The sequence below is a fragment of the Phaethon aethereus genome (genome assembly GCF_964289735.1).
Source record: "Phaethon aethereus genome assembly, chromosome: Z".
In the NCBI taxonomy this organism is placed as follows: Eukaryota; Metazoa; Chordata; class Aves; order Phaethontiformes; family Phaethontidae; genus Phaethon; species Phaethon aethereus.
This window is the reverse complement of record NC_138577.1, coordinates 89,258,696-89,394,676: the sequence shown is the minus strand read 5'-3', so window position 1 is coordinate 89,394,676 and position 135,981 is coordinate 89,258,696. Positions and strand designations below refer to the sequence as shown.

At 45.1% G+C, this 135,981-nt stretch overlaps 2 protein-coding genes across 3 annotated transcripts; one reads left to right on the top strand and one right to left on the bottom strand.

The window, feature by feature from the left end:
• Positions 1-15,989: 15,989 nt before the first annotated feature.
• On the top strand, positions 15,990-30,301 carry ERAP1 (endoplasmic reticulum aminopeptidase 1; the record flags this gene model as incomplete). The annotated part of the gene is made up of 18 exons (XM_082012844.1): positions 15,990-16,492; positions 17,225-17,363; positions 18,624-18,758; positions 19,013-19,133; positions 19,497-19,651; positions 20,219-20,332; positions 21,227-21,358; positions 21,890-22,021; positions 22,165-22,239; positions 22,687-22,844; positions 23,305-23,384; positions 23,660-23,843; positions 25,255-25,411; positions 25,502-25,686; positions 26,835-26,996; positions 27,916-28,056; positions 28,167-28,248; positions 30,155-30,301. 18 exons carry the CDS (start codon positions 15,990-15,992, stop codon positions 30,299-30,301), a joined length of 2,802 nt encoding a protein of 933 aa, XP_081868970.1.
• Positions 30,302-34,717: 4,416 nt separating this feature from the next.
• On the bottom strand, positions 34,718-97,597 carry CAST (calpastatin; the record flags this gene model as incomplete). Of its 2 annotated transcripts, XM_082013674.1 has the most annotated exons (29): positions 34,718-35,297; positions 38,070-38,149; positions 40,052-40,141; positions 40,552-40,605; positions 41,274-41,366; positions 43,054-43,155; positions 44,555-44,653; positions 45,092-45,187; positions 45,358-45,405; positions 46,177-46,260; positions 47,308-47,409; positions 48,099-48,200; positions 48,487-48,591; positions 51,048-51,095; positions 51,986-52,069; positions 53,220-53,318; positions 54,008-54,103; positions 54,245-54,334; positions 54,916-54,969; positions 55,064-55,144; positions 55,934-56,035; positions 56,540-56,635; positions 58,203-58,319; positions 58,486-58,542; positions 58,871-58,921; positions 62,726-62,785; positions 81,249-81,320; positions 92,289-92,354; positions 97,556-97,597. In XM_082013674.1, the coding sequence occupies 29 exons, from the start codon at positions 97,595-97,597 to the stop codon at positions 35,240-35,242; spliced, it is 2,328 nt and encodes a 775-aa protein (XP_081869800.1). In that variant the 3' UTR covers positions 34,718-35,239. The 2 variants fall into 2 exon arrangements, with proteins under 2 accessions (XP_081869800.1, XP_081869801.1); XM_082013675.1 differs by lacking the exon at positions 81,249-81,320 and having other exon boundaries at positions 62,726-62,782.
• Positions 97,598-135,981: the final 38,384 nt, after the last annotated feature.

Below are 135,981 nucleotides of genomic sequence, written 5' to 3'. Positions count from 1 at the left end.
GATAATGGATCTCCCTTTGAGAAGCTGAATCTGTTGGGAGCTGATGGGATTCACCTGACCAAGTGGGGCAAGAGGGTCTTCACCACTAAGCTGGACAGACTGATAAGGAGAGCTTTAAACTAGATTTAGCAGGGCAAGGGGATGGAGTTTTGAGCAGCAAAGAAGAGCCAGGGGCTGCTGATGTATTAGGAGCCAGCGGGGAAGGACCTGCGAAATGCCTCCAAGGAATCTGAGTGCATTCCTCCTAAAAAAGTGGCATGGCCCACAGTCCAGTAGAAGTGCCTCTGTACTGATGCACGCAGCACGGGCAACGAACAGGAGGCGCTGGAAGCCACGGTGCAGTGAGCAAGCTACGATCTAACCACTGTCACTGAAATGTGGTCGGAGGAATCACACGACTGGAGCACTGCAATCGATGGCTATAAACTGTATGAGGGTGGTAAGGCACTGGAACAGGTTGCCAAGAGGAGCTGCGGATGCCCCCTCACTGGAAGACTTCAAAGTCAGGTTGGATGGGTCTTTGAACATCCTAGTCTAGGTGAAGGTGCCCCTTCCCATAGCAGCGGGGTGGAACTAGATGATCGTTAAGGTCCCTTCCAACGCAGACCACGCCATGATTCTGTGATTCCGTGGCAGGCAAGGAAGGAGGGACGGGAGGGTTGCCCTCTGTGTCAAAAAAGAAGATTGACTGCACAGAGTTGCCTTTGGAAAACAGCAATGAACAGCTTTAGAGCTTATGGGTAAAAATTAGGGGACAAGCCAACAAAGGAAACCTCGTGGCTGGTGCTTCCCTCAGGCTGCCTGATCAAGGGCAGCCTGTTGACGAAGCCTTCTTACTTCAGCTACAGCAAGCACCACGCTCACAGGCTCTGCTCCTGCTAGAGGACTTCAGTTTTCCTTATGTCTGCTGTAAAAGCAGCACAACAAACTGTAAGCAGTCCAGGAGACTCTTGGAGAGCATTAAGGGTAATATCATAATCCAGGTGATGGACAGCCTGACTGGAGGGGAAGCATTACTGGACCTGTGGCTCACCAGCATGGATGAACTAATTAGAGATGTCAAGATTGGCTGCAGTGATCATGCCCTCGTGGAATCCACAATCTTGAGGGATGTGGGCCAGGTGAAGAGCAGAGTCAGGACGTGGAATTTTAGGAGAGCAAGCTTTCAGTTGTTTAAGGAATTGGTGGATGGGACCCCCAGGGAAACTGCCCTCAGAGACAAAAGAGCTCAACAGGGCTGGCAGCTCTTTAAGACATTCCTCCTCAAGGACCTTCTTCTTGGAGCACCAGAGCCCTCGATTCCCATGTGTAGGAAACTGGGCAAGGAAGGCAGGAGACCAGCATGGCCCAGTAAGGACCTCCTGGTCCAACTAAAGGAGGAGATGCACAGGCAGTGGAAGCAAGGACAGGTATCCTGGGAAGAGTCCAGGGACGCTGCCCAGTTGTGTAGGGGTGGGCTCAGGGAAGCTAAGGCACACTTGAAGCTGAATTTGGCAAGGGATGCGAAGACCAATAAGAAGGGCTTTTACAGGCATGTTGGCCAGAAAAGGAAGATTGAAGAACACGTACACCCACCCCCCCTGCACCCCCGCCCCGTGAGAAATAAGACAGGAGAACTGGTGACAACCGACATGGAGAAGGCTGAGGTGCTGAAGAACTTTTTTTTGCCTCTGTTTTCACAGAATCGCAGAATCATTAAGGTTGGAAAAGACTTTTAAGATCATCAAGTCCAACCATCAACCCAACACCACCATGCCCACAAAAGCATATCCTGAAGTGGCACGTCTACATGTTTTTTGAATACTTCCAGTGATGGTGACTCCACCACCTCCCTGGGCAGCCTGTTCCGATGCTTGACCACTCTCTCAGTAAAGACATTCTTCCTAATATCTAGTCTAAACCTCCCCTGGTGCAACTTGAGGCTGTTTCCTCTCGTTCTGTCGCTAGTTACCTGGGAGACAAGACCAACACCCACCTCACCACAACCCCTGTTCAGGTAGTTGTAGAGAGCGATGAGGTCTCCCCTCAGCCTCCTCTTCTCCATACTGAACAAGCCCAGTTCCCTCAGCCATTCCTCGTCAGACTTCTTCTCCAGACCCCTCCCCAGCTCCGTTGCCCTTCTCTGGACACTCTCCAGCACCTCAACATCCTTCTTGCAGTGAGGGACCCAACACTGAACACAGTATTCAAGGTGTGGCCTCACCAGTGCCGAGTACAGGGTGACACAATCCCTGCCCTGCTCCTGCTGGCCACACTATTTCTGATACAGGCCAGGATGCTGTTGGCCTTCTTGGCCACCTGGGCACGCTGCCATCTCATGTTCAGCCGGCTGTCAACCAGCACCCCCAGGCCCTTTTCTGCTGGGCAGCTATCCAGCCACTCCTGCCCAAGCCTGTAGTATTGCAGGGAGTTGTTGTGACTCAAGTGCAGGATCACAGAATCACAGAAACACAGAATCACTAGGTTGGAAAGGACCTTTAAGATCATCAAGTCCAACCAATAATCCAGCACCACCATGTCCCCTAAACCATGTCCTGAAGCGCCACATCCACACGTTTTTTGAACACTTCCAGAGATGGCGACTCCACCACCTCCCTGGGCAGCCTGTTCCAATGCCTGACCACCCTCTCAGTGAAGAAATTTTTCCTAATATCCAATCTAAGCCTCCCCTGGCGCAACTTGAGGCCATTTCCTCTTGTCCTATCACTGGTTACTTGGGAGAAGAGACCAACACCCTCGTCGCCACAACCCCCTTTCAGGTAGTTGTAGAGAGCGGTAAGGTCTCCTCTCAGCCTCCTCTTCTCCAGACTAAACAAGCCCAGTTCCCTCAGCCGCTCCTCATAAGACTTGTGCTCCAGACCCCTCACCAGCTTTGTTGCCCTTCTCTGGACACGCTTCAGCACCTCAACATCCTTCTTGTAGTGAGGGGCCCAAAACTGAACACAGTATTCAAGGTGCGGCCTCACCAGTGCCGAGTCCAGGGGCACAATCACTTCCCTACTCCTGCTGGCCACACTATTCCTGATACAGGCCAGGACGCTGTTGGCCTTCTTGGCCACCTGGGCACACTGCCGGCTCATGTTCAGCCGGCTGTCAACCAGCACCCCCAGGTCCCTTTCTGCCGGGCTGCTCTCCAGCCACTCCTCCCCAAGCCTGTAGCATTGCATGGGGTTGTTGTGGCCAAAGTGCAGGACCCTGCACTTGGCCTTATTAAACCTCATACAGTTGGCCTCAGCCCATCGATCCAGCCTGTGCAGATCCCTCTGCAGTGCCCTCCTGCCCTCCAGCAGATCAACACTCCCACCCAACTTGGTGTCATCTGCAAACTTACTGAGGGAGCACTCAATTCCTTCATCCAGATCATCAATAAAGATATTGAATAAGACCGGCCCCAGAACCGAGCCCTGGGCAACACCGCTTGTGACCGGCCGCCAGCCGGATTTAACGCCGTTCACCACAACTCTCTGGGCTCAGCCATCCAGCCAGTTCCTCACCCAGCGAAGAGTAAACCCGTCTAAGCCATGAGCCGCCAGTTTCTCCAGGAGAATGCTGTGGGAGACGCTGTCAAAGGCTTTACTAAAGTCCAGGTAGACAATGTCCACAGTCTTTCCCTCATCCACTAGGCGGGTCACCTGGTCATAGAAGGAGATCAGGTTGGTCAAGCAGGACCTGCCTTTCATGAACCCATGCTGGCTGGGCCTGATCCCTTGGTTGTCCTGCAGATGCCCTGTGAGCACTCTCAAGACCAACCGCTCCATAATCTTCCCTGGTAAAGAGGTCAGGCTGACAGGCCTGTACTTCCCAGGATCCTCCTTCCGGACTTTCTTGTAGACGGGCGTCACATTGGCAAGCCTCCAGTCTTCTGGGACCTCCCCTGTTAACCAGGACTGCTGATAAACGATGGAGAGTGGCTTGGCAAGCTCCTCCGCCAGCTCTCTCAGTACTCTCGGGTGGATCTCATCAGGCCCCATAGACTTGTAGGTGTCCAGGTGGTTTAGCATGTCCTTGACTGCTTCCTCCTGGATATGAGGAGTACATTGTGCTCTCCATCCCCATCTTCCAGCTCAGGGGGCTGAATACCCTGTGGATACCTGGACTGGCTATTAAAGACTGAGGCGAAGAAGGCATTAAGTACCTCAGCCTTGTCCTCGTCCTTGGAGACAATGTTCCCCGCCATATCCAGTAGGGGATGGAGATTCTCCTTGCCTCTCTTTTTGTTGTTAATGTATTTGTAAAAACATTTTTTATTATCCTTTACGACTGCAGCCAGACTGAGCTCTAGCTGGGCTTTTGCCTTTCTAATTTTGTCCCTGCTTGACCTAACAAGATCCTTGTACTCTTCGCGAGTTGCCTGCCCCTTCTTCTAGAGGTGATAAACTCTCCTCTTTTCCCTGAGTCCCAGCAAAATCTCCCTGTTCAGCCAGGCCGGTCGCCTTCCCCGCCAGCTCTTCTTACAGCACATGGGGACCGCCTGCTCCTGCGCCTTTAAGATTTCCTTCTTGAAGACTGTCCAACCTTCCTGGACCCCTTGGTCCTTCAGGACTGTCTCCCAAGGGGCTCTCTCAACCAGTGACCTGAACAGGCCAAAGTCTGCCCTCCGCAAGTCCATGATAGCAGTTTTGCTGACCCCTCTCCTTACTTCCCTCACAACCGAGAATTCTATCATGTCGTGGTCGCTAAGCCCAAGACAGCCTCCGACCACCACATCTCTCACCAGTCCGGCTCTGTTTGTAAACAGCAGGTCCAGTAAGGCACCTCCCCTGGTGGGCTCACTCACCAGCTGCATCAGGAAGTTATCCTCCACACACTCCAGGAACCTCCTCGACTGTTTCCTCTCTGCCGTGTTATACTTCCAGCAGATGTCCGGTAGGTTGAAGTCCCCCACAAGAACAAGGGCCAGCGAATGCGAGACCTCCGCCAGTCGCTTATAGAATGTCTCATCCGTCTCTTCATCCTGGTTGGGTGGCCTGTAACAGACTCCCAGCAGGATGTCTGCCTCATTGGCCTTCCCCCTCATCCTTACCCACAAGCACTCTACTTGGTCTTCACACTCTTCGATTTCTATGCAATCAAAACACTTCCTAACATACAGAGCCACCCCACCGCCTCTCCTTCCCTGCCTATCCCTTCGGAAGAGCTTATAGCCATCCATTGCAGCACTCCAGTCATGAGAAGCAGCCCACCATGTTTCTGTGATGGCAACTACGTCATAGCTGTCGCGCTGCACAATGGCTTCCAGCTCCTCCTGTTTGGTGCCCATGCTGCGTGCATTGGTGTAGATGCACCTGAGCTGGGCTATCGATTTCAACTCTGGCACGTTGAACCTATCCCTAGGTTCAACTCTAGTGAGCCCAGTTTTATCCCCTCCCCCCTCCGAATCTAGTTTAAAGCCCTCTCGATGAGGCCTGCCAGCTCATGAGCAAGAATCCTTTTGCCCCTCGGCGTCAGTTGCACTCCATCAGCTGCGAGGAGGCCCGGTGCCGTGTAAACCGCCTCGTGGTCAAAAAACCCAAAATTCTGACGACGGCACCAGCCCCTGAGCCACGTGTTGATCAGGTGTGCTTTCCTGTTCCTTTCAGTGTTCTTCCCCGTCACTGAAGGGATTGACGAAAACACTACCTGTGTTCCCGCTCCATTGACCAGTCGCCCCAGTGCTCTCAAGTCCTTTTTGACTGCCTTTGGGCTTCTTAGTGCAACCTCGTCATTGCCAACCTGCATGACCAACAGTGGGTAGTAATCAGTGGGCCGAACCAGACCAGGGAGTTTCCTGGTGACGTCTCTCACCCAGGCCCCAGGGAGGCAGCAGACTTTCCTGTGAGTTGGGTCTGGTCGACATATTGGGCCCTCTGTATCCCTTAGAAGGGAGTCACCTACAACAATCACCCTCCTCTTTTTCTTAACACAGGACGTCTTGATGCGTGGGGCTCGTTGACTCACCCTAGGCACCCCCTCGGACGGACCTTCGTCAGGGTCCTCATGTTCCTGTCCCTCACGTTCCAGAGCCCCATACCTGTTGTGTAAGGGCAGCTGGGACGATGAGGGAGGCCGGGAGGGAATTCGCCGACCTCTCTGAGGAGGGACTTGCTTCCATTTCCCCTCATCTCTTAGGTCCTCTCCTTCTGCCCGGCAGCAAGGGGACAGGGGATCTCCTGTTGCTTGTGGAGCCTCCACCAGCTGCCCCTGCTTCAGGGGTGGCCGGGTGCGGCTCCACCGATCTATCTCCCTCTCACACTCCCTAATGCTCCTCAGCCTCTCCACTTCCTCTTTCAGCTCTGCCACCAGGCTAAGCAGGTCGCTCACCTGGTCGCACCGCACGCAGGTAGTGTCCCCGTCGGTCTCTGGAACAACCGACAGGCTCAGGCACTCTTTGCAGCCGGATACTTGGACAGCCGCGTGCCTGAGCGGGAGCTCCGTCTGTGTCGCCACAGTCTTTCTGGCCCCGGTTTTCAGCCGAGTGGCGACCATGGCTGCGCCTCCTCTGGGAGGACGATGGCCACTTGTACTGTACCCTGCCTGCACGCCTTCCCTGCACGCCCTGCCCGCGCGAACTGCCGCGCAAACTGACGCGCTACGCCCTCCTGACGCGCCACGCCCTGTTTGCCCGCCCTGTTTGCCGCGCTCTGGGTCACTCGCGCTCCCGGGGGCTGCTCTTGTAGGCGAGGGACTTTGGCCGCCGCCGCCCTGGGCCCCGCCCACGCTGAGTCAGAGCTGCCGCTCGTTAGGAGCCCGCTCCGCCGGCCGGGAGTCGGGGGGGGAAGCTGGGGCACTCTCTCGCTCCCTGTGCTGCATGATCCGGCACTTGGCCTTATTAAACCTCATACAGTTGACCTCAGCCCATCGATCCAGCCTGTGCAGATCCCTCTGCAGAGCCCTCCTACCCTCCAGCAGATCTATACTCTCACCTAACTTGGTATCATCTGCAAATTCACTGAGGGAGCCCCTCATCCAGATCATTGATAAAGATACTGAACAAGACTGGCCCCAGAACCAAGCCCTGGGGAACACCGCTTGTGACCGGCCACCAACTGGATTCATCTCTGTTCACCACAATTCTCTGGGCTCGGCCGTCCAGCCAGTTCTTTATCCAGTGAAGAGTAAACCCGTCCAAGCCACTCCTTCTCTCCAGGAGAATGCTGTGGGAGACCGTGTCAAAGGCTTTACTAAAGTCCAGGTAGACAACGTCCACAGCCTTTCCCTCATCTGCTAGACCAGTCACCTGGTCATAGAACGAGATCAGGTTGGTTCAGCAGGACCTGCCTTTCATGAACCCATGCTGGCTGGGACTGATCCCTTGGTTGTCCTGCACATGCCCTGTGAGTGCCCTCAAGATGAACCTCTCTATAATCTTCCCCAGTACAGAGGTCAGGTTGACAGGCCTGTAGTTCCCGGGATCCTCCTCTGGCCCTTCTTGTAGATGGGTGTTACATTGGCAAGCCTCCAGTCTTCTGGGACCTCCCCTGTTAACCAGGACTGCTGATAAACGATGGAGAGTGGCTTGGCAAGCTCCTCCGCCAGCTCCCTCAGTACTCTCGGGTGGATCCCATCAGGCCTCATAGACTTGTGGGTGCCCAGGTGGCATAGCAGGTCCTTCACTGCTTCCTCCTGGATTATGAGGAGTTTATTCTGCTCTCCATCCCTGTCTTCCAGCTCAGGGAGCTGAATACCCCGAGGATACTTAGTCTGGCTCTTAAAGGCTGAGGTAACGAAGGCATTAAGTACCTCAGCCTTGTCCTCATCCTGGGTGACAGTGTTCCCCCCACATCCATTAAGGGATGGAGATTCTTCCTGGTTCTCTTGTTGTTAATGTGTTTGTAAAAACATTTTTTGTTGTCCCTTATGACTGTGACCAGATTGAGTTCCAGTTGGGCTTTTGCTTTTCTACTTTTGTCTCTGCTTGACCTAACAAGATCCTTGTGCTCCTCTGGAGTTGCCTACCCCATCTTCCAAAGGTGATAAACTCTTCTTCTTTTCCTGACTCCCAGCAAAAGCTCCCTGTTCAGCCAGGGTGTTCGTCTTGCCCACCAGCTCGTCTTGGGCACATGGGGACCGTCTGCTCCTGTGCCTTCAAGATTTCCTTCTTGAAGACTGTCCAGCCTTCGTGGACCCCTTTGCCCTTCAGGACTGTCTCCCAAGGGACTCTCTCAGCCAGTGACCTGAACAGGCCCAAGTCTGCCCTCCGGAAGTCCACGGTAGTGGTTTTGCTGTCCCCCCTCCTTACTTCACTCAGAATTGAGAATTCTGTCATTTCATGGTCGCTAATCCGAAGATGGTCTCCGACCACCACATCCTCCACCAGTCCTTCTCTGTTTGTAAACAGCAGGTCAGGCAGGGCACCTCCCCTGGTAGGCTCACTCACCAGCTGTGTCAGGGAGTTCTCTTCCACACACCCGAGGAACCTCTAGACTGTTTCCACTCTGCTGTGTTAAACTTCCAGCAGATGTCCACTAAGTTGAAGTCCTCTACAAGAGCAAGGGATAGCAATATTGATACTTCTGCCAGCCGCTTATGGAACGCTTCATCTGCCTCTTCGTCCTGGTTGGGTGGTCTATAACAGACTGCCAGAAGGGTATCTGCCTTGTTTGCTTCTCCCCTCTTTCTTACCCACAAGCACTCAACTTGGTCATCACAATTGTTGAGCTCTATACAGTCAAAACACTCCCTAACATACAGAGCCACCCCACCAGCTCTCCTTCCATGCCTATCCCTTCTGAAGAGCTTATAGCCATCCATTGCAGCACTCCAGTCATGAGAGTCATCCCACCATGTTTCTGTGATTGTGACTAAGTCATAGCTGTCCTGCTGGACAATGGCTTCCAGTTCCTCCTGTTTGCTGCCCATGCTGCATGCATTGGTGTAGATACACTTGAGCTGGGCTATTGATGTCACTCCCAACACTGGCATGCCACCCCTAGGCTCATCTCTAGTGAGCCTGGCTTTATCCCCTTCTCCCTTTGAATCTAGTATAAAGCCCTCTCGATGAGCCCTACCAACTCATAAGCGAGTTTTCCCCTTGGAGACAGTTGCACGCCATCTGCTGCCAGCAGGCCTGGTGCTGTGTAAACTGCCCCATGGTCCAAAAACCCCAAATTCTGCCAACGGCACCAGCCTCTGAGCCATGTGTTAACAAGGTGTGTTTTCCTGTTCCTTTCAGTGTTCCCCCCTGACACTGACAGGATTGATGAAAACACTACCTGTGCTCCTGCTCCATTGACCGGTCGCCCCAGTGCTCTGAAATGCCTTTTAATCGCTTTTAGACTTCTTTGCGCAACCTCATCTTTGCCAACCTGCATGACCAGCAGTGGGTAGTATTCAATGGGTCAAACCAGACCAGGGAGTTTCCTGGTAAAATATCTCACCCGGGCCCCAGGCAGCAGACCTTGCCTTGCCTTGCCCTGCACTCTTCTTGTTCTTTTCTTTTTCTTTTCACTGGCAATGTCTCTTCCCACGTCTCTCAAGACTGGGGGAATGAAGTTCCTTCCATTGTAGGACTAGGTCAGGTTTGAGACCACCTGAGGAACCTGAACATATGCAGATGTTTACCTACATTTCTGACAGTGGCTTGTCCTGACAGCACTTGTGTTTAGTTGGGGCAGGAAAAGAGCAGGTCAGGTCTCAAGTCCCCTGCCTGTCCTCTCACACCATGCAAATCCCACAGGACGGTCCTTGTGGCTGTGAGAATGGCTTCCCTGGAGATTTTCTGATGAAACTGTAAAGTGTAGGTTTTGTTACTGAGCTTGTTTACAATAAAATGTACTAAGCGCATGTAAAGGTCCTGCCTTACATCTGATGAGGTATTCCACCAAATCCCACAATGTTCAAAGCCTTTTCAGACACTGTGCTTGGCGTGGCATTCTTCGGTATCAAAGTCTTAACAGGAACAATGGTGCATGTTAAGAACAAGACTGAGGAAAAAACTGTGTGTAAAAGTCTCTGTGATACACTAGAATTGAATGTTACAAGCCTCTCAGAGCAGCAAGTAACGTGCTCCTGAGTTACTGTTACAGCCCTGAAAAAAACGAAGCGGTGACACTTGGGGGATTTTTGACACCTCCTGCACTTCTCCAGAGGTAGGTTCTTATCCACACTTGAGACTCTAGTTTCTCGATTACTATGATATTTGGAATGCTGGCTCCTAGAACGCAAGTTCCGAACCAGTTTGGTGGCAGGGCCTTACGGGCTTTATTTCCACAAATGCAACACCAACCTGCCCCATCCGGTGTGTTCCAGTAATGGTCTTCCTTCCAGTTATCTACAACTATTCTCTTTTCCTTACAGTATGGGTATGTCCCCACCGAAGGTTTACCTCTGGGATATAGCATTGGACAACTTGCATAATCTTTTGTAGAATTTGTAATTTCAATTTCCCATTCCTGATTTTCAGAGTTGTTGGCACTGCGAGTTATATTTTTCTACAAATTGCTCCATAATAGATATCAATCGGTGCCGGGATTCTGATTAGCCAGGATGCCATTGTGTGAATGTTCTGGAAAATGAGTACAAACCCAGCAACTCGACTTACTTGCAATCGGAACAGGTTTTTGTAATCACTCAAAATGCATATTCTTCTGCCACAGATTTCCTGGTTTCCCATTGTTTAACTTCAGCCACAGGCAACAGAGGAATATCACCCCGCTTAGTCCCTTCATTCCTTGTCCAAAAATCTGGATATTCACACAAACGTACTAGCAAAGGTATAAAAGAAATTATTAAAACACAATACAAAGATACAAGGCTTTATGTACAGTCTAGTGCAATATAGGACTTTTCAGAGTTCCAGCCACAGCTCAATGAGGCCAAGAGAGCTTCAGCTTCAGCAGGCCTGTTTCTTCACAGATGCAGTCCTTCTGTGGAGCTTTCTTCATGCGGGTGTAAAGTATCCATGAATCTATACTGTTCACCTTTACAGCTGTATAAGTAATTAAGTAGTACCAGGTAGAGGTCCTGCCCACTTTTCCTTCAGGGGCTCATCCTTCCAGGTGCGGGTATAAATGTCATCTCCAGATTGAAATTCACGCACTGGCAAGTCTGAAGGCAAAGGAGTTCACTGGTTAAGGTACCTGTGCAAGGAGGATAACATCTGCAACAAGGATAATAAAGAATTGATTAGCATTTCCTCTCCCTTTCTGTGCATTTGGTCCCCTCTCCCTGTCATCGAGTTCACAGGATATCGTTTCCCATCCCAAATTTCAAACGGACTTACTCTTTCTCTTACTCCTGGAGTAATTCGAACTCTCATTAATGCTATAGGCAGGACATTTACCCACTTCATTTGTGTTTCCTGACATGATTTCAAGACCGGTCTCTTTCAGCTCTGATTCATCCTTTCTACCTTCCCACTTGATTGAGGTCTCCAAGGTGTAGGCAGACCCCGTTGTATATGTAGAAACGTAGTGACCTCCCAAACTACTTTCACTATAAAGTGAGGCCCACTATCCAATGACATCCATTCTGGGATGCCGAACCTTGGAATCACTACTTTCAGTAAGATCCTAACTAATTCTCCAGACTTGTTGGTACAGCACGGGGAGGCTTCAGGCCACCCGGAAAAAGTACCTACCAAAACCAAAAGATACTTAAATCAGTTACGTTTTGGTAATTCAGAAAAATCTATTTGCCAGCATTCTGCCAGGGTTTGGCCTCATCTCACTTCTCCCAAAGGAGGCTTTCTTTAGATTTTTGGATTATTCTTGCAACACTGCTGGCATTGCCGTACAATTATATCAGCTAACTTTTGCATTTTTGAACCTACAGCGTGTCTTTGAACACTCGCAACCAAAGCATCTGCTCCCATATGGGATTCACTATGGGTTTTCGTCAATATTTCTTTTACCATTGGGGTGGTGATCAATGCCCATCCATCTTTACCTACCCAGCAACCTTCCTCTTGATTCGGTACACTCTAAGTGTTTGGCAAGCCAAGCTTCTTCTTCGGAATATTTTGGAGGTTCCCAGTGAACTTACCTTAGTGGGATCAGTGCTTCCATCAATGATCCCTTTTCTGCAACTCTTTTAGCCGTTTCATCTGCCTTTTGATCTCCTTTGATTATCTCAGTTTGCCCTTCTTGGTGAGCTTTGCAGTGTATGACTGCAACTTCTTTTGGTCCCAGAACAGCTTGCAGTAGTTTTAAAATCTCTGGGCCATATTTGATAGGGGTTCCATGACAGGATAACAGTCCACGCTCTTTCCAAATGGCTCCATGTGTGACTACGACTCCAAATGCATATTTGGAGTCTGTGTATTCTTTTATCTTTTGATTCGCGGCTAATTCTAAAGCTCCAATTAGAGCTATGACTTCTGCTTTCTGAGCAGAGGTGTTGGGTGGCGATGCTAGTGCTTCAGCCTCCTCTTGTAGGGTTACCACAGCATACTCAGCTCTCTGTTCTCCATTCACCATAAGGCTGCTTCCATCTGTAAAACGTTCCACTTCTGGATCGACTAACAGTGTATCTTTCAAATCAGGTCGGCTGGAGTATACCTGTTCTATAACATGTAGGCAGTCATGCTCTAGCTCTTCCTTCTCCTCTATTGGCATTCAAGTGGCAGGATTCAAGGTCAAAGTCAATTTTAAAGTGACATTGTCTTGTTCGCTCAGCACCACCTGGTATTGGGCTAACCTGCTAGGAGAAATCCAATGGTGCCCTCTTTGTTCAAGCACAGCTATCACTGCATGTGGTGCAAAAACTGTGATAGGTTGCCCCAAGGCTGCCGCTCTCAAACACGCAGGCCATCCTTGGCTCACTTCATGTAACTGGTTGGAGAAACAGGCTACCAGTCTTTTCCAGTCTCCCACAGTCTGAGTCAGGACTCCCAACACCACACCTCTTCTCTCATGCACACGTAACATAAAAGTCTCCTTCAAGTTTGGCAGACCCAGAGCGGGAGCTCTCATTAGTTCCGTCTTGGTGGAATCAAATCCTTTCCTACACTCTGGTGTCCATTCCCAAGTTTCTCCAGGCCCCTCGATAGCCACAAATAATGGTCTGGTGATCAGGCTGAAATTTGGTCTCCAGAGTCTGCACCATCCAGCCGTTCCCAAGAACCCTCGTGGCTCCTTCTCAGGTCAAGGGGGAGCTATTTGACAAATAGCTTCCTTTCTCTCTGCTCCTAGTTTTCTTTCTCCCTGAGATAGCTCAAATCCCTGGTAAGTTACAGTGGTCTGTATTATTTGGGCCTTTTTCTGAGATACCTGATATCCAGCCAGTCCCAGGAAACTCAGCAAACCTATGGTTGCAATCTCACATTCCTGTGCAGTTCCTGCTCCTACAAGTCTGTCATCTACATACTGCAACAAGGTAGTGGAAGGATTCTTACCTTGCCATTCTTCCAATTCTTTGGCAAGAACGTTACCAGACAAGGTTGCACTGCTTTTAAATCCTTGGGGCAGCACGGTGCAGCAGAGTTGTACTTTCCTACTGGAAAGTGGTGGGACTTGCCCATTTGAAGGCAAAAACCTTCTGGCTTTCTTCTTCCAAGGGGATGCAGAAGGCAGCATCTTTCAAATCTAGTACAGTAAAATACATGCTGTCCTCAGGTATAGCAGACAACAAAGTATAGGGATTAGCTACCACTGAGTGTACTTCTACTGTAATCTTACTAACTTCCCTCAAGTCCTGTACCAAGCGATGCTCTTGAGTTCGGGGTTTCTTGAACTGGTAAGATTGGAACGTTGGATTCTGATTGGCATTCTCGTAACAAACCATACTGTATAAAAGCATTAATCAATGGTTCCAAACCTATTTTAGCTTCCGGTTTTATAGGATATTGCTTTCTTCTTACCAGTTGAGATCCCGGTTTTAATTCAGCCTTTACCGGGGCTGTGTTCTTGGCTCATCCATCTTTCTTGGAGGCCCATACCAGAGGTATCACAGTGTTCACAAGTTCTTCCGGGATCCTGGTATCCTCTTCTTTCTTTACAGCCAGTGGACATAACTGAGCTCTCCACGCCGTCTCCACAGGCACGTGTAGCTGAACAGACTTCTCAGAGAATGCTTATTGTGCTTTCAACTTACATAACAGATATCGTCCCAGCAGTGGGAGGGGGCATTCTGGCATATATAGGAACTCATGAGACAATGTATGATTTCTAATTGTACATTCCACAGGTTTTAGAAATGGCCTGAGAGCTCGCTTTCCCGTGACCCCAACTATTAGCATGTATGTTTTACTTAAAGGCCCCTTAAAACTAGTTACAACTGAATGGGTTGCCCCACTATCTATCGGAAAATGTCTAACTTTGTTCCCCAGCTTTACAGGAACCAGGGGATCGGCTGGGGAAATCCCAGTCCCCTTCATTTGGTATCACATGTCCCTAGCATAATCAGGTTAGCATCTGGTTCTGGCCCCCTGCTTCCTGAGGATTCAATAAACAATTTTTCTCACTGTGCGCATTCACTTTTCCAGTGCCCTTCTTTTCTGCAATAATCCCACTGATTAGGACCCCAAGGGGTATGGTTCGAGGAGTTCACTCCCTGTCCTTGTCCTACTCCATTCCACCCACCTCTTCCTCTACCTCTACTTTGGCCCCTTCCTTTACCTCTACCACGGCTCCCAGCAATCACCTCCGCCAGCAGCAAAACAATTCTCTAAGCGGCTACTTACCTCCGTAATGCCCTGCCTCCTTCTAAGTATCTCGTATTGGTGTTGCACTGTTGATCTGCCTGTTGCCCATCCATACAGAGGAACCGGTGGATTCCCTGATCAAGAGGTTGGTGCAAGCTGGAGTTTTTCCTGATCCCATCTCCCACCCGGAGCAGCAGGACAATCCGGCCAAGGCTTATGGCTGTCCCACCTGGGTGGCCGGAAACTGTTGTCCCACAACCGGCGTCTGGCACCTGGTGTGCAATAGGCCGATCTTACACACACACAGAGCTGATATATTTCTTTACTTACAAACATAGCGTTTGCGCAAAAATGGGTGCTAGGTGGTAATTCCACAAAGCTAGCATGCCACACGAAGGAATTACAACGTATTTATCCTGTTATATGAGTAGCAAAAACAGTGGAAAACCTGCCCGAATTTACGTCCATTGGCTAGTGATTCCCATACCGCTTGCTACTGGTTTGCTATATTTAAAGTAGCTTCACCTGCCATGCAAAGCAGCATGCATGCTCTTGGCAGGTGTGAGGGGCGCAATTTGCATAGACCCTCAATTGAGTTGGTGGCCATGATGTGCCCCTGCCCCCAGTTACCGTGGATTTTGCTGACTTCATGCCAGTGGCATTCTTCGATCCTTGTTATCTTCCTTGTACCAAGATGTCTCCTTGAAGCCCCTCTTACCAATCCCTCCTCTGCAGGTAAGTGGTGAGTAAGGCATACAAAGTCATCAGACCTAAATTGAACAGCATCACCATTATCGAGGCATCAACCCAAACACGGCTGTAGGCAGTCTGTAACACTGAGAGCTAAAACATGCTATGGGCTTACCTGCCTTTTATTCCCCTATTAAGAGCAAGGCATTGCACTCCAGCATGGAAGGTTTAATCAGCCCACTCGTATCTCACGGCTGGCCAATCCGTAGAGTTATCACCCCGAACCCACGTACGCATGGATGCCGCCGCGGCCAGCGCCTCTCAGCGCCTCCGCGGCTGGCTCCGGTTCAGTAACCGCGCCAGCAGTGCTGGAAAGGCCCTCCACGGGGCCGCACCGGGGCCGGGGCCGGGGCCACCCGCCCGCCGAGGGGGAGGCCCGGGCCTGCCGGCCTGGGGGACGCCGGTCCGCAGCGCCCCGCGCGCCGCCCCCAGCCCGGGGGCCGCCCCTCCGCGGGGTCAGGGCGCGGCCGGCGAGGGAACGGCTTTCGCTTTCGCTCTCGCGCTCGGCGGCGGCGGCGGCAGCGCTGGGGCCTGCGGGGCGGCGGCAGGTGCCGGGCGGGCTGGGGGCGGCCGGTGGGCTGGGCGCGGTACCGCCTGCCTCGGGGCTGCGCCCGGCGGGAGAACTCCTGCCGTTTCTTCCAGTCACCGTCAGGCAGGTGCCGGCGGCCGCCTGTCGAAAATGGCAGCGCTGCGCCGGGCCGGGCCGTTTCCCAGCCCGTCTCCGGCCGCGGCGGCCGGGCTGCTGGGGCTGCTGAGCGTAGCCTTGGCTCTCGGCGGTGACCGGGGCGGTGGCAGCACGCGGTTTCCCTGGGACGCGGTAAGGCTCCCCAAGCACGTCATCCCGCTGCATTACCACCTCCTCGTCCATCCAAACCTCACCACCCTGACCTTTGCTGGGACCGCCACCATAGAGGTCACGGTCACCCGGCAGACCAGCGCAGTCATCCTGCACAGCAAGCGCCTGCGCATCGCCAGGGCTGCTGTCGAGGCTGGGAGCGCCTGCGCGCCACGGGATGCGCAGGTGCTGGAGCACCGGCCCTTCGAGCAGGTGGCACTCCTCATCACCGAGCCACTGCAGGCTGGGCACAACTACACACTCAGCATCCAGTACTCCACAGATCTCTCAGAGTCCTTCCAAGGCTTTTATAAAAGCACCTACAGGACCCCAGAAGGAGAACTCAGGTGATTCTTTCTGAGGTGCTGTCCTGGTTTCAGCTGGGATAGAGTTAATTATCTTCACAGAAGCCAGTGTGAGTGTTTTGAATTTGGGAAGAGAAAATGTTGATAACTTACTGGTGTTTTGGGTTGTTGCTGAGCAGTCAGGGACAGTCCAGCTTCTCGTGCTGGTCTGGCAGCGAGGGGGCTGGGGGTGCACGGGGAGCTGGGAGGGGGCACAGCCGGGACAGCTGACCCAGGCTGGCCAGAGGGGTATTCCAGACCATACGACGTCATGCTCAGCATATAAAGCTGGGGGAAGAAGTGTGTGGGGGAGACATTCAGAGTGATGGCGTCTGTCTTCCCAAGTCACCGTTAGGCGTGATGGTGCTTCCCTGGAGATGGCTGAACCCCTGCCTGCCCGTGGGGAGTAGTGAATGAATTCCTTGTTCTGCTCTGCTCGTGTGCGCGGCTTTTGCTTCACCTGTTAAACTGTCTTTATCTCAATCACGAGTGTTCTCACTTTTACTCTTCCAGTCCTCTCCCCTCTCCCACTGTGAGGGAGTGAGTGAGAAGCTGTGTGGGGCTCAGTTGCGGGCTCGGGTTAAAGCACAAGTGCAAAAGTTTTTGCTAGTACCTGTAGTTCTTTTGTAAATGTGGAATTACTATGTTTGCACGCATCGGGGGTGGGGGGTGTGTGTGTGAACACTGTGTGTATAAAGGTGTGTGACCAAAGCCCTTTCTTCTCCCCCCGCTTAGGGTGCTTGCAGCCACCCAGTTTGAGCCGACAGCTGCACGAATGGCCTTCCCGTGTTTCGATGAACCAGCCTTCAAAGCCAGGTTTTCAATAAAGATTCGGAGGGAACCAAAGCACCTTGCACTGTCCAATATGCCAACTGTAGGTGGATACTTCTAACGATGTGTTGTTGACTGATGGCCTTTGAAACAAGACAGCAAAAGGAGAACAGAATATCCAGGCAGTTGCTGTTACATGAAATAGTGACCTGACCATTACCTCAGTTCTTTCATGAGAGTGTGTGGTGCTACTGCTGGTAGTCTTGACACAAGGTTAAAAAGGAATGAAGAAAAGTGCATTGTGTGGGTTCCTGCTTCTCAGCAGAGGTGTGAGAATGATCAGCAGAGTATAGTCTCCCTAATCTTTATTTTACTCACAAAATGCTTACCATGTTGATCTTAGATTTTGAGATTAATGATGAAATCTATATGAATAAATACATGGTTCATGTCTATTACTTAATTGTCAGATAAGCAGGACCATTTCTGTGTAAAAAACAAACAAACTTTGGACTTCCAAAAAACATCTTGGAGTGAAAGTGCCATACATGTAGTAGCTAGAAATATTGTTTACAGTTATAAATGCGTATGCACATACTGGATTAACTACGTTTTGTACATTTGATCTTACTTTGGGTGTAATAGACTCTTCCTAAGTTCTTCTTCACTGTTACTTGCTGCTTGGCAAGGAAACCAGCCCTTGTAAATGAGGGAAGACCACCCTTCCCCCCCTCCACCAAGTACCTTTCAAAAATGAAACATCCTGAAAGGTGGTATAAAAAACCAGTTCCTTTATAGAGAAATGGATGAAATAATGAATAAGGAGTGGGTGCCAGTGTTACAGTTCAGCGTGGCTAAACATGTTCCAGGTCTAGGTTAGTTTCACATGGATACCTCCAACACGTGATTCATTTTGTGCTGAACTAGAGATCTGAGGTAACTGAATCACAGTTTGGAGGAGTTCACTTCTCTCATCTGTAACAACGGCTGCTGAGATTTATACAGCTTCTAATGAGCTAAAGTTGTATGAAATTGATTTGATCAGTGTGCTGGCAGACACTGAGGAAAACTGAAGCAATAAACAGTGTTTTCATTTTTCTAGTTTTACCAATGTAGTAGTAAGTAACACTTGCGAATGAAAGTGCCCATATACCTACATATGTGTGTTTTCCTTCTCTGTGCGGAAGAGTGGGCATGGAGATGACTTCTTTCCAGGGTGTCTTTGAAATACAGTATCTTTGAAATGTAATGTAGTATTTTAAAATGTAATGTAATCTTTAAACTGAGAAGAAACACAACAGTTGTTGGTGCCAAGGTCCTCACAGGTGGTGCTGCTGGGTGATGACCTGTGCTCTTTTTTTAGGTGAAGTCTGTGGCTCTAAGTCCCTGGCTTGTTGAGGACAATTTTGATACCACTGTGAAGATGAGTACATACCTCGTGGCCTTTATTGTTTCAGATTTTAAATCCATCAGCAAAATAACCCGTCATGGAGTTAAGGTAACTCTGTCTCATTTTCTAAGAGCTTTTTTGTATTTAAATCTGTATGAATACATACTAGTTTACTTTTCAGTTAAATCATTGGATTTATATTTCTCAATGTTTTATGAGACTGAAAGGAGAGGAAGAAACTGTTTTTGTAACTGGGTGGTTAGTTTGCATTCTGGGCTTTATTAGTTTCAAAAATAATGGGCTTGTAATCTGTTAAGCTTTTGATGCTGCTATTGAAGTGCTGCCTGCTCATCTGTACACAGATTTCCGTGTACACGGTGCCAGACAAGATCAACCAAGCTGACTATGCGTTGGATGCAGCGGTGAAACTTCTAGACTTCTATGAGGATTATTTCAGCATTCCGTATCCTCTACCTAAACAAGGTAGATGTTAGATAATTTAATGTATTTGAGAACATTATTAAGCACAGAGAGTAAAATAGCACAGAATCAGAAATTTAGAGTATTAGGGCAGGGCCAGGTTTGTCTCACAGGCCTCTAAACTGGCTGCCTCACAGAACTTAAAGACAAATTAAAAAGCTCCACTGGGAACTGAAGATCCTTCTGGATAGAGCTTTTTTTTAAAGTACGTTTTTATGATTACATTTAAGAGAGCCCTTAGAAGTATGTGTGACTATGTGCACCTGTGTGGGCGCTGTCATGAATGGGATGAGCGGGATGAGCGGGTGAGCAAGTTTTCTTTATTGAGTAAAATGACACTAGTACTATTTTAATGTTTTTTTCTAGATTTAGCAGCTATTCCTGATTTTCAGTCCGGTGCTATGGAAAACTGGGGACTGACCACATACCGGGAATCTGCATTGCTGTACGACCCTGAAAAGTCCTCAGCGTCTTCCAAACTTTGGACTACTATGGTGATAGCCCATGAGCTGGCTCATCAGGTGAGATTTGGGGAAGAATAAAGAGTTTGAATGGGCCTGCAGAGGGGTCAGGCCTGATGGATCCTGTGTGGGTAAGGGGATCTTGGAGCTATAAGTTGAAAATAGTTGCTTTGGCTTGAGGGTGCTCATCTGTGAATCAGGAGAACTGTTTCTGCTGAAAGAGTCCCGGCAGGCTGCGTAGACGCGGAGGGCTGTAAACATAAATGTGTTCAGTTCAGCAGCTCTGGTGCTGCGCAGCTTTTGCACATTTTCAGCCCTTGAAATGAATTGCAGGCCACCAAAATAGGAACATAAAAGTTTGGAAAGCTAACTGTTTCATATATGGCTCTCCTGCCAAGCGTGGTTTCATTACAGGGTTTCCTGGAATGTGAGTGGAAGCCAGTGTTTTAGCATATTACCATTAAAATGAGAAATGCAATGGGAAGAGGCCAGAGCAAGCTCTGTCACTGAAAAAAGGTTCCTTAAAGGTCAATAACATACTATAAATGCAGTTTTATACAGGTCACTAGCAGCTTTTGTGATAAATTGTGTATTTAATTTCAGAAGCTTTTTTTTTTTTTTCCCCAGTGGTTTGGCAACCTCGTTACCATGGAGTGGTGGAATGATCTGTGGTTAAATGAAGGGTTTGCAAAGTTCATGGAGTTTGTGTCAGTCAGTGTTACCCATCCTGAACTGAGAGTTGTAAGCAGCAGTTAATATGTTTTTATTTCATAACTAACTGCCTTCTAAGTCCACTCATTAGTAAGGATAAAGATCAAGCAGATTTGTACTGTGAACCACTTTTACATTTCCATTTGAGAGGATTATCTGATGTTAACTCTGAAGGGTAGGAATGTTGATTTAACTATATGTAAATATTTTCAGGAACTTATGATGGAAGTTAAATGATTGCAGTGAAAATCATTTCATTTGAGTGAAAATATATTTCATTTGAGTGAAAATATATTCTTTTTTTAAAATATTTAGATGCCCAAAAATGTAAAGAAATTATTTAATTTCATGAAATAGGATCAGACTTGAAAACACTAAAATCCTTCCACTAGCTTTAGCAGACGCCTGATATATGAAATTTTCTACCAAAGTGAGATGAACAATGCATCTGAGCACAATTTTGCCATAGTGCTACAGTGGCATGGTAATAGGGAAATCCACCTTTTTTTTTTTTTTAATTTGTTTTATGGTTGCTGACCAATCAAACTGTTGGAATGTGCGGGTGTCTTTTTGGAATTGTTTTTAAGTCTTACTAGCTTGACTATTTAGAATCATAAAATCGAATCACAGAATGGTTTGTGCTGGAAGGGACCTTGTAAGGTCATGTAGTCCAACCCCCCTGCAATGAGCAGGGACATCTTCAGCTAGATCAACTATTTAAGTTAGCTTAGAACACTAAAACTCGTTTGACTGTGTGTATTACTGTTTTGGGTCTCTTTATGCTCTGGAGTAAAAATAAAAATATGTTTTGCTTTCTTTGTATGATTTAAAGATCATGTGGAATGGACTGAAAAGTGAATGAATAGGGATTCAGTGGTCACTGAGCAAAATTTAGTGGTAATATTTTATTTTGCCTCCTATTAGGAAGATTATGTCTTAAGGAGATGTTTTGATGCCATGGCAGTGGATGCATTAAATTCATCACATCCTATATCTAATCCTGTGGAACATCCAGCTCAAATTTTAGAAATGTTTGATAATGTTTCTTATGAGAAGGTAAAATGTGTAACTGCTATTGATTTCAGTTGTACTGCTTGTACTATACGATTGTATCTTACTGATTTCACCCCTCCGTATAAAACATCTCTGATACATGGTGTTAATGGTTTTATGACTTGAATAGTTCCTTGTTCAAAACACGTGGGTGGATTGAAATGGCAGTTGCCTTTTCCATTTATAAAATGAGGAAGCCTTTACTTCTTCAGTCTGTTCTGTATCAATTTAGTCTTAAGCCATTTTGGGGGATTTTTAACCTGAGGAGCGTTTTTCACTGGAGCATTATGTGGCTTGTATAGTAATACAGAAATAATAATATAACTTAACTCCATCAGTGATATTTTTAAATATAATGATCACAAAAAACAAAGTACTGTTCTGATATACATAGAACCCAATTATTTTTTAATCAGAGAGACATACAAAAGCAAACTGTGATGTAGATCAGCGGCATGCTGAAATTTTTCTGAAACAAGCATCGTGCCAGCTAAGGAGTAGCTTTGTAAACATTCTTGTCACTCTTTTTTTCAGGGATCTTGTTTATTAAATATGCTGAGGGACTACCTGACTGCTGATGTGTTTAAAGCTGGAGTTGTGCAGTACCTGCAGAAATACAGCTATCAGAATACAAAAAATGAAGATTTGTGGAACAGCATCACAAATGCAAGTATTCCTTATTCTCTTATTTTTTTCAAATGTCTTAACTTGTCATGAATAATGTGTCTGTAATACATTACTGAAGACTGTGACAAGTACTTATGATTATGACCTCGGAGAGGTGACCAAAACATTTTTTTTCCTTTCAGATTTGCCCTACAGTCACTGACAAAAGTGACCTACAAGGTTTTTGCAGAAGAAGCCAACAGTCATCTTCAAATGCAGTAAGCATGTAGTTTTTTACCCGTCAGGATTTGATGTATTGACATGTATCTGTGCCCTCTCACATTACTGTTCTGTGCTGTGGCATTGAGACATGCACCTTCCAAAAGCATTCTCTGCCACTTGAGCACGGTTCTAGGGAGCGTGTAAGTTTCTTCAGTTCCATTGGAAATCTGTTTTTTCTGAGATTGGACAGAAGTCCTACTCCTGTGCCCTGGGCTGACTGAAAAACAGCAGTACTTCAACAGTTGTCATTAACTATGTGAAAATGTCCACAAGAAAACCAGCTGGAGATGTCGTGATACCCAGTCTAAACATACCCATGTACAGCTTACAAATACCCAGCAGCTTGTACAGAATTCTTACATACCCGTTTCTGTTTCACTGTTGGTGTACTCCCATCTTCCTCCTCTTCTTACATGTTGTCTTTTTCCCTCACTAAAAACAAGCACTGGACTAACGGAAAGACTCTTGATGTGAGAGCAATGATGGACACTTGGACACTGCAGAAAGGTTTTCCCATGGTAACTGTCACAGTGAGAGGGAAGAACATCCACCTGCAGCAGGAGCGCTACGTGAAGGGAGTATACTCTTCTTCATCCACAGGGTAAATAAAATGGGGAATTCAGTCTGACTGAAATACTCTCCTATGGCAAACAGTGATGTAAGAGCTTTTGCTGTTGTTTCTTAAGGAACGCTCCCTGAACTGTTTGGTTGTGAGTCTTGCCCTGTGCAGCTCAGGATCAGTAGTACCCGCGGGCACCGCTGGCCCCTTGCGTGCCTGTCCAAGGTCCCAGTAGCTGCAGCGCTGCGGTGGCGGGGTGAGCGGGGTGAGGGGGGTGAGCCTGTGCTGGAGACGTGCTGCTGGAACTAGGCTGGAAGGTTCATGTCGTTGCGGCTCCAGTGTCAGTGGTCCCCTGACACGCAGCCTGAGAGTGTGAGTGTGAGTGCAGCCTGTTGCTGTTACTGTGCCGGCAAAAGATACGACTCAGCGGTGAGACTGGGACAAGCTGGAGAAGCTTTTGCAAAGTTCTTTCATTAAATAAAGCGATTCTGTTTTGCAACAGGTACTTGTGGCACATTCCACTAACCTATATTACCAGTAAATCTGACACTGTTCAGAGATTTCTGATGACAACTAAGGCAGGTAATTTCTTTGACTAATTAGACAATTAATTTATTTGATGTTTGTTTGCAGGCCTTTTGGTTTTGCAGGTGTTTTTCAGAATGGGGAGCTGGAACTACTAGTACCAGAGAAGCAAATTTTTGTCAGCTCAATAATATCACTGTAATGATCTCTTAATATAGTCAGAACCTGTGTTAGTGCATTCTTTAAATCACTGAAATGAGAGAATTATTTGGTATAGTACTAGGATGTGTTTGAATCACTGAGAAAAAAAGGACTTACCTTTGTGTTTCCAGATGTCATTATCCTTCCAGAAGAGGTGGAGTGGGTTAAATTCAATGTGGACATGAATGGATATTACATTGTGCACTACGAAGATGATGGATGGGATCGCCTTATTAACCTTTTGAAAGAGAACCATACAGTGATTAGCAGCAATGACAGGGCAAGTCTCATTAACAACATATTCCAGCTCGTGAGGTAAGGCCACCTGTCCAAGTCTGAAAAAAATACAAAGTCTGTATTTATGAGTACATACCACTGAGGAAGGAAGTGTTGATGATGTGTATAGTATGCATTAGATCTGTTAAATAGGCTGGGAGCATATTCTTTTCTTGCTTACAGCAGTGTAAATGCAGGATTTCTCTTGATTGCAGTGGATTTATCTAAGCCTATTTAGTGAAACATGTCATGTCATGTTCAATATACATGCTAGTGGAAGGATGCCAGTGTGCAGTGGTGGACTAGGATGATGTTTTTGCCGCTGGGAAGATACTGGTGCCATTTGTCAATTAGAAACAAGGCTGTTATGGTCATGAAGATGTGACATGATTATGATCATGATTCGTCTTAGTTCTGTGGATGGGTTAGAAAAGGCTGTGTCTTAGGCTGTGTGCTTTCCACACCATTGTGCATAGCCTGGCACAGAGAAGTAAAGAACTGACAAAAGTAAGTACTGGTTTGAGTGTACGGTGTTCAGGAAAGAAGGTACTGGGGAGAGCTGGAAGATAATTAAGATCATAGAAATTTGGGATGACATCTCACAAGGCGATGTCAGCAGAGATAGTAAAAATTTTTGTTTGGACAGCAGAAGAAAGGACTTTCTAGTTTGAAAAGAGGAGAGTGAAGAAAGATTGCTCAGCATGTTCAAGGAGTATAGAGAGGAGAGGGAGAAGGGTTCATTTTATGGTGGGTGACCAGAACATACTTGTATTTTGAGGCAGAAGTGTCAGGTGAATAAGGACAAGATGAGAGTGTGTGCAGGGAGCTGACGTGGAAAGGATGCAGAAAAAAGGTTTTGCAGAAGGGTGAAAAAATGAACAGGGAGAGTGAGAAAAGAAGTCTTGCATTTTCTCTGCTTGGTTTTGGAAGAAACCATTGAGATGTATCCCGGCAGAGGTAGACAACAGTTTGCAAAGTCAGGTGATATGAGTGAAGAATTGGTTTTGATTGTAGCTTTGAGGTTTACTGCAGGCTAAATACCTGCATGTTGAGCTAGAAAGGTGTTGCTGAGGAAATGATCTCAGTCATTGGATTCCTTCTGTGCGTATGTGGTTTATAGTGCAAAAGCAGTAGTGGGGAGAGAGCAAGAGGGAGAGGCCATGCTGGGATAACCTTAGCATGTGAGAGATGAGGGGAAAAGTCAGTCTTTGTAAATCATTCTCTTGCAATCCATTCCTTTGTTCAAAGATTAAATATTAGGCTTCATAGCTCATGTAGCTGCTCAGACACATTTCACTTCAAAAAGCAAAGTTAAAAGGGATTTCAAAATAACTTTAATGCTTTCCTATTTGTATAGTTTTCTGAAAAACATTTGTCTTGGATTTTGCTTTTAAGTTTGTCTTTTAAGTTAGTTATAACTTGTTTTATTGCATCTTTTCTAATTCCTTAGAATAAAAAAAACGTCCATTTCCAAAGCTTTTGATTTGACTTTGTACCTGAAACATGAAAGACAAATCATGCCTGTACTCCAGGGTATGAATGAGCTGATTCCTATATACAGGCTCGTGGAGAGGAGTGATATGGATGGAACAGAAAAACAGTTAAAGGTAACTTTCTCAGTATCTAGAACTTTCTAACTTTGCCTGTACCCTGCCAAATGCACTTTAAAATATATTTTTACTGTTACCTTATTTTAGGAGTATATAGTCAATCTTTTTAAAGACCTGATTGACAAGCAGTCTTGGAGTGATGAAGGGTCAGTGTCTGAGAGACTGCTTAGGCAGTCGCTCCTGCTGTTTGCGTGCGTGCACAGGTACCAGCCATGTGTGGACAAAGCCAGAGATTATTTTACAGAATGGCAGAAATCCAATGGAACCTTGAGGTTTGTTCTGTAACTATTGCTGTTTTTTTTCTGATACTCTGTTTAATTGCCCTAGACTTAATTGACAAAAAGAGCTAAACTTCAGTCCTTTCCGCACTCTGAAGTGGAGACTTCTTAGTTTTGTAACTTATGCTTTAGTTTCCCCACACCTTCACAGTTTGGTGCATAATATGTGCCCAAACTAGCGCATACATCATGTAGTACTCCACAGCTTGGGTTGTTAAAGATGTTCTGAAAAGTGAAAATAACATATGTTCCCTCATTTATGTGTCTGAAGATTAACCTATACCCATTGTAATAACAGATAACTACTGTTCGTGAGCTTCACCTTATGTTTTGTTTCTTTTCATGACATAAGAACTCCCTAAAACACCCTCGAAAATGTCTCTGAGAGATTGTTCTGGGCACGCCAAAGACCATATCAGTATCTGACTGAGCACAGCTGGTGAGGGGTCTGGAGCACAAGTCTGATGAGGAGCGGCTGAGGGAACTGGGGGTGTTCAGGCTGGAGAAGAGGAGGCTGAGGGGAGCCCTCATCGCTCTCTGCAACTTCCTGAAAGGGGGTTGTGGTGAGGTGGGAGTTGGTCTCTGCTCCCAAGTAACCAGCAATAGGACGAGAGGAAATGGCCTCAAGTTGTACCAGGGGAGGTTTAGATTGGATATTAGGAAAAATGTCTTTACGGAGAGAGTGGTCAAGCATTGGAACAGGCTGCCCAGGGAGGTGGTGGAGTCACCATCAGTGGAAGTGTTCAGAAAACGTGTGGACGTGGCACTTTAGGACATGGTTTTGTGGGCGTAGTGATGTTTAGGTTGATGGTTGGACTTGATGATCTTAAAGATCTTTTCCAACCTTAATGATTCTGTGATTCTGTGAAAGGAATATACAAAAATAAAGAAGAAAAAAAAAAGAATGATGAGTCCAGAATTTCTGGAAGTCATTTCCAAGGGCAGGAACAATACTGAGATGCAGACTCAGATATTGAAGTGTTTCTTAGCCACAGGGATCACTTTCTAATACCCCTGAGGGACCAGTATTTTTTAATAAACTGTCTGCTACGCCATTTAATGTGTGATGGTGACATGGTCGTGTTTCTACATGTATTCCTAAATATCACATGGAGAGTAACTCAGTATTCAATTTGTTGTAGCTTGCCAGCAGATGTGAAGACAGCAGTGTATGCTGTTGGAGCACAAACGTCCGAAGGTTGGGATTTCCTCCTTAGTAAGTACAGACTGCACTCATTCAATGTAGAGAGAGAGAAGATTGAATTAGCTCTCAGCCTCAGCAGGAGTAAGGACAAACTTCAGTGGTAAGTACTGACAAGGGAACAGAAGTGTGTTTGGGGAAAATCTGCAAACATTGAAACAGGAATTCAGAGTCTTGTTTCATAGCTTTTGAATTTCGTGACGTATAAAATGCTTGACAAAGCTAATACGGTGGGAGGAAGTGGCTGCACCTTTTCATTTCTGTGTTTTGGTGCCAGGAGTCAAGGTGCTCAGAAAATTTCCAATAGCAAATTGGGACAAAAGACAATAAAACAACTACTCAGATACCTTGTCTTTGTTTGACAGACACTTCTTTATTTACCTTCGTAGTTACTTTGATTATAGGTACATATGCTGTACATTTCTTATAAAAATCTGAGGTTTCCTGCTTTTAAGAGAGCTGAGCACCATGGAGGTTTTCAGGTGTTCCCTTCAAACCATGCATTCTGTGAACCTGATTTTTGCCATTTGATGAGGGTGACAGCATGGGACACTGATTTAACTGTGTTCAGATATCACTGGAGACACTGGAGCTGTTTCATTATGTCATTATTTATTCTTTGCATTGCAGTGCTACTTGGACACCTTAGTCATGAGCAGCACTTGCAGGTGTGAATTTTCCACTGACAGTGTAGAACAAAGACCTTTCCTACAAAGGGAGGAGTGAGGTTCCTATTAATTTGGAAATTCTGAGTAGGAGGCAAAACGTAGCCTCATTTTTATCCTTAATATTCTGAACACAGGTCTACCAAGTAACTGTAGTTGTGAAAGTAACAGAAATGGAAAAGATGTATGTGGCTGAGGAGTACTTCGTGAAAAGCTGGAAGTAACCCAGCAGAAATGATGTCTCAGGACCTTCAGAAGTGTGAACTCTCAACCGTAGTACCAAATACTAAGGGAATAGTAATTTGTCAGCTTTATGTACTGGGCTAAACAACTTCCATTTCTGTTATTAATTCTCAGGTTAATGGATCAAGGTCTGCGTGGTGACATCATAAGAACTCAGGATCTTCCACATATTATTGTATTTGTTGCCAAAAACCCATCTGGCTATCATCTAGCTTGGAATTTTTTAAAAGAAAATTGGGAGAAAGTTGTAGAAAAGTAAGGAACATAAGCTGTTTTACTGCTCTCTCTACCCAATTGTATTTTAAAACTCTACCTTCTATAAAAAAATAGACATTTTCTGAGTACAGGTGATTTCTTTTTGCCAGATTTGAACTCGGTTCGAATTCCATAGCAGGCATTGTCACTGGTGTGACAAGTCAGTACTCGACAAGGTCACAGCTTGCACAGGTAAGTCTTTCAGATCCTGGTTTTAAAAAATAGTTGTAGTATAACTGACATGAAAATCTGGGTTAAATCTTAGCATGGTAAAAGCATGGCCAGTTATGAAGCATCAGGGTAATAGCCTGCCTTTTCGTTGAAAAAGATTATAGTGGCGATGAGTTGGATTACTTAAGGGAGAGCACTGAGTCAATCGCAAGGAGAAAGATGTTCTTTGTTTAAGCAGTGAGCTTGGAGGCAGAGTAAGGATCTTTGTCTGCCAAAGCGCTCATGGTTTACCTGCCTCTATTGATATTTTCTATCCACTCTGCAAAGTGGTGAGAAAAAGAGTAGGTCTTTTCACAGAGCAGACAGAAGAAAAATGCTGAAGCACTGTGAGAAATCATCTCACTGCTCTACATCTGGTGTTCCAGGGAGGATTCTCTGTGCTCCTGGATGTCTTATCTGATAATAAGTTTGTCTACTTACTTCACAGTCTCTGCCTATGGTAAAAACCCACACTGGTCAATGTGGAGATTTGATGGCATTCCTGACAATATCTTCTTAGAAGCTGCTACTTTTCTTGCCAGTTTAAAATTCTCTGCTTTAGGGCAAAACACAGGCATAAGTAATGCAGCTGTATTAAATATAAAATGAAATACTACAGACTATGGCTCTCAATCTTCATTTTAAACCTGAGTGGGCTCTCACAGTGTGTCAGTAGCCAGTGTGTCTTGGCCAGTGGCAGGGAGTGCAGGGACATTTCTGTGTCCTACCCAGAAATGAGGCTGCATCTCCCATAGGGATCTGTGGGACTCCCGTAAGAGTTTCTGAATGCAAAGTCAGTATAAAGTTGAGACAGAAAATCCAGCAACTCTCTTTGTTGTATCCTATTTGTATCTTTCTTGTACTTTGTACATGTATTTGCATCTCGTGTCATACTTATAAAAGTAAATGGTGAGAAAATTATGTATTTAATTTATAGAATAGGTACAGTCACTGTATCTTTTGAAAGTATCTGTCTACCACTAACACCAGCTCAGGTCTGAGGTTGTATTAAGTTTGCACAATAAGCCTTGTGATCAGGAGTGTGTCCTTTAACAAAATGAAACAAAAAAAAAAAAACCCCAAAAAAAAAGAAGGAAAAAAATGAGGAAGGCAGCTGCCAACACTTCAATCGGCCACAGGGAATGCAGTGAATTCTAGGAGCAGAAGGTTTCTGGTGGCTGCATTCCCAAGTGCTTCAAGGATGAGACTAGTGATTTCCCAAGCACTGGGGAAGTTGGAAGCATTTTATTTTTGTAGAAAACCAAAAGGAGGCACAGACTTGCCCGTATAGGGAAAACTTTATATTTTACCATCAACACTTACACCACTGCTGTTCCTCCGAATGGGCTGAACGAGTGGCTCACAGGCAAACGTAGCAGACTGTCACCAAGTCAGTCTACCAACAGGTGCAAGGTCTGGTGCCTGTCCCACCCTGTCGCCTGTATAGGCAGGAACACCCGCTCAGCTGGCAGTCTGGGATGTTAGCCGAACTCCAGGTGAAGGTGTGTTACGAAGCAGAGCAGCCGTGGGGCAGAGCGGGGCGGCTCGTTCTCCCTGGCGATACCCACACTGAAACGCTGCTGTCCTGCCTGCAGCGGCTGCCGTGGCTTGCAAGGGGTTGTTGGATGAGCAGGAACCAGACGGATCCCCCACACGACATGGCAGCTCTTTCAGCTGTCTTTTTTTATCATGTAATTTGAACTGTAATCTTCTGTGGCTTGTGAAATCCAGCCACTATGAAGCCTTTTCAAAACACTGTTCTTGGGGTGGGGGCTGTGAGGGAAAGGGGGTAGAAGACCCAAGGCCAGGTTCCAGTCTTGCTGGCCTTCCTGTGCACCCGAGACATTGCTGCCTCTTCATCAACCTTCTGTCACATTTTTGTCAACAGGTGAAAGAATTCTTCAGTTCTCTGGAGGAAAAAAGTGCACAGCTTCGCTGTGTCCAGCAAGCTATCGAAACCATTGAAGACAATATACAATGGATGGCTAGAAATTTTGAGAAAGTCAAAACTTGGTTGCAAAACAACCATCTGTAAGTTAAGGCATCTTGCTTATATTTGTCAAAAATAACTGAAAAGCATTGAAAAATCTGAAAATCAGGGGCTGGAGGGACAGCTCAATTGTGTAAGTTGGTTTCTTTAGAAGGCGCTGTAAGCCAGTCTTAACGCTGCTGCTCAGGATTCTTCTCTCTCATGGTTGTAGTTTGCTGGGAGCAGAACTACACCATTCATTGATCTCTTTCACCAGGTAACACTTTCAAGACAAAAGGAGTGTTGTACAGTGAACTAAGGCGTAGGGGAAGCTGACTACTAGAGATCTGGAATACATTGCTTCTGAAAAAGCAGAAGTTACTGGGAGACAACCAACCAAGAGAAACTGCACCTGCAAATGCTGACCCTTCCAGTACCTTTAATGCTGAAGCGCACTGAATCTCTGGTGCAAAGCCATCTTTGCAGCTGTCTCTGTCCTTATGGTTTACGCTTCCGGGAGATAATTTTTATAAGCATTTATGTTAGATCAAGCACCACATGATCAAAAAGAGCCCCAAATATCAGCTGTAAGTGCATCTGTCAAAGTAAATATGGTAGGGACTATGTCTCTGCCAGCTTTATCTCGGGGCTGGAGGTTGTTGCGGTGGTGTGGGTGCTGCGCAGTGGTGACTCCCTGCTGCCCCTCCATCCCCTTAATGCCACCCTCTCCCACGAGTTCTGCCCGACCCCTTCTGCTGCTGAGCTAAATACTGCACTGGAATTTTCTTCCTCTTTTAGGTAACATTCAGGAAAAGAGTTTACATACATTTTGTGTGGGGGAAAAAAAAAAAAGCTAGTGAATTTTACTTTAGGTAATAAACTATCAGTTTGTTTTAGCAGGAATTTTTGCTTTTAATTATCCCTTTTTCACTTAATTGAAACGCAGCTGTTGTCACATGTAGTCATTGATATTTGAAAGGACTATGTCATTCATAATGGTCTTTCTATCTTACAATACTTATCATTACCCTACAGGTAAGCTAATTGCTCTAAGGAGAGAGGTTACTAGTATCACGTACTCAGAAAGGACAGTTACTGAAGAAAGCGAAGTTTAAATCTTGGGAGGTGAAATTTTTTTGAGGAAGGCTAGGGTTTTTTTAATAGGCAGTTGTGAATGACCTCTGTTTACCTGCAGAAGACTTTTATTTCTGTACTAAACTTAAAAAAAAAAATAAAATCCAACTAATTACCACATGCTTAAACGCACTTCATTTCTTTGCTCTTACAACCATGCCCTTTCCATGATTCCATAGTGTTTATTTCCTCTGCGCTTCTGGCCTGTCTCAGTTTCCTCACTGATATGCTGAAGTGGCCAGACACTTTCAACAAAGACTTCAGGAAAAATGCACAATCTGGAACTAATCATAAGCTCTTGACTATGCCTCTCATGCTCTTCTCTCAGCTAGAAATGATACCTGCCCAAGAAGTGGAAACCTACTTCATTAGAGTTCAGAAAGGCTGTTGAGGCCGAAAAGCTCTGCCACAATGTAGAAAATAACCGTTTCCTTTTACTCACTGTATCTGTTCATAGATGACGCATCTTGTACCTCTTACCTCATTAAGGGAAATGGGAATTCTGAGGAGGCTGTGCATCCTGTGTAAAACGTTCTCTGGTATTTCAGGTATTGCTGACTGTTGGTTGCTTTGAAATGTTTTCAGAGTTGAAAAGGCAATTTAATAAAAAATAGAATTTGTTTACATGATTCCAGATAAAGTACTTAATTTGTGTTATTTTGCACATTCATTTCTTTTGCTGTTATAAGCAGTAATTTGCATTGCTGTTCTCAGCTTTAACTGCTTCATCTTCAGTTTCTCAACTTTGGGGAAAATTAAGTAATATTCCTAGTATATCACAGCCCGCCTTTTGCTCTACTCCCTGCCCCCCTTTTTTCTTTTAATTGAGGAAGCATCAATTAGCCAGTGCATATGCAGATGCATTGCAGCCCTTTCTACAGAACAAAGGGAGCATCGCAGATGGGTATGTTGATATGTCATTTATCTATCCCAACACAGTAAATTTCAGGATTGAGCTGTATGAGCTGACACTGTTAAACATTTGCGAGTTTTGTGTGCTGTGGCAGAAGTGTGCTCACAAAATCAGAAGCTCACAAGCTTGTCTGCACAGTCCAGAGAGAATCCAAACAGGCACAGGGGTGCTGGGCAGGGCATACACACATCACTAAAACACAGTCTTTCTTCTGTTGCATAAGAATGACTTTATCAATCATCTGTATATTGTACATTCCAACAAAAAGTCTAACTGCAATTTTTCAGCAAAATAACTTCATTTCTCAAAACCCTTGTGCTTATGTCTTCATCTTTTCGCTGCTTCCCTACACAATGGCAGTCCACAAGTTAAACTTGGTCCTAGTTGATAGAGCTTTGAAAACCAAAAGAAAGGGGAAAAAGCTGTAGCTGGATCTTGATCAGATTGTGAGGGCCTTCATGAAGCAACCCTGAGAATTATTTTACAGGGTTTTTTTTTAAACACATTGTATTAATTTTTAACGTTCCAGTGTTTGTTTTTTTAAATTATTTCTAGGGTTTCTTTTGTCTTTCAATACCTATTCAGATAACAGCAGCAATAAATGAGAAGTTATGAACATCAAAATGCATTCTTAAAAACTTTATTAGTGTGACACAGGTTCTCAGTACAGACTGTGAAGTACAGTCAGAAGTCTAAATATCCCCAACTTAAATCTCCGGGCTGTCTCTGTCTGCAAGGCTACATACTAGAGTCTGACTTACTTTGGTATCGGTACAACTGTCAGTATGGCTCTCCTCTGCAAGCTAATGGTGAAGCAGTACATGTGTAAGGATGTGCAAAAAGATGTTCTGCAGGTTCTGAAGACAGAGGAAAACACACAGAGGCACTTGGCACAGCTCCGTCACGACAGCCCTGTCTGCAGCAGACTTAGGAGAGGTGCCTACCTGTGCCTCTTGCAGAGCAGCTGAATATGACATTGTTCCTTGCAGCATTAACTTCTGCCCTACTTGTGCATTCCTTTCGGGAGTGCAAGGAACAGAAGCAAGGACCAGAAACAGTGCAAAATTAAAAAAAAAAAAAGGTCCACCTGTTGACCTGAACTTCTCTTTGATCCCTGCTAAGGCTCATGTACCTTCCTTATTTCCTCTTCTGTGATGGTAACGGTGTCATTGTTACACCAGGATTTGTATTTGTTCAGTCCAGGAGACTCCTGAAATTACGAGATAACAGTACAGATAGGATTGGAAAAAAAAACCCGAAACACTAAAATCCTTATCTGGTGTGTTTTTGTTGTTTTAACTACAAAAATACCTGTTTTATTACTAGATGCGCTTGATGAAGCGGTTAATCCCCAGTTTCTCATTCTTTAGTTACCCACAGCTTACCTACAGTTTCCTACCAGGAACTGGCTTGAGGAAAGACTGCACAGCCAGGCTGAGGTGGGCTGAGGATAACTAAAGCTCATTATATTCCAGAACACTTAATGCATTCACTGCAATGTTAAAAATGCTAGCACATACAAATTCTTCCGAGATTTACAGGCACTATGTGGAGATTATGTGCAAAAGTCTGCAGATATTTTTTTTGGCATTGCTATTCATTTATGAAATATATTTCTTGCAAATATAAAGCATTCTTTCCCTCTGAAAACAAGAAAATTACAAAAAAGTCAAAATATAGGAGAATAATAAAATGAGTATCTAGGGGGAAAAAAAAACAAGCCACCTTAGTCTACTGCTGTGAAAAAAGAAAATATGAAAAAAGTCCAGCAAGTATCACCATACAAAAAACCACCCAGAATAACCACATGCTTTTTGCATCAGCTTTTGTTCTTCAGAGATAATTATCCTCCAACATAAAGATGTTTTACATGATGCGCCAAGATCCTGGGAGGACGAAAAAGAAAAAAACGTTAAGAGTGCTTATCTTCCTTAACTTGGAAAAAAATTTCACAAACTAACCTGGGAAGGATTATGGGAAACATAAGTCTCTTGTGACAGAAAGAAATTCAGGAACGCTTAGTATCACAAGAGATGGGGTATTGTTTGAAAGTGGTACTGCAGCGAGTAGCAGTCCACTCCAGATATGCAGTAACGATGCATCTTTGTCTTGCCCATTTGAAGTCGGTTGCCAAACCTTTACACAGGATTTTGCTGCATATAATTACTCATACTGTCTGAGGAGCCAGGGCTGCCTCTGCTGTCACAGGACAGAGGCTCCTCCACAGCTTCTTCAGAAAGCCAGAACACAGACCCTCCTGGCTGGCATGCGAGTGGACAGAGCCTGGCGCTGGATGTGCCCTTGCCTCTCCCCTCTACACCCCCGGAGTGTAGTTATGTGAATACTTCCATGAACTAATGATGATGATGAAAGACTCCAATTCCTTACTCTTATGTCAAAGGTGTGATCAAGCTAAGTACAAATAAGGGCACGGTAGCAGTGGAACATGTGCATGGAACGAGGCTGTATTTGCACCAGGAAAGCTGAGAGCAGAACTCTGAAACCTCCTATACCTGCCAGCTTAGTTGTGGGGCTTTTTTGTATCTGTTCTGGACACTGTTCCAAAATTGGCCTGATGCCGAAATAAGGACATAAACTCACTGTTCTAAAGATAAAAACAGTGACTTGAGATCTGCTTGGTCTTCATTACTTGGTAAAAAGGTCTTACGAGGGCAACAGTATGTCATGCCTTGGAATCCTCAGTTACACAAACCTAAGGGAATTTAGCTACATGAAGTAATTCTGCACAAACTGTACAGACAAAGGGTTTGAAAAAAAAAAAAAAGGCCTTCCCTACCTAGGAACTCCGAAGTTCAAAGTCATTCCAAGTGTTGTGTCTAACAGCATCTCTAACCATGTCAATTAAAACAGTCAACAAAATGTAACTTCAATAACACTAGCATCAGTTGTTCTTGTGGTAGTTCAGAGTATAGAGGAAGAAATCTCACCGAATGATGTTAGCGTTTAGCTTGTTTTCTGCTTCTCAGATTTGCTGCTGGAGGACTGTCCCTTTGCCTAAAGAGCAAGAGAAGCATGAGATAGTAAGAAACTGTGAACTAAGCTAAAATCTGAAATAAAACAGTGACAGATACTCATCAGAAGTCATTGTTCAGCTGTAAATAGGATCTGCACTTGAAATACAGAAAGTTTAGCAACAGTATTTAGAAATTCTGTTGGTATATATATATTTTTGTTTTTCCACCATGACTTATTTTGTTTCAGATAAAGACGGCCTCTTCATATCCTATTTCTCAACATCCTTTTGCCCATGTTAGTGATCCAGTCAAAACTCAGAACATTAAAAAATACATCCTTCTGAAGAAGTACTAAAGACACACCCCCCAATTTTACATTAAAAATTGTAAAACAGTTCTCTTGTTATACAAAAGGCATGTGTGACAATTCCATAATGAAGAAAAATCCCACAACTTGAAATATGAAACATGAAGTTTCCAGAGCAGATGTTACCATCTGATTCAGCCATCTACCTGCATGTATCCTGTGACAGAACAACGTGATGGGAAAAGTTTCACCCTCACCTAAACCCATTTTCTGTATTTCTGGATGACAAAAGTCAAGCAACGGGGATTTAATTTTTTTTTTTAAATGTAGAAACAACTACTTTCCTTTTCCCAGCATATACATTCTACATACTTATTTATGAATATATGTAGGTTGTCATTCTTTTTTTTTTAAAGTAAATTATGATAATAACTTGAGAAACAGACGTGTGGTTGAAGGAGTACATTCTAATCACTTTTAGAATGCTGTTATTTAAAACTATCAATAAAAGAGAGAAGCGATGGGAATTTCAAGGCAGCCACAGGCATGTGAAGTTTGACTCTCTGATCAGCAACTATGGGAATAAGGAGCCTGTGGAGCATGCACTGAGCCCCTGCAGAAGACCATCCTCTCTTAAATATTTTAGACCCCATTTATTGAAAATTTCCATTGAAATAGACATGTGCTTTTCTCCTATGTACATGCTTACAAAAATGAATCCAGTTCAACCTATTGAATTGGGTAAATGTAAAATTCTCCCCAAAATAATATCCATGTAATATGAACCCCAAATCAGTTGCCCATTGTCCTGGTTTCAGCTGGGATGGAGTAGATTTTTCTTCCCAATAGCTGGTACAGTGCTGTGCTTTGGAGTTGGTATGAGAATAATGTTGATAACACACTGAAGTTTTAGTTGTGGCTAAGTAGTTGTCGTGGTTATACTAAGTCAGGGACTTTTGAGATTCTCATGCTCTGCCTGTGAGGAGGTGCAGAAGTTGGGAGGGGCACGGCCAGGACAGCTGACCTGGACTGGCCAAAGAGATATTCCCTACCATATAATGTCATGCCCAGTACATAAACTGGAGTTAGCTGGGGGGCCAGAATCGCTGCTCGTGGCTTAGACGGGTTTACTCTTCGCTGGGTGAGGAACTGGCTGGATGGCCGAGCCCAGAGAGTTGTGGTGAACGGCGTTAAATCCGGCTGGCGGCCGGTCACAAGCGGTGTTCCCCAGGGCTCGGTTCTGGGACCAGTCTTGTTCAATATCTTTATAGATGATCTGGATGAGGGAATTGAGTGCTCCCTCAGTAAGTTTGCAGATGACACCAAGCTGGGTGGGAGTGTTGATCTGCTGGAGGGTAGGAGGGCTCTGCAGAGGGATCTGGACAGGCTGGATCAATGGGCAGAGGCCAACTGTATGAGGTTTAATAAGGCCAAGTGCAGGGTCCTGCACTTTGGCCACAACAACCCCATGCAATGCTACAGGCTTGGGGAGGAGTGGCTGGAGAGCAGCCCGGCGGAAAGGGACCTGGGGGTGCTGGTTGACAGCCGGCTGAATATGAGCCGGCAGTGTGCCCAGGTGGCCAAGAAGGCCAACAGCGTCCTGGCCTGTATCAGGAATAGTGTGGCCAGCAGGAGTAGGGAAGTGATTGTGCCCCTGTACTCGGCACTGGTGAGGCCGCACCTTGAATACTGTGTTCAGTTTTGGGCCCCTCACTACAAGAAGGATGTTGAGGTGCTGGAGCGTGTCCAGAGAAGGGCAACGAAGCTGGTGAGGGGTCTGGAGCACATGTCTTATGAGGAGCGGCTGAGGGAACTGGGCTTGTTCAGTCTGGAGAAGAGGAGGCTGAGGGGAGACCTTATCGCTCTCTACAACTACCTGAAAGGGGGTTGTGGCGATGAGGGTGTTGGTCTCTTCTCCCAAGTAACTAGTGATAGGACAAGAGGAAATGGCCTCAAGTTGCGCCAGGGGAGGTTTAGATTGGATATTAGGAAAAATTTCTTCACTGAGAGGGTGGTCAGGCATTGGAACAGGCTGCCCAGGGAGGTGGTGGAGTCGCCATCCCTGGAAGTGTTCAAAAAACGTGTGGATGTGGTGTTTCAGGACATGGTTTAGGGGACATGGTGGTTCTGGATTAATGGTTGGACTTGATGATCTTAAAGGTCCTTTCCAACCTAGTGATTCTGTGATTCTGTGATTCGATTGGGCTGTCAATCACTGGGTGGTAAGCAATTGCTGTATTGGACATCACTGGTTCTTGTACATTCCTTTGTCAGTATCATCATCATCATCATCATTTCCTTCTCTCTTGCTGTCCTATTAAACTGTTTTTATCTCAACCCATGAGTTTTTCCCAATTCTCTCCCCCTTCCTACTGGAGGCAGGGGTGGTAGAGTGAGTGAGCGGCTGCATGGTGCTTAATTGCTGGCTAAACCATGACACCCGTCTTTCGTGTTTATAGTGTATGGTAACCATGACTGTCCATATTATAATATGTATGTTTCTACCGTTTTAGGGTCTTTGGGTTTTCCTTTATCCTTTGGGGTTGGTTTAGTGGTGATGGTTTCCTTTCCACTTTTGTCCTACACTCCAAAGAAAAAAAAAGAATTACAGTTACAAACAGTATAGAGAACTGATGGCTCCTAATTTGACATCTGCCGTAACACATTATTTTCTATGTGGTGGGAGAGCGCTCAATGCAGGACACATGCATGTAATTACTGCCCTTAGTCCACAGCAAGCTGGAATCTGGAGCTTTGTTTAATACTAGGGAGACTGGGGCACCAGAAAGCATACGCAGACAAAAAAGTTGGCATATATGGGCAGATTTTGTATTTACTACAAAGCAATAATGTTGCAGCAGCAGATTTAGCTCCGAAGTTCATAATCAAATAGAACAGCACTTGAAACACCAATAGTTTGTCTTAAACCACCTGAGGATTCGGTATCAAGGTAAGCACTTGGGGAAGCACTGCAGTGGTCAGAAGAGCTATTTGGAAACGCAGCTATTTCCTTGCAGGAATTACATCTGATTTGAACTTCAGTTTCAAAGCTGCTTCTTCTCTGCCCCCCAGGACCAGAACAAACACAGCATAAAAGCACAGATAATAATAATCAACATTTTAAGTATGGACAAACGTAATTCATTCTTGGTAACTGGGTGCCTTGTAGTATTACGCTTAAGGAAGCTAATGCAGAACGTCACTTGGGAACTGGTTATGCTTACACAGCTGTGTCCGTCCAAGGGGTTTAATTTTGACTACTAATATACTGGTTTGGTCAAAGATGAAAGATGTAGTAAATTCAAGCTCTGTTTTTTCTTTCTCCTTGCAGGAAGCAGGCAGGTCACTACCGCAGGAAAAAGGCAGGGATGGGCTGCCAGGAGTCCGTAGCAGATGAGAGACAATGGCACCTGCTTTAACCAGTTGAGTACAAAAAATGTTGACCATTCAAAAAGCGTGTACCATTCCCTCTGTCTGCAGATGAGGGACCAGGGCACAGGGCAGGACATGTCACACACAGGATAGGAGAGCAAGCAGGTAACTAGAGGGAGTTACTGGTTCTTAACCAGTTTGAGCACTGTAGAAAACAAAAGGAGTCCAGGGTTTTTGCACTGATATCCCACCAGCTGCCCCAGATTCCCCTTGGGCTCCTCTGCCAAGGAAGCACATATTGCGACTGTAGTGGCACAGTGGATGTCTCAAAGCCATACAAGTCCTCTCCGTCTGTCCAAGCTCAAGGTAACAAACACCAGGTTAAGAGCAAGCAGAAAGCACGTCTGGCATGTGGACCAAATCTCAGTCTCCTTCTTAACACTTTTCCAGCACAACCATCCTCTCTCAAACACCATCCTCATGCTGGTGACCTCCAGATTTATGCAGCTTCCATTGCTAGTTCATTTCATATAGACTCGCGTGTCTGGCACTTTGCTGGGAAAAGTCTGACAGCTGTTTGTCAGCTGTGTTTAAGTTGATTATGTGACAAATAAATGCTCTATTTCTCATTACAAGACCTCTCCTGTCCCCTCCTCCTTCATGTCTCATCAGCTCTAATATTTTCCCTAACAGATCTAAAACTCTTTTCTACTCCTAGCATCTCTCTCTGCAAAACCCTCTTGAACTGTTTCTCAGTTCCAGTCTAGTAGTGCATGCAGTCATTGAAGAAAGATTTCCCTGCCTCTCTACATTTTTTGGACACTCTAATCTGTACAAAAACTGTTTACCACAATTCTCTGCTCAACTTACTTTGCCAAGCCTGTCTTAGCTCTCTAAAAGACCCTGAATACCACAAATCTTCCTTCTTCCAAATATTTAATACACAGCAAGACACATCAAAGTTCCATTATAGTAGTAGAGCAATCACTACGTCTGGACAGCATCTTTCCAAGTGCCTAGGTCTAAGCTGAAACTGAGCTACTGAAAAGTGAGGAACTTTCAGAGAGTAGTGAAAAACTATTTATTTTGCAAGTTATTAGCAGAAAATGTCCTACCTTTGAGTGCTGTGGTGTGGCAGGGGCCTTTGCACAAGTATCAAAGTCACCTGATAGGGCATCAATAGCTGCAGACTCATCCGTAGACTTCTGCAATAATTTTAATTCTGAAGTCACACAATATGCAATACTTCCCACAGACAAATTAGTATTTCAGGAATTTATGTCTGCTTTAATTAGCCCTTTCTTAAAAAAAACATACCTGAGCTCTAGACGTATGTTAGAATAGAGATGTCTATTTGAGGTTTTCAAGATACACAATTTCTTTGAATAGTGGACCTGAACATTCACAGTGTAGTTGCATAAAAACTGTATTTATTATGAAGAGTTACTCTTCACAAGTTTTACTGTCCACACTTGTTATTATCTACTGCATTCACTAGCATTTATGAGAACTTGTAATGAATCATGCCTTGAGCTACAATGACACTACTTTGAAAAAAAAAGATCAGAGCACACAGCATGAAACAAACACAGAAGAAAAATACCATAAATGTTACCTTTTGCTCTTTGTGTTTCACATCATCCTTTGCTGTTGGCTTTACTGGTTTACCCTTGGGAAGAAGAAAGATTACATCCTCATTTTGAACTGGTCAGATTAGTTTTAAGATACAGCTACTTAGGAATGACATTGGGAGTTTACCAAGAAAGTCACACCATTCTAAACAGATTTCTTTATTCCTCATGCTATGTACTCAAAGTCAGTTCATGATGTGTTTTCATGGTCTGTTTCTTTGACTATGTCTGCAATAACGTATTTCTACCCTTGTAGTCTACTGGAAAAACAGTTTCCTGAGCCACAAAAGATCATATCCCTGTCAGAGCAGTCATGTGCTCCAGTGGATGACAGTTTTACAGTGCTTTAGGTATACCACAAAGGTAATACCCATACATGCACTTTGTGCCCAAACTTGGAATGAAACTACTTGGAATGAATAAAAATTATTACCCCACCATTTGCAAGTATCTCCTGTTTAAAAGCAGACTATAAAGCCAAGCTGTTTAAAGGGAGACACCCTATTTTTTCACCTGGTTTTCTGGATTATATGTGTATGTAAGTATAGGATAATTACATGTTTAACCCTAAAACATAAATACAGTACACACACATACTCATTTATTCAGTGTTCCTGTTCTCCTTGTAGTTCCAAAGAGGACAGACTTGCTCATATGCACAAAATTTCTGATGTTGCAAATAAAAACTAATAAAGCTTTTCCTTACCTGCTCATCTGACTCCAGAAGTTTTCGGTAGTCAGGTGGGATAGTATCGTCTCTTTCTCCAAGTTTGTCTCTGTGTTCAGATTCAGCCTTTTCCTGAAAGCATTTAATTTTTTAACAACTTTGATACTTAAGTTAGAGATAGTAACAAACAGTAAACCAGAGTGCTCATTAAACTTAGGACAGATGCCTTTTTTAATTTAGAATTTTAAAACTACCAAAAAAATCCTATATTTTATTTCGCTATGAAGTGTGTTTCATGCCTAAAAGTTTTAAAACTATTAGCTCTCAATAAGCGTACATATTTAGTAAGTTAAACATGTATATACACAGCACCACCCCAACATAAAAAAAAAAGTCAACTTTCAGTTCTGCTTTTCAACAATACGACTGAAAGAAGTCATTCCATACTTCCGCATCGAATCTCATCCATGCACTATAGCTTTAACACAAAACTGATGTTCCTGCAATGTCTTACCTGTGAATGCATCTGAGCACCTGTAGCGGAACCCAGGGCACCTACCCAGCTCACACCCAAACTGATCAAGAGTGGCCTACACTTCTCATCAGACTTAGGTGCCAGAGTCAGTTTCAAACCCAACACAGCTAGAAGGCAGAGCGCCACAAGCTCCTGAAAACTGCATCAAGGAGGGAAGCGTTCCTTCCACTACATTTATTTTTCAATTTATGCTGCTTTCATTTCAGGCAAACGTACCAGAAACATGCCATACAAAACACCTGGTTTAGATACAAGGAGGTTTTTAAGCATATTGTTGAATAATGTTTTTGTGTTTGTTAATGCAGACATTTTAAGGATCTCTTCTTTATAATTTTTTTTTAATATAAGCATTTTCCATGCCTTTGTAAAGAACAACACATGAAGAAAGCCGGCCTCCTACAGGTCTGCTGAAGCACAGGATTTGCTGAGATCTTGCACATCAAGTGTTCACTCCTTCCTATGGCAAGGGACAACGCTACCCAGACTGTACAAACCTGCTCCTAACGCAGTGGAGCCTAGTTTTAAGATTAGAAAGCCCCTTCTAGATTCCAGCCTAAATTTATTCATGGGAGCTTATGTTGTTTTTTTCCCTCAGTAATTTTCTTTACCTTAAGTATTTCAGTTTACAATTTACTATTACTACTACTAATATGCAGAAATGCATCTGATTTTCTTATTAGCAGAAAGGTCTTTATAGAATTACATGAAGAAAGACTGAATGAAGACAAAACAAGCAGAAACAAACAAGTTAAGAAATATGACTGATGAAATGAATGTGTCCGTTGATGACCTTGGTATTTCTGGGGTTGTAAAAGTCAAAGTTTGACAAAAAGAGGGTCACAAAATTAATGTGAGAAATGGAGGCCAGAGAAGACACCTGAAAAATAATTAGAATAACAGAAGGCACTGAATCAAATTATTGCAAATTTCCTGTAATATTTCAACACTCACCTCCAAGTGGCTAAAGTATATTAACTAATTCAACGCTTTTCACAAAAAACACAAGTAATCCAGCTGATTGAAAAGTGCATGCTTAGAGGAAAAAAAACAGTGAAGTGGTTGATATACCTATATATAGGACAACATAAGAGTATGTTGTTTTTTTTCTAGTAACCTTGCTCCTACATCTGAAAATCACATGCCATGTAATCCTATGAGTATGTAAGAAATATTACAGTATACCATTAAAAAAAAAATTCAAGAAACCAGGTAAGTATCTCAGGGGTTTTTTTGTTTGTTTATTTGTTCCCCAGACTGCATAATTTTCAGAATTTTTTTTTTTACCTTTACTTTATCCACAACTGGTTTGTTCTCATCAGGGTCAGGTTCTCTCTGTCCCAGGGAATCAGACAGGAGATCCAAGGCTTCATCCATCTCTTTTCCTCCCTATCAAAGCATAAACACACTCGTGAATGCAAATCAGCTGTAAAAATAATTTAATTAATCCAGCTAATGTAAGTACTGACTAATAAACCGTCAACTTCAGTGAACAATGAGCAATCATGTCTCCCTTTGTAATTACAACGTAATGCAATAGCTGGGGAAAACAATTACAGAATATTTAGTCTTACAGAAAACATCATTTCAAGAGGGGTAATGGAAGTTATTTTAATGGCCTTTGTTACACATAAGCCTAACTGATCTAATGAGAACAGTTCTTTGAAAATATTGTGTTTTGGTAATTGCCATTCAGTTTGCAAACACCATTAGCACTGCAGATTAGCTTCTCAGGAAGTGTCAATCTGAATTAAAACTTATTAACATTTTATCTTTACAATATATATGGTCTTTTGGTAATTCACACCAGTTTTACTCAAACGCTGGTTAGAAAAAAAGCCCTCAAGACCAACTAAAAGCCAAGGGGGAGGAGCTTTATATTCCACGTTCAAATTTGGCTGGAAACACTAGAGGGAGCTCCCACTGCACGTACCAGAATGGAGAAAGGCGGCAGCGTGCAACACTACCACTAAATGCAACGAAGGGAAGTTCTCCTCGTCTTGGCGCTCGCTGTCCCTCCGTTAACCTTGAACTCCTCCTTTTATAGGCTTAACAGATGATATTGCCACTGCAATGACTACACTATCATTATTTTAAATGTTCTCATTACCTAACCAGGTAAAGAAAGGTGTGGTTCGGTTAACAGCCCAAGACTAAAAATGAACCCATTTGCACAAAGGTACTACCTGCGTTGCCCCACAGAAAGGAAATACACACATCCTCTGATGTCCTCAGTAACTCTGGAGGAATCAGCACAGGACTAGGCACTTCCTTTTCGAAGTGCAGGTGGGGAGGTTTCAAAGGCAGGCTGAAATACAACAGTGAGTGGAACTCGACAAAACAGGCAGACCAGTCTTTGCAGTAAGTTGAACACAATGTGTCCAGAAACTCACACTTTTTTTTTTTCCCCAGAAAGAACTTTTTTTTACCCTCCATGGCAATAAATTATTTAACTTTGCAAAAGACTATACTGGTAAAACGGGCCAGATCATGCTGCCATCTCTCTCCGTTAGTCAGTTCTTAGTTTGAGATAGAATCGAATCGAATCAAATCGAATAATAGTTCAGCTGGAAGGGACCCGCAACAATCATCTAGTCCAACTGCCTGACCAGTGAAGGGCTGACCAAAAGTTAAAGCATATCATTAAGGGCATTGTTCAAAGGCCTCTTAAACACTGACAGGCTTGGGGCATTGACCACCTCTCTAGGAAGCCTGTTCCAGTGTTTGACCACACGCTCCATAAAGAAAGGTAGATACTAGATGAGGATCTACAGGAGAGGTTGCTTACTGAGGTAGAAGAGAGTGGAGCTGCTGAGTGCACTGAAGAAACTGTAGCAGCAGAGATAACATCTGAGGAATCTGCAGGCTTTTTATCCTCCCTGGTTTTCTGAAACAAGACACAGCATCATTACTAACATAGAGGCCTAAGAGAAAAACATGCATTGAATTCCACGCATCTAAATTCAAATGCCTATACGGTTTATTTCTAGGACTTTATTTTTCTTAGAAGCTCTAATTATTTCAGATTTCCCTTCCTGAGAAGCATTTTGCAACTGGTTTGCATCTCAGTTTGCTCAAGTTCAATCTTCCATTTCAACTACTGGGTTAAACCCTGGCACAGCTTAAGTGAGAGGCAGGGTTTATGTTACTTCAGAGGAGCTAAGATTTCCTCAACTCCATTTATACTCCTAAGTAACATTTTTAAAAGTCCCAACTGCAAAGCATTACTTATGCAAGCAACTGGTAAAAAGATATGACAACTAAATTATCTATTTGTTGCTAATTATTGAAGTCCTGCTCTCTCTTCTGTATCAAATTTACTCACCTTTATTACAGTTGGCTTAGGTAATGGTGCAGATGGAGATGGAGAACAGGAAAATCCTTCTGTCAAACCCTCTAAAAGATCGTTTTCACTCATAGGCTATCATTGAAAAAAAGAGAGGCTTTCAAAACTTTTCATCTATTAAAAAGTGAACAGGTAACACAGCCTATCCCCATTTTTAAACTGAAGACTGAGAAACCTTACTCACATTTGAGTAAGTAATTAATGAATGAAATATTAATGAAATGAATGAATATTCAATTTTTTACCTGGGACTTTTCTTCAAGTTTTGGTAAGAGTGGTTTTCCATCTTTATCCTACAAAAAAAAAAAAAAAAAAAGGCCCTTACATTAAACCAAGCAGTCCTTAAACAACCATGCCATTACAAATACTCTGAAAGCATTCATGGAATGACAGAAAGCATTACACAAGAAAATGATCCAAGTAGTATCCTCTAGCACCTACTGCTGTTACTCAAGGAGTCATTTAAAAAATCCAGGTCCTGTAACTTTGAAAACTCTGAGTGCTGAAAAGGGATTCAGGATTCTGAGCCTCCCTACGTAATTGTGCTATTTCCATGGAAATAGCACAATTAATAAATAAAACCACAACTTCCAGATTGGTGACAATACTCCTGGATGCAGAGTCCAGAAAGACTGTATCTTTTCACACCAGCAGCTGTGACAGGTGGTGTGCAAGTCTTGGCTATATGTAAGCATGTTATGTTAAATGAGTCATGTGGTGATATTCATAAAAATAGCAGCTTGAAGCGTTGGTTTTTTTAACAGTTTTGACCAAACACAATTTATTAAGTTCTAAAACACAAAAAGCTAATCAAAGACTCCAGTGCACTAATCTCAGACAAAATTATTCATGTGTAGGTACTTGCATCTAAACCACTTGGGTGCCTATACAGGCATCTAATGACAGATGTCAGATATTCAGGAACTAGAAACTGCAATTTTTATATACTATAAAAATGGCTGAACTAAACATCAACATTTCAAAATTAAGTAAGAGTTTCAGTTTCATCCATATATTCTGAGGAATGAAACAAAAGTAAGACTACAGCACATGAAATAAATTACTTTTGCTTCTGTTAATCTGTACTCTGGAGGAATTGTTCCTTCATCTTCACCCAGTTTTTTGCATTCTTCCTGTTTGGTTTTCTCCTATGAAGGCAAAATAAAAATAGTATTAATAAAACGAAGTAACTACATCCCAACAGAAAGGCATATGAGCAAGCTTTCAAAGTCTCCAGTCTACTAATTCAAATTAGTCTTTAAATCCAACTACCAGATAAAAATCTCATGCAAATTAGAAGAAACCCTTTTCTCTTGAGAAAGCCTTCATTTCTCTGCCTGTTTCCTCCTGTGTGTATCAGGAGTAGCTCTACCTATTTCAATAAAAATCAACAGTTAAGTAAATAGACAAGCATGGACCAATAACTAGCATTATACCTCTGAGTCTTAATTCTTGACTTTTTTTTTAAATCCACTCAACAGCTACCTGGCCTGCATGCAAAGGAACGCTGATCAGAGAAATTGGTAGCCAACTTCAAAAAGGACTACACATCATGCAAGTTATTTTGGAAGATGACAACTAAGAAAAGGTAGTAAAGCCAACTTTGGAAACTTCTCGTTGATAAGAGTTCCAGCCCACCAGAAGAGCTGTCCTCTATTTTTGCCTCCAGTCAATACCACATGGCCCATGGTTTGAGGAGGCAAATGGGGGCATTCAGACTGTGACTGTGAACAGCATTCCCTTAAGACAGAATACACACATTTCAGTGACTTACTTAAGGCTCCCTGTTAAAATAACAAGATCAGTGAAAAACCCAAAGTGTTATGTATCATTCCTAATTTAAATACCTCATCATAAAGTTGGTTCCTTTTGCAAAAGGACCACACTGTATGCCACCTCTGACATGCATGCTAATTCTGCTTTGGTTCAGCAGTAAGACACTAAGCAAATGCAGTTTTCAGAAGCTGAGGGAACTACTGCACTGTAATAGGCAAAATGATTAAGAAAATGTAATCACTGTGTTGAAATCCCACTAGTACTTCCTAAGCAAAACACAAATGGTGTCACAAGTAAATTTTGTTTTTAAAAAAACCTGCAAGTATTATCTCTAAATTGTTTCTAGCCTGAGGAAATACAGTAACATCAAAGATAATTACATCAAAAGTCTATTTTTTAAGGTCTGATTGTTTCTCTACCTTAACTTTGTCCACAGTAGGTTTCTTTTCATCTGGGTCAGGCTCCCTCTTTCCTAGGCTACTGGACAAGGCTTCCAGTGCTTCATCTGCAACGTTACCAACCTGTAAGGGTATTGATATAGTAAAAAACAATTCTTAGTTTGGAGCTCAGCTGCACCTGAAGAAACCTGTACGTATACTACCACTGCCAGCTACTACCGCCAGCCACACATTACTTAAGGTAAAAATTGAGAAGTAAACTAAAAAACTGTAATGCTTCTCTCCTTAGTTGTCTTTACAAACTTGGGATCTGCTGAGTTCAAGGCATAACAAAACTTTGACAGGGGTTGCTCTGTAAACAGGCTTCACCTTTCTGAAGACTTACAGCTAAAATGTTCAGCGGGGTATGGGGGGGCTGTTCATTTTTTTCTTTTTTAATAGAAGCATATATATTCTGAGGAGAGATGCAAGAATGTCAGCCTTTAATGCAATCTTCCAAAATACTTAGTAGGAAAATTATGATTTTTTTGTAGAGTTTGTCTTTTCCTTCAGTATCTATTAAGTTCACAAACAGCATCCCTTTTAGAGTAGACCACAAGAACTGTCAGTTTCACTTCCTCTATTAAGAAGGTCACTGACTTTCCCTATTCAGTTTGTGCTTGACTTAATTGTTCTGGAAAACCGTCGGCCTTTGTGGCTTACCTCTAGGGAGGAAGAATATGCAATCCCGAAATAAACATCTTGACAATACGCTATACCATTGCATAAATGAAGCACTGAGTTTTGCATTAGCTCCAGCTAAGACTACTCACTGAAGACACAGCTGATGGAGCTGCAGACTGCACAGCGCAAGCTGTGGCACGAGGGACTACTTCATCCTCAGTAGCTTTTGCAGACACAGGATCTGAAGGCTTCTGAAACAGAACAATTACACTACATTTTACTGAATATGCTCAGAAACCCAAAATGTACCTGTTAAGTGTCCTTTTTTTAATACAATACAAAACAAGAAAGAAAAGTCTCAGCTTAAAGGTAGCAGCCCCTCAATTAAGGACTAAATGTCAATACTGCATGTTCCACTGAAGGCAACGGGGGGGGAGGGAAACAGAAACAGAAGAAAGTATTTTTCTTGATAGTAGCATTACCCAGTCTTAGCAAAACTACCAGTGTCAGTGTCTTCAGTGAACTAGAAAGACATACTTTGGATGTGCTGCTGGGCTTTGATGGTTTGGATTCTACTGCAGGCTGTGCAGGGCAGGCGAAGTCTTTTGAAAATTCATCAACAAGATCACATTCACTCAAAGGCTGCAAAAAAAGACGTATGTGGTATGGGTGACTCACTGCCTGTTTTTAATTTATTTTTTCAAGAATTATATTTGAATTTTTCAGAAAGCAGAAAAACTTCTTGTAGCCTACACCAAAATAACCTTTCACATTTACATGCAACAAAACAGCATGAATTTCGCAGTACATAAAATTATGAAAACCACTTTTCAGAATGAGTCAGTTGCTTTGTTATCAACAGTCGATATAATGTACAGAACATTATGTTCAATACTTTTACAGGGCTAATGAAAAGGAAAATGCAACCTCTTCATTAGAAAAAAATTGCTAATATTTACCAGATAGTATTTACTGTAATAGCACCATGTTGTTATAATACTTCAAGTAAAAATTACATATAGGTAGTGGAAAGCAGCACTATCAGATTATGATTCTGCCATTTTTATGGGTTTTTTTCTTTTCTTCCAGCAGAACTAGAGTTCCTTCAGAGGCAGTGTCAGCTGGAGCACTGACTGCCGACAGCAGTTTTCTGCACGTTTTAGGTAAAAGTGAATAAACTGCAATTTTAGTTCCCTACTCTGTGATTTATTACAATCTGTTGATCCTATGTGATCTATGTACTTCCATGATCTACAACTAATGTTCCTGGGATCCTTCAAACTACTATTTACACCTAAATGTTCAAGTCTTTGCTAGCAGTGATCACCAGTCACTTGCTACGTGGAACTTAATTTGTTAGGGTTCATTTGGTCAAATTCATAACATATAAAATGACATTTCTAAAGAAAAGTCTCTTATTTTCCCTCCCACTTGCCTTCCTTTAGCAATCAGTGCCCCTAAGTCTTTAAAAATTTTGCATCATGTAAGGCCGACACCACTTTTCATAGTGACTGAATTCCTCTTTCAACCACTAAATCAAAAAAGCCTAACAACTTATTTTCACAAAAGTAATGCCACTGCATGTGCTTAAAGGTATGCAGAATGGAGGCCCAAAGTAATAGAAGCCTTAGGTGAACTCATGAAGGAAGAACTACTTTGTATTCATCAGAAATCAAGGAAGAACGGTAAGCGATTGAAGGTTTTTCAGCTATTGACATAATTTTTTTTGTTTTGCTGGTTTTGGTTTCACAGATCTACATTACTGATGATACCACAGGAGGTATGGGCAAACACATCTGGCTCAATATCACTTTCTTCAAATTATAAACAGTGAAGTAGTGCTGAGAAAAATACTGTAACATAGGACTTCAATAGCCCTGTGATTCACTTACAGAATAACTATTAAATTTTATCCGTGTGTCTGACTGATGAGGGTGGAAAAGCATACGAATACTTATTCTTATACTAAGCACTTAATTCTTTTGGCATAAGGCCTCATAATTCTGACCTCATCTTCTGCTTTGTTTTTTTACTGGACTTCAGTCAAACTATGAACCAACCACCCTTAACTCATGCCATGTTCCTCTTCTGGAGCTTTTCTTTTTTGTGTGTGCCATCTCTGTTGCGCTCCCTGTGAAACAGGAAGGCTTGTCTTCTAGCATTAGTGCCTGGTTCTCTCAGAGCACAGCTGCTCTTTTTTCCTTATGACATGCTTGGCAGGCATTCCTTCTGTGCAGCTCTTATGCATCACCCACTCAATACGATTGCACATCTAGGACCTGACACAAAAATTTTAGAGATGTAAAGTCTATTCATCCTGCCTTTGCATTCCTCCAGATTTCTAGCTTGAATAACAGAAATTACTTCATATTTCTGCTAAAAAAGCACAGTGTTATTCTCACTCCAATTGGTCCTGACCTTCACACTCATTTCAGAATAATGGAGGTTTATGTGTACTTTTCCAATTTCAGCAGCACTCCTCAACCCACAGTATTTCCAAAGTGAAGCCCTCAGTTTCTTCAGTGCACAGTTCCTTTGCTTTTCCTATTTTTGCTTGCTTCCTGTGCATTTTCAATTAACTTTTCTAACTTTCTCTTTCAATCTACCCTGTAGTTGCTACACCACGATGGATACTTTTTGCAAAGTTCAAGTTGTTCTTTTGCATTAGGAGAATGTCCATAGCAGCTTTTTCCTTCTTTTCAGTCATATTCCTTTATATTTGATGACTAATGAGAGAAAACTGTCAAGACAAAAGGATTTTCCTGCCTTGCCCCTCTGTGTCCTTCAACAGCTCCAACAGGCTTCTACCTTACAGTAACTCCCCATACAGCTTTCCTTTCTGTCAGCAGTCATTTCTGTAACTCTCTCCTATCTTTGTGATCTGTAAACCTTTTTCTTACCATGAGCTCTTCATTCACAGCCAGTGAATTTCAATAAAACTAACTTTCACTTGACACTTCAGATCAGCAGGTTTTGTGCAAGGACATAAACACACAAGCAGACCAAAAGACTTACATAATGGCACAGAGAGAAGTGATGACAGAGAAGGAGAAACAGGGTAGCTATTCACACTCCTACAACATTGTCAGTTTTCTAACCTTAGGTTTTTCTTCAGGCTTTGGCAATATTGGTTTTCCATCTTTATCCTAAAAATAAAGTAAATAGTATTGGCATTTTTCCACTGTTATAAGAAGTGCCACACTCTTATAAACACCAGCAAAACAATACAAAATAAATGATACACACAAGATTACATCAGTGACACAGTAACAGCACTGAGGGAATACTTACTTGGCCAGGTTAAGTGGATAAAAAAAAGAAATGTGATGTTAGCACAATATAAATGGGCCATGAGACCAAAAAGTGTTCACTCCTATCTGTATCAACATGCAGCAGGAATTAATTCCATAGTAAAACAGCAGGAATTCATCCAGTAGTAAAGAAGCTTTGAGTGCAAAAAACAACTGCACTTGAACAAATAGAGGATAAAATCCCAGGTCTGTAGTCAGGCAGTCTTGAAAGCTCTAAAACAAGGGGTAAAACAACTTCTTTCAACACAGAATGTTAACATTCAGTTCCAGCAAGGCCAGTTTATATAGCAATCTTGTTAACAGCTGTTATAACCATCACAAAAACTTTCAATTCTGAACTTCATGGAAAACACATCTCAGTTCTATTGTTTTGCTTAACTTTGAACAAATCTGCATTGCTTGAAGTGACAATATGAAAAAATGAGTGTAATTTTCACACCATTTTACCACACTGAGGTTTAATATCAGAAACAAGTAACACTACTCTTGGAGAAGGAATGTGTGACCTGGGAAGATGAGATCTTTGCTCAGAATGCCTGAAAAACCCAGTCATGCCCACAAATGAAGGGAAGGAAATTAGAGATATAGAAATCACCAACTGGAGAAAGCCACTGATTAAATAGCAGTTTTGCTTGTTTTCTGCATGTTCTTTCCCTCTCCTTGACAAAATAAAGTGTCAGATAAAGTGCCCTATTTACAAAACAATGGACATACGAAAAACTTACCAACTCTGGTGTTAACCTGTATTCTGGAGGTATTGTATCATCATGTTCTCCAGCCTTTTTTTCTTTCTTCTCTTTAGCTTTTGCCTTTAAAAGAAAGAACAAAAAAATCACTTAGAGAAATCAAAATAAAAATTGAAAAGTACACTCAACTTCACAATCAAGATTCTTCAGCCTACTGTTTGAAGAAGTACTAGCACCAGACAAAATCATTCCATATATGAAGATACTAAAACTCCTCAATCTATTCCTATCAAATTTCTGTGGTAAAATTGCCATGGCTTAGGAATTAATGCCATATGTGAATACCGCTATATAATTTTAAATTCTAATAAACTTCAGACACTATTCAGAGCCACGACTTTGTGGCAGGTAATGTTAGAATTTTTGGGGTGTACAAAATCCTCAGGTTTGCTTGGATTTCATCATTCCAGTTATACAAGCTTTATTTCTGTATCTTTTTCCATCAGTCCTATTGAAACACAGCTTTTAATTCTCTGGACCTCCTTCATGAAGCAATGCACCCACTAAGTTATCTGAAGGCCCAGACTGACTGAATCTGCAATACAATTTGTCAAAATTGAGCTCCAACATCTTCTCTCAGCAACAAAGTATTTTCTACTATTTCCATCATTTGTTTGCTCTGAGCTTTAAGTGAAGACAGGGGAAAATAACTGATACTAGTAGGGTTATAGGCAGAGTTTGCAAAACTAAACAAAAAAGTCAAAGTTTAACATGCAAACACAAGGCTGCTGTTAAAATCTAGCTGTTGAAGAAAACCAAAGTCTTAGAAGACACAGCAGAAGGCAAGACCCAAATCAGAAACATAATGGGGTCTGACAAATAAAGGAGTAAGTGCACTAAAACCCCCAAAATTAATTAAAAAACGAACAGCAAATACATGCAAAACAGAAGCTTGCTGTAAATTGTACGCAGTCCTTGCAGAAAAAAAGAGAGCAGCTATAGCTAACACAGGGAAAGTGTATGTATGTATGCTTGTATAGCCAATGAAATGCTTATCATTCTCCAGGCCATCCTACTATATTCTATTCCACCTGTACCCACTCAGGATTTTGTCATTTCTTAATTTTCTTCATCATGTAAGACTCAGACATTCCTTAGGTTTTTGATAATAAAGTTGCTTTGTTATTATTTTACACATTTGTACACTAACAAAGAGGACTCAGGATTCCATGGGAGAGTCTGAAAGCTGCTGTAAACAGGAATAAGATTATACCTCTGACACCTCTACAACTGGGCTAAGATCTTCTTCAGGTTCAGGTTCAGGTCCACCAAGAGTATCAAGAAGAGCTTCCACTGCATCATCTTTAATTTCCTGTATTTAAGAAAATATGCAAATCATTTTATTATTTCTTTAAGTTGACACAGGTACTACCTTACATATCTTTTATGCTGTCTATTAAGCAAACAGCCAGCTCCAGACTGGTCATTTCTGTTTGGCTTTACCTGATTTCCTTAACATCACATTGCACAACATGGCAAATTATGTGGTAAGATTAGCACAGTCTCATCAAGGCATATCTCCTCTTAAAAAGAGGGGAAAAGACAAAGGAAAAAAAAAAGTGAAGCAACATGTAACAGAAGTGCTATATGCATAGAAATGGCAAACACAGAAAGTGTTAGGTCACACTTGCTTTCTACAGAGGAAAAAAGAAAGGCTTGTAAAACATGAGAAAATTACCTCATATCCAAGTTTTAAACATGCCTCACATAGATAACACATTCACTTTTATACCCTATTGCCTCTAGTCAGAAGACCTAGTTATTCTGCAGAAGAATCCAGAAGGAAAAATCATCTGACCCATCAAGGCCGGATGTTTAAAGTACAGTTAAAAGTCTGAGCAATGGCAATTCCTATTATTCCTGTACTTTCTATGATAAACAGGATTTGCAACTGAAACTGAGGACGATGAGCATCTTTACAGAATCAGGCACATATAAAATACAACACATACTTGTAAATTCTAATTAGAAGTTAACCAGTCAAAAAACGGCTATGCATACCTCTTTTGACTTTGTTTTCTTCTCCTTAGGAGGAACTGAGGTCTTCACTGAACTTGCTGCTTGTGCTTGCACGATTTCTCTTTCCTTGCTTGGTTTCTTTTACATAAGGGCAAAATGAGAGATACAAAATCAGAGGCAAATTTGCAAAAATAAAAAGAAGGGGAAAATTGTCAAGATAATTTTAAAGCAAAATATTAAGACAATAATGGCATGCAATGGTAAGAAAAATATCAATACCTCTGTCAGACTCTTTTCTTCAGCAGAAGCAGTACTACAGGTAAAGTCAGATGACAGGGCCTCTGCAAGTTCATCATCTGTCATTGGTTTCTGAGCAAGACATTGCAAACTAGGTTATGATTATTAAAAGTTCAAATACCAGTGCTGTCAAACGTGGTTTAAAATCAGGATGTGCTCCATGCTTACTCACACAATGACCTCATAAGCATATGTTGCTGTCACAGAAAAAAGAAAGATATTTCCCCCCACTGGTTGATTTCAGATAAGCTTTTATTTTTAGATGTTAAACTTATAAACAGTAAAATTGAGCTGGGTTACAGAATTCTCTTGCCAAGTATAGAAATTAAAGAAATCTTTGCTAAAGACGTTACAAAGAGACTCCTGCATGCACAGCTACTATTTCTTCCCTTTGTTATTATTACACCCAATATCTCTATGACCATTTATTTGACTTGTTTGGGCTTCAGTCAGTGTCCTGAAAATTCCTACTTCTTTATTAAAAACATCTGTGCCAAATTCTATTTAGTTTTATCCCTATCTATGTTATCTGGCACCTCACAGCCCTCTCCCACTTCCTGGAATCTTTGGAAGACAGGCAACATTTAAATTTTCCTAGGAATCCAATGATAATTGGGTTATTTTCACCTTCCAATGTAAACAAAAAGTCTTACTTCATCTTGTTCATCTACTTTTGGTGGGACTCCATCTTTGCCATCCCCTTTGCTCTAAAATGAGAATTAATTTTGTAATAAATTCAAAGCAAAAACATACAATATGAAAGAAAACACACATCAAGAATATTTCTTTAAACTCACTAACCTTCAACAACTTAACATACTCTGGAGGGAGACTACCTTCCCGTTTACCCATTTCTTCCAAGTATCTTGAATATACATCTTCCTATGAAAAGAACGCACACGTTAATGTTTTTGTGCTCTTGTTTATTGAAATACATTTCTAATGTAGAGCTATCTACAACAAAACTTCTGGAAGGAAAATATGAGGGTTGGCTAGGTCAGAGGGCCAATCCTGAACCATGACTATATAGTGCCTTTCAGAACCTAGTGTCATGGACATACATCTGGACTAGCTCCAACAGTACAAGTCATGTAGCAAAACTCTGCGTCTCCATTGCCAGACTCCTTCTGCATTAACATAAGCCATTTCAGTGTCTCAGGCCATAGAATGTATTGCGGTACCTAGATTGCATTTTAAATATTTATAAATTCCAAAATTTTTATCATGTCCAAGTACTGCACTGAGCCATTGAGCTTGTAATCTTAATCCTTCTTACGTTACTCTCTCATTCTAACTCAGAAAAAGTATGCATTCTTCCCCAGATTCTCAATAGTTTACTCTTTCTCAGGTAGAAATGAGATCTCCTAGGTTGTTTACTCTCTCTTACATCTTCATCACTGTCTTTTTTTAAATCCACTGGAGACCATGTTTGGAAGTCACTTCAAAAAGCAACAAAACTTCTTTGTTGACACTTTACTGTTTTCTACTGCAGTACATCCGTAACTATCATTTCTGTATTACTGAAAACAACACTGAAATGCAACTGTGCAAACTGTTTTACCTCTTAGCAGATCAAAGTGAGAATACTGGATCAACGTAGTAGTGAGCAACTACAAACATAATTTAGAGATTAATTTTCTAAAAAAAAAAAAAATAAAAAATGTAAAATACCGTAACTTCCGGACCAGTGTAAACAGGACTAGTAGGCACATCATCTTCAGGTCCACCTAGGGTATCTATTAGGCTATCTAGTGCCGACTCATCCATACCAGGCTAAAAAATAAGGAGACCATTATGAAGTTACCATGCTGTACAAAGGAACACAAAAATATGAATCATATGGTGAATCTGTAGAAAACTCCTGGAAACTAAAGCAAAAGCTTTCCTTCAGTAGGTCCTGCACTTGCCAAATTTTTCAGTGAGAACTGTTCTTAAACTCATTCTACAATGTCAGTAACAAGACTGTATTTATATACAAGCTGATATACATGCATACATATACAAACATAACTGAAGATAAAGAATAATTAATTTTATGCTAGTTATGGTAGAAGTGATTCTAAATAAGTCCGATTTGACAAAACACAAATGACATGCCACTAGTTTATTACCTACTCTTTCAGACAGTCCTTCACCACCACCATACATAACTACTACACAGCAATGCTTCAGCAGTTACTAATTTATTTTTTCTGAAACTGAAGCGTTTCAGAGAGAGAAGCACTCTCCAAGACATTTTTACAAGGGAAGCATTTGCCTGGGACTGTGTTTACCAACCTCGGTACTTGACTTATCAGCTGCAGTAACCACACTTGCACTGGCTGCCTCTGCACCAGCTGTGCCAGCCGCTATGGACATCTTCTCAGACTTAGGCTGGAGAAATGAGAGAAAAATTAAGAGACAGCCTTATTATATGGCCCTATGTTAAAAAAGCTAGAGACAAAACAAAGTAAAACAAAGATGTTCTATTCAGGCATGCCTATGTATTGTCCCTCTTCATCTACATTTTGAATAAAAAAGATAAGCTGGCTCTACCTAGTGGCTGAGTGGTCTAGAAGTGGAGTAGCTGCAGCTTGCATGATAGTGAGCCCAGCCTAAAACATCCAACTCAAGCCACGTATATGTTTTTGGACTCAGCAGCTGGCTAATACACCTGCACAGCATCCAGATGCTTGGGCAGAGTAAGCTACCATCTATGTGCAATCCCAGAGAGACATACTCTGCTTCCAGTGTGATTTTGCTGCAACAAGGAAAGCATATAATTTTAAGTACTCTACCTCTTTCTTTTACTTCTCCAGTAAAAGAAATCTGCAATGCAGAAAGACTAGGAGGCCACTTCCAAGTCTCTTTTGAAAGCTTTCATTTACACCTGATAGCTCTCAATACACCAATACACCAGCAGCAAACACCACTCAAACAGGCAAGGTGAAAACTGCTTCAGAGAGTTAGGTGCAGGAGCAACACCAATACAAAATGCAGACTTTTGCATTACTGACATTCTCATTTATGGCAAAAAAAGTGGGTTGTAGTAGAGGTGCAGGAGGCCTTCATGTTACTCTGGCCTTGTTACCCAGACACCTGCAGACCAGAAGACCTAAAGATCTAGATCCTGACTCTACTACACACTTTTGCTCCAGTTTCCTCTCCACTTGCCCCTCTGAAATGACCCCTCCCCAACTTTTTCCCCAACCCTTCTCTCCATAGTTTTTTTTCCCAGAGTCTTGCAGTCAGGGCATATGGGCTGCCCTACTGTAAATGGATAACCTGCTGACCCGCTGCATTTGGAGCCAACACTGCTACTACAAAAATGCCACACGTGAAGGAGCTCCACGATGGCAATGCTTCACCTTCAGTAGTGAAGGGGCAAGGGAAGAGACTGGCAATGAACCAACTACAGCCACGTATCTGCAAGGAACCATCAAAAAGCTTGCATGAATGACAGAGGAGCCCCAAACATGTACCACTCAGGAACAAGCCTAGAATTGTAATAATCTTAATGTCGCTTGCTTGGCTGACAGCCAGAGTGTGTTGGACAATGAAGACAGATGTATGAAGAGGACAACAAAAGGTGGGTGCACAACAGGATCATCAAACAACCTACAAAAACTACCAGTACCATCTGGCTGGGCAGCTCTATCCGCAGGTGATGCTCATCCATTAATGCTGCCATGGGATAGCTGGAGTTGGTATATTAAGGATGTTGTTTAAGTTAATTAGTGGGTAAAGCATGAAGTTTCAAGTCCCAGACTTTAAAGTGGCAAAAGGAGGTTTGTCATACACACCTTTAAACACAAGATAGCTTTTGAGCTTTTCTACATTGTGACTTTTGGGGGTCCAGTTTCACTTTACAGTATTCAGCATAAGAATCCATCTTCATGTGGATTTCTAACCCCTACAGTAACACAAATAATAAAAAAATGGACAGCTACTTCTACTGTACCTTTGCTGTGTCTGTGGAGGTTGCTTGTGGAGGCTGGTCAGCTTGAGTTGTAGTTACTTTTCCTGTATTATTTGGTTTAGAAGGTGTTGTCACAGAAGGTGAGGTTTGTTTTTTTGCCTGTGTAGAAAGAAACTATTATCATTAGATATGGAAATACTTACAGGCTGGCTTTGTTTGGTTTGGTTTTTTAATGTGGTTTTTTTTTTAAACTGAAGAAAGAAAGAAGAAAAATACCCAAAAAAACTCTCATTAGAGAGGGAGAGAGAGAAATTATACAACTTACACCACTGGTTTCCTTTTGCTTCTCTTCAGATGGCTGTTTACCTTGAGAGTCTGTTGGCTGTCATAAAATAAAAAATTTACATCATTTATTCTTGCCACCATTCAGTGCTATGGAACACTAGTTCAAATCAGCACAAGACAGATTTAAAGATGGTTAACAGAACACTTCTTAAGCTGCTGTGAAGCAATACAGCATCCTGATTGTTCTCCCCAAACATTTAATTTCCACACCTGTCAGCTCCTAGCTCTTTTTCACACAGGTATTTTACTAATCGCATGGCAGTTTCACGTGGCACAATAGTAGCAAAGAGTTTAGCCTCTTTTTTCCAAAGTTAGTCAAAGACCAAAGTACAACAACTTGCCAAAGGTGAAAGATAAGCATTTACCTTGGTTGACTGTGTGTTTTTTCCAGATTCTGTTTCAGTTGTTGGTGCAGACTGAAATATAAGCAACATATATTCAGACAGAGATTAATATGCTTGGTTATTTCTAAGGGGCTGGCTTATATAAAGAAGAGTATCAGACAGGCTCACACTCGTGAGCACAACATGCTATGCAACTAATATACAGTGCTTTGATCTTGCAGTTTACAACATCCTGGCACAAATCTCCATTCCAGCAACCTAAGAGCACTCAAATGTGTGCCCCCCTCCATGAAGGATCAAAAAGAGAGGGAAGGAAGATATTAAACAAATATAATTAACAGTTTGATTTACATCTCAACATTTTCTGCACCCATGCCACAAAAGCAATTCCTGTAATTCAACTCAAGTCAAAGTACAGTAAGTAATGAAATACTACTAGTAGAAACACGTAAGAACAAACACTGAAAAAAATAGAGAGCAGTTATATCTCATAAGAAGAAAGAAAAATGAAAATGCCAGCTTCCTCACCAGATTTTTCTCACTATTTTTTCTTCTCTTGCTACTTCAGCTGTGCTACGCTTCACACAAAAAGAGCCAGCATGGCTACTGGAAAGTCATCCAGAGACAGCAAAGAGAAGCCTGTTGCCTACTGCGTGAGCCTCGGAAGCTGTGGCCGCTGAACAGCCAGGGGAGCCCGTGCACCCAGGGGAGCGGGATCTATCTGCTAGCACAGCACTGGGTGCGCGGAGCACACAGCGGCAGATGCAGACCCTGAAGCCTGGGCCCTTTCCCCCGTTGGGGCTGGCATCTCTTTGCTTCCTCCGGAGCCGGCGGGGGACACCAGTACTGTGTCTCGTTGCACTGTGTCCACCCGCAGCAGGGAAGTTTTGAAGGCTACCTAGGAAATAAGGCGCCACAGAAGCCTTCCATATCCCCTCTATCCTACTAATACACTGAGTATATTTAAAATTACTAAGAGACAAATAATAGGGTCTTTTCCCCTGTAGCCTATTAAAAGCCAGTGAAGAACCTACCAAAAAATTTCTTAGGTGGTAATTTAAATTTTTTCATTGCTTTGTAGTATTTTAATTTCAGCTGCCAAACATGAATTAACACTTACCTACATCCAGTTTCTGTTTTCTAGCTGACCACATAGAGAAATTTGTTAAATTTGTTATGCAAGTATTCACACCCATACACTGAACCACAGACACTTAGTTGGGAAATCCTGAACATGCATAAAAACATAGATGCCCAGGCATAAGCTTGGCAAAGGTCTCGAAGCTGTAGACCACAGTAAGGAACACACATCCACAGCTGTAAAGAACATAAATTCAAATTCCCACCCTGCCAAACTAGTTACTAGCAACTGCATGCCCTTTTTTAATCTTGTAATTATTATTTTACTAAATACTTACTGAATTTTTTGTGTAGGGTATGCATTATTCATTATTCCTGTGTACCTTTTAAAATGTGCAGAATTGCTCATACTATAAATTTATGCTGAAGAATATATGGACTCACATGGGCAATGCTTTAATTCAAGACTTACACACACGAGTATGCTAAGGCCACATTAAAAACACATAACCACGAACACATACATGCTCACACACACACATCTATTTAAGTACACTTTTAGCAATAACGAAATTTGAAGAAAATTTTAAAAATTTATTACCAGGCAAGTCAAACCAACAATTTTAGCATAAGACCATACATTCACTCATCCTTTAAACAGAACCAGTTGTGAGCAGTCACAGCCTGAAGCCATAGCATCAGTTTACAGTGCACACTCCTGCAGAGAAAAAGATGTCCCACCTCCCATTCTACTGCCTGCTTCCACCTGCACTGTGCCCCTATCTGAGAGGCCACATTTTAAACTGACTCGGGAAACTGAAAAACAGCCTGGAAAAAAAAATTAATATTTTTTAACTGGGTCCCCAGTTTACAGTGCAGCTGCACAACTGCGTGCAGAAGGAAGACAGCTGACTGGGATGTGTTTTTCTCAGTGGCACTGGCAGCACGCTGCTTCCTCCACTCTTCCAGCCAAAGCCACAGGGTGCCTGCTCTCCACCCTGGTCCTCCAGCCTTTCCACCTAACCCCCGCGGCTTCGCCTACAAAACAAGTTGTTCCGCATTCCTTCCTCTGCTGCAGTAACTCAGAGCTTTCTCATAGGGGCATAATACTGAGGGTTAACTTGAGACAAAGCGTTCACATACCCAGAACTGAAAGCTCAGGAGAGGTCCAAAGTGGTTTAAGAATAGTTGCACACTAGACAGGCTCTCAGACAGACAAATGAGATGTGGTTATAGCAGGCAATTAAGAAGGAGTTGTTAATTTGCAAGAAATTTAGGCCTAGAAATGGAAGTGACTCAGCAACCTCATTTCTTTTCAAAGAAGTCTACTGTCAAAATGCAGATGACTTGCTTAATCCAGCAGAAGGAAGACACTAATAAAGCCACAGACATTAAAAGAAAACATTAACTGTCTTACACACATAAATGCAGGACATTGTTTCAAAGGGATTTGTATTTACCAGTCTCTCAGCGCTGAAGCATGTTCCCACTACTCTATTTTTGTCTCATCTTGCAAACACCAGTTTTAAAGATCTGATTAGAAATTTATCACATTCTTCTAAGAGTTATTTCAAATTTCAAGTAGGGAAAAACCATAACTATTTTTTGATAGCTGTCCGGGTCAAACCGTATGGAGAGCAGCATCAGTAACGAACATGATACAAACGAGTTTGCTCACAAACATAACAGGAAGATTAAACTGGAGACTTGCAGATACCTTCATTTACGAGTAATGACGATCATGCACAAATGGAAAAGGTTTAACTGTCGTCCAGCTCACTGCTACCAGTCTAAGTCTTACATGCGTACATGGAGGAAAAGGGTTTTAAAAGCCTGAGGAGACTGTAAGGGCTAACTTCAGATGCAAAGAAGATGGGACCTGGACTGTCTTCAGAGATGCACGCTAAAATGACAAGAGGGAACAGATACAAGTTGCAGCAAAGGAGCTTCCCGTTCGGTAGCAGGAAAAAAATCATCATAGTGAAGGTGACCAACACCAGAACTCTCTACCCAGAGACATGCAATCTGCACATGCAGGTATTCAGAGTTCGTCTGGCAAGGCCTGCAGCAGCCTGGCTTAGGGGCAGAGCTGGAGAGGTGGCCTCCAGAGACCTCTTCTAACCTTACTACTGTAAGTGTGCCCTTACTCGCATTTACACAGCTGCAGGCAGTCCTGAGTTTTACCACCGTGCAAGTCCCTGCTGGTGTTCAGTATTTTTGCTGGTTGCACTATTACGATTACATCAAATGAAGGAACTAGGGAATCATTAATCATTTGTTTAAATAATACATGTAAATTCTGTGAGGCAAGAGAGGCGTGAGGATTACGACTCTCTTCTAACAAGTAACGTATGTGACTGATGACACAGCATCGCCCCTGAAGAAGTTCTAGTCATAAGACAAGACAGAACAAGTGTAAAGGACAAAGGCAAGGAAACTGTCAGACAAACAGAGATGTGACAAGATGCAGTTGTACGTTATAAAAGCTCAAACTTGTCCTGAATGCTCTGAATATGTGAAAAATTATCATTAGGTAAATAACCCTGTAACTACACTGGGGGGGAGCTATGAACAGTCACAAAGCGTGACTGAGCTAAAATTAAAATTAATATTGCTGTTGTAAGTCCTTGGAGTACTTTGTACAGCATTTTTTAGATATTTTTTGAAAAGGAAACTAAGCTGCAGAGAAGAAATACACAAAGTGAAGTTCCTCAGTATCAAAGTATTAAAAAAGAAATTCCATTGTTTCATATATTTGTGCTTAACTGCAAACATGAGTTTCTCTGGAATTCATACCTTTGTTTCAGATGGCTTCATAATTTGTGATTTTGATGCATCCGCAGAAGGGGACTGCTTCTGAGAGGGAAAAAAAGCAAATTAATTAATTTCACCTTTGTTACACATATTACTATTAAGCAAGCATAAGGAACCTGAATTCATTAGATATCCAACTAAAAATTACGAATAAATTATTATTGAAAAGTAGACTTATAGTTTTAAATCTTGTCTTGTCTGTATTTCTACAATACATGTACGTAGGATTTTGACAGCGTGATTCCCATAGATCTTCTCACAACATTTTTTTCTTCTGACATGTACTGAAAGCAAATTTTACATGAAGTATCAAAACAACCTCAAATCCTGCTCTTATACACTTTTTTGCATGTATATACATATACACTTACTGTGCAGGATTCTTCCACATTTCTTTTTTTCTCCTTTTTTTTTTTTTCTTAAACAAAAATTGTACTTTTGGATTTACTGGTTTGTCACACAAAACATTTAATCCTAAATTAGCAAATACAAATATGTTGAGATAAAAAGGAGTAATTAATTTGTATGTAACCCAAACACAACAGTGTTTCTACATATCGTGCAACCCTTTTGGAAAAGCTGCAAATGACACAGTCCGTTTATTCTAGCTTCAGTGATGTTAATCTGAGAACAGCATGTTTTAATTCCATTGTGACTCTATCAAACTTCAAAGCCCAGAAATTAATATTCTAGTTGTCTCATCAGTACTTTATACAGATGTAATACTACCTCTCCATTCCTGCCTCATGTTCCTCTGCTTAAAGCTGTATTCGTCATCTCGATCACAGCAACACATTCTTAGTTTACATTTAAATGAACAACACAAGTTACCATTTTTTCTGGATTTTTTCCTTCATGTTTACCACGGCCTTTGCTGTACGAAAACATGCACTGTCTGAGTGAACTCAGAAGCCATATTACTAGTCCACACCTGGGGCAACTTCTTACTTCCACACACAAAATTTGCTCATTTCCAGAACTTTTCATAGTACAAGCATTTCTCAACAAGAAGACAAAAGTTGTACAGAATTTAGAAGGTGATCACTATGGTGATGACAGCGTGCTCTCCCCACCAGCTTATCTAGTGTCTTATGCACCTTAGTAAAGAGGTCTGACTGCTCTAAATACACACTAGGGAGAATTTGCAATTGTTACACTACAGAAATGTAAGCAAATAACGTCTGCTTCCATACATGCATACATGTATAGCTTGACTAAATATGGGAACTTTTGTATGGGTGGAGATGTACACAGGAACGTACAGAGGCTCCTACATCAGAACAGGGAACAAAAGGTTTTAAACCACCTTTTTATGTATTTCCACTACCACCATCAGGTAATCTGTAGGCAACACCATGTTTTTCTTAATTTGCCCTTTAATAGTTTTGCCTTTCCTTTTCTTTCTTCTCCATGAAATTAATCTAAATTCCTTCTACATGACTAACAAGTAGGTATTTGTTATACACCTTCATATTAGTCACCCTAGTCCATTTAATAAAAACACATTTATTTGAGCCCTTCTCCCGTCCTCCCCTCTGAAAACTCCTACCAAGCCATTTTCTTACAATACACCAAAAAATCCTTTCCCAAGTTCCAGCACAGCAGCACCATGACAACCTGCAGAGGTGAGTGAAAACCTCCCAAAGAAACCAGCTGCTGCTTCTTCCCACCCTGTCCAGCTGGATGGCAGTAACTAGCGGCAACGAAGAGAAGAGGCGCTTAGATGCTCATGCAGGAGGAAGAGTAGTCTGGCGATAGACAACAGTTTAATGCATGGCAGCTGATCAGCGGCTACTGATGGATGCCAAGACACCCTCCCCAAAAACACTTGTGGTTGGTTTGAGGAAACAAAACCTCATCCCGGGGAGCCAGAGTGAGTAAGCAGGGAGGATGGAGGAGAGCACAGGGCACCTGCAGGGCTGTACCACCACGATCCTCTGGTTCCCTTGGGGGCACAGTGTTCCTTGCCTCATTTGCAGCGCTTTTTGCCTGAATTCCCCAATATTCAGGGCCCTCAATTTTCCACTCTCTCTCTGAAAAGAGCCACTACAAGGAGTTAGGTGTCCTCGTGCTTCCCAGTCCTTTAGTGCTCAGGCTCTGCGACCGCGCTGAGCCTTGCAGACTGACAACGCAAGAAGCCGCCAAGGCCCAACCCCTTGTTTTGCAGCCCCCGAGCAGCCGGCCAACACCAGCCTGCCTCCGGGGACCACCTGCTACTGCGGGCTGTTCTGCCCTTCCTCTTCCGAGGGCTGCCTGCCGCGGCCAGCCATGCCCAGCCGCGTCTGCTGCAGCCTGACAGCCGGACTGCAGAAGGGGTGAAGCAACACACGGACGCGTGTCAGGCGTGGAGGTAAACATTAAAACGCTGCCTAGCAACCAGCATAATAACTGCCTGACGCACAGCTCCTGCCGCGGCTGCGGCCCGGGCAGGCACACCCTGCTCGCACCCAGGGGTGGTACACCCCTGCCGCGGCCAGGCCAAACACCCCCTTACGAAAAGGTGAGGCTGCCAAGCAGAAAAGCAAGAACGAGGAGAGTTCGACTTGCCCTGGAGGTTGGGGCTCGGCAGAGAAAGCCAGGCAGGTCCTCCCGCGGAGAGAGCAAAGTTTTTGTTGTGCTGTTATGGATGCCCCAGAGGGCAGAGCCACCAGCGGACGGAAAAATGAGCGTCATCAGCGCTGATGCCTGTTCCTCCTGCGGCTGCACCCTGTGGGCCCTGCCCGGACAGAGGTACAGGTGTGGGAGGATGCCATGCCAGCCCTGGTCTCAACCCACAGGCAAGGTCCGCTGTGAGCGAGGAGGCAGCAGGGGGGTCCCATCACGGGGACAGCTCTTCAGAAAGCACCTCTGTGAGGTGGGAGAGGAGGCAGCCTCCACAGCAAAGCATCCAGGACCACAGGGACTTCACCAGCAAGGAGCATGTGGAGATGCTGCGGGCAGAGGAACCCACCAGCAGAAGGAGACCCCCGCGACCACCACAGAAGGGGCTCAAAAGACAGAGAAGAGGTTACAGGTTAACACTGATTAAGTAAAGACTGCTACCTATTAATTACCCTGCCCTGCTAGCAGAGCTGCTGGATGATGGGCAGCATGACGGCTGTGGGATCACAGCCTGTGCTGTCATCAGTCCACCCGGCAGGCAGGACAGGCACAGACAGACAGACAAGCACAGCAACTGACCAACAGACCTCAGACGCTCTTGGCTGTGAGCTAGAGGATGGCTTTCCATGAAGGACTGATGAAGAGACTGGGCATCTAATTTGAGAAGAGAAGGAATACCCTTAGAAACGCGTTAGTCAAATTAGCGGGACAGTCACAACAGTGCAACTGTCACAAAAGTGAAAAAGTGGGTTAGCAAAACAAACCAAAAAAGCCTACCAAAAAGGAGTTATGTAGTATCACTGTGTGTACCTCAGACATCTGGAAGCAAAAGGGAAGGTGCACAGGAGAAGAAAATGGAGGAAGTAAAGGTGACAAACGTCAAGAGAACATCATTTTAACTATTCAAGGAACTGGCTGCAAATGTCTTTTTGGAAAAAGAAAATGGCAGGTGAAGAACTCCGTGAAGAGCGCTCAGTTATGGGAAGCTGGAAGTCATTGAAACTACCCCATATGCAATGTAGCGAGAGCTTCGTCAACCAAAACCATAAATTTTGGAAATTCATGGAGAAGATTCATCAGACTACAGGAAGTCATTGTCCACACTTAGAATGGAGCAGCTGGGTACCAACACACCAATGAGCTACCTTCAAAAAGAGAAGAGATGCTGAAAACGTGTACCAAGCAACCAATACAGAAACGCTTAGATCGTAACGAGAATAAATAAGAATCAACAGGTAGGTCAAGAATAAAGCACACAAAGACAATTTAATACTTAACACAATCAAACGTGGAAATAAGCCTGGTGGATAGAACAAACGAACCTCCAGAGAAAGACATGCTGACACTGCAACTTCTCACAGTACCTCCGATGACATTTTCTCGAATGAACGGGGAAGTCAGGGTGTAACACTGGGTTACAAGCTTGCTTTCAACCAGCTTCCAGCCTGGACATTGCAGGGAGTTCCTGACCGGATCTTTGACAGGCTGGTGGTAGGTTGAAGGAGATCAGATGCAACAACACAAAAACCCAAAAGTTAGGCAGGCAGCAATACTGACAAAAATACATAAGGTTACAGTGCCACAGGCTGAGATACTCTTGCCAAAAACAAACAGGAAAGAGGAACCTGAGATAAAAATCTGTTACCATGACAACATAAACATCAAATATGGGAATAACTTTCCATCTTTTTGGGTTGAGATTCTATAGGTCAAGTGCTAGGACAGTTTTGGCCATCATGCTGCAGTACAGATGAATAAAAAAAAGACCTGAAGGCAGCTTTAGGAAAAAAAAGTAAGAAAATGTGTGTACAAGGGACTTCGTGGCAGGAAAAGCAAGTTGGCACCTGATGTTTTGTCCTCTGGTTAGGGAGCCAAGAAAATGGGAAAAGAAGAAGAAACTGCCTTATGCTGTAACAAAGAATCTCTCAACTCAGAGCTCAAAGATCTTCCTTCCTGGGAGAAGAGTTGCCCTGTGGCAGAGGCTACCTAGATGAACCAGGCACTTTCAGCCCTGGCAGCCTTTGGGACAGCTTATAGAAAATATTTCTCAGTGATCTAGCTGTACTCAGTCTATGACAGAGGACTGAAGAGCCACCTGAGTATACTTTTGGGCTTACATACCTTAACATATGAATGAGTTGGGATGGCTTCTCAGGCTTAAATTTAAGCTAACATCAACTTTATTATTTCAGTATTGCTAATTTACAGGGTTACTTCAACATAGCTGTGTAATGCAAGGTAAAGCCTAATCTACCTGACTACAAATGGTTCTGTTACTAAGCTTTAACTAAGAATGTTTCTAAGATGTGGGCAGCAAATGCTCTTTAGAGTACTATTGTGAAAAATAATGGGGTTATTTCACTTCGCTCACTTGCTTTGACAGTGTGTGGTAATGGCTATGCAACCCTCACCTCCCCAGACACACAAAGGCTGTCAGCAGGCAGAAGGTAGGCCAAGGATGGCACTGAGAGGCCATTCCAGCATCTCACAACGCACTTCACAGCACCACGAGGAAAGTAACACAGTCTTCCAAACACATTCATGCTGAAGAATCGGTACTGCAATCTGTGGCATAAACACAATTCCTTTCATCTTCCATTAAGCCAAGTGGAGTTGCAAGACACAATCTGAGCCAACATCTGTGTGTCTGTATATGTACAAATATGCATATATATATAGAAATACGTAAACATATATATTGAAGACTACACAGCAGCTAAGATATGCAGTGATTTAAAGCTGGAAAAAAATGTAGCACTGATACTACCTCTTTATATGCATTTTCTTACTACAGTGTCTATAATAGCTGAGTTAAAAGTCAGAAATTTGAGTGCCTCTGTGTCTTTTTCCATCCCAAATATTTCTACCTGGAAATATCCTCTTATTCTGTAATTACTGTTCTTATGCATAGTTCTGCTATTAAGTTCTTAAGAAAAACAACATCTTTTTAAGTGAAAGAGGAAAAAACCACACACAACCACGATAACAGTATTTCTTCCCAGATTTCAAGCTCTCAGTTAGTTTTGTGGAGGTTTAGTATTAAAAACTCAATGAAATGTAATAGCAGGATATAGGTTTCCAGTTAGTACCTGTATATTATTCAGACACCAGTATATTTACATAAAACATTCCTACTGTATATGCTGCTATGTTGTCCTGTTGTGATGAGTTTCTTTGTAGAAGTAATTAGCATAATTTCTTTTCTAAACAATTTACATTGCAACTTCTCATGACTGACTTTGCCACATGTGACTACTGGCATGCCTCTTTCCTTTCTAAAGCCTGTTACCATTGTTGAAGTTCACAAACACTGCATGCCATAAACAAAGCCTACTGCCCATGCCAGCTACTGGGGGGGGTGGGGGGTGTGTGAAAAAACCCTTGGAGGACAGTGACTTTTTACATAGCTAAATGCTAATTCAATCTAAAATTCTTTGCTGATGTTGTTACTGTGATGCCACTGATGCATTACAGCCCTGACTCAGCAAAGCCCCCCAACGAAAGCAAACCAAACCAAACAGGATTTAGTATGTAAGCATCAAGATTCATTTAAAAAGGCAGTTTGTTGAATTCATGTTTTTGTGGTTGAATTCTGCAATATACATGGTTTTAAATGCCCACCTTAAAAAAACCCAAACATACCAAAACCACCACCAACAAAAACCCCATCTCTAAGGATGCTTCTTGTGCTTTTCACATTCATAAACTTAGCTGGTGTGAATACAACCTAAAAATATATAAAAACTATTATTATTATTACAGTTAAAATTTCCACAACTTGACAAAGATAACAAGAAAAGTAATTTTAGAGATAAACTTACTTCCCACTAAAAGCTAATAAACTTAGGAATACATTTGCTCTGTTCAAATACACACTCAAGAGTTCAGACCAAACATGAAGAATAAACAGAAGTAGAGCTGAAGTATATTTACCTGCAGATAGACAAAACTCAACAGGTAAGTTTGCTAGGTGTCAAATTGAAACTGCGCTGAGACTCTTGGTACAGATACTGCCTGGGGAAGGGCTGGTGTGTGAGATGAGTGGGCGGAGGACTATGCACAAAACTCAACCATCAGGAGAGCCTCATCAGGATGTTCCTGCCTGACGTGAGATCTTAGGGGCACTCCAGAAGCAGGTTTGCCATCTGACAACCTTCAGACTCCACACACACTCTCCTCCTAAACAACAGCAAAACTCGTAACACAGAGTAGGATTATGTTGGTGCTTCTCTTCCAAATCAGAAAGTCAGCTGTAATAAATCAGAGAGACAAAACCCAAAGAACACCCGTAACACAGGACCATGCCTCTCTGCAAAACTCAATTCAAAAGATGACCCAGGTTACTACTGGGGAAGCAATTAACTCTGAAATTTTATTCTTCTGCAATTTTCTCACCACACAGAATAGGTGTTTGCAACAAATATTAATCTATACCCAGGAGCAAGATCAACTGTCATTTAGAGATACTAAAAGAGCACATAAGAAATAAATCAATTTTTTCTCATGAAACAAAAACATGACATATTTTTTAAACAGCCTGGTTTGAACCAAAAAACTGAAAAACTGATTAGCTCATGAAGCATTTTTACAGCCTCAGGTGCTGCTAAATGTATTGATGATCACAGCACATTGAGCCAGACAACTTTCATAACACAGACTCACACTTACCGTTTTCTACTATTTTGATTACCAAAATAAAATTTCTGCCATGTTGACCCAGAAAAGAAACTTAGCAATACAATCACTGAACTTTATGTATCAGCTAAAGCTGATTAACCATACAATTCAATTTTACAGTAACAGGTTTTTAAGCAGTGGTTTTTGAGATAACCTACTTGCATTTGAATTTGGTAGCTTTCACAATTGTTTTTGTTTGGTTGTTTGTTTGTTTTGGAAGCAGAGGAAGGGAGTTTGCTAGTCAGTTCCAGAGCATGCACAGTACCTACATACAAAGAACCTTTACAAATACACAGTTTGATTTGTGGGCAGAAGAAATTATTTAGACTTAAGTATTTAGCATGGCTACTGCTCTACAACCTTTACTATACAAGGACAACTTTTATTTAATGTCCTTTCATGATTATTGCAACTGATCTGGAAAGAAAGCCAGTACATGCCAAGCAGTGTAAGAGAGTTCATCTGCTGCCTTCAGACTCTGTGTGCATGCAAACAGACCATCACTTCAGTATCACAGGCTAAACACTCCTTGTTTCTTTTAAATGGAGTTAAAAGCAAAGACTGCAAGAAAGCTCTCTTTTTGTATCCAGATTACATCTCTCCAGCATTTTATTTTCAAACTTACTTTTCATTGTCAAAGATGTTAATTTTACTGTCATTTTGACGAAGAGTGATCTCAGTACTTCCATTTGATCACAGAATGGGTTACCTAAACTGAAAGTTCCTTCAGCTATGTATGCAGAAATGCTCCCAAGAGCCACACGTTTGAGCATCAGGCAAAACTCCTCACTGGACAAGCAGAAGGGTCATGAGAAGTTCTGACACCAAGAATTTGTTTTAAGCTCCCCATTTTTATTTCTTCTTAAAAAGTGGTCTTTGATTACCCGCTTTCGGAAACGTCCTGTTTCCATCACAATACATTCTACAAGTTGGCATATACTGGAATTTCATTTTTATTCAGTCATATTCAAACATTAGAAGCAGCGCACCAGTACTGTCACCACTCTTCTCAAGTTCCCACTCTGCACAACAGAGTATTACAGTAATGTGTGAGCTGGTCACCATAGCAGAGCTCTCCTTTTTTGTAAATAGCTCAAAAATCCTCTTTTCAGCTCTACATCCTACAGAAAGTTAGTCTTTAGCTGTAATTACTATAGCTAACCGTTCCTGTTTCTGCATGTTGTTTCAAACACCAGAATGTTCCAAAGCTATCTGCAGCAGCAAACTGCAAGCTGATAAGAAAACACCAGGAGCACACGCGATTAGGTGCCAGCCACATGCCACACAGAGCTGCTGAGCTCGGCTAGGATTTGTGTCACTTGGTCTGTGGTATCACCGAGGGACAGCATGCAAAGCCCTCCTCAGCAGCGCTGGAATAGAAACAGGGAATGACAAACAGAACCAGTATTCTTTAAAGAGGGGTTTAAAAAGACAGAAGTGTTATGTAAAGAGAACTTCATCTTAAGACGGAATAATCTCCAAGGTTATGAGCTCACTTATTTTTATTACAATAATCAAACTGGGCAATACTTGAAATGGGTAGCTGGCAGTAATGCTCTGAGTTAGAAATTGCATATTTCACACTGAGGATGCAGAAACAAAATATTATTCACAAAGCCACATGAACTGATACACACATTGTCACAATGCTGCTGGCTACCAAAATGAATGGAAGATAAGATAGGACAGTAAACAAAAATCACCAAGTGAAGGAATTTCAATAGAATTTTAGTTTTAAAATATAATCTAAGGATAACACTGCATAACCACTGGGTGTGTTGTTGGATTTTATTCTTAGATGATTTTAGAAGAACTCAACATTGTTTTACTACTACGACTTAAAAAGAACCATACTGGGGCATTTCTTGCTTCAGCATTGCCTTTAACTCGGTATCTCCTAAATTGTTTCAGAAAGGCCCTCTGTGTGCTCTGGAGGAATAAGCACATCATTGTTCAATTAAAAAATATAAAATCACCACCTTTGTAAGGCCTTGTCTTGCATCACAGAGGATTCCTTCCCAAGGACTGAATCTTCTAGTTGGTTCAAGCACTTCTACTAAGCAAGGCATAAAGGCATGCTGACTTCTTCCACAAACAGGAAGGTTTCCAAGCCTTAAAGTGCTCCCGAGGAGCTCACAAGGCCACCGACCTCCCTGCCTCCCTATGAGGTTCTTCCTTTGGCAGAAGAGACTCTGGATAAAGCCCCAAGCTTTTCTAAGTGCATGTTTTCCTCCCTCAGGAAAACAAAGAGCAGAAATGATGAGAATGAACATACTGGAGACCAACTCACTGAAAAAGCTGTTGCTTTACTTTCTAGAGACAGAGGTTTCTCCTCTAGCCCCATTCCCAGTCCTCCAAGAGCCACCACCTTCAGGGCAACACAGCTTTATCCAGATTTCAAACTGGGAGTGTCTGCTCAAGGTGCAAAGCTCCAGAACTAGAGCTGTGAGAAATACTGGCTGAGGAACTTGACCCTGAACCTCCAGGATCAGGAGTAGAATCTTCTGCCTCACATACCCCACATATCTAATCACTCCCATAGAAAAAACAAAAAACCCAAAAAAGCACCATTTTATACAGGAAGCTGACAGTAATAAATATGGTAGTCAAAAAAAGAAAATGTCTTGCACAGAAGAAATTATTATCCAGTATGTTTTATGTCCACTTAAAAAAATAAAAAAATAGAGAAAATTAGTTGTCAAAAAAAGGTGACAGATCAAGAACTCAGCAGAGGTCTCTGCAATGCTCAAGAACTCTGTGTTATTTAACACTATTTTCACTTTCTCCAAAGAAGAAAAGAGGAGGAGTAAGTATACTAGTAACAATAATCAAATAGTGGCATAACCTAAGAAACACCTACCTATGTAATTTCTACCACTAGAGAAAGGAGAATAATATGCAATTTATTGAAAAGTATTATTTCTTTCCCATATGTTTGTTTTACTTGATATGTTAGCATCTTTTAGGTATCAAGTATAATAAATTCTTGTTGTCAGTAAGTTATTGATACCTAAGCACACTTCAACCAAGAAGTTACTCTTACAGATCCCCACACCCTGACTCTATGCCACAGGCATATTAAGCTCTGTGTTTGTATGTCAAAAAAATTACATGGGTTTTTGAAGCAAGAACAGCGTGGGCTGTGAGCAATGGGGGGAAAAAAAAACCCACACAAAACACCACCCAAAACAAAAAAATAAACACAGAACAACTGAGACACTACTTCAAAAGTCTGTTTGTCCTTGTCACTCTCTTCTTCAAGACTGCTTATGTCACATAAACCATTTGTTGTGTAATGTGTAAAACATACAGTCTTTCAGTGTCTAAAAAGCCTGTTTCCAGTATGTTAAAATTCTAAAATAATAATTTTTAAATAATAACTTTAAAAGCCAATTCACTACACACAGCTAGCTCTGGAGCACTTCAAGCCTGTCAATGACAGGATCACATTGGAAGCCCTGGAAGTCATCAGCTTGTGTTATTTCAGCCCACAAAATTCCCAGAAGAGGGGGGGGAACCAGACCAACTGCAACACGAGCATAAATTAGCCTAAAGCAGAGGCAGTAGGAAAGCAAAGCCAGTACGAGTAGCTAACTTACTTGGTACATGTGTGCCTTCCGTTCCCAGCAGGGCTGTCAGGATACGGCTGGTTTCTGCCCCAGCGCCGGAGCGGGCTGTGGTTTCAGTTTCCAGGAGGTGCTAGCCAAGCCCTGGGCGAGCCGGTGTGCCGCGCGGCACGCTCCCCACCCGGCAGGCACGGCCGCCCCACCTCTGGCACAGCCTGCCGGTGCCCGCGCCCGGGGAGGGAACACAAATAAGCAGGTTCAGGCCCCGTCAGCGCCACGAAAGTGCTGATGCGGAGGCGTGCACAGGAGCTCTACCGCACCGCAGTGCCTCGTCGCCTTCAGCGTGAAGCGCTGATGAGCAAACCCTATCTCCCGCTTCTGAGGTCACTTCTGGAAGTGGCTTGACCGGACACGGCTGTCACGGAGCTGACGGCACGGAGAGTCACGCAGCAAAAGCAGGGACGAATGGCCTGCCAGGATGGCGCAACTGGGGGACGGAGTTAGCTTTCACAAAGCAGTATTTCTCTTCCACCGTTGAATTAGTAGCACTGGTGCTGAGGGAAGGAACCCACTCATTTCCCCTCAACAAGACTGGTAGTTTTATTAGAAGTCTATGGGACACCCCCTCCCTAACTGTGGGCTCATTATCCAGACTCCCTGAGAACATAGATGTAATTAATCAAAAGAAATTGAGGTGGTTGGACCAGTTAAGGCCACTGAAACTTGACTGACTAGAACTATTTTTAAGCACAACAAATCCAAGTAATTTATATTAATTCAGAAGTTAAAAGGTGCTTCTTAAAATTCCAATTGTGACCTGCTCTTGAATTTTTAAATTTTTTTTGCTATAGAATCAAATTCTCAATACCTGTAGTATGGGAGGGGATTTTTGTATGTTTGTTTTTAAAGAAAAAGCTCCCATGCCACTAATAAACCCTGCAAGCATTTTTTCACAATAGCCTCTATGCCACCCTTTAAAAGAACAAATGAAAGTCAGCCCCCGAAGGGAAGTAGAAAGGGGAAAACACCCAAAGATACGACACAGACTGATGAGGAAAATATCCCATTTTTGAGCTAAGTACACAGTATTTTTTCTGACATAACTGTATTATTTTGATCATTGCACAGCTTTACAAGTTGCAACTTCTGCAGTGGTCTCCAGATCACCTCTGGTGATGACCTCTGGTGATGGACGTCACATCCCGTAATGTTACACAAAGCAGGAGGCAGCTTCTGTACTCCTACAGCTTCAAACTTTTAATGTTTTGGTCTATTTTTAGCATGACTCTGCTACCAAGAAAACCAGCAGTGTTTTCCACATGGACACAGTTCTCCTGGTTTTCACATGCAGGGCTACGTGCTGGAAACAGCTCTGAGGGCAACTGGCAGGAACAGCCCCATGATTTGCTGCAAAACACCTATAAATTCAGAATCTGTGGACCATGACACACAACTAATCTAAGGAGAACATGAAAAGGGCTTCTCAGTAGCCCATTTGAATATTTTTTCTGTATAACCCCAACATTTAGATAGCCTTTCCAACCTTGTTCACAACATGACTGGTAACATGGGAACAAATACACGCATTTCTGTGGACATTCCCAATCAGTACTGTGACTTCAGATGCCTCCTACTCAAAAATACCTTCCTTCACAATAAGGTATCTACGCAAAGCTCACAAAAAAAAAATTTAGTGACAGTTAATTAAGGTATGTAGCAGGAAAAAAAAATGCCAGCAAATATACTGACAGTAAGAATCTTTTGACGATAATCTAGACAAACTTCTGACAAAATTTCCAGTCTGATGCAGAAATAGTAGGGACTTTAGTCAAAGATACTTAGTAATTGCTCTTTTTTTCCTTCTTGTTTTCCTGCCTGTTGCACAAGAAAGCGGATTTTAAAACAGCATTTATCTGGATGACAGCTGAAAGCAGCTAACCTTAAATTTCTAAAATCATTAAGATCAAGAAGCTTCCTCTGAAAATATTCAAGATCAATCAAGTCTGAAAAAAAAAATTGTTACTGAATTGCCATTCAATTCTTCCAGCACTGCTTCAATAAACTGTCCATGAAAGTAATACGGACAAACATTCTCACTTCACTAAGCTCTAACAGCCAGCAAAAAAGGAAAATTATTACTCATTAAGAACTCATTAAGAGCGATGCCTAAAAGCAGTTACATAAAAACCAGCAAAACTTCATTTGATATGATATCATATAAGAATATGAAGATCTAAGAAAGATAGCTGGATCCAGCTGTGTTCAAGTATTAGTGCCTTCTACTAATTGCTATGATTGAACACTGATCTAGAAACTGGCTTTCCTGTTGGCTATGGAACTGGTAAAAACAATTTAAAAGGCTGCAAAAGAAAATACAGCAGCACTTGTAGGGTACCTTCTGCAGAGGAAGGAGGTTAGTTCAGTTTTTCCTCTTGACTGCTGCCTGCTAATCACGGTAGAAATGACCCAGACGATTGGAGGCTTGCCAGCGTGACACCCATCTACAAGAAGGACCAGAAGGAGGATCCCGGGAACTAGAGGCCTGTCAGCCTGACCTCCGTACTGGGGAAAATCATGGAGAGGTTCATCTTAAGGGCGCTCATAGGGCATCTGCAGGACAACCAAGGGATCAGGCCCAGCCAGCATGGGTTCATGAAAGGCAGGTCCTGCTTGACCAACCTGATCTCCTCTATGACCAGGTGACCCGCCTAGTGGATGAGGGAAAGGCTCCCTGGACTTTAGTAAAGCCTTTGGCAGCGTCTCCCACAGCATTCTCCTGGAGAAACTGGCAGCTCGTGGCTTAGACAGGTTTACTCTTTGCTGGGTAAAGAACTGGCTGGATGGCCGAGCCCAGAGAATCGTGGTGAACGGCGTTAAATCCGGCTGGCGGCCGGTCACAAGCGGTGTTCCCCAGGGCTTGGTTCTGGGGCCGGTCTTGTTCAATATCTTTACTGATGATCTGGATGAGGGGATCGAGTGCCCCCTCAGTAAGTTTGCAGATGACACCGAGTTGGGTGGGAGTGTTGATCTGCTGGAGGGCAGGAGGGCTCTGCAGAGGGATCTGCACAGGCTGGATCAATGGGCTGTGGTCAACTGTATGAGGTTTAATAAGGCCAAGTGCCAGGTCCTGCACTTGGGTCACAACTACCCCATGCAACACTACAGGCTTGGGGAGGAGTGGCTGGAGAGCTGCCCGGCAGAAAAGGGCCTGAGGGTGCTGGTCGACAGCCGGCTGAACATGAGCCAGCAGTGTGCCCAGGTGGCCAAGAAGGCCAACAACATCCTGGCCTGTATCAGGAATAGTGTGGTCAGCAGGAGCAGGGCAGGGATCGTGCCCCTGTACTCGGCACTGGTGAGGCTGCACCTCGAATCCTGTGTTCAGTGTTGGGTCCCTCAGTACAAGAAGGACGTTGAGGTGCTGGAGCGTGTCCAGAGAAGGGCAATGGAGCTGGGGAGGGGTCTGGAGCACAAGTCTGATGATTTGTGGCTGAGGGAACTGGGGTTGTTCAGTCTGGAGAAGAGGCGGCTGAGGGGAACCTCATCGCTCTCTACAACTACCTGAAAGGGGGTTGTGGTGAGGTGGGGGTTGGTCTCTTTTCCCAAGTAACCTGCGGTAGAACGAGAGGAAATGGCCTCAAGTTGCGCCAGGGGAGGTTTAGACTGGATATTAGGAAGAATGTCTTTACTGAGAGAGTGGTCAAGCATTGGAACAGGCTGCCCAGGGAGGTGGTGGAGTCACCATCAGTGGAAGTGTTCAGAAAACGTGTGGACGTGGCACTTCAGGACATGGTTTTGTGAGCGTGGTGATGTTGGGTTGATGGTTGGACTTGGTCACCTTAAAGGTGTTTTCCAACTTTAGTGATTCTGTGACCTCCTGGTTTGTGCACCTCGGCAGTTAATGTATATGTGGAAGAGGCTGCTCATGAGCAACCAGTAAATATTCCTGATGATCATAACTTTATCTGAATCTTTTCGCTCCATTTATTCAACAGGGTACTACAAGACATATGCTTACAGAAAACACCCTGATACACAATAACAGTCAAACAAGACTTCACATCAAAAAAGGAAAGAAAGGTTTGTGATACGTACAAAAAAGGCAGAACATCTGTTTCAATAAATATCTTTAAATCATTCATTTAGATTTGAGTCATGAAGATACTGGGCACATCAAGGTTGCCGATTCAACTTTCTAGGTGCCCTTAGCACAGGGAATACAAAAGCCATACAGATGTAAAAAAGAGGAGACCTTCCTTATACCACATGGACACATACGCATCCCTCCCAATAAAATGCCTCTAAGATGACACTGAGGAGAAGCAGTGAGTAAATACTGTCTGCAATGCCAGGAACTTAAGAGTGAAACAATGAAGAGTACAGGGATAAAATTAAGACACAAAGAGTGGCAGTTCCGATAGATACACAGTGCAACTAAAATGATGCCAGACAGGTTAAGTGCTTGCTCTTAGGAGTAGTACACAGTAGAGGATAACCACCACAGGAAAATTAAACTACCAACATATTAGCCAAGCATTAAGCAATGACAAGCATTCAGCACACACAAGTTCCTGTATCTTAAACACAGAAATACAGCTGACCCAAGCAGAACACAAGCCATTACTTATTGTTACTTACTAACTGAAGGGAAAAATGACTTATGCCATATTATAGAGACAGCAAAAAACACTCTAGCTTAAAAAAAAATCAAAAATTTTTGAATGAAATTAAAAAAAAAAGAAAAATTAAAAAAAATAACAGCTCTGGCTGGAGCAACTTAACTGCCCCACCTCACCCACCTCTTCAAAGAGGTTAGAAATTTATCTGGGACAAGGTGCATTAGTGGAAAATATTATTGACCAACAAAATGATTAGGGAATCCAAAAAGATTTTGCATGCAGGACACATTAAAGCTACAGTAGGGAAAAAAATAAAGGGACGAAACAGCGGTCCAAAAGTTGTCTAAGAATTGGTGGAATATTTTTGATTGCATTAAAAGATTTGATCTATTTTTGCAGCAAAAGAGAAATGGATGCCTTGCTTTTTCAACGAATACTTCCTTTCCTGCAAAATTCCTGTTAAAAAAAAAAAATCCCTGCAAAATTTTTCTTTTGAATAGATTTTTTCTCTTTTAGAGACAAAAAGAAAAGCAGAAAAGAACACAGCTATCCAAATGGCTTTAAAAAAGTATGGCTGCCACAAACTACGAGAACAGAACAATAAATCTCCATGGTTTACTCTATTCTAAATCACACTACAGGATCACAGGAGATTGTTCAAATTAAAAGATATAATTAAGAGAAGGTTTAGCCTAACTGAAGAAAGGTAGTCATGGCCGAGTGGGAACTAAAAAGGTTAAATTTAAAATAGCTGTTGATTAAGAGTCAATATTAGACAGCATGAAGTAAGTATTTTCATAGTACATAATCTTTACTGGTATTTCTGAATGTCACAGAAACGGGAGAACCACCAAGTACTGAATAAAATACACAGCCTAGTTGCCATAAGCTAATATAAAACAATTCCTGTCAGTTACATTACATCGCTATTTTTTCATGACACTACCTTCCAGTTCTTATGCTTAGTAGCATCACTGAAAATTGTACCTTGCACACTTAATGTGAAAGATATGCTTATAACAGAAAAAACACACACAGAAAAAAAAGACTTAAAGATTAAGCGTTAGTTGGCAAATCAGATGTGAGCTTTCATGGGACTATGTGCCTATCGGCTGCCAGCTGCCAAGAGGACACTCGAGACCATCCCACGCTGCACAGCTGCTACGGGAACTACACAAGGACTGCTACATCCAGCTTAACCAGCAGGAGAAGGCCCTGGCAAACTGCAAGGAACAGAAAGGAAAGCCACAAAAATATTGAGCTGTCTTTAGCGATAGACAAAAACATCAAAAGAAAGGGACAACAGGATTTACATCCTTGTGTCCTCCTTCACTGAGCAGAAAGGAAAAATAATTTTTTAGGTAGCAGAGAAGTATCTTCAAGAGTATTATTTTACAAAAGCATCGATTAAGAAAGAAAAAAATCCTATTCCAAAGCAGAAACACTTCCTGCTGATAGGATCTTGTAAAAAATGGGGTATCTCCAGATATAGAATATTGTGGCAGATACACTTGACCCTTAGCCATACTTTGGTTCAGGTTGACTAAGAAGCAACCGGCCTCATGTCCTGGGGGTGAACTGACAAGCTGGAAAGCCTCTCACTCACTTACAAGGGAGTGAAGGTGTCTTGAGAAACATTTCAAAAGGTGGTTTGGAAACCCAGAAGCGCAAGAAAACCAAAGTACAGACCAAGATACCAGAGCTAAAACGAGGACGTCTATTTTGTCTATACTATTGACTGGCAGCCAACTACTTCACTCTATAAATACTACCATCACGATGGGCCCAGTGTAGGCTCTCCCTGACCTGCAGCTGGACTGCACACCAGGTGACTCTCCCCTTGAGCAGGGACGCCTCTCAAGGTTAGAGATCCTTTACCTGAAACTGAGAGATCCTTCCCTACCCAAGGCAACGAGATCCCTTGCCCACAAGACATCCTCGGTAAGTGACCGATAGCATGCTGAATTAATGCTGTGAAATATTACTAATCCACGTAGCTACTCAATATTGTTATAAACATTGTATGGATAATTCCATGAGACATAAACCGTTGACCAAGTCTGAGATTAAGATTGGATTCAGCTGCACTTAGGCTCCATAAGGAGTTTAGAAGGCATGAACCTCATGACTCAATGGGAGGATCCTCCCTACTCTTTGTGTCTCTGGTCTCTCTGTGAATCCTTCTAACTCGATTCTAACTCAATTTTCCTCTATATGTTTCTTCCATGCAGCAATTAATAAGGTGAACCTTGCCATCAAACTTACTGAACCTCGTCAGACCACTGTTAAACTTTGTTAAATTTCATCAAACTTACTGAACTCTGTCAAAGTACTATTTTACTGAGGTAAAACATATTGCTGCTTCTCTCTTTTGCGTGAGGTGCATTCCACTCACCCCTGACAAATATGCACCTAACAGTGATCGCCAACAACAGCCATCTGTTCATGTGTGACTGCCATCAGAAAGTGTATTTTCAAGACCCTATTTCAATACTTTGCAAGACCTGAGCACACTTGATGTGATCCCAACTTCTCTTCATGGAGCATGAACTGCACTCCAATATGCAAGTCATCTTTATAACATGCCTTACACTAACTTTCTGAACAACTGAACTACTTCAGGCGCTATGAAAGCAAAGACAGTCATCGGTGCTTCAATCTCACCAGGTCCCACTGAGTGAACAGAATCCAAACATACGAGCAGTAACTAAGGGTGAAAAAAGAACCATAGCCCCGTAAGTCAAATGAAGTTTGCCATTGGTATCAATGGGACCATGATTTTCAAAAAGACTAAAAGACTAACAAAGAACACGTAAAAGGGGAGAACGTTACCAAGTCTATTTCCTCAAGAAGTCAATGCAGGCATTCTGCTGACTTGTGTTCCTCTTTCATTTCAATTCACTACTATTTCCAGCAAGACATGAAGAGCATCTTAGTGTTGCTGAATGCTGGCAAACAAACTATTTTCTATCCCATTGCATGGGATGAAGTCATATCATATCCTCTCCACTTTTAAAAGAGACCATTTCCTTAAGTATGCATTACCTTAACAGCAGAAGGTGTTCCACTTGTTTGTGTTTTCGGGGGTTGGCTGACATTAGCACTTGCGGGTTTCTTCTACAAAATAAAAGACGTAATATACATCAGAAACATCGATGAAGAAAAAGAAAAGCCAAATAAAACTGTAAAGAAACAAAACAAAAGTATTAAGAAAGGTACACTAAAAACCAGTCCACTAGAATTATTCAAAGCAAGTAATAAAAAAAAAAAATTCTCCTATGTAGTTTTAATTCATGCAGACTCATTTCAGACAGTTTTGCCCAGCCCAGAATAGGTTCAGTTCTCTTGCACTGTTTTATGGACAATACGTAAATCTGTGCTATTTATTGTGTGTCCTGGTACTGTGTGCCACAGTCACTGTGGCAGAGTGACTTTGTTTTAATTAACAGTTAAAGCAACAGTAACCATATATACTTTAATGAAAAGTATCAATAAAAATAAGATAGGTAAGTTATTCCTTGTTGGACAACAACAGAGAAGACAACATTAGACCTCAGGCAGGGAAGTAAACATACAAAGCTAAGGATAAAATGATGGCTCTTCTAGTTAATAAATATTCTTGCAACTGAAACAAAACCATGACATCCCCTTTGAACCTCCAGTTTTTGACCAATGCAGTGCCATTATTACCAAGTACCACTAAGTACTGCTGCAAAAACTCAGTGATTGCTGAAATTACATCTAATGGAGACTGGGAAAACAAGCCATTAGTAAGGAACACAACAAAAAGTATCAGATTTCTGGAAGCAGCAGATGGGTAAAACCTATTCATTTCCTGTGATAAGTGGAAGCTCAAGATTCACAGCACAACAAAAGTGTTCACACTTTAATTACCCTGCAGAGAAGTCTGCAGAATGACCAGAGATTCAATCAGCAAACTTGGATGCAAACTCAGAGGCACCAGTTTCCAACTGATGGGACAGTAAGTACTGTAACAGACTGGGAGACTCAGAGACCTCTGTCATTAAGGTAATTTCCACCTCCTGTTCTCTTTCTGATTTAGCTCCAAAACGAGGAGAGCATCTCGCATAAACAAAGCTGTACATTCAACAGTCAACCTCCAGTCAGACCCTGGGGCAGTGGGCCATCCTGTGTGGCCATTTACATAAGATTATCACAAAAATGTGGCCCAAAGGTACAGACTGACACAAAGTGGGATACCTACGTCAAGGATTTCACACTTGGGATTGGCCACACTGAAAATAATGACATCCAGTTAAGACTTCATAGTATGTTGCAAAAAACAAGTGTAATAGTGATTTTTCTTGTTAAAGGGATGTTAGGAGCGCAGCTGCCTCCACCAGCCACTCTGGCCCAGGACCCTCCTGCAAGGCTGCTGAAATCCAGTGCTGCCCAGTACAGACCAGCACTACCCAGCACAGACCTGCCCAGCTGCTGGAGCCCAGGCCAGCGCCTGGGGACCCAGGGTCTCTGCCCAGTCTCAGCGATATGGTTCTAAGTTGAACCAGCAGCAAAGCTGAGCTCATATCCCAGAGACACACAGACATGGACAGATACAAAGGACACTGACACGGCCAGCTACACTGCTGTCAGCAGCACCCACAGACAGGACCCACATCACACACCAGCACCCCCAGCCACGTCCCCTTCCGTGGGGCTGGCAAAGGCAAGTCACCACTGCAAGCACACACCCATGGATGCCTCTGGGCTCATGCGCACACACACATTTGCAGGTCCCCCGAGCACCGGCACAGGCCCTCTGCCCCCCAGGCACTCCTGCCCGGACCCCGGCCTGCTGACCCGCCACGGGTGCCCTGCTTGCCGGCTGGCCCAGCTCAGTGCGTTCTGTGAACATGCAGCACCCACATATATGTCCCATGCACATCCCACACATGTGGTCCCCCCAAAACCAGCACAGGCCCTCCGCCCACCTGACACCCCCACCCAGACCGCGCGTCCCCTACTCGCCCACTGGTCCAGGCTTGACGTTTGCCGGTGAATACACACACACCCCACACACACCCGGCCTGGGGAGCACACAGACACTCGCCCCCGCAGCAGCCAGCACTGAGCTGTAACCCCTGCACATCGCCCCATCGGTTGGCACGGGCTCACCGACCCCCTCCACCACCCTGGACCCTCAGGCTTAAAGCCTCACCAGTTGTAGAGTCCTGGGTTGTGGTGTCTTCCCAACAGCCCACCCACCACCGCGACTGACCAGGTGACTCGTCAGCCCAAGAGGACAATGCTCCTGAAGGAGTTTTGTGTGACAGAGGTGTGATGCATTACACTTTTGTGGAGACAGCACCGAGATGCAGAACCTCTTGGCTTTTATCTCTGATGTAGTGCATTAAAGACTCAGTAAAAAGCATTATCCACAAATGCTTCAACTTTTAAATAAGTTATTAAGTTGTTGACAGAACACAAAATCTTAAGTGCTACCTTTCCATTTTCAAAAATCATCAAAAAAGAGCAGACCTCTGAAGAGCATCAGAATTCAGGACATGCCTTCACTACCACAGCTCTTGATTTCCACCTCAAGCTCAGCTGAAACCACAGTCTAGCTGAAACCAGAGTCTTCTGTTCAGGACCTCAAGGTCCACGGTGTTGAGGGCTTACCTTTGGTACCTCAGCCTATGTCTAACATAACTGTGATGCTCTGAAAATCCACAATACTGTTTTGCAGAAGGAGTTTTTATGACACCTACCAACACATTAAAAAATTTCAAGCACGAGACTAGCCTTCCCCTCCTATTCGTCTGAACGAGAAAAAAACCTAATAGAGTGAAATAAATCCTTGTTCTGAGCATAAGCTTATGTTAATCAACTAAACAGTATAAAGAAAAAATTGTTAATGCAAACATTTCTCTGTTTCATGGTAAGTGGAAGAGCAATCAAGGTATAGGTAGGAGAGAGAGAAGAAAAAGAACCAAATAACTTCTCCTCTGGCACAGAGAAAGACTACCTGGAGATAAGCTACGTGGAAAGTTAACCCACAAGATCAAATCAGTATTCTTTACTGAATACTGACCACAATACACTAAGTACAGTAATATGTTTCAGTTCTCAGGGTCATCTTTCAACAGTAACTTCTTTGGTATCTACCCCTTAATACATTTGCAAAAGCAGAAAAATTGGCCACATCATGCTACTCAGCTCATCCTTCTTTTATGCTTATTGAAATAATAATGATATGTGCTTCCCAGCATCCTTCCCGCAATGCTCCCTCCAGGCAAACCAGCTCTCACACCCTTTATCACAAATCCATCAGAGCTGTTCCCATCTTCTTCCCCTCCAAGAAGTGGAAGAGTTTTTTTCCTGTGACAGTCCCAGACACAATCAGCTGAAGATCACCTTGCAGCTGTGCTTACACCTTGCTTCCCAACCCGGTAATAACAGAGCTAATGAATTATCAAAGCATAGCTTCTTTATGAAATGAATTAGAAGAATCAAGAGCCTGTACAGAATTGTATGTGAAGGAATAAAAGCTGTGGCCTACAGGTACTTATAATCCTCTCTTCATTATTAGCAGTGGCTTCAAAACAAAAAGCCAAGACACTGTTTCAGAGTGGAATATTAATTCCCCCATGTTTAAAAAAAGGGAGATAAAATACATATCCCTTTGATATGTAGATTTTCCAAGTGAAGACATGTATTAATACTGGTGTCTGAAAATATGGATTAAATGTTTGTTTTGGACTATAACATTCAAGTGTTCATTATAATATTGCAATGAGAATGCATATGGTACAGTTGTTTTAAGGAAAAAAAGGAAAAAACGTGCAACCTCTGTTCTGGAAATGGTTTTGACAACCATAAGCAGCATTTCAGGCTCCACCTTCCAATCTTTCATTCAAGAACTGTCTGAGCAGCAATTGCACTCTATTTCTTCCTACAGTGGGAAGAGCCTCGTATCACAACAGCTCCCAATAAGTACCAAAATTTAACTGAAATAATGTCATTTTTCAACTACCTTTTGCATCTTAGCCAAAGAAGAAAAAAAACAGAAAAGGAAGATGGGCAAACAAGCCAGTGCTGTACTCCTCAGAACCCGCTGCTCCTCCACTGAGGATGGACCGGGGCCACCCTCCCCTGCACCGGTGCTGTGGGGCGGACACCCCTGCCAGCCCCTCAGCACTCGGTGCAGGGGGAAAAAACCACCAAACCATGCAGTTTAAAATAAACAATGTTACCAAAGTAGGAAGAAACCTCACAAAGTTACTCAGGCACCTCCATACTTCAGACCAGTACTGGGCACCCCAGCGGATTTTTACTAGTCACAATGTCTTTACTCAGCATGATGGCCCTGGACTCGAGTGACCGTAATGCTTTTTCTGGTAAGAAATCCTGCACGACAAGCATCAGGATTAAAAGCCATCACAGAAATCCTGATGTTAGAGCAAAGAATCAATGCTAAAAGGATAGTAATGCTTCAGCTCCAATTATCACTGTCATCCTTTCAAAGTAAAGGATGTATTTCCTGTTAAGTAAAGAACGACGAGCTGAGCAAGCGGCATGTGTTTTCTCTACGCTGCTGTAAAGCATGACTCGAAACGGCAGAACATGTTAGGGAGGGGCTTGTCTCATACTGCCTCCCTCTAAACATGCCCCCCCTCTAAGCTCGGCCTTAAGATTCCTAAAATAGACACCTCCATCGTTCTTTTAATACTGCACTTTTACATGCAGACACCAGCAATGCACAAGCTAGATTTTTAGACTAATACGGAAGCTCTCCTTGCTATTTCCCTTTATGATAGTGAAAAGAGAAGGGGTCTTTCCAGATTATGTGCGGTTACTAGCAGAAGCATGAATCTGTTCAAAACAGGGTAGGGGGGTTTAAGAGCACAATGGGAGTGTTTGGTTTGCATCTACCTTATGAATTACACAGGTGGTTAAGCACTAAAGCATAGTGTGACCCCAGTGGCAGCCCTCTGAAGGGGCAATAATGAACACGGCACTCAAGAACAGGACAGCAGGACCATGCAACTCATTACAACTAGGGCGGGCTGACCCTGGCTGGAGGCCGGTGCCCCCGGGCCGCTCCATCCCTCCCCTCCCCAGCTGGGCCGGGGACAGAAAACACAGCGAAAGGCCCGTGGGGCGAGAGCGGGGCAGCAGCGGTCACTCACCAGGGCCCGTCCCGGGCCGCGCAGGCTCCGCCGGGGGACGATCCGGCCCGTGGATCGCCGAGCGACCCCGAGGAGGGGCCGGGGCACTGCACCCCGCTCCCAGACCCCTTCCCCCGCCCCTCCCCGCTGCCCGGCCGCAGCTTCGCTCCCCGTTTTCTCTCCCTCCCGCCCCCGAGCGGCGCGGGGGGACGGGAACGGGGGCTGCGGGCAGCTCATCGCCCCCGGGCTCTGCCGCTCCCGCCGCCCCGGGGGGAGGCCTCCTCGCGCCCTGCGCCGCTGCGGCGTGGGGCCTCCCCGGGGGCGGGTGGGGATCTGCTCCCCCGTGGGGCTCCGCAGGGGCTTCCCCCGGGGCTGCCGGGGACCCTCTGCTCCGGCGCCCGGAGCCCCTCCTGCCCCGAGCCGGGGGCCGCAGGGCCGCTCCTCTGCCCCGGGCTCGCTCCTCTCCCCGGCCGCGCTCGCACGCTTTGTTTTCCCTTCTTCGCCCCGTTCCCCGGAGCCGCTGCCCCCGTGGCCGCTGGGCTCGGCCTTGGCCGGCGGCGGGTCCGTCTCGGAGCCGGCTGGCGCTGGCTCTGGCGGCCATGGCGGAAGCTTCTGGCAGCTCCTGGCCGGAGCCGCCCCACCGCTACCCAGCCCTTGACACGCGAATCCAGCACACCACCGCAAGACCTGCCTCACTGAGTCCGGCTGAAGTTTCACATACCCTATTTCCCTGTCTCTAGCAGTAGCCAACAGCAGGTATAAAAGAAAACAAAAACGGTGATGTAGAAATAGGTCATCTACATGTTGATACTCCTTCCAAATACTCACAGACTCAAACAATTTGTGGCCCAGGGACTTCTTCATTTCAGTGTATTTAAAAATCGTCCTGGGTTTTTCTTCAGTGATTTTGTCCCATCTCCCCTTGAAAGTATTTGTATTTCAGCATTCAAAACTTCTAGAGCACTAATGCCTTGATGGCGTACAAAGTCTGAAGCGATCTGAAATTGGTGGAAAGGGACACATAAGCTGATGTCAAGATGGGAGGTAAAGGAAAACCACACCAGCCATCTCTCCCATGCTAATACTTTACATACAAAATTGCTAAAAGCCTTCGTACCTCAGGAGAGAAGAAGAAAGGAAATTTCCTATTTCACATGCTTTGCAAGGGCATGCTGCAAACATGTTGACTCAGGACTATGATGTCAAAACACTGAGAAAACAGAGGGACAGATACGGGAAAACAGCAGCACATCACTCACTCTTGCTGGGCGGCAGGTGCATCCCAGCTGCAAACATATGCATCAGCTTCAAGTGCGTGAGCAACCACCAATTCCAACAACAATCATCTCTTTTCTGTTAACATCTACCATAGACATATCCACAAGGAATGAAAACATTTAATTAAAGCTGATTTAAATTCTCAAGAAGTGTCTGATTCTCCTCAGAATGTGAATTCAACAAACGTAAGGTTCTGAAAACCAAGACATAGTTAAGGTATATCCCAGCGACTTTAACTTTTGTCCTTGAGCAGTGCCCAATACAATCGTAACACACACACACTTTCACTGTCATCTATGCTGATAAAGAACTGCCCGTATCTTCTTTTGATTACGTATTCTAACACACCTGCAGTTTCCAACTCTGCCCTGCCAGCAAATCTTTTGCCTATTTCTACAAGACACCACACGCAGATACACATTCAGTTGCTCATCATCAAATTGACAGATTACGTGTATCTCAACCTAAAGCTGACCATTCCTGTTGCAGACAGATCCCCCAGTCTGTCTAGACTTAAAGTTGAATAGCACTGCTGAAATGAGGCAAACCAGTATGACGGTATCTTTTCTCTTGCTAACATACATTAGGTAACGAAGTGGAGATCAGTCTTTCCAAAAGCAACATGGCGCTGTGACACAGGTTATCACAGTCCTATCCCTTCTAAAACCCTTTCACAATCCTCTCTCCTGTGCTAGACGCAACGGCACTGACTATTAGTGCAACCAAAGGGCTTCCAAGTAACTACCACGGGCTACTGCGAGGGATCAGGGTTAAAGTAAAATGGGTGTATAGCCTTAGGGCCACGTCTTAGTTTTTGTTTTCACAAACTGAACAGACTAAATTTACTATTCCAGAAGGAAGAGTTGGGACCTTAGTACTGAAGTAAGTTTTATGTTTCTGGCCACTGAGCAGAGGAGGTGAGAGTGGACCCTTGTGAAGAGAAGCAGGGAAGGACTGTGTGTATTCTTTACTTTCCAAGCTAGACAGCCGTGAAGGTGAACAGAGGTTGCTGGGATCAGCTGCTGAACTCACCTGCTGTTATCTCTCTTCCAGCCAGTCAGCAAGCTCTAGCTGTGTGACTTCAGTATCAGCCACTCCGGTTGTAGTACAACACAAGGGGTTTCAGAAGCTTCGTTTCCAAGTGAGGGATAGACACAAGCTGCAGCTGCCAGCTAGGCTATGGATACCATGCAGGAAGGAAAGCCTGCTCCATGACTCAAAGGGAAGGGCTCCCTGCCTTCAGTGAGTTCATGGCTTCCCCTCTGAGCTCTGAGGACGCTGTTTATCACACAGCTGCGTGCACCAGCCTGGTGCTTGGTGACCTGGTTTCTTTTCTCTCCTACTGAGCAGTTGGATGACCTTAAGTAAGGCAATTCCAGCTCCAGGTGCTTCAGCACCTCCTCTTCCCCACATTTGATCTATGTCACTCAGATCATGTGTCTAAGGTCTCTTATACAACGTTTTAAGATGTAAGGATGAAACCGCTGTGTGATAGTTAAGCAGTAAGTCACCGGAAACTTAAAAAGTAAATACATCCTGAAGAAACAATCTCATGAACTAATGTCTGTTGAGACATAAATAAAGTGCACATACTCCCTGCTATGATTGCATGCAATTCCAAAACTGTACTGTTATTAAATAGAACATTTTCACACTGGTAACTCCTAACTCTTTTAAAGCATTATTTTATTGTATGCTAAAAATGGAAAAATCTTACAGAGCCATTTCATCTCCTCAGCACCTCTGTGCAAGTGCATGTCTTACCAAGTAGGTTCCTATCTACAGTAAACCTACTGTCTTTTTTGTCAATCTACTTTCAAGTCTCCAAGAAGGAAAGCCTTAAGAAGCCTATTCCATACCTTAACAGTACTCACTTTGAGTTCTCCTTCATGTTGTGGGTAATTAGCATCTCCTACTCAAACCTGTGTCAGACCTGTCCTACCTTTACTTTTCAAAGCTTTATTCTTCTTCTCTCACGCTTTCAGGACTATATACCCAAAGAATCTGAGAGACAGGGTAATTTATTGTTATTTTTAGGTGAACAATGAGCATACGGGGTTTTACAATTTTCCCTTCAATATGAATATGAACTCTTCAAAGACCCTTCGTTATTTCCTTGCCATTTTTATAGTGCATCACCAAACCTTTTCTCATAGGGAGGTGAACAAACTCAGTATCGAGACAAGGTTGTCCACAGCTATCTACAGATAGATTATAAACTTCTGCTTCAAAAACAGAAGAGTACAGGAATAACCTCCAACTTTTAAACAAAAATATAACACTGCAGACTCTCGGGAAAGCTGTACAAAGATTCTGAGTTGCTACCTCAACTGTTTAAAAAAAAAAATCAGAGTGTTTTGGAGGTAGATGTGAACCACAGTGGAGCTAATTCCGTTCAGTGGGCCTAAAGGAAAGTGTTTTGATCTATTTTCACTTTTAAGTGTTGGAAAGTCAATGGAACAAGTCAAGTATACAACGACATTCACAGGAGGAAACACGTGGATGCTATCCTAAGGACGCAAAAAGCAAAAGCATCAGGACAATAAACTTGGTAACAGCCTTCTTTTGCTAGCTAGAAACAGATCTTCTCAGTGGGAGGCCAAAACCAGTAAATCCACAACTCAAACTACAGCTTTCAACTCCCACCCTTCCCACAAAGAAGTCAGCACTTCTATATTAAGAGCAACAACATGCAGTCAAAGAATTTGGCATTAAACTAAGAATATATAAAAGAACAATGCTATTTAAGAAAAAACTAAACTGTCTAGAGAGGAAAGGAGGATCACGTTCCCAGGCTAGAAAAGCCTTCCTTGGTATTCGGACAGGAAAGAAACGTAATTGCTTTAATCATATACTTCAGAGGACAGTAATAAAAGTGTTCACTGGCCTCGATTTGCAGTGCAGTTAAACATACCAGACCTTACACAAAGTTATTTTCCAAATAGCTTCTGCTATGAACAAGGTATCAGGCACACCTATTTCTGGTTTCCCTGTATCAATGATTGACATTTGAAGCCAAGAAGTAGACAACTAGTAACAGCCATTTATACCAACTCTCCTTCTGAATCATAGACTCATAGAATACTTTGGGCTGAAGGGACCTTTCCAGGCCATCCAGTCCAACCCCCGGCCATGAGCAGGGACATCCCCAACCAGAGCAGGTTGCTCAGAGCCCCGTCCAGCCTGACCTGGGATGTTCCGAGGGATGGGGCATCCACCACCTCTCTGGGCAACCCGAGGCTTCACCACCCTCAGTGTGAAAAATGTCTCCCTTAGATCTAGTCTAAACCCGCCCCCTTCTAGTTTAAACCCACCGCCCCTTGTGCTGTCGCTCCCGGCCCCGCTAACAAGCCCGTCCCCACCTTTCCTACAGGCCCCTCTCAGCCCTGGCAGCTGCAGGAAGGTCTCCCCGGAGCCTTCTCTGCTCCAGGCTGAGCCCCCCCAGCTCTCCCGGCCTGTCCTCCCGGCAGAGCTGTTCCAGCCCTCGGAGCGTTGCTGGGGCCTCCTCTGGCCCCGCTCCAGCAGCTCCGTGTCTCTCCTGTGCCGAGGGCTCCGGAGCTGGACGCAGCACTGCAGGGGGGTCTCCCCGGAGCGGGGCAGAGGGGCAGAACCCCCTCCCTCGCCCTGCTGGCCACGCGGCTTTGGGGGCAGCCCAGGACACGGGTGGCTTCTGGGCTGCGAGTGCACATTGCTGGCTCATGTCCAGCTTTTCACCCACCAGGACCCCCAAGTCCTTCTCAGTAGGGCTGCTCTCCATCCCTTCATCCCCAGCCTGTGCTGATACCGGGGGCTGCCCCAAACCAGGGGCAGGACCCTGCACTTAGCCGAATCTGCTGTCAGCCCTCCCTGAGGAAGCACTGCTGCTGCTTGCAATAGCAGAGGCTCTTGGGGAACTAAAGATCAGTCATGGCACTCACGTCCTGGCTCAGACGACACCTCCTTGCGATACCAGCCTGACTCACTGTAACACACATGGACGTACCTCCGAGTGGCTAACAGGGCTTGGAGCTGCTGGGACAGAGGTGACCCTTCCAAGTGCTGATCCTAACGCTGCCCGCAATCCATACGGCTCCCAACTGTTAACAACAGCCACTATGCTCAGACTGTAAAGTTGCTTGTGCAAACTCAAATATTATAATCCAGCAGGAACTCTACAACTATAAATACCAGTTCCTGAGGAGGCAGTATCTTGAAAAATAAGTATTTTTTCTAAAATACAACATTGACCACATATTTGCAAGTGTGGCCGGAGATGGCACTGACATGCAACATCTACGTATGAATTACCATTTGTATTTTTGGAAGAAAAGCCAGGATGCAGACAAGGTGGAAAGCGTCACAGTGCATTCACTTCATCCATACTTGTGTACAATCAAAAAAACAGGCCCGTTGGTCATGTGCCACAGTGTACCTGCACTGCAGAACGGACATCCACTGAGATCACTTCCACCAATACTAACATGAAGTATTTGTGAAAGGATAAGCAGAGCGAAGAAATATTTTCAGCAGGCTGCTCTGCAGCACAAGACAAAACCATACTTTCCTGGAATTAATAATAACTAGTTTCACTAGTTAATTATCTGAAAACTACCACTTTGTTATCAAAAGACAAAAACCTGTATAGGAGGAAATTCATTAGCAATTTTTCTTCTTAATATTTTCAAACACTTGAATTTACCTCTGCCGCTTCTGCTTTTTTCTCTCCCAATTCGGAACTAGTTCCACTTGCCTTCTTGTCACCATGCTGTAAGCAGAGAAAACAGATGTGTAGTTATTAAGATCTTAAATTATATCTTCTACGTAGAGAAATTCCCAAACATCTCAGTGCATGTACGATTCTTTTCACCTCCCACAGACGACAGAAGGAAACTTTTTAAGTTCTCCTTCTCACCAATGGACAGGATTTCTAAACGACCTGCCAGGTAACTTTGGGTGAAATCACAGTTGGAAAGTCATGACTTCCAGGGCAGTACCTGTAATATGATCATTCTTGTGAAACGTTCCGGAAGATATTAAGCTTATCACTCATTCCACACCAGCACAGCACTCTCCAGTACTTGCTTCAGAAATGCTGAAGCACAAACTGAATAGGTCTCAGAAAGACCAACACGACCAGTGCAATCCTGAGCATCCACTCCAACATCTGAACTTGCCTCAGACACATTAAAATGCTCGTTATACCCAGCCCTCCTTACCTGGAAGGAAACTGTTACTATGATTTCTAGAATTCTGCTGCTGATATACAAAAAATCAATACCGTAACAGTTCAGGCATTGGGAAATACAGTTCTTCCAGGTTCCCCAAACTTGCATCTTTCATCCCACCCAAGACTGCAAACCTCTTGCTTCCATCTAACCTGATGTACAATCCCATTTGCTCCCCAGGTGCAGCAATGCACAGAAAGACAGAGTTTGTTCAGCATGCACACTGGCATCCAGCACGTTTTACTCTCTGCACCTCTGCAAAGTAGTGAACGCTGTCCCTCAAAAAATCTTTTTCAAAAGCATATTGTCTAACCTTTAGAACTAAAAAAAAAGTAAAAAGCAAGAAATTTTACCATGAACACGAAAGGCAACATACTATAGCTATTATCTCACATCCCACCTAGTGTAACTATCCATAGCAACTGTATCTGAGAATGAGGATTCATGTGTGCTTTGTTTTGTTAAGTAAAGACAGGAGATGATTTGAGACCAATTTATTCCCGTCTGTTTTGAGGAGTGAGCAGCAGGAGATAATAGTTTGCTGACCCAGTAAAGTAGTGAGTTCCTACAAATTTTTCTTTACATGGCTATAGGGAGAAGGTAATGATCCATGTATCACTGCACTATCTTCAAAAATGTGTTCAAACACATCAGCAGACAGGCTGGGAAAATACTATAGCTGAATGAACAAACAAAACTAAATGTAAAAAAAATAGCACATCTCTTAATCCATTTCTGTTATGCTGGTAACACGACAAAAATTTCAAAAATTGTTTTAGACAACCTCTAATAATTCAAGTTTTAAAAATTACTTTAGCCATGACTAAGACACTTGACAAGTTTTAAAATTGAAAATGCTATTCTCATATTTCAATTGTGCCTCTTCAGAGGAAAAACAAGCCCTGCAGGTTGTCTTTTCAGGTAAGAGATGGATTGATTCACTGCCCCATAATAGCACTTTCAGTAGAGACAATTAACCCAGTTATCTGTGCTTTTTACTGCTACAATAAAAGGACACCACATACATACCAGTAAAAGCAGTGTCAGTGAGCATGCTCTTGCTGACAAAATGGTAACTCCAGAGCCAGCACTGCTGTAAGGCTCAGGAGCTGCAGCTCCTGCCCAGCAAAACTCTGGTTTGTAGACACGGCTCTTTTCCTGAATGGATACCGTCGACATCACAACACTCTAAAAGGCAAGTGCTACCCTGAATCCAGCTAATTCAGCTAATAAAGCAAGCACGTCCTTCTGTACGTTGCATGTTTTTCATTGCTTCTGTTCATTTGCTTCTTCAAATTTGGACATAGCTTTAAAAGCAGCATCACCAATTAAAGCCCAGATTATTTTTTTTTCTTTTATTAAACCAAGTCACAGGATGCAGGAGCCTTCGTAGTTCCTACAGAGTGTGCCAGACTTTTACCAGGGCCAAATCCGCTACTACTTCCTCCCTAAGTCCATCTCCTGGTCTTCACAGCAAGGAAACCCAAACCAGACAGGACAGAGCATCAAGAGGGTGCCCGGTCCCAGGACTATGAAGAGGGGGATACGCTGTGCCCCAGCGGGTAGATGGAGCTTGGAATGGCCCCTCTCGGGTGTCAAGGCTTCTGCGTTTGCCTGCCTCAGCAGGCACTTCCCCTGTGCGGTCAGGCACAGCTGTCTGTGCTGCCGGCAGGACAAGGGGCTGGCAGGATTCCCTCAACCACCCTTCAAGCAGAATATCAATTCCTCAACCCTGAGGGACCCCAGGGCAGCTTTCCTGGCCAGGGAGGACAAAAGGAATGGACCAGGACAGGGATCACAATTTTGCCACCCCTAAACTCAAGTTGGAGAGGGATTAAATGCATGCCACCTTCCCTCCAGAAGGCTATGTCAAACAGCACCTATAGGACTTTGACTTAATGGCCAAACAGTGTTTATTTTAACTGTGGGCACAAAGCACATATGGCCTGACCACAGTTACTTTTTATCCAGTGTCTACACATGAAGCGCTGATACTCTCTGGCCTCCAATAATGAAGCAGCCTATGAAAGCATTACCTCACTTGAAAGTCTGCCCTCCTGAGGAGGTAAGCTTGGAAAGCAGAGCATCCTAATAGACCTTCCTAGAAGACCATGCTGGTTCCCTGAGCAGCTGATGCTTAAGATATGAGAAGGGACCCTGTTTCAAAAATGCCATTCAACAGCTCTTTTCTGCTCTGTATTTCCAAGCTTTGAACCTTCTAGTAAAAAAATAAATACATCAATAAAGCCAATAAATCAATCTGCTTAACAAGGGACTAAGCTCAGTTTTTCTGGGACAGTGTTCATGCATTGCTCCTTTACATTCCCAAGTGGATGTCAGAGCTAGCTTTTCCTTTGGGGACTCTTCCCTTTTTCTGCTTATCTTTCTTTACAATGCCAAAGAAACATAACCATAACCAACCCAGTGGACAGGAGCAGCTCCAGCTCCGTCACACAAACAGTGGGCATATAGCTGAAGTTACGTTTCTAGTTTGACTAACAAGCTAACAATTCCTTATAGTTGTTAAGTTGGCACAAAATATTTTCCAACTTTGCTTACTAGAAACAAAACATGCGAACCACCCATAATCACATCTTCACAAAATACACAAAGAAGTATCATGAACAAGAAGGGTTATCCTGAGATCTTCATCCTGCTCTGCAGTGCACAAAACGTCACAACACTACTGTTTTATAGACACACCTGTAACTTCTGATTCGGAGTATCCATAAACTAGAAAGTAACAGGCCTAGGTGAAAAGCATAGAGCAAAAAACTAACAACTGAACACACAACTGCACTCTCAGCCCATGCTTGTAGAATTCAGACCTCAACTGAAGGTCTTACTTCAACAAATTCCTTCTAAACCTCGGGAGCCCCATCAGCATTAATGAGCTTTTGGTTCAAAGCCATTGCGCAGCATCTCGGAGGACTGCAGTGACGACATGCTCAGTAACTGGGTGAGAAGGGAAGTCTGTTTGCAAGACTGTCAGCTCAAGTCAACCAGCTTCGCAATACAGATATTAAAGGAGACGTGTCATTTTATGTGGACAGGAATCTGACCTTCATTTTCAGTTGAAATTTGGAAGACGATGGAGCTCTTCCATGCTGCTCAGAAAACTGCCAGGTGGAAAGACGTATCAGGGGAACTACAGTCAAGCAATGTAAGGAATTGAAAGGTGAAAACTAGATTCTTCTTACAGCCATCCCATTCTGCTTTCAATACATGAGCCAGTAAAAGCCTTGGCAGAGTAACCAGTGAATCTCTTTCGTGCCTTTCCTCTCTCCCACCTTTTCCGCATCACTTACTCACGCTTTAGACCACGAGGTCTTCCAGGCAGAAACTGCCCCGTGTGATACACGTGCACGGGACAAGAGAGGACTCCAGTCTCACGTGGAGGTCCGCAGGCACTATTCTGGTGCCAAGAACTGCAACGATGGGTTTCCAACAGAGCACGTGGAGGAGCGGTTTACTTACCTGATCACAGGTAGTCACCGTGTCTTAGTACCTCTTCTTACCCTGGATTCAGTGACCCAGGACTACCAAAGCCTTTAACACCTGTGTCATCACTTAATGCAGCAATTCCCAAACTTTGCTCCTCGTGACTCTGTGTCATCTCCACCACGCTGTACCACTCATTTGACTTGACACAACGAATGATACTTGGAAACATTACTAAACACCGATCCAAGCTACTCAGAGCAATTTAAAAGCACATTTACAAATTCAACAGATTTCATCTAGCCGATCATATGTTTAAGAAACACATTAAAGTGATGTTTTCTCTGACAGCCACCTTACACAACGCATACATGCATTCCGTAAAACTTTAACAAAATGCAAACTTTTTTTCACTACTCCACAGAGAGACCAACTCTTTCCTCATATGACTAATAAATTATAAAGAGGACTTTTTAAAGCAATGGCAGGTTCGTCACAGTAACGAGTAGAGACCTAAGTCCCGGCAAAGCGTAAGGAGTTATCGGAGAGCTGTGGTCTACTTGGGGAGTATCCGGCAAGCGACGCCTGTTCCTGGCAATCCCCCACCCACCGGCAGCTGAGGACACGTTCCTGAAAACGGGCACACACCGGGCTTTTTCCAAGGCAGAAAGTCCCACATAAATTCCGCCCTGTGTCGCAAACCGCCGTGTTTTGACCGAGCGTCAGGGCTTCGTCAGCTGGCGAGCTTACACTACGCAGGCGAGTACGAAAACGGCCAACAGCACGAAAAAGTCGCTTTTCCCAGTCGCGCGGCCAGAGCGCGGAGGGACGGGGGCTGTACGGCCAGAGAGCGGCGAGGCCTCCTCTCAGCCGCAGAACAGCCCGCGGGCGGCTGAAGGGAAGGGCCGAAGTGCCCCCAGTCGCCCCCGAGCCGCCCCTCGTCCCTCTTTCCGCCTTCGCGCCAAGGAGGGGAGGGCGCTTGCGGGACACCCCGCCCGCTGCAGCGCTCCCCGCCCCGCGGCTCCCCCGGCCCCGCTCCCCCGGCCGCAGCCCCGCATTTACCATGGCGTACCACCACCGCGCGAAGGCCATGGCGCTGCCCGCCGCTCCTCACCGCCCGCCCAAGCACGGCACGGCACGGCGCGGGCCGCGCCCCGGCAGCCGCCTCCGCCCCCGGGCGGCACCCGCCGCGGCAGTGGCCTCCCACCGCCGGGCCCCACGGCAGGGCGGCGCCCGCGGCCCGCCCGCGCCCCACACCCCCCCCACGGCCGCTGGGCCCCGCGCCCCCGCCCCATCTTACCGCGGCGGGAGGCGGCTGCCTCCTCGTCCCGGGTTGCGACATGACGGCGGGGGTCCCTGCCGCCTGTCCCGGCGCTGCTGCGGGTCCCGGGGAAGCGGGGGGCGGCCGGCGGCACACAGCGGTCCCAGCGCCACAGCCGGTCCCTCCCCTTCCTGCCGGGGCCGGGCCGGGCCGGGGGGGCCGCGGGGAGCAGTCGGCGGCCCGGAGGCGGGCCCGAGCGCCAGGCGGCGGCCCCCGCGCCCCGCCAGCGCCGAAAGAGGAGTGGCTTTCCTTAAAAAAAGGGTGTTTGGGAGGGACGGGGGGGAGGCACAGACACTTTCCTTTTCCTCGTGACAGTCGGTCCGTCAGCCTTTCCCCTTGGCAAAGCGCTGGGTATGGACACCCGGCCCTCAGCGGGAGGCTGGCGCCGGGGCAGCCCCCGCCGGGGATCCTGCGTCCCCCGAGGCGGAGCCGGGCGGCCGGTGCTTGCGGCTGCCGCGCACTCCGGCTCCTCCGCCAGACGCCGGCCACGGCCGCCGCCTCGGCCCGACACGGCACAAAACGCAAGGGACCCCTTCCCGCCGCGCGAATGGCCGCGGTTTGGAGGCCGGACGCGTATCCTGTGGGTCGGTGCGGTGTTAACGCTCACGTCTACAGGATTTACTGCCGCTCGGGTTGTAACATGGAAAAAGCTTTCAAGGTTTGATAGTTTCTTAAAAGTCCGTGTGAACCTTTACACAGATGAGCTTGCCCAGGAGGTACTGACAGCTCTGCCCAAACACCGCTGCAACAGGTAATGGTCAAAGCTGAAAGAGGATTAAGCACGACCAAACCACGCTGACCAACAGCAGGAAGATGCTCCGTGAGCAGCAATGGCACAATCCTGAGCCTGGTCTGTGCAAGTCTCCTGTTTGTGCGGATGTGTAGCTGAAATGAAAAACTCATCGTTTGCCAGGAGCAGTTCTCCAAGGCCACCTCGATAAAGAAATGAACTGTGGCTGAAGCAGTGTGGCAAATATTCTCAAAGCATTATGGCAAGAATATTGGTTTTGGGACAAACTTTATAGCAGGGCCTGTAGCGACAGGACAAGAGGTATTGGGTTTAAACTAAAAGAGGGCAGATCCAGGCTAGATGTAAGGAAGAAATTTTTCACAGTGGGAGTGCTGAAACCCCATCCCAGGTTGCCCAGAGAGGTGGTGGATGCCCCGTCCCTGGGAACACCCCAGGTCAGGCTGGACGGGGCTCTGAGCAACCTGCTGTCGTTGAAGATGTCTCTGCTCACTGCAGGGGGTTGGACTAGATGGCCTGGAAAGGTCCCTGCCAACCCAATACATTCTGTGATTCTATGGTTCTAACAATGTAATTAATAATATGAAGTCAACCTCCAGTGAAAGGGGTTCAGAACACAACAGTTGCCTTGCTGCATGTAGGTGCACACATGGTCATACACAGAGGTTGTGTACAGGAATTGGCATGGTTGACCAGCTTTGTCTCACCCAGGTCTTCTTTGCAGCTGAAGTAAAAGAAATAGGCATTTGGTGAGTTCTGTGCTAGGGGATTCCAGGTTTAGGCTGGCTGTGTGAAACAGCCCTTGTATGAGTTGTGTTATTCCAAAGAGGTCTCAGCAGCAGTGGTTCCTGGACACGGGCACGTGCGAGGAGGCTGTGTCTATCAGCAGTTCATCTAACAAAGTGTCTCAGTCGTTAGGGAATGCTCACCGCCTAAGCAGCTACTCCCTGCTTCCTCCAGAAAAGAGGCAGTTGGACTATGTCACTTAGTGGGAATTATGTAAACCCGACTAGTGCTCATGCCCTGTCCTCTCAGACAGAGAGGAGACGAGTGGGCGAGGGAATGGCTTTCACCTCCACAGACGAAGGACGGTTCAGACGTGTTGTCTGCCTAAAGGCATCCCTGCTTTTCCTTTCTGATTAGCTCCGGGCAGATTTATGGCTGGCCTTTGAAGTGCTTCAGCTTGTGACGTGTAAAGGGTTTGCATTCCACTTGATTGGTGACCTGCCTAAGGCTGTAAGTACCCAGCCTTTACCCAAGCTCTGTATTGCATCTGTCCATGACATGGGACCAGTTTATAGGGCTGTGCATCTAGGCAAGGTGCTCCAGAGGAGACAAAGGTGAGGGACGTGCTTAATGCATGACTTTTACACAAGACTCTTGTGTGCTGTTTTATTTGGGGTCACTCAGACAGGTCTAACGGATTGTACGGCATTCCTCGGCTGCAGGCAGCGCACCTTCCCTGCTGACACGGTGCTGACACAGAAGCCTTTAGCATGCTTCACCCCTCTCATTGCTACGTGTCTGATGACCAGCAACTGGAGCTGACGGGAACTGAAATTGTGGAGCTGCACAGTAACGAGGCAGTAGTATGTGGAATCCTTGGTGATGTCAGTCTATATGGTGCTGGGTTTTGAGGATTCAGAAGCACATCATCAATTTTAAGCTCTCCTAGTAAGAAGTCAGGTATATAGATGAGATTTGAACACTGGATACCTGCAGGAAGGAGGAGAACCACCTGGACACTTACTCCAGTTCCCACAGCTGCTGCATATGTTCCACAAACATCTGCAGCGTTTTGGAAACCGGCTGGGCTCCAGCCTTGCAAGGAAATCTTGCCTTGGGGCAAAGGGGTTGGCACTATTGTTTCTATTTAGAAGACTCCTTTAGTTTGCCACTGCTTTAAGAAACCATTTATTGGCAATTTCTGCATAAATTTATTCTTAACTTGTTTAGATTACTTTTATATGTAAAGGATGTAGATAGCACACATTTACCAGGAGATTAAAAAGCAGATACTTGTTCATCTAACAGAAGTGATCTCAGATGACGAGTGCCTGAGTCAGCTCTTGAACTACTGCAGGCCTAAGCACCACCCCAACAGTTGGTCATCTGGGTAAAGATTTGGGTGTCTGAGTGGTGGAGTTGCTAGTAATTATGCAAGTCAGTCTGACACTATCTTTAATCAGGAAAAAACAAGTTTTTCTTGCAGCTTTCAGTAGTGTACAGGTGTGTAATTTCAGATTCATATTGTGTTTTATGTTGCATTTTCTACTTACTCATTCACAGCATCTTGCAGGTGAACAAACCCACCAAAGCCTGCTGAGATTTTATGTGGCATTGGTAGTGGAGTTCAGCGCAGGGCTGCACAGAAACAGATGCAGGAGCCGATGTATAGTCCAGACATGCTTTGTGCAATATATGTTGGTTGGAGCAACAGCCAAGTGGCCATGCCAGGAGCACAGGTTCTTTACTGTGATAATGTGTAATGTAAGCAAGTATTTAAAAACATTTTGTATGCTTTTAATAGTCATTTAGAGATATGTTTCATGTATACATTTACATTTAATTCAAGGTATTGGGAGCCTTAAATTGGAATCCGGAATCACAGACTGATTTTTCCCTACTGTACTCTATCTCCAAAGGGCACCAGTTGACATCAAATGCCTCTGAATAAAAAGGTGCTCAAAATTCTGGCAGGATTGGATGAGATTTTTGCCAAGCATACATATTTTATTAGTATAACTTGCGTAATAGGACTACTGCAGGCTTATGAGTCATTCACCAAATTTACAAAATAAAGCACAATATCACTCGTGTAATTGGATTTTTAGCTAGGGTAGTTTAAAAAAGCCTGAAAGTAGGTATAAAAACCAGTCAAACAAGTTGTTTGTTTAATCTTTTTCATCCTCTTCTTCTGGTTTATGAAGAAAGTAGTCACAAGTTTTTTTTCTGATTTTTTCCTCCCAAAACCATCAAGATTTTTTTTTTTAATCTGATGCAAGCAGTCCCACCCTGTTTTAACACAGCAACAGTTACAAAGATGGACTTTCTTCTTCTACTGCTTTTTTCACAAAGTCTATCAGCACTTGTGTGGTCAGCAGGAGCAGGGCAGAGATCGTGCCCCTGGACTCGGCACTGGTGAGGCTGCACCTCGAATCCTGTGTTCAGTGTTGGGCCCCTCACTACAAGAAGGACATTGAGGTGCTGGAGCATGTCCAGAGAAGGGCAACGGAGCTGGTGAGGGGTCTGGAGCACAAGTCAGATGAGGAATGGCTGAGGAAACTGGGGGTGTTTAGTCTGGAGAAGAGGAGGCTGAGGGGAGCCCTCATCGTTCTCTACAGCTACCTGAAAGGGGGTTGTGGTGAGGTGGGTGTTGGTCTCTTCTCCCAAGTAACCAGCAATAGGATGAGAGGAAATGGCCTCAAGTTGCGCCAGGGGAGGTTTAGATTGGGTATTAGGAAAAATTTCTTCACTGAGAGGGTGGTCAGGCATTGGCACAGGCTGCCCAGGGAGGTGGTGGAGTCGCCGTCTCTCGAAGTGTTCAAAAAACGTGTGGATGTGGCGCTTCAGGACATGGTTTAGGGGACATGGTGGCGCTGGATTAATGGTTGGACTTGATGAGCTTGAAGGTCCTTTCCAACCTTAGTGATTCTGTGATTCTGTGATTCTGTAAATGGAAATCAGAATTTTCAGTTATGGAAATCAGTATTTTCAGTTATGGAAATCCTATTTGTTGATAAGAGCAAATAGTTTGGTAACATCCTTGGTCTACAAAGCAATAATTCAAATCCTTACTATTGATACAAAAGGTTTCTTTCTGTATATATTGATACCCATATTTTTATACATTTTATAAACATGTTCTGTTTTATCAAATAAATGGTTTATTTAGTGTGGATCAAAAATTTCCTGCTGGACTCCATCCCACTGCTGAATGGAAATTTCCTTTCCACAGGCACAAATCCCAAGCTTTGACACCAACCAAGAGAAAATTAGAGCTTTCCTTGGGTTTTGCTGTTTCGTAAATCCCTAAATACTGAGCTGGGCTTTAATTAAAAAAAAAAAACCAAAACACTTCACAGTTCGCTTTGAATAATTATCAGAGCTGAATTTGGATGATATGTACAAAAGTTTTTATTTACCCACATGTTCCGTTTCATTACACTGAAATAGAGCAAATCCCAAAGCTTTAGCGGAATGTATGACATACAACAATCAATGAAAAAAAAGGGTATGCAGCCTTCATCGTGCAGTACTTTGTTCCATCCCAATGTGTTTGGTCCTCTCTTTTCTCTACAGCCAGTTTCTACTGGGGAAGCCAAAGAGTGATGTCAGTTTTGGGGTCAGGAGAAATTAAAAGGCAGCTGAGGTGAAACCGCTGTATCCCCAGAATAGTTCTAGGTGTTGATTTGGAAACAGTTTAGGAACGCATGCTTCCAATCACTGATTTGTTTCAATGCAAATTCAGTTTGTAGCAAATCACTGGCATTTCTCTGGACTAGATACAGGTACAAACAGTACGACGTTTTGACTCCAAAGTGTGGTCCAAAAGGAAATACAGCATGATGAGCTAGGCGTTACCCCAAAGAATGTCAAATATTGCAGCTATGTAGGAGTGGCTAACCTGCAGTTCATTTCTGTCTGCTGGTTTTATCTAAAAAGAACTTTCCCAAGATGAGGTATATCCTCCCAAGTGTACACTAAATTACAAAATTACAGCAAAACGTATGTCCTAGACATTTCTTATTTTTATACACCTGAAAGAACTCCACTGAATGCAAAACTTATACATACAAAAATGAAACTACCATTTCTCTCAGATTTTGAAACTGTAGGCTTAGATTAGTCCGTAACTACAAACTGCAGCTAAAGAAAACTTTGGAGAGCTCTGTGTGAGGTGAGACAAAGAAAAAAAAAATCTATCTGTTCAGAAGTAAATTTTAAAGTCCTCATACACTAGAAAGTTTCAAAACCAATAGAAAATCACAGAATCACAGAATCACAGAATCACTAGGTTGGAAAGGACCTTCAAGATCATCAAGTCCAACCATTAATCCAGCACCACCATGTCCCCTAAACCATGTCCTGAAGCGCCACATCCACACGTTTTTTGAACACTTCCAGGGATGGCGACTCCACCACCTCCCTGGGCAGCCTGTTCCAATGCCTGACCACCCTCTCAGTGAAGAAATTTTTCCTAATATCCAATCTAAACCTCCCCTGGCGCAACTTGAGGCCATTTCCTCTTGTCCTATCACTAGTTACTTGGGAGAAGAGACCAACACCCTCATCGCCACAACCCCCTTTCAGGTAGTTGTAGAGAGCGATAAGGTCTCCTCTCAGCCTCCTCTTCTCCAGACTAAACAACCCCAGTTCCCTCAGCCGCTCCTCATAAGACTTGTGCTCCAGACCCCTCACCAGCTTTGTTGCCCTTCTCTGGACACGCTCCAGCACCTCAACATCCTTCTTGTAGTGAGGGGCCCAAAACTGAACACAGTATTCAAGGTGCGGCCTCACAAGTGCCGAGTACAGGGGCACAATCACTTCCCTACTCCTGCTGGCCACACTATTCCTGATACAGGCCAGGACGCTGTTGGCCTTCTTGGCCACCTGGGCACACTGCCGGCTCATGTTCAGCTGGCTGTCAGCCAGCACCCCCAGGTCCCTTTCCGCCGGGCTGCTCTCCAGCCACTCCTCCCCAAGCCTGTAGCGTTGCATGGGGTTGTTGTGGCCAAAGTGCAGGACCCTGCACTTGGCCTTATTAAACCTCATACAGTTGGCTCTGCCCATCGATCCAGCCTGTCCAGATCCCTCTGCAGAGCCCTCCTGCCCTCCAGCAGATCAACACTCCCACCCAACTTGGTGTCATCTGCAAACTTACTGAGGGAGCACTCAATTCCCTCATCCAGATCGTCAATAAAGATATTGAATAAGACCGGCCCCAGAACTGAGCCCTGGGCAACACCGCTTGTGACCGGCCGCCAGCCGGATTTAACGCCGTTCACCACAACTCTCTGGGCTCGGCCATCCAGCCAGTTCCTCACCCAGCGAAGAGTAAACCCGTCTAAGCCACGAGCCGCCAGTTTCTCCAGGAGAATGCTGTGGGAGACGCTGTCAAAGGCTTTACTAAAGTCCAGGTAGACAACGTCCACAGCCTTTCCCTCATCCACTAGGCGGGTCACCTGGTCATAGAAGGAGATCAGGTTGGTCAAGCAGGACCTGCCTTTCATGAACCCATGCTGGCTGGGCCTGATCCCTTGGTTGTCCTGCAGATGCCCTGTGAGCACTCTCAAGACCAACCGCTCCATAATCTTCCCTGGCACAGAGGTCAGGCTGACAGGCCTGTAGTTCCCAGGATCCTCCTTCCGGCCTTTCTTGTAGATGGGCGTCACATTGGCAAGCCTCCAGTCTTCTGGGACCTCCCCTGTTAACCAGGACTGCTGATAAACGATGGAGAGTGGCTTGTCAAGCTCCTCCGCCAGCTCTCTCAGTACTCTCGGGTGGATCTCATCAGACCCCATAGACTTGTGGGTGTCCAGGTGGCTTAGCATGTCCTTGGCTGCTTCCTCCTGGATTATGAGGAGTACATTGTGCTCTCCATCCCCGTCTTCCAGCTCAGAGGGCTGAATACCCTGTGGATACCTGGACTGGCTATTAAAGACTGAGGCGAAGAAGGCATTAAGTACCTCAGCCTTGTCCTCGTCCTTGGAGACAATGTTCCCTGACATATCCAGTAGGGGATGGAGATTCTCCTTGCCTCTCTTTTTGTTGTTAATATATTTGTAAAAACATTTTTTATTATCCTTTATGACTGTGGCCAGACTGAGCTCTAGCTGGGATTTTGCCTTTCTAATTTTGTCCCTGCTTGACCTAACGAGATCGTTGTACTCTTCGCAAGTTGCCTGCCCCTTCTTCCAGGGGTGATAAACTCTCCTCTTTTCCCCGAGTCCCAGCAAAATCTCCCTGTTCAGCCAGGCCGGTCGCCTTCCCCGCCAGCTCTTCTTACGGCACATGGGGACCGCCTGCTCCTGCGCCTTTAAGATTTCCTTCTTGAAGACTGTCCAACCTTCCTGGACCCCTTTGTCCTTCAGGAGTGTCTCCCAAGGGACTCTCTCAACCAGTGACCTGAACAGGCCAAAGTCTGCCCTCCGGAAGTCCATGATAGCAGTTTTGCTGACCCCTCTCCTTACTTCCCTCACAACCGAGAATTCTATCATGTCGTGGTCGCTAAGCCCAAGACAGCCTCCGACCACCACATCTCTCACCAGTCCGGCTCTGTTTGTAAACAGCAGGTCCAGTAAGGCACCTCCCCTGGTGGGCTCACTCACCAGCTGTGTCAGGAAGTTATCCTCCACACACTCCAGGAACCTCCTCGACTGTTTCTTCTCTGCCGTGTTATACTTCCAGCAGATGTCCGGTAGGTTGAAGTCCCCCACAAGAACAAGGGCCAGCGAATGCGAGACCTCCGCCAGTTGCTTATAGAATGTCTCATCCGTCTCTTCATCCTGGTTGAGTGGCCTGTAACAGACTCCCAGCAGGATGTCTGCCTCATTGGCCTTCCCCCTCATCCTTACCCACAAGCACTCTACTTGGTCTTCACACTCTTTGATTTCTATGCAATTAAAACACTTCCTAACATACAGAGCCACCCCACCGCCTCTCCTTCCCTGCCTATCCCTTCGGAAGAGCTCATAGCCATCCATTGCAGCACTCCAGTCATGAGAAGCATCCCACCACGTTTCTGTGATGGCAACTACGTCATAGCTGTCGCGCTGCACAATGGCTTCCAGCTCCTCCTGTTTGGTGCCCATGCTGCGTGCATTGGTGTAGATGCACCTGAGCTGGGCTATCGATTTCAACTCTGGCACGTTGAACCTACCCCTAGGTTCAACTCTAGTGAGCCCGGTTTTATCCCCTCCCCCCTCCAAATCTAGTTTAAAGCCCTCTCGATGAGGCCTGCCAGCTCATGAGCAAGAATCCTTTTGCCCCTCGGCGTCAGTTGCACTCCATCAGCTGTGAGGAGGCCCGGTGCTGTGTAAACCGCCCCGTGGTCAAAAACCCCAAAATTCTGACGACGGCACCAGCCCCTGAGCCACGTGTTGATCAGGTGTGCTTTCCTGTTCCTTTCAGTGTTCTTCCCCGTCAGTGAAGGGATTGACGAAAACACTACCTGTGTTCCCGCTCCATTGACCAGTCGCCCCAGTGCTCTCAAGTCCTTTTTGACTGCCTTCGGGCTTCTTAGCGCAACCTCGTCGTTGCCAACCTGCATGACCAACAGTGGGTAGTAATCAGTGGGCCGAACCAGACCAGGGAGTTTCCTGGTGACGTCTCTCACCCAGGCCCCAGGGAGGCAGCAGACTTTCCTGTGAGCTGGGTCTGGTCGACAAAATCTTGCTAATAAAGTACAATATGCACCTTTTAAGCACAGTTTACATTTTCAACATGCAGAATTTAGGAAAATATTTTTATTTGTGTCAGTGCTGTATCTTGTAACTCATAAAACCCATGCATGAAATTAAAACTTTCATGTACTTCTTGGACATTTTCTCAATCTGCATTTGCCATAGAAACAATGATTTCCTTGAGAGTGATAGCATTCCCTCCAGTGCAACACTGCACTTATGCCCAATCATTAAGGTGTGCAGGGGTCCCCTCAGCACAATACTCACCTTTAGATGAAATTAATTGAGATTCTTGGTATTATTAGAGGCCTCACAGAGGAAAGGTTATGAAAAATACTTGTGGTTTTCTAAAATGCATCCTGTAAAACAAGCTAAAAGTTGTTTGCTTTGGTTTGCAAAGAAGCAGTAAATCATTTACATGAGTGACTTGCAAGGAGTCATCCCAGGGTATCGACAAAAAGGTTTAGCATGACACCGCGTCACTTTTTATATTTTGTTTTCTGTTTTCTTCTTCTCAGTCTCTTACCCATGAACAGATACACATACAATTAGAGCTGGAGAAGCCCAAGAGAGATCAAAGTTTTTACAACAACAATTTACAACTAATTCGAAAGCAAAAACAAAACCGACACTTGACTACTTTATATGTAGTATGTATATACATTCATACAGACATTCCTACTTGTATGTCTGTCTTGAAACTATTTTGTACAAGTATATGGTGTAATGCACTAATGTATCACTAACCAATACTCCTGTGATTACCACTAAAATAAAAGAGAAATTACTAAAGATTAAAGAAAAATAATTTAAAGCAAAACAGCACTGAAAGATATAATTAATTTACACTGAATTTACACAACAAAATATTAAGCTTAAGACAGAATTTTGATGGAAACCTTGGAGAATCTCTAGGGCACGAAAGGAAAACAAGTATCTCCTCCACCTGCCCCCACTCAGCCTTCGTAAGGGCTCGCCACAGCGTAAGCCTTTAGTTGGGTATCACCTGTAGCTACTAGTGATAAAAGCAGCACACAGTGGCCATGGCTCTCTTAATACCACAAAAGATGGTCATTTCTGTGGCTGTTCCTTTGGGCCTTATAGCAGCATGCTTCTGGAAGAGCACTGGACACTACCGCTTATTAGACAACACTAAATACTCTTTTTCCAGTGCTGCTAAATATCTTTTCTGCTTCCCGCTAGTGTTTTGAAAACTCTTCGCTGACGCTGTGTTGGCTGGGTGGTGATGCTTCTTCTCATGTACTTCCAGCAGCTGCCTGTGAAACAAGATGTCAGTAATTACAAGCGTACTTCCATAGTATTTCCCTCTGCATTTGGACAGGTTATGAAAAAACCTCTGGCAAACAAGAAATTCCTGTTGAGAGGGAAGGAAATTATAGTGCTGGGCTCTGGCAGCTCTTGCGAGTTGCAGCACACCCACCGTTCCTGCGGGGATGCAGCCCCTGCGACGGCAGGGTTGGAAGAACGCAGGCTTTCGGTCACATTTCTGGGGGAGGCTGTTGCCTTTGCTTCTGGTAAACTGAGGCTCAGGAGGACTGAGTGATGTCCGGGTTCGCACAGGGTGCTTGTAGCAGGTAAAGCATTGACCCTGAGTTTTGTTTATGCACAATCCTTTCAGTCACACCACATTTCTGATCTGATTATCGAGCTTAAGAATGGGGTTATATCAACAACGAGGAAAAGTTATTAGATAACCTGTCCTTTCCAGTGTGCCGGCCATGAGAAACCTAACTGTGGTTTTCCAAGCATGCACTCATGCATAATGGCATAATTATGTGTGCAAAAGGTATTTGTATGCAGACGTGTACATTCGCGCATTCATATACACATTTTAAATATACACACACACAATTTATTGATTACACTCTAGAGTTAGCAAAAAAACATTGTCAAATACTTTGCCAATCACAGTTTCATGATATGCCTGGAAGCAGGGATAAGAGCAGACAATACTCTTCCTTAGGGGAGCATCGCATTGCTGAGTGATTACAGATTGGCTTGATCAGGGGTGGTGGATGTTGTGCATTCAGCAGCCTTGTTAGCGTCTGGTTCATCCTGTACTTAACTTGGTTGACCAGTGCCTCATCTGAAAGTGAAACTAACATGTTAAAAGTTGCATTAATATTAATAACCACGGCTTCAAAAATAGCTCTGCTTACAGTGTGACATCCCTGAATCCATTATAGCCATCTACTGCTTTGCCATTTTTTCCCTGCTCAGATATTTTCTCAGTTGCTTAGTTCAAGCTCTTCTTCATTGCTGGCAACTCTACCGGACTGAGTCTCATAGGTTATCGCTATACTTTGTGCCTTTTAGCAAGTGCAACTTCCAGTGAAAACAACAGAGGGGAAGTCAAAGTAAGTACAGGCTGGTGCAGAAGCATTTTATGGAAAATTGCAACACTGGTTCACAGGAAATTCTTTCCTGTTTCAGACATGTGAGCAAATAAGAAACTGGGATTGGTCTGAAGGGAAGCGTGAGTAACATGGAAAACACTTTACAGATATATGCTGTTGTGAAGGCAGTATACATTTGTCATAAAATGACAAATGGAAAATTAAGATGAAAGCAGAACCAGAGATAAGTGAGCACCTGGAAATAGCACCACAGCACTCAGTGCAGCTTGGCTTGATGTTTAGCTCAAAGCAGGTAAAAAAAACCCCTCACCTTTTGCTCGTTTCACTGTGTGCTAAATGCATAGCTCTCACCTGGGTAACGGATTGCAGCTGTTTTGTAGCTGCAAAACAGCACAACACTATAAACCATTGATTCGCTGAGTGGCCAAGCAGCAGAGACAGTGTGAGAGCCTCTGTGGTGTGTTGCTCAGGACGTCCCTGCCGCAGCTCCTCTTCCTGGTCACGCTCCTCCGAAAACAGGTGTGGCGTTAATGGCGCTGGAGTGCGGATACCTTCCTCTCAGCATACGCCACTCTCTCTGGGACCAGTTCTCCTTTCTATTTTAGGCCATGCGCTAGTTTTGTACTTGTCCTGAGATGTGCTCTGGGGTAGCCCTGCATTGCAGCAAGACCTGTTTCTGTGCGTGCTCAGGACCAGATGTGGGCGCAGGACTGCGGAAGACCTGGTTTGTGGTGAAACTGCCTGGTAGAGGAACCCAGCGCAATTTAGATACAGCTGATGTGCAAATCATTATGAGAGGTTACGGCACGTGGGTGCATCACAAATGTGCTGCTCCTCTGAGGCGGGCTGAGGGAGCCAGCCGGCCGTGCCAGCCGAGGTGATGCTTTGCTCCCTCTGGGCAGCGACCGTCCCAACGCCGAGTGCGGCTGTCTGGGTGCCCCTTGCTGTGAAGCACAGGCTGCACCAGGCCTTTCAGGGGTGAGTGGATGACAGAAACGCCATTTTCAAATACACCAGGGGGCTCACCAAGGCCAAGTGCAGGGTCCTGCCCCTGGGTCGGGGCAGCCCCCGTATCAGCACAGGCTGGGGATGAGGAATGGAGAGCAGCCCTACTGAGAAGGACTTGGGAATCCCGGTGGGTGAAAAGCTGGACACGAGCCAGCAACGTGCGCTTGCAGCCCAAAAGCCACCCGTGTCCTGGGCTGCCCCCAAAGCTGCGTGGCCAGCGGGGCGAGGGAGGGGGTTCTGCCCCTCTGCCCCGCTCCGGGGAGACCCCCCTGCAGGGCCGCGTCCAGCTCTGTAGCCCTCGGCACAGGAGAGACACGGAGCTGCTGGAGCGGGGCCAGAGGAGGCCCCAGCAACGCTCCGAGGGCTGGAACAGCTCTGCCGGGAGGACAGGCCGGGAGAGCTGGGGGGGCTCAGCCTGGAGCAGAGAAGGCTCCGGGGAGACCTTCCTGCAGCTGCCAGGGCTGAGAGGGGCCTGTAGGAAAGGTGGGGACGGGCTTGTTAGCGGGGCCGTAGTGACAGCACAAGGGCCGCTGGGTTTAAACTAGAAGGGGGCAAGTTTAGACGAGATCTAAGGAAGACATTTTTCACGAGGAGGGTGGGGAAGCCCTGGCCCAGGTTGGCCAGAGAGGTGGTGGATGCCCCGTCCCTCGGAACATCCCAGGTCAGGGTGGACGGGGCTCTGAGCACCCTGCTCTGGTTGGGGATGTCCCTGCTCACGGCCGGGGGTTGGGCTGGGTGGCCTGGAAAGGTCCCTTCAGCCCAAACTGCTCTGTGATTCTATGGCTGTGGCAAATGTGGGTGGATGGCACATGTACAGGGGCTGCGATATGAGATACACAGGAACTTAAATTGTGCATACATCAACCGCAAACGTTGCAAAACCTGAAGTATTTCAAGTCACCATGGGGCAGCAGAGCAGTAGCGTCCGAGGCGCAGTCCTCCGCTTGAGGAAATGCGTTCGTTTGGCCTGGAGCGACTTGCTGTGGCGCTGCCCGGGACAGCCGCGCTGTGCCCAGGCTTGCCCTGCCGCAAGCCGCCAGGCCGCCCCGGCTCACGGCGGCGGCGCGCTCTGCCCTCCCAGCACCACCAGCGCACCCCCGTCCCGTTTCCAAATCCCCAGGCACCCCGGCCACCTCCTGACTTCCAGGACAAGGGGCGGAAAAAGCTCCTGGCAGGGCAGCGGGGCCAACCATGGGCATCCATGTCGGGAGCGGGATCGCACCCTTGCCCGCGCCTGCTGCTCCCCTCGTGCCTCTGCTGTGACTCACCGGCAGTGAGCGCGCGGACGAGTCTGTCCTGCTCCGCTCTCCGGAGGCCCCAGCCCAGCAGCACGGCCGCTTCGGGGTGGGGTAAGAAGCTAAAGAATTACTGTGCAATTACTAAATGTGGCAAAAATAATGGCCTCGAGTGAGAAAATAAACACTCCCTGCCATAAGACCCCGAAAACTCCGACAAGTTTTTTGCAAACAGCATAGGAGCACAAGTGCCCACCTCCTACGCCAGGTACCAGGGAAATGGACATCCTCCGCCGCCGCTCAGAACGTGGCATCACCGGAGGAAATGTGGTCACTGGTGCTTGCCAGGGACCTGCCTCAGACCTCACTGCTTGGCTTCCCACTGCCCCAAGTGAGTTTTAGATCAAGCCCAAATAACATTATTTCTGCAGCAGCGCTGCGACATTGAAGTACGTTACATGAGCCAGGTCCAGATACCCGCGTGTGTGAAGATCCCCTTTCCCCCTCTAGGGGAAAAACTGGAAGAGAGTGTATGAATCAGGACACCAGAGTCTGTTATTCTTTCAAACAAAACTCCAGAAAGCTCTGCCAGCATTGCATACTGCTGTTGGCAGACACTGGGTCCTTTTTAACCGATTATAACAGCTGAATCTGCGGCCAGCAGGTCGCTCGCGTGCTGATGCTTGTGGTGATCAAATAGTTAAGGGCCAGTGTGCTGGCATGGGTGCTGGGATGCCAGCGCAGACGTTTCTGCTGCCAAAGCACGTGGTTTGGGGCTAGAGGCAGGGGACTTGCTTCACATGCCAAAGAGAGATAATCCCCTGCCCCTGGGGCGCCAGGACACCCCCGGAGATGGGGGGCGGGGGAATAAATACAGCCCACAAATACATTCCATAAAGCTGGAAATGCCAAAGGGACTCCCAACGCACAGAAGGGCTTGGAGAAATCATGTCCGTGGTCTGAGATGGGGAGCAGCGTCGCCCAGCCCCCCTCCTCCAGGACGATGACATGTCTCTGGGGAAAGTTTGTTTGTGCTCTGTTTCCAGGGTTTGCCGGGGCTGGTGCATGGCTGCCAGCTGGTTTTCTTCCCTCTGACCGCAGTCCTGCCGTTCCCCCCTGCTCCGCTCTGCCTGGGCTCTGGCGTGTTTACTGGCGGCAGGCTTGCAGAGCAGCTCTTTAAGGGATGCTCGGAGCATGACTCACCCGCCGCGGTGCAGAGACTACCGCAGTGCTGGGTCGTTAAACCCAAAACGTTCCTTTCTGTACCCTGGCTCTGCTGGTGAGCTGGGTCACTCTGCATAGACCTGTTGATGTGACTGCGCTTGTACTGCTTGTTTTTCTTGTTTCTTCCCAGAAATCTGGTACGGAAAGGTTCACAAGAGGCACTTTGGCTTGGCTCTGAATTTCTGAGCATAGAGCAACAGCATATTTGGGGTGAGTTGGATGCTGCTGCGCTTGCGCTGTTGGGGAGGGATCTCCCGCCCTTCGGTGGGGCTGCGCTGCCTCCCATCCCCTCCACCTCCCTGCCCTGTGCACCAGGGGTCTGCAAAGCCCCTGAAAAGCCATCAGCTACACCACATACCCAGGAAATCCCCACCAGAGGTGTCAGGTTTTACACCCTTGACCTTCACCACTGCAGCTGTCTATTAAAACCTCTCTAGACTTCTCCGCAGAAGCTTCACCACAGTGCTTTTCACCTTTCTCCACTGTTGAGTGCTTGGAAACGTCCTACGGGCAGCGCAGCTTCTTTCAAGGTGATGCATGCCTAGGTTAGTGTTTGCTACCTACAGGCTGGCTTCTCCTCAGCCCTTATGTCCTTCAGAAGTGGTTTCAACCACTTTTCAATTTTTTCAACCTGCTTTCAACCACTGCCACTGGGAATCAGAACAGTGTCAACTAAGCATTGCTTATTTATTTGCTTAAACGATATTAATAAACATTTTTTTTCTGATACTCTGATGACATCCAGGAGTCTCAAGCACCCCCAGGTACTGAGAAATATTCAGAGATGTGGCAGAAAGAATTTGAGGCGTTTAAATCGTAAGACCTAAACAGCCCTTTCTGTTGCTTAAAATGGCTCCTAACACCAGTTTTCCTCGTCCCGTCGTGCATTTGGCCCCAGCTCGCCCCTCCTCCTCTTCAGGATGCCCCGCAGCCTTTGATTTGTGCTGCCTCTGCCCGCGGGACCCCCCGGCCCCCTGGGGCCGTGACTCATTTCCTCGGACGGCTCGTCTCGTGCTGCCGGCTGCCAGAGCTCGCGGCTTGCGCGTCCCCTCCGCGGCAGCAGCTCCAAAAACAAGCGAAGCCCTCACGTTGTCGGAAACCTTGCCTTTTTCTCCGCAGCGTCTCTGTCGGTGTTAACCCGAACAGTAAAGCAGCCGTGAATTTCACTATCAAAATCTGAGGATAAGTTAATATCTTCAGTGACAGAGCGAAGGCAGAAGCCTCGGCGTCGGCAGTGCCACCTGCTGCCGTCCCCGCAGGGAGAGCCGGGCGTCCCCAGAGCCGGCTGGCAGCGCGCCTGGGGTGCACGCGTGCTGGTCTGGTGCGAGAGGCCGTTCCCTCGCACACGCATAGCACAGCAGAAACCCGTCGTTGCATTTTTCAAGATACGTGAGCCTTTCTTTGCCAAAGCAGCCAATCCTTTCGGGGACGGAAAAGAAGAAAATTTTAGTTATCTTCCTGCCTTCCTTAGGCTAATTTTCACCTGCCACTCAGATACAGTTTGTGTCATTATTTATGCCAATTTTAGGACAGAAGGCAAAGAAAACTGAGCCGCAGGAATCTTAAAATTACACAATCTCCATTTAGCCAGTCTAAACTCTGAGATATGGCTTCCTACCACGATAGGGGAAAACGAGGATTTTTAGGGTGGATTTTTTTCAATTCTTCATCTATTTGAGTAGCCCACTGGTGAGGTGCCAATGAGTTTTTGTGCTTCTGTGAAAAGGTGCCAGACCTCGCCACATCCAAAGAGGTGCGCTCGTGGACTCTGGCTGGAACTGAAGCAGTGCTGACTCGTTGGATCCAATGCACGGCGCAGCAGGATTGCGAGAGGGTGCAGAAATGGAAGTCAGGCTGCAGAGTCAGTGTCCAGGCTGATCTCGGGTGGTGTGGAGAGAGACACGTTGGAAACTACCTGTCCTATGGATTGGCAGTCCCTATAGCCAAGAAACGACAAACTGCTGCTGACTCTTACCAGATGCATTCTATTTATTCACAGTCTTCAATTCAGTTTTAACAAGTAAGACACAGCACTATAGCAGTGGTGGTTCACTGCTATAAATAAAAACGCCAGAGATGTGGTCAGATGTGAGAGTGAAGGTGCGTGAGCTGCCATACTGTGCTTCAGTGTGTGTGCATTTGTGTAATTTTGTGCTGCCTGGGAGAATTCAAACTTTCCACTTGGAACATGGGGCACCTCACTTCTTTAGGTATCATCTGAATAAATCGATCAGAGTTGCAAGGTCCCTTGGAGGTAAACAAATGGAATAAAATCTGGCCAAAAGCAGAGGAGAAGTTCTGAAGGTTGAAGATGCCTTGGAGAGGATGTTTGTGCTAGTGTATTTATCTGAAGGGTTCAAACTTCGAGACTGATTGCAATTAACGCCTGATGCACAGAGGCAGGCAGTTCTCCCAGTGTACATGAGAGGACACAGCTGAAATGCCAGTAATGCAAAGCCTGCTTCATTTTGTTTAAATGCATTTACTACTGATTATAAATAGGAGGCGAACTGGCAGAAGAGAGATTAGGTCATGTTGGCAGTTTGTTGATTCGTTTCTTATTTTCTCTTGAAACACTGAAACGTGTGCCATATGGTGAGGTCATGGATTTTGTTTGCTTCTTTCCCTTTTTCTTTTTCTGCATTTTCTTTTTTTTTATTACTTTTTTTTCCTTTTCTCTTTTTCCTTTTTCTTCTCTTTCTTTTTCTTTTTCCCTTTTTCTTTTTCTTTCTTTTGTGCCAGGTGCCCCCAGAGCTGCTCCATCCCTCCCCTCCTCATCTGGGCCAGGGAGAGAAAACACAGCAAAAGGCTCATGGGGCGAGATCAGACCGCTGGCACTGGCTTTGTCAGCCACGGCGGAAGCTTCTGGCAGCTTCTCGCAGGAACCACCCCCGCGGCCCCACCGCTACCAAACCTTTGACATGCAAACCCAATACAAAGCCTAAAACTCAAAAAAGCTTATCTTCAATCCATTTAAAAACACACGCAGATTATAGATAGCTTTGGATGTGTGAATTCCTAGGCATTACGGCAAAAAGGAGTATTTTTTCAGTGCCATGCCTTCTGATGTGATTTGCAGCTTGTCTTGTGCATTTGCCCAAGGAGACCAGTAGCATGGGAAACCTTCTGACCACCTTGTCCTTCCTTGCTGTGTGCCTGGAGGACTTCTGGGGTTACATTCCCCAGGGCTCTTCGCAATGCAATAATAAGAGTTTCTCCATCACCCTTTGGTTGGGGGAAACCTGCCCCCCAGGGAGGACTTCTGTGGAGAAGTAGTAGCTACAAGCTGTCCTGCAGTGAAGGCATGGCCAAAGGATTTCCAGAAGCAAACAAGCCAGGAGATGGCTAGATGAACTGTCAACTAGCGCAAGCCCAAACCAAGGAGTGACACTGAGCATTAGTGTTTTTCTGTGATGCTTTGTCAAAAGCAGCAGACTGCCATGCCCAAGCCTCATCCTGCCTGACCATTAGAGAAGTAGTGGCAGGGACTGTCTACATGATGTGAATACAAGTTCACAGTGGAAAAACCCACTAGAAAAATGCCTGTTTAGGGGAGAAAAAATCCTCTTGTCTTAGCTTAGTGTCAGACCTCCCTGGTTCTCCTGCCTCCTGCGTTTTTGGGATTATTTCTCTTTGTTGGCACACAGGAAAACATCCACCCTGCGCTGCCGTACGAGCCACAGAGTCAGCAGGCCCGGGTGAAAACAAGCCTGGGGAAGCACGGGATGAGAGGCGGCTGTGCATCAGCTCCCCGCTCCTCCAGTCCTGGGGACGGGGGAAGCCAGTGCGGGAGAGGTGCAGCTGTAGCAGCGCTAGACCCAGCCAGCGCGCCGTGTGTGCTGCTGGCAGCTCTGGCATTTCAGCCGCACGACCTTCCTACGGGTTACGCGTGTATATTGGCATCCACCCAGCCGGTGTGAGCCTTGCGACCTGCAGAAACAGCGGGTCCGGGTGAGAAATGCCTGCTTTGCATCACTTGCTGTCCTCCGTTCGCACACAGCAATGTGTCTGTCACCTGCCTGCTCGGTACTCGGCGTTAATTAGTTTCCAGTAAAAGGAAAATTAAACACACATTGCAAAAAATCTCAAGCGTGAAACAAATCTGTGTAGACTTTAATTTGACACATCATAAAGTTTTTCAGGCAAGACCAGGAAGACAGCATATGATTAATCTAATATGCAAATACAAGCCTCTTAGCAATGCATGCTATCAAATATGAATAAGACAGTGACAAAGCTGAGGTTTATTCCTGGGTGATGTGAACTAATCCATCTCAATCCTTAAGAAATATTCAGGGAGGCACTGTCTCTGCTGAAAAAAGGCTTTGAGGGGGGTTTCGGAGGAGGATCTCAGGGTTTACAAAGAGAATGTTTAAACAGAGCGCATCCTCACTCACAAAGGACCAGTCATGGAGCAAGAAGATACATGTCTGCGCACGTAGGAGGGATCTTTGCTTCCAGGCTGAGTGGCGGTGGATGCTCTAGGACAGCCAGGGTCCACGTAACTCCTGGTTACAAAAAAAAAGAGAAGAAATAGAGAAAAAAGATTGCAAAGCTGCCAGGAGAATATAGCCTTTTCCATTGCATTTTCCTTCATAAGTCGAAAACACTTCCTGAAGTTTTACCTCTTTTTTATTGATTGATTGATGGATGTTAGTCTTGAAGCCTTTCCCTCAAACAGTTTTGAATCCCCACTGCTGTAATGTTGGTATCTTCGTACCCCACAGCGGAGTGGCAGCAGTCTCCTCTTGCTGCACTCGGTCAGGGTGTTGAAATTCCTGCCGGGAGCCCTGGGTCAATTCGTGCTGCTTCGTGGCGGGGTTGGGCTCCCCCTGTTCAACCCCAGGGCAAAAAGGGCTCAATGTGAGAGATTGGGGTGCCCAGGGAAGGAGCCGAGGCAGAGATAAAGGGTAGCCCCTGGGACCTAGTGGCAAAACACTGCATGGTTTTCAGTCCACGTAACTCAGAGGGATTTTACTGACCTTTGCCACGAGCAGGAAAAGTGGCGTTTTTCATTTGCCGCCCATCGGCACCCATGGTGTTTTACATTCAGTGATGCTCCCGTCCCACACACTGGATGTGCCTGTTCCTACTGAAAGACTCTGTGTGAATGCCATAGCAGTTTTCATGGCACCCAAAATATAACAATGCAATATTAAAAAAAACACAAACAACAAACCCCACAACAAACTCCAACATATGCATTGCTAAAGAGTCAACCGCATACAAGGCTTGGACATGCAGCACAGGGAAGGATCAGGCTCTTCACTGCCTTGTTTCCCCATTTGCAGCACAAATTCTGGTGTTTGCTGTGAGGAAGACCGCATGAGCTGCCCTTGCCGGCATAGCCTTTCTTCCTCCCTCTTTTACCAAGTTTGAAAGGCTGGGGAGTGCGTGTGGAGGAATGAGAAAATGAACTAACCAGATCTGAATTAATTGTTTTTTTCCTAGGGCTCCCTCTGCATGTGGAAAGGCGCAAACAGCAAAATTTGGGAACCTTAGAGCCGGCGGCTTTTCCGGGGGTGGGAGCTCCCCCCGCCCTCGTCCGCCCCACACAAGGTGCGGCCGCGGCTGGCAGCCCCGCCGGAGTTCATCTTTTCCTTTTTTCCCCCAAAGCGGCTCACCTTGTAGCCATGGCAACTCGCTGCCAGGCGCAGGCAGGCCCCGGAGCCGGCGCTGCCTGCGGCTTCCCACCCGCGGCGACATGCAGCATCCCCTCGTGGGCCGCAGCATCCGCTCGTGGGCTGCAGCATCCCCTCGTGGGTTGCTCCCGCACGCACGCAGGGCCAGAGATGCTGGATGAGACACCAGGTTAAATTCGAGCAGTGGAAGGGGACCGTTCTCCTCGGAAGGGCCCTTGTCAGCGTTTGGGCTTGCTGCTGTGACAAACAGCCCTGTGCCATAGTGCATATCCCCTCTGTCTCAAAAAATCTCCCGTTAAGGTGTATATTCTGGGGTGACAAAGGGATTTGATCTTGCTCCCACAGCAAACTTAAAGGTGTTAAAGGCATGGAGTTATGGCACCGACCTTCCTTAGTGGAAATTTTTTAATGAAGATTTCTTAATGAAAACCATTAAGGTTTCCAGCAGGTTTCTCTTCCGCATGCATATGGGCAGCCTAGACCCTTTCCTTTGCTGCCTCAACGTCTTCTCCTCCTGAGGGCCTGAGGACACAGAATGCGAGAGAAAAGCAAATTCCCATGCTCTCTTGACCAAGACAGCACCTTTTTAGAGCTGCGAGGGGACCTGGGCACACCTCCCTCGAGAAGACCTGAGGTGGTGTGTGGAAATCACAGGACATTCTGACCCAAGCCGGCGCAGGATCCGCCTGGTGCGAGGTATGGCTCCATCCCTGCCTCCTGCAGTTCGTCTCCAGCTACCCAAAAGCCTCACTGTAATCAGGGGCTGCCGCTCCAGAAGTCTCCGCGTTGCTCCCAGGGGAGCCTTTGCTGGAAGAGGCGAGGCTGTGCCTGCAGAGAACCATCTCCAAGAGGCTGCGCAGGAGCCTCAGACCTGCCTTGCTCATAGCCTGGGTACTGAAATTTCTGTATGCATAGGTACCCACCCATGGGTTTCATACCTGGGCTTATGCTGGTATGATATCCCTGAAAAGAGGCTTATCTCCAGATTCGCATGTTCGTTACGGCAGTAGAGATGGGAAGGGGAGACGGGACTGGCTGAAAAAGAGGTGGCGCTTGTAAAAGAGGTAGCAATCCATGGGTGATGTTGTACTCTTCCAAAGAGAGGAGTCCCTGGGCAGACTGTCAGTGCCACCCCACAGAGCAGAAGAGGCTTGTGCCTTCCGCTTTGGCTCTGCTTGTGTCTTGTGAAAGTGCACAAAGGAACTACCACTTCTCTGTGGCTGTAGTCAGCAGAGCCAGGCAGTAGTGTACGAACGTTTTGTAAATACAGCATGCCAGGAAATTAAGTCTAGTCCCTACTTAGCATAGAATAACTTCTTTTTTTTTAAATCATCAGCAAGCTTGGTCTTTTTCATATTTTACCAATAATTTCCTTTAGTCTCCTAGACTTTCTATGGCATTACCTCCATTTAGTGACCATTAAGAGATATACCTGCTGCCTGCTATACAATAGCAGAGGGGTGGAAATCATAACAACATTTCCAGTGTGAATGTATTGATTCAGTTTCAAAGATGGGTGTGCAAAAATCAAATGAAAGCTGGCATTTTCCCTCAGAGGCATTTGAGCTCAGTGGGTACAAACACAATGCCAATCAACATTGGTCCTTAATATAAAAATGGAATTGTCTCCTAAACTAAAACCTCGCAAGATGCTTGTTTTGTGAATAGTTCAAAGTAATTCAAATGAGATAATTTCTCAGGCACTTTTTCTTGATGAACAAAAGAGAAAACAGCTGCAGTGATGAACACCCACACACATTGTCAATGCTAGGTGATACCAACTCATCATTGTACCACAGGCTGTTCCCCCAGAGCAACTGTAACTCTGGCTATCATCACTTCTCTCCTCATTACTCTTGTCAATGCATTGCAACTGAATTTGCATCTAATTTGCATGAAACAATTTGCAGGCAGTGATGAAACTGATTCTTTCGTTCTGGTTATTTTGTGATTACACTGGAGGCACCAATGTCACTGCAAGTAAGACACGTGGGCTCCAGTGGACACACGGCAGCCGTATGGGGTCCTGGTTACGTGCCAACGCTTTCCATGTTTGTCCCTTTCTTGCAACCTACAATGATACCTACCCCCTAATACACATGCTACAGGCTTTTATCGCAACTATCTGGATGCTTTGAGGACAAGGAAGTCTCAGTATACGTACATAGAGACTTTTGAGCTCTTACTCCAGTGCTTGCATATTCTCCTGGAAAAGAGGAGCCGAATGAGCGCAAGCCAGCCAGCGATATGGGAAGTCAGATTCCGGCATGAAACTGACTCAGCTGCGCAGCTGGTTCATAGCCCTTTCTAGCTCCTTACAAATGCACCCTGGCAGAGTAACACATGGAGCAAGGGTGACACTCTCTGCTAGTCTAGGAGAAGTACAGGGGCGTTTTTTGGTCCGGCTGTTGCCTCCACGTTGGTCAGGACCGTTACAAACCCATGACAGGTGGACTTTGCCCATTGTGGTTCAGGGCCAGGCCAATGTCCTCCTCCCAGTGCCTGTGGCTACCCAGAGTCAGCACTTCAGGAACAGGAACAAGCCAAGTCCCACAAGCAAGTGAGAAGGCAATGAGCTGGCCAAAACACAAGCCCTGTTCATCGTAGCAAAACTGTGTGCTCCCTTAAGGAACTGAAAAAGCAATTTTAAAATTTAAGGCAAATTTTCCCAAGCAAGATCCAGTACTACAAGGTGCTCCATGATCCTGGGAGTGAAAGGCTCTACAAAGTTGTGCCTTCTAGTTGATTCTTTCCTACTGACTTAGGATAAAATTGCAGCAGGAGGACACACCTTGCTAGGTATTAAAGGATGCATATGCTGAAGTTACCATGAGAGGCATCTGGAGAGCCTTCTGAATATCAAAAAAAGGAGAGAAACTAAGCAGAGTCTCCAGTGCCTAACAAATGGTGCACTCTGAAAGAAGTTTTGCTTTCAGCTAATACCAGTGATGATGGCAACGGAAACCAGCTAGGCATTATGGCTAGCACGGACAGTCTATATGGCCTTCTGTCACTGCTGCGTCTGTTGTACTTACAGTACAACTAGAAAGAAGAACTCAGCAGAGTTTCACAGGATTCAAAGCTCTCTAGGAAACTACACTAAAAACGCAAGCTAGAATTCGCTTTAGGAAAAGAATAGCCCAGAAAACAGATACATGTAGTAATGATTAGTGTCTTGGACAAGATTCATGATTAGTGTCTTGGACAATGCTGTTTTCCAGCATTGCTTTGGGTATTGGCTGTCTTTTAGAGGCGGCTTTTGCTGGCGTTTTCACCATGCCTGAGCTCTCTGCATCTTTAAACACAGCGGGCCATAGATCAAAGGTATGGGGTTACAGCTGGAACTTCATCAGCCCCCGAACCCTGAGGGTATGGACAGCGTATGCCTCCGCCGCCCCGAAAAGGGCTGTGCTACTTCTCGGCATCCTTGCTGAGAAAAAGCCCCCGAGCCGCTGCAGCCGGGTGATGACGGAGCAGAGCTGCTCATCTCTCAGAGCAACACGAGTCTGACCTCTGTCCTGGAGCCGCAGCTGGGTGGTGGTGCCTGATTTCTACCGTCTGCAGAAATTCCGGGGTCTTTCTGACAGAAAAAGGTGTGTGAGAAATTCTTCCCTTGCATAAACTTCATTTTTGAGAGATCTTCCTCAGATCAGGATGAGAAATCTGGTATAAGTTCTCACCACACCTACCCCTGAAAAGTAGAGGCTTTTCCAAATAATATGACATTCATACTGACTGTATAAATGACTGCTGTGCCTTTGCTCTGTGTCAGCTTTGCATTATTAACCATTGCAGGTTTTAGTGTGAGGCTTCATTGATCATGTGCATCTTACAGAAGCAACACAACTGGAGGGTAAAGGAATTTCACTGCTGGATCTGCAAGCGATTTGCATTTTGCAGCTATTGGGACAGTAGTGTGGAATAAATTTTATCCTGAAATAATTTCCTGAAGGTTCCCCACTGTTAATGGTAGCTTTATACCTTTCAGCACCAAATATTTTATTGGACAATTCCAGCCAATATTATGCTTTATTTCCTTTCCAACTTCTCCTTCACTTTTAAAGTCTCCCTTTACAGATTTCTATTCTCAGTAGCTGGTGCCAAATTGTAAGATTTTTTCTTTATCCTGCCCCAGATCTTCGCAAATAGTCCAGACTGTTGTTGGAAATACACCTTAAACTATTCATGTTTTTTTTTATAGAAGATGTTATCCTGGAAGATTGAAGCTATTACCTCCCCGCTGTCATATCTTTGGAAAGATGATCATTTTGCTAAGTAGGAGCAAGAATAATCTGTTCTACTCACCAGTCTTTTTTAATCAGTGGGTACGTTCATGGCTTGTTAGCAGAGCGCTGGCTGCCTCTCTGCAAGCTGTCAGCCTGTCACAGTGGTTTCTTCCCCAGCGCTTTCCCTAAACCGCCGTGGGAGACCTGCTAATTAGAGTGGCCGGCTGTCCCAGAGGCTACGTGATTAACTTCTCTGCTGTGTGCAAGTCAAAGGACGTGGCTGTTTCACAGGGGTTGCGGCAGCCTTGAATACAGCCAGGATGACTGCAATCAGCTTTTCTGTTAAAAACGGGCGGTTGCGTCTGCTTCCCTCCTGTTGTACCGGCAGCCGAACGTCTGAAAATAAATCAGGCAGATCAGAGGAATTTCAGCAGCCATCAGGGATGGTCGGTAGCGCCGGGACAGCCCTGGTTGTGGTCACACTGGAGGAGCCAGGCTCATCCTGGCGTCAGCAGGCGCAGCGCTGCCCAGTTCCCGTGGGGGTCTGGCACCGTGGGGGGAGTTGGAGAAGCCCAGTGTGCAGTTCCGCGGCTTGCGGTCCTGCCGTCTCCTGTGTCGGTGCGAGTGTAGGCACTGAGCCGTCCCGCTGGCCATCGCTGCACCCAGCCCTGGTAAAGATATCACAAAACTCAGTTTGTCCATGCTGAGGATGACTTGGCAAGCCCGGTTTGCTTCTAGCCAAGCCTGGTTCAAAAAGGGAGTCCTGGCCTGCCTGAAGCCACGGAAGGGCTTGTTTCTGAGCCCGCGGAGGCAGGATTTTAACATCATCCTTCAGGCCGCCGAGATGTGCTTTCCTCACTGCCTGTTGCCTCTGCTGCTCTTCTGTTAATGCGACTTTTACCCCGGTTTCATTTCAGCTTTGTTCCTTTCTGTGCAGAAAATGTTTCTGCCCGTAATCCTATTTCATAATCCCTTCCCTGCCTCTTTGATTTATGTCGCCTTGAATCTCCTGTAATCTTCTGCAAGGCAGCAGTCAGATGTCTGCCAGCTTGTCCAACCCTGTTCTCTGTTCTCTTGAGCTGCAAACACCTCAAAACCATCTGTGTCCCTTCCTACCCTCTCCAGGCACGGTTCAGAGCGAGCTACACGATCTTGCGGAGTACAGCCAACTTGCACTGGTGCCGTGAGAAGGTTGCCCAGTGCTTACCACAGGGTTGCAAAACTTGACTAAATCTGGCCCTGTGAAATCCCTAACGCACATCCCATTGCCTTTAGGAGGACCAGGAGGACCTAAGAGGAATCACTGCTGCATTTCTGCTGATGTCTTATCAACATTGCCTCTGAGGCATGGCACTGAAAGACAGTTTTTAGCCTTTTATAAAAATGTCTATGGAAAATTAGGTTAGGAAACCTAACCTGACCTAACCTTTCTTAACCTTTCCTCTTGCACATGAGATGCTTATTCTTCGTATGCGCTGTTTGTGAAGATACCACCGCAGCATTTTGGAGAACCTGGCCAGAAGGGACTGAATTGTTTTGCAGTCGCTAATTTTCCTGATTTGTGCCTCAGCAGCACAGACAAGCTTTGGGAGCCGTCTTTCCTACCCGGACTCCCTCCGGAGCGGGAAGAGCAGTGGCCAAGGAGCTGTATGCCCGCTCTCCGGCCGCAGCCCTGACCCTCCTGTCCCCGTCCGAGGAGGAGGCTGCAAACCCGGCTCCCAGCTGGAGCCAGGGGTGTTGCTGTGCTCCCAACTGCAGCAGCAGGATTCCTGCCTCATTTGAATAATGGGTTAATTAGTGCTCCCATGTTTAAAATTGTGCCATTTCTAAGTCCACCACAGTCTGTGGAAGCTTTGTCACATACTTCATGGGGATTAGGAGAAGGCATAATTTATACAAGATAAGTAAAAACGAGATGGGAAAAGGAAGAAAATATTCCAGAACAGAAACAATTATTACGACCAGCAAGAATTTATTTATTTTTTCTTATTACTATTTTAAAAATCTATGGTGGGCCTCATTTTCGCTCCTAGCTCCACGCAGCACCACAGCAGGACCCAGCTCCTTAACAGGATGCATTTGGCTTACTGCACAAAGTCTGGGGTAACCTGGGAGAGGTATAATCACCACCACCCCGTCACAAGGGCACGTGGATGCTGGCGGGCGGGCGGACGGCTCTGTGACTTTGTTCTGCAGCAGCTTCAGCAGAAGAAGAGAGGAGAAGGAGCTCTGTTTGAAGGGACTCTGTCAGTGGTGGGGAGAGCACATCGCTTTTTTTTCCCCTGAGAAATGAGTGGAAATAAATAATTCAGCAAAAGAAAAATTATAGGAAGCTAAATTTGCCACCATTCTTCATAGGGCAGGCTTTTAAAATGCATAGTACTTTCAGCTGGGACCAGAAGGAAACTTGCTGTCTAAATGCATGAAATCATATTAAGAGTCCAAGCAAAAGTTTTTCTTGTCCAAACGGGGTTTCTTCACATAAAAATAACTGCGAGTGGAGTCAATAACATGTTACGCCACAGAAGAGACCTCATGAAGTTACTGCATGAATGAGAACCTGTTAATTCCGTCCAAGCACATGCATGGCACTACCCCTGGGCATCGCTGCAAGCGCAGCGTCATGGGCAGCCCAAGAGCCGCCGGTGCCTCCGCTGGCAGGGCAGGGAGCCAACAGCAGGAGCCTCGGGAAAGGTCTCGGTAGCCAAGGGCTCATCCGAAGGCGCTAACTGAGGACCCGAAGTTCGTAAACACAGACAACTCTTCCTTAGAGTCTCGTGACCAATGTCAGGAGCGCCTCTGTTCCTGTGAATATTCATGACGGCCATACCGGCCGTTCACTGTAAAAGCTATGCACAGGCTGCCTGGTGTGTCGGCAGCGCAGCTTCACCAGCATTTTTGGGAGCCACCTACGAAGCAGGAGAAGGAGCTGGGCATTGATTGCCTTTGGGGACCTCCTGCACCAAAGCCCAAGTCATCCCCCTTGCACCAATGAGCGAGAGTGTGGGCTATCAGGTTGTCTGGTTTGAATTCAAAACATGAAATTCTGAAGTTAGTTTGTCTTTTCTAGACACATTTCAGTGGAACAGAAGAATTCTGCAAAAATACCCTGGCACAATTTTTAAAAAAAAAAAAATTGCTGGTGAGCAGGCAAATAACAGCAATGCCTGCGGTGAGATAGAAATGACCTGTGTTCCCAGGGGTCATCCTGCGCTGGCATCTGATTATCACCTTTGCTGTTCCTTTTTACGCCGAGGCTATATGCCGTGCAGACTATCCAGCAAGCGTGTCAGCGTGAAGAAGCAGAAACAGCGGGGAAACCTCTCGGTCTTGTCCAGAGCACGGGACTGTGCAGGCTTTGCGACTCCCTCCTTCCCCGGCTTTGTGGTGGCTGCCGAAATCGGTACCCTGCACTGAGCAGCGTCTGGGCTGTGCGAGGTGGGACCCTGGGCTGGTACCAGCTGCAGAGCTGGAGGGATAAGCGTATTAACCTGAGTGAGAGATGCGGGAGCACCTCAGTCATTCAACCCCCTTGGCGCGGGGTCGGGAACACGGGGATGATCTCAGACGAAAGCAGCTTCCATTACCCTGAAAGCCCTGAACTGCAGCCCAAGGCGTAATTCCTTGTTTGCAGAGATAATGTCAGTGATTGGAACAATCATTGACCTGATCCAGCTGGAAAAGTAAACACTGTATTTTCATGGCTAGAGCCGTGTTTGCTGAGCAGTAGCATCTGTGACACGCTGGAGGGTGAGCTCACACCCATGAAATATTTCTGTTCCCATCTCTATTGTCCTTTGCAACGGAAGCTCTCACCTTTGTTTTTACCATAAATCCCTTGCAGGAGAGAGATCATCTGCAGTTCTGACTCAGACCATTAAAAGCATATTGAGAAATAACTTAGGTTTCCCAGAAGGCTAATTTACGTCAGCAAGCAAAAAGATAATCAGAGTCATAAATCTTTGTCCGTGTCCGTATCTCTTGATTGCTTTAAAAATATCAGGACAATACCTTGTATACCTTAACCAAATGCAGTGATTTGACTTGTTTTTCCCTAACACCTTCAGTGCATGGTAGTTATGTTGTTTTATAGCAGGCTCATTTCTAGCATTCTGGGATTAAACATGGTCTGTAAATTATGCATGACTTTTTAACATTCATGAATCCCATCATTTTACTTTATTGACCAGTTCTTTCCCATAATTGGCAACAACCCATGAGGAAATGAATGTTCTACATCAGGCAAATGGGAATTTTATTGATGTAATGTTGGTAAAGCAATAGACATGCTTAGCAAGCTAAAATGTTACTATCCTTTATGTTTGTTTGAGAGTGGAATTGGTGTCCTTCTGCCTGCGTTTTACCTGGGGTCTTCACGGCAGTTAAAAAAGCTGTTCTATTTAATACTTATAGGGAAGCTAGGATATTCACCTAGCCCTCTATTGCCATAATTATTGATGAAGGTAACATATACCTTCCTTTCCTTCTATTGATATTAATGAAAATGAACACATACGTCGATGTAGGGATTCTAAAGTTTTTCTTTATACCTTTTTCCTTAGGAGTGGCAGTCAACCTTTCCTGCTCCCAGTCCGCCCATCTTCACTCCACACACGTACCAAGCGGGCACGCTTGGCCAAGTGCAACACAAGGCTCTTCTGCTGACCCCCCACGCCTGAGGCACAGCGAGTCCTTTCACTTTAGGATAAACAGACCTACCGTGAATAATTTGCTTAATAAAGGCCGTGTTCTGAAATACAGCATCTGCCTTCATGTCAGTTGTAAAGCACAAGATACAAGGCACATCAGCAGCAAAAAAGGTCGGTGGCTGGAGAGAAGCCACAGCCATACCTCTGCCGTGCTTACATTCAGATCACAGGAGAAGAGAAACCCATCCCTTCTCGTCAAGGGAAAACCCAACGCTTAATAAGATAAAATCAATCTTGTATAAAAATGGTTACTGGTTGGACATGATGGCACCAAACCCTTTACTGCTCTTAACAGTGAGGGCAGCCGGCTTTCCTGGTGGGCCATGCAGCAGACACTTCTAGGTGGTCCCACAAGGCTCACAAAGAACAGTCACGACAACAAAACAGATCCCTGTGTTGATTGTGACCTCTCATGACTCCATTCATGGAAATACAGACTCATAGTCTGAGGGCAGTTAAAGGAAATTTAATTCTCTACAGGCACCTCCTAAATCATGTAAATGTGTGATTTGCATTCATTGCGTTCTGCTTTGGGAAAATGCCTGATTCTGTTGTATACTTTCATAAAAGTGTTTAGTGCAAGAGAGTCGATTCTGCGTCAGTTATTGGATGTACGTAATGAGATCAATTTGCTCATTTGATTTCCTGCTCATCAAGGAACTTTATGCTTGTTGAGTGTTACTGAATTTGTGTCCACCAGCAAAATGAAGAGATTTAGATTTATTCTAATAAAATCTTGTACCAAGGTGAGATTAACCTGCAGAGAAAAATGAGTACTGCTCTAAAACGTGGTACTAATTTGAAGTGTGCATATAGCAAAAATGGTCCTTGTTAAAGCATAACTTGCCTTTTAACTCTTCATTTTTCTCCAGAGTGCACAGTAGAAGAAATAGAATGACCTCAGGGCTTTTTTTTTTTTTTTTTTGGAACAACTTCAAAACAGTTGGAAAAAAGCTTAACTGTGCTCTCTGAATGTCTTGAACGCTCTCACTTGCACCTCATAAGAAGTGCAAGTCTCAGTAGTTTATACTAAAATAATAAAAAAGTTACTAGGAAAAAAAGCCATTCCCCACAAATAATCCTAAAAGGAAAGTACAGGCTGCATCCAGTAGCCTCTATGGCAGAGGGAGCTGCTGTTATATATCGGACAGATGAAGCATTTCTCCAAAGATCCTGGAAACCTGCAATACAGCAGATTATAATCCTATCAGTAAAGTACAATTGCAAAGAAGAGCATAGTCTCTAACAGGTGCACAAAGCCTTTGTACTCTAAGATAATTTAGCAAATAAAGTCTATAATCCAGAAACACAGGAGGGCTACAAAGAAAACAAAGCAAAAATCCAGTTTTGAAGTTTGCAAGTGGCTATTACTAGTCTCATTCGGCAACGTGTCACTGCGCTATGAATGTGTACAGTCCTGGGCACGAGATCCGCGTCAGCAGCCTTGCTCTGAAAGCAACATTGGGGGGGGGGGGCTTTTTTTGTGGGTCAAATCAAATATAACTTGGACTTAGAAGAAAATGATTCTTTATTAGACATTGTGTGAGAAAACATATGTCTTTATGTGTGAATTTTTGGGTAGCCAGGGAATGCAATAACCATCTAAATGAATTACTGACTGTCCTCTTGGATGTGGGGGAATTAAAACAATCTTAAATGTTCTTTCAGGATGCCCCTTTTTCAGTAGGACTACCTGACATTACACAACCACAGCATCAGAGTGCCCTCACCACATTGTATACTTTTTCTGATATGTTTGATCTTTATAATAACTTTTCGACTGTGCAGAGCTCTTCATAAATATTTAATTCAAATTACTCTGCAGACAAAAGCACCAGGGAAGAGTCAGAAAGTGACTCACTGTTTCTTAATCAGAGACGAGTGACTAGGCAGCTCTGGCGTCACAGTGGGAGAGGGTTATTGGTGCCGATTAAATCATCTGGGGATGGATCCCATGTGAGCTTGTGGTCGCATCCTGGCTCGAGCAGGTGCCCAACCGTGCCGTGGTGGCGTGCACGGAGCATCGGGTACCTCCCGGCTGCAGTTCCGGAGCAAAATCCACAATTAGTCTCGCTCTTTGCACCAGACTTCCTACCTTCGAGGCACTTGGTTTCACAAGCGCAACCCACAGACTTAAACCAGGCAGCGTGCTCATATGCAGTTAGGAAACAGAAATGCATTTAATATGAAAAATCTTGTGGGATAGAAAACTATTTCTTGTACCATCAGCTAGAGTATTTGTGAGAGAACAAACACAACTTGTATATTCTAAACTAGCACAAACGGCTTTAGCAGTAAAATAATGGTAAAAACCAGTAGTAATTTATTTGAGCTTTCAAGAGCTTTAACCGTGATATCATAGGTGGAAATAAGAAGTAAAAAGTGATCACACATGAGAATAATTGATTGCTCATTAAACACTTTGTGCAAGGTACAGCCATTCCTGTGTTCTTCTGGTACAATGTAATTGATTTCTGTTTATGTTCACATTTTTCTGGAATTTGTTTTCATTGATATGGTGGCCTATAGTAAATTCATCATATTTGCTTAATTGCACGAAGATTTTAAAGTAACACCAAGCATCAGCTTTACCTTTCGAGCTTAGCCAGTTAAATGAGAGTGGGCACACTAGCAGCTACCAAGGTCCTGCAGGAAAAAGGGGTGAAAAGACGTTTCCCTGAAATGACACTTTCCAGCTACAGCCCCTTTGAGGTCTGGCTGTCCACAACCTGCCTCCCAGCCTGGAGGGAGCCAGCTCGCCCCGGGGGCTGCTCATGGGTGTAGGTAGCCTGGCGTTGCCTGCTCTTCCTTTGGCTGCCCACGCGCGGCGCGCACGTTTGTCCCCCACAGGGGTGAGGGAGGGACCTGAGCTGCGGCTGCATCGACCTGCAGCGGCGGTGCATCAGCCTCTCCAGCCACATCGGCTGCGGCAATTTCTCTGCACACACAATTCCCCCAAGGGTGGACACATCTGATGTGCTCATGGTCACCTGCACGGGTCCAGGGTTTCTGTAACAGGTGGATTTTCCTCAGGACATGGGGTTCTGTGTCCCTTTGGATGTACCTGGCATTGCGTTGCTCCCACTAAGAGGTCAGCAGAGCATGCATGAGGGCTCTCATCCCATCCCATCCTGTCTCATCCCATCCTGTCTCATCCCACCCTGTCTCATCCCATCCTGTCTCATCCCATCCCATTCCATCCCGTGCTGTCCTGTGCTGTCGCGTGCCATCTCGTCCCATCCCATCCCATCCCATCCCATCCCATCCCATCCCATCCCATCCCATCCCATGCCATCCCATCCCATCCCATCCCGTCCTGTGCCATCCCGTGCCATCCCATCCCATGGGTGAGAAGGTTACGCCCCACGTTCACTCGAGCCAGATACAGATATGGCTAAGCTGTCTCTGAAAATGCTTGGGAAACACTGCACATACCATTCACTTTAAAGTATGGAAGAACTTTTTTTTTTTTTTTTTTTTTACTTAAAATGCAGGTTTGCAAATGGCAGCAGGTCAGGGAGTGCTGCAGGACATCAGCCACAACTGCAGGGACATCAAGCCAACCCTGCTCAGTGCTGTCTTGTGAATTGTTCTTCAAACATTCTTGAAAATTACTTTAGGGTGGTTTTTAGCCATCTTTATACATAGTTTGTAAAAGTTTCCACTCTGTAACACAATAAAGACTTTACTAAAAAAATGGTGATGCAAAGGACAGCTGAAAAATGACTAATTTTTTACATCAGTCTCCTTATTCTCATTACATGACACTTCTCCTGCATATGACGATTTTCTCCACATACTCTTATATCAAATTCTGTCATCAAGCAAGAGTTTGAGCAACAGCCCAGGAAATACATAAAACTATGATCTGGTGTACCTTTGCTAGAGTAACCATGTATTTCTATTTTTGGATAGGCTACATTTTGAGTTGCTACAATACCCTGGAAGTTATGGCTGTTGGGTGAAAATTATTGTTATGAATTGCTTTCACAGGTCTTTCAGCCTACAGGATGCTATCAATCCTCAGGGAAAGCACTGAAGGGTAAATTCAAAATCAGTTCCCATTTTAATTTTAAATTAAAAGTGTCCTCATTGTGCGGAACCACACACCAAATGAGCCTCCACAACTTCATGTAAAATAGCCGGTTGTTTCCATTTCTCGTTGGTGCTACCACCATTTGTCCTGCACCTACACCGAGAGCCGGCCACGGTCAGCGCCGAAGAGTTGACCCATCTCCTGGGGGTCTGCCACGTCCCGCGTGGCGTGCGGCGGGTGTTGAACACAGGGGTGCTCCTGGCCGCGGGCGGATGGAGCCGGTGCCTCCTCACGCAAGCCACGGGTCTCCCCGCGCGCTGGTGCCCAGCAGCAGGCTGCTCCGGCGTGGCTGCGCTGCCGGCTGCCTCGTCCCCGCTGATGAAATCAGCCGAGCGCTGCGCAGCCCGCGCCCGCCCCGAGGGAGCGCAGCGTGCGCCGGGGAGCGAGCGCCCCGAGAGCCTCGCCGGGCTCTTCTGGTAACGCTGCGGCTGGGCACCTCCGTGGCACCCACCACCTGCAAACCCTCCAGCGCTGTACAGAGGAAGCCTCTTATTTTCGGGGTACCGTGTTCCTGTGGAGGTCGGTTCACTCGTAGGCACTTTCCTTTTTTTTTTTATAGCCCCACTGGGCAACTATGAGGTATCAGCCAACCGGGAAAAATGGTATCACCCATGGGAGGTGCCTTCAGAAATAGTCTCTTCCATATCCCTTCCAAAACCTAAAAAAAAGTGATACTATGGTTTATGTATGTAACTAATATTTTATGACCCTGTCATTAACACTTAGGGCTACTGTACCTTCCGGCTCCCATAACGACTCAGATAGATAGCGCGTAAGGAGAAGTGCAAACCCTTCAGTGTGGATTAATCCTTCACGTGAAAATTAATCCTTCATTTGTTTTATATCGGCTAAAATCCTTATTTAGTTTGATGCTGTAGTTTCACCAAGACTCATTATATACTGCCCTGTAACCTCGCTATAGACCGCTATGCAACCTTGACGAAACGGCCACAAAAAACGAAAGAGTCTTCTCCATTTTGGATGCGTTGAAAATACAAACCTTTCCTTGCCCGGTACCACTGCGGGAGGCGGAGGAGCCCGCGCAGCACTAGAAGCGCGGTGGCTGGGGCTGTTTCACCAACCGAGAGGGCGGCAGCTCGGGGGCCGATCGCTGTGTCGCCTTCTGGGGCCGTGCCACCGCGGGACGACGGCCGACACCAGGGCGGGCAGGCAGAAGCTTCGCATCCGATTTGTCGACCTCCCCTTGGGCTCAGGGCAGCGCAGGCCCCGAGGAGGAGGCGGGTGTTGACCGGTGACTTGGCTCCCGCGTGGCGTGAAGCCGGCGGGGCGCAGCGTCCCCCAGGCAGCCCGGTGACACCTCCCTGCCCGCACGGGAGCCCGTGCCCTTGCTGCTGCCCAGGAGGTGGAAACGGCATTTGCTGTCCCTCGGGAAAGAGCGCTGCCTCTCTCTCTGTCTCACGCACACTCGGGTTTCTAAAGCTCTGCAAGATCCGAAGGAAGAAAGTGAGATATAAAGCCAAGATACTGCTGTTTTATTCCCCGAGTCGTGCCAAAGGGGGAGGGAAAGGCGTTATAAATAGCTGCAGGCAGAGGAGAAGGCTGTTGTGCTCAACGCCAGTTTTATGATACCGAGGTGAAGCTGCTATGAGTCACTCCTATAACTTACATGGGCATGACACAGGCTTTTGGCATTCAATATTTTCTTTTTCACTCACCAAAAGTTATAATTACCCCTTGAAAGCTTGGATCCACTTTCTTTTCCTACCATTTAGTCCCTTTATGTTTGGCACTTTGCCATTTTTCCAATGCACGCCGTCCATCTGGGCACTTTTCTGGCCCTTATTGCTCTCGTGGCTGAGTGCTCACAGGATTTATAGATTTTGTGCAGTCTCTACCTCATACCGTCCTTGGCAATTAGGGACCCAGGGAGCCAATGCACCAGGTCACAGTCACAGACATTGCACGGCACAACAGCAGCAGGAGCAGGGTAGGCGATACAATACAGTATTTCGGCTGTGGGATCAAGTCTGTGCTTAAGCTCAACTTTCTTTTTAACCCAGACTGCCTGGAAAGAACCATGATATTTAAGAGATCTCAAAAACAGGGTGGAGGAGAAAAGCTGGGCTTATGTCACCTGTAAAGTGGACCCCATCCTGTCCCTATGGCTTGCAAACTTTTCTAAGCAGAATGCTGTGTCTTAAAAATAGCACCGCCTAATTTTATTATAAAGTCCATTTCAAACAAGCTGAAGCACAGGCAAGGAAAAATATTTTTTGTTCTTCCTTCTTTTTTTTTAAGTTCATCCTTCTTTTTATGCAAACCCTTACAAAGAAGATACTTGCTAGCCTACTTTTGCTTTCTGTCTACGGGAGTACATGTAGACCTGTGCGTGCAGGCGCGCGCACACACACAAACATACATATTTTTACAGTGGTACGTCGCATCGTGCCTTGCCGGTGTACGGTGGACAACACTGGGCAGACGGGTCTTGGCAGTGCACAAAGACTGTGTAGGGAGATAGAACTTGGGCTCCTCTTCCAGCAGAGCCGCTGTACCGCGCCGAGGCAGAGGTGTGTTGGGGAGGAGGGCAGGAGCCGGCGGGATGCAGAACCGTGTCTGAACATGCGCCGGGGCTTTGTCCTCTCCCACCCCGCGCAGGCACAGCCCAGGTCTTCCGACCTGCCGCTGACACTTGCACCAATGCTCGCGGTGCCGCGAAGCGACGTCCTCCACACGGGCGGCTCACGGCACCGACGGCTCCCAGCTCCGTTGTGCCTGTACAGCCCCGAGCGTCCCTGGGCTGCCACCACCAGCCGCACAGAGGCAGACAGTAAAATTGGGATGAGTAACACGAGGGCACTGGGAACAGAAGGCTCTGGACATGTAATCCCCTGGTTTCAGCAGAGCACGGTGCCACGGTACGAACCGGCCTGGGGAGGGTTGTACAGGCTTGGGTCTATGAACTGGGTTCCCATGTCCTTTGAGGACCCTTACATCCCTATAAAAAATGCATTTCCTGCATTGGTAAGTGTATTTACTTTACCAGAGAGGTGTTTACTTAGTGTCAAAGAGATGAAGATTTGAGCTTTCTGAGGTCAGAATTACCTTCCTGGTAACTGACGACTTATAAAGGTCCCCTCCTACCCAGACTGTTCTACGATTCCATGATTCCCACTGCCTGCTTTGGAGGCAGAGGAGCACCCAGCTGCTGCTTTCTTTCACAAGGAAATGGTAGAAAGAGGCAACTGAAGAGGATAGCAGTTTTTTACTGCACGTGGAAATACAGAATGTTTCACATACTACCTTGTCAGCCTTGAAGACTAAGCTTTCCAACGAGAAAGTATCGCTGGTCATCAGGCAGCGCTTCGTTACCAGCAAATTGTGTGTGGGTAGCCCATGCCCGGACTGTGTATTTCTTTACAACAATTGCTCACCTCTCATTTTTTAAATGATTTTAGGAAGGGGCATTTTCTCACTGAGAAAATCGCGTCCTCTGCACCAGCCAACGAAGCTTTGTGTCCTTCTGCCCGTCAGCCCGGTGCTGCGCTGCGCCCAGGCGCGGACTGGGAGGGCAGACACGGGCAGGACAGCTGTTCCTTTCCACCTATGCCCACCACCACCACTCTGCAGCAGCAGGGGGTCCCTGGTGACCCCCGGGGTTTATTTTCCTGCGGGAATGGGTGAGCAGGAAGGACGAGGAGCGCTGTGGGCTTCAGCAAGAAGCTGGCGATGCTGGGCTGCACGTTGCGTTGCGCTGCAAAGACGCCGGGCGCACTGCACGGCATCAGCTGGTGCTTTTGCAGTCCCGGCAAAGACGACATTAATGAAGGATGAAGAAGCAGATTTCAGGTGTGTCCTGGTGGGCAGAATCTGCAAGATGGACAGCTTGGCAGGGAAGGGCTTTGGCAAATCACTTCAGTTTTCTCTGACTCTTTATCCATGAATGATGGATTAAAAAAATACAGTTCTTTTGTAAAATGCCTTGTGACATCCATTACTAGTGATACCTACTACTATAAAGTGTTCTGTGAGGAGCATGGTGTACTGTTATCTATGGTCCCTTTTTTACCTAGGACATTCACAATAATTTTGCATTCCAAATAACACTACCTATTTTAAAGGACATTTAAAAGCTGCTCTTTCTCATTCTCTATAAAATTGTCCTTTTAAAATGCTTCTTTTCTTACAACAGAGTATTAGAGTGCTGTGTGCATCAAGGATACTATTGACATATTCAGCAGGATATTTTTAGCATAGTGGAAAAAATAAAATCTTGAGAAAGGTCAGTTCTTTCACTGTGCTAATTAAATTGCTGTGGAAGGGGATTATATCACGATGGTGACCAGCAAGCTCGCCAGAACATCACACGGCAGCCAGCAGCAGGTAGCCTTTGTGGGAGGGCTGGCGTGAGCGCGGCTGCAGAGACGGACAAACACGCTGACAGATCGCCCGTGAGTCACTCTGCGGAAGATTTCTGCCTTTGATGTTTTCATTTCACAAAGGGGGGCAAGCAGACGGATCTCTTAAAAAGAGAGCATTTGCACCCCCTTTTAATTACACTACCTATTAACTAAGTGCAGCTTTGTATACGTGCTCTGTAGCAGCAGAACGTGCCGATAAACGGACGCGTGCAGGGTGATGCCTGTTCATCACAGCCGTCAGCGAGCCCGCACTTGCCAAGAGCGCGCTGCCCGCGCAGCCTTTGGAAAAAACTGAGGATGCTTTGGAGCACTGCGTCCAGCTCCGGAGCCCTCGGCACAGGAGAGACACGGA